Source organism: Pectinophora gossypiella, chromosome 10, assembly GCF_024362695.1.
Source record: "Pectinophora gossypiella chromosome 10, ilPecGoss1.1, whole genome shotgun sequence".
Taxonomy (NCBI): Eukaryota; Metazoa; Arthropoda; class Insecta; order Lepidoptera; family Gelechiidae; genus Pectinophora; species Pectinophora gossypiella.
The window spans coordinates 5,834,208-5,978,386 of NC_065413.1; the positions used below are offsets into that span (position 1 = coordinate 5,834,208).

General features: G+C 36.3%; 1 protein-coding gene across 2 annotated transcripts; it reads right to left on the reverse strand.

Moving 5' to 3' along the window:
* Positions 1-21,908: 21,908 nt before the first annotated feature.
* Positions 21,909-108,869, reverse strand: LOC126370221 (suppressor of lurcher protein 1). 2 transcript variants are annotated; one of them, XM_050015018.1, is made up of 15 exons: positions 108,737-108,869; positions 104,918-104,953; positions 77,846-77,918; positions 63,100-63,280; positions 35,281-35,510; positions 33,592-33,748; positions 30,779-30,838; positions 30,614-30,702; positions 30,261-30,380; positions 28,746-28,811; positions 27,163-27,349; positions 26,361-26,551; positions 25,587-25,794; positions 23,020-23,255; positions 21,909-22,047 (listed from the first exon to the last, which is right to left on the reverse strand). In XM_050015018.1, exons 2-15 carry the CDS (start codon positions 104,921-104,923, stop codon positions 21,965-21,967), a joined length of 1,887 nt encoding a protein of 628 aa, XP_049870975.1. In that variant the 5' UTR covers positions 104,924-104,953; positions 108,737-108,869; the 3' UTR covers positions 21,909-21,964. The 2 variants fall into 2 exon arrangements, with proteins under 2 accessions (XP_049870975.1, XP_049870974.1); XM_050015017.1 differs by having other exon boundaries at positions 28,746-28,814.
* Between the last annotated feature and the right edge of the window lie 35,310 nt (positions 108,870-144,179).

Consider the following 144,179-nt stretch of genomic DNA (forward strand, 5'->3'; position numbering starts at 1 on the left):
AGTGTAAAAGGGATGCATTGACAAATGATAGTTTGAGTGAAAGAGTGAGAATGAGTTAGAGAGTGTTAGAAGGAGTGAGAAAAAAGGAGAGGGGAGAGAGATCGGAAAGGAAAGTAAAAATAAAACAAGTGAAATCTTTTTCGTAGGTACTTTAAATATTTAACCGTGTTAAGGAGAATATGACCGTGCAGCGCATTATTCGACACTTTCGGGAAGAAAAACAAAACTAAACGCGTTACTTATTAGATAACGAGTCTGAGCAAATAAAATAATACTGGGTCTTTGCTTTATCTATGTAATTTTTACCGCTCCGCTGCAAGCTGTATTTCAAGCCGCAGTCTTAAAATCAAAGGTACTCCATCAAGGTATTCCTTTGGGAACTAGCTGAGGTGTCTATCAATTACCAACCTAGCCATCAAGTAAACAAGCAAGGAGAACTACCATAATTGATACTGCCACTATACCAACCCTCTGATATTGCATACAGAAACAAGTAATTATTACATGATAAAATACAGTTTTTTTTGTTTATATGATAAAAATACAATCACAAAGGAAAAAACCTAATCAACTTATACAGATAAGTTAATTAACAGCCTTATTGCCTAAAACGATCTGTTCCAGGGAACAAGATTTATATAAATAACTAGATTTCGCGTGGTTCGCTCGCAGCAAGCTGCTCGCGTGTCTTGTTTTCCCGCCATTTTTTTACCGCGATAGAATTTGACCAAGATTTAAATAGGTCTTGTGAAGAAAGAATCGTTCCAGGTGCGATAGTTGCGCCAGGCCGTAGGGTCTCTCCCTGATGCGGAGCAGTTTTTGAAAACCTTGAAGTATACTCGTACTCTAGATGACGTTCCGATCACACCCCTATACATCAATCTTACCTCTCAGACATTTTCTGGAAAAACAAAATTTTGTATGGCGGCCATCTTGTTTTTCCGCCATTTTGATATTTTACCACCAGAGAATAGATTTGACCAAGATTTAAATAGGTTTTGTGAAAAAACAATCGTTCCAGGTGCGATAGTTTTGTCAGGCCGTAGGGTGTCTCCCTGATGCGGAGCAGGTTTTCAAGATCGAGAAGTATTTCCATACTCAACAATACGTTCCGATTACACCCCCATACACAGTTTTTACTCACGAGACATTTTCTGGAAAAATAAAATTTTGTATGGCGGCCATCTTGTTTTTCCGCCATTTTGATTTTTTTTCACCGGCGATTGAATTTGACCAAGATTTAAATAGGTATTGTGAAAACTAAAAAGTTCCAGGTGCGATAGTTTCACCAGGCCGTAGGGTGTCTCCCTGATGCGGAGCAGTTTTCGAAGATTAAGAACATTTTCCGTACTCGACAAGACACTCCGATTACATTCCCATACACAGTTTTTACCCCCGAGACATTTTCTAGGAAAACAAAATTTTGTATGGCGGCCATCTTGTTTTTCCGCCATTTTGATTTTTTTTCACCCACAATAGAATTTGACCAAGATTTAAATAGGTTTTGCGAAAAAAGATTTGATCCAGGTGCGATAGTTTTGCCAGACGGTAGGATGTCTCCCTGATGCGGAGCAGTTTTCGAAGATCTGGAAGTTTTCCCATACTCACTGGGAGGTCCCGATCACACCTCCCATACATCATTTTCACCCCCCGACACTCCTTCTGGGAGAACAACTATGTCAGTCAGTCAGTCAATAGGTACATGGGTTTGTAGCTATATATAATATAACTAGATGTCGCGTGGTTCGCTCGCAGCAAGCTGCTCGCGTGTCTTGTTTTCCCGCCATTTTTTTACCGCGATAGAATTTGACCAAGACTTAAATAGGTCTCGTGAAAAAAGAATCGTTCCAGGTGCTATAGTTTTGCCAGGACGTAGGGTATCTCCCTGATGCGGAGCAGTTTTCCAAGATGACGATCCGATCACACCCCTATACATAATTTTTACTCCCGAGACATTTTCTGGGAAAACAAAAATTTATATGGCGGCCATCTTGTTTTTTGGCAATTTTGTTTTTTTTTTTCACTGGCGATAAAATTTGACCGAGACTTTAATAGGCTTCGTGAAAACAAAAAAGTTCCAGGTGCGATAGTTTCGCCAGGCTGTAGGGTGTCTCCCTGATGCGGAGCAGCTTTTGAAGATCGAAAAGTATTTCCATACTCAACATGATGTTTCAATCACATTCCTTATACATCATTTTTACCCCCGAGGCATTTTCGGGAAAAACGAAAATTTTGTATGGCGGCCATCTTGTTTTTCGGCCATTTTGTTTTTTTTTCACCGGGGATAAAATTTGACCAAGATTTAAATAGGTTTCGTGAAAAAAATATTGCTCCAGGTATTATAGTTTTGCCAGGCCGTAGGGTATCTCCCTGATGCGGAGCAGTTTTCCAAGATGACGTTCCGATCACACCCCTATACATCATTTTTACACCCGAGACATTTTCTGGAAAAACAAAAATTTGTATGGCGGCCATCTTGTTTTTTTGACCAACACTCGAATATGTGTCGTGAAATCCAAAAAGTTCTAGGTGCTATAGTTTTGCCAGGCCGTAGGGTGACTCCCTGACGCGGAGCAGTTTTCAAAGATGGCGTTCCGATCACACCCCTATACATCATTTTTACACCCGAGACATTTTCGGGAAAAACAAAACTTTGTATGTCGGCCATCTTGTTTTTTCGTCATTTTGTTTTTTTTTTTTCACCGACCATTAAATTTGTTCAAGATTTAAATAGGTTTCGTAAAAACAAAAAAGTCCTAGGTGCGATAGTTTTGCCAGGCCGTAGGGTGTCTCCCTGATGCGGAGCAGTTTTTCAAGATCGAGCAGTTTTTCCATATTCAAATTGACGTTTTGATCACACCTCCCATACATAATTTTTACACCCGAGGCATTTTTTAAAAAAACAAAATTTTGTATGGCGGCCATCTTGGTTTTTCGCCATTTTGTTATTTTTTCACCCACAATAAAATTTGATCAAGATTTAAATAGGTTTTGTGAAAAAAGAATCGTACCAGGTGCGATAGTTTCGCCAGGCCGTAGGGTGTCTCCCTGATGCGGAGCAAATTTCAAAGATCGAGAAGTATTTTTATACTCGACATGACGTTCCGATTACACCCCTATACATCATTTTTACCCCCGAGGCATTTTCAGGAAAATTGAAAAATTTGTATAACGGCCATCTTGTTTTTCCGCCATTTTGATTTTTTATCACCAGCGATTGAATTTGACCAAGAATTAAGTAGGTTTAGTGGAAAAAAAAATGTTCTATATTTGATAGTTTAGCCAGGCCGTAGGGTGTCTCCCTGATGCGGAGCAGATTTCAAAGATCGAGAAGTACTTCCATACTTAACATGACATTCCGATTACACCCCCATACATTGTTTTTACCTCTAAGACATTTTTCTGAAAAAAACAAAATTTTGTATGGCGGCCATCTTGTTTTTCCGCCATTTTGGTTTTTTTTCACCGGCGATTGGATTTGACCAAGATTTAAATACGTTGTGCGAAAAAATCATTGTTCCAGGTGCGATAGGTTAGCCAGGCCGTAGGGTGTCTTCCTGATGCGGAGCAGTTTTTCAAGATTGAGAAGTATTTTTATACTCAACAAGACGTTCCGATAAAAACCCTCATACATCATTTTTACCCCCAAGGCATTTTTAGGAAAAACTAAAAATTTGTATGGCGGCCATCTTGTTTTTCCGCCATTTTGATTTTTTTTCACCGGCGATAAAATTTGACCAAGATTTAAATAGGTCTAGTGGAAAAAGAATCGTTCCAGGTGTGATACTTTTGCCAGGCCGTAGGGTGTCTTCCTGATGCGGAGCAGTTTTTCAAGATCGAGCAGTTGTTTCATATTAAACTTGACGTTCCGATCACACTTCCCATACATCATTTTTACCTCCGAGGCATTTTCGGGAAAAACGAAAATTTCGTATGGCGGCCATCTTGTTTTTCCGCCATTTTGGTTTTTTTTCACCGGGGATTGAATTTGACCAAGATTTAAATAGGTATCGTGAAAACAAAAAAGTCCTAGGTGCGATAGTTTCGCGAGGCCGTAGGGTGTCTTCCTGATGCGGAGCAGTTTTTCAAGATTGAGAAGTATTTTTATACTCAACAAGACGTTCCGATAAAAACCCTCATACATCATTTTTACCCCCAAGGCATTTTTAGGAAAAACTAAAAATTTGTATGGCGGCCATCTTGTTTTTCCGCCATTTTGATTTTTTTTCACCGGCGATAAAATTTGACCAAGATTTAAATAGGTCTAGTGGAAAAAGAATCGTTCCAGGTGTGATACTTTTGCCAGGCCGTAGGGTGTCTTCCTGATGCGGAGCAGTTTTTCAAGATCGAGCAGTTGTTTCATATTAAACTTGACGTTCCGATCACACTTCCCATACATCATTTTTACCTCCGAGGCATTTTCGGGAAAAACGAAAATTTCGTATGGCGGCCATCTTGTTTTTCCGCCATTTTGGTTTTTTTTCACCGGGGATTGAATTTGACCAAGATTTAAATATGTTTCGCGAAAGAAAAATTGCTCCAGGTTTTATAGTTTTGCCAGGCTGTAGGGTGTCTCCCTGATGCGGAGCAGTTTTTCAAGATCAAAAAAAATGCCCATAGTCAACGGGATGTTCCGATTACATCTCCATACACAGTTTTTACTCCCGATGCATTTTCTAGAAAAACAAAATTTTGTATGGCGGCCATCTTGTTTTTCCGCCATTTTGTTTTTTTTTTCACCGGTGATTGAATTTGACCAGGAATTAAATAGGTTTCGTGAAAAAAGAATCGTTCCAGGTGCGATAGTTTCGGCAGGCCGTAGGGTGTCTCCCTGATGCGGAGCAGTTTTCCAAGATGACGTTCCGATAACACCCCTATACATCGTTTTTACACCCCAGACACTTTCTGGACAAACAAAAATTTTTATGGCGGCCATCTTGTTTTTCGGCCATTTTGTTTTTTTTTTCACCGGCGATAAAATTTGACCAAGATTTTGTTAGGTTTGGTGAAAAAAGAATCGTTCCAGGAGCGATAGTTTTTCCAGGCCGTAGGGTGCCGCCCTGATGCGGAGCAGTTTTTGAAGGTCGGGAAGTATTTCCATACTCAATATGACATTTTGATCTCATCCCTCTTACATCATATTCACCCCGAGGCATTTTCGAGAAAAACGAAAATTTTGTATGGCGGCCATCTTGTTTTTCCGCCATTTTGTTTTTTTTTTCAACGGCGATAAAATTTGACCAGGATTTAAATAGGTATCGTGAAAACAAAAAAGTCCTAGGTGCGATAGTTTCGCCAGGCCGTAGGGTGTCTCTCTGATGCGGAGCAGATTTCAAAGATCTAGAAGTTATTCTATATTGAAGTCGACGTTCCGATGATATCCCCATACACAGTTTTTACCCCCGAGGCATTATCCGGGAAAAACGAAAAATATGTATGGCGGCCATCTTGTTTTTCCGCCATTTTGATTTTTTATCACCAGCGATTGAATTTGACCAAGAATTAAGTAGGTTTAGTGGAAAAAAAAATGTTCTATGTTTGATAGTTTAGCCAGGCCATAGGGTGTCTCCCTGATGCGGAGCAGTTTTTCAAGATCAAGCATAATTTCTATACTCAGCTTGACGTTTTGATCACATTTCCCATACATCATTTTTACCTCCGAGACATTTTCTGGGAAAACAAATTTTTGTATGGCGGCCATCTTGTTTTTCCGCCATTTTGATTTTTTTTCACCGGCAATAAAATTTGACCAAGATTTAAATAGGTTTTGCGAAAAAAAAATTGATACAGATATAATAGTTGCGCCAGACTGTAGGGTGTCTCCCTGATGCGGAGCAGTTTTCCAAGATCTGGAAGTTTTCCCCTACTCATCGGAAGATCGTGATCACATCTCCCATACATCATTTTTACCCCCCGGCGCTCCTTCTGGGAGAACAACCCTGTCAGTGAGTCAGTGAGTCAGTCAGTCAGTCAGTCAGTCAGTCAGTGGGTTTGTAGCTTTATATAATATAATAATCATAATGACACAAATATTTTACTTTTCGTCACTAACAATAAAAGTACTTAATTAAAAAAATACAAATTATATAATTATGTTTAAGCATGTACTAATACGTACGGGGAAAGTATGGGTGTTAGTGACACCGTAACGAAAAGTTTGAGAGATGATTCAGACCATAATTCTGAGTTAATATCAAATGGAATTTTCCGTCGCAAAAGTATGGAAATGAAAATACTTAATTAAAAAATGTTTATGAATTTTCCGACAAGAAATTCCACTAATGCCGTGTATATGTGTATGGTATACTTAAAGCTCAACCTTGTTATAGAAATAGTATAATATGGTGGGATGATATACTTACCATAAGGCGACGACCTGATAACCGTAGCTATAGAGGCGGCCAATCAGCACGCGACAACAAACACTTCGTAACCCCGATATCGACCCCTTCGGCGTGGTTAATTCTTTATTATTCTTTCAAATCTACAATAAATCATTAAATAAAAGTAACATAAAGTTATAGGTACTTATTCCTCTTTACACTCACAAATTTAATTACTCATGGTCGTTGCGCAGTGTGCTGCGTGGCCTAAGGCCGGATTTGCACTGACGCGGAGATGGGCGGAGAAGAGCGGAGATGTGCACATTTGACCAATCACAGCGTTCGAGAGAGCGAAAAACGAAGACGCTCTGTCACTCTCTCCCTCATGGTGATTGGTCGATTCCTGCACATCTCCGCTCATCTCCACACAGCTCCGCGTCGATGGAAACGCAGCCTAATGCTCTAGTAGTTTTAACTAAAAGCCTGGCTTTATTATTCATAATGCGTGCCCTTTATTATGCGTAACTAAAACATGTTATTATTATGGAATTTATTAATTACTTATACGTGACGGAAATATTGTTCATAAGTATTAGGTACTCAATATAGTTTTGTGTTATTGAACATACATATGGGATGAATGAAAGTGTAGGTAGAAGAGTAAGAATTATAAGATAAACGAGTAATAGAGAGACAGGTGCGTGAGACAGATGCAAGGTACGTGAGTGAAAGAGTGAACGTAGTATAAGAAAACCAGTATGCTCAATCCTATGACAAGCCGCCATTGCTAGCCCTTTGATGACGAAAGTGTTACCATTAAAGTGTTACCTCCAACATTCCAAGGACGTAAATTTTATAATTAAAATGTAAGTTTATATTTTACTATAAGTTCAAAACGTCTTTGCAAAATAAATTAAAATCATTGGTCGTGGATAATTTGGAGGAGATAATATATAAAATGGAGGATAACGTGATGCCCTTCGCTGGAGGCCTTTTAGTTCATTTTCTTTAAATCAAATAGTGTTTATTTTTCCGCTCCCTTTCACATACATAACTTCACGCCTATTTCCCACCGGGGTAAGCAGAGACTATGGATTTCCATTTACTTTGACCCTGACACACTTCTCGTGTTTCCTTCAGATTCATCAATCGTTTTATACACGCACGCCGGTTCAGAGTAGAAACGCCGATTCGGTGTGTTATTGAAATAGGCTATTATTACACATCTCCTTTTATTGTAAGCCTATTAAAAGCGTAGTCTATTATTGTAAGGCCACAGAATAAAGAAAAATACTACGGACGTCGTAGAGACACTCTCTGCCCTGCACCGATTTGAATCCATCATAATCATCTCTCTAGCATTATCCCGTTTTTCACCGGTTCCGTTTACCTAACCTGAAGATTTTACAGGTCTGGTTTTTAACAGAAGCCACTGCCTGTCTGATCTTTCAACCCGCGAAGGGAAAACTAGCCCAATACAGGTTAGGTCACATAACTTCTAAAATGCATTTCTCGGGAATGTGGGTTTCCTCACGATGTTTTCCTTCACCGCTGAGCACGTGATAATCATTTATGATTCAAACATGATTGGTTTAGAACTGGGCTGGATTTAAACTTGCGACCTCAAAGTGAGAGGCAAGCGTTCTACCAACTGGACTACCACGGCTCTCTGACTACCGATTCGAATCGATGCCGAGGCAAAACCTAATTTGAAAACGCGCTAAACTTCACTTTATGTCTGGTACGCAAAGGCATGTAAATACAAACAGAGCATCATTCTTGTATCCCCGAAGGAGTAAGCAGAGGCTTAACAGTATACCAACTCCTCCCCAACTATGTATAAATCTCATGTAATAGGGGCCAAGCCTGTTGTCATTACCTGGGCACAAATCCCCGAAAACACGTCATATCTATTAGTTAGTTAGAATTAGCTGTTTAGAGCCAGAATTCGAATTCGTGAAGTGACGTTGCAGGTCATGCCACAGAGTAAATTTAAATAATAGTACTACGTATTCATGCGTTATCCGAAAAGAACTATTCCGGATTTATACATTGTTTTAAGTTTACGCGGTTATTATCATAATTAAAACACATAATAACGGGTTCTTACCGCGTTAAGAACCCGTTATTATGTGTTTTAATTATTCCGGATTTATAAAATAAAAACAAAAAACAAAATAAGCAAAACAAATATTTATTTAATAATTTATTGTACACAGTATAACACAGAAACACAATACGACAACATGAAGAGAGACAAAAGGCACAACTTATTTATCACAGAAATTTCTTCCAGTAGGCGTGTGAGAGTGAAAGAAAAATCATCATCATCATCAGCCGTACGACGCCCACTGCTGGCCTCCCCCAAAGATCTCCACGACGATCGGTTTTGCGCTGTCCGCATCCAGCGGCTTCCCGCGACCTTCACCAGATCGTCGGTCCACTTTGTAGCGGGCCTACCCACTGAGCGTCGTCCGACTCGTGGTCGCCATTCCAGAACCCTTCCACCCCAGCGGCCATCGGTTCTCCTAGCTATGTGTCCTGCCCAAAGAAAAATAAATTGTAATTATAATTAAATAATCAATTTGTTATTATAATTATTCATTAAAATATAAGAAGTAAGTATGTTTAATATCAGTAATACTAAATTAACCAATCAACAATATATTATACGTACGACCAGAATAATATCAACATTTCTTGGGAAATCTTGTTAGGATAAAGGCAATCAAACTCTATTACTATAAGAAGTAGCTGTAATTTCCCCACAATTCGTAGAAAAACACCCATCATGAGTTCATATAGTGTGCACAATTTACCAATAGTTTTCCCTCTATTGGAGCTTTCCACCCTTCTCTTTATCCGCAGATATCATCTGACAGTTATGTGAAAAGGTTTGCCAGCATACTTAAACCATCGGCTCTTTGGAAGTCCTTCAGTTTTACCTATCGCTCCGTATATCTATTAGGTATAGAAGTAACAGGAAAAAATAGAACGTGTACTTGATTGTTCTAAAACCGATGGTAAGTCTCTCTCGCTCGCCGGAAACGTTTAATTGGCTTGTGTACTAGCTTCAAGATAAATTATGAAATTCAGATTACTAAATAAACACAGAAATAAAACTAACGAAAAACATTTTCCTATTCTAATTGACATATTTATGAATATTAATCAAGAAAAACGTAATAATTAGTTCTACGTTTTATCACGGTTTTATGACGTCAAAGTGTGCTTTTTTATACAAATTCCATAGTAATTTCGTAACTGATTTCATTAGTTGGAAACTAGCCTATTACGATTTTGAGTAAATCGAATAACGCGACTACTTTCCTTTTAAAAGGAATAAGAAAATTACTGGTAGATTGTGTCTACTGTAATCAACACTATTTCAGATATTTTGTCCCAAATCTGTCATTATCATAACGATAATACCGAATTATTTCGATTTTGAGTCATTAATTTCTTTTGCCTGATTATAGTGAAAAATATTTTATATCAGCGTTTTACAAAAAAAAAAAAACAGGTAGCCGTCGATACTGCTTTACCTTTTTCCAGGTCAATTATTATTTAACCCGTGCTATCCGGAAAAGTTATAGAAGCCTCATCCGAATTAATTAACTTCATACACTTCACTTCTTCTTATTTTGCATGAATAAGCAAAACACTTTCATTTCATTGGACACTTAACAAAGTTAAGGTTGTTATTAAAACGTTTCATTCGTTAAAATTTTCCACCGCAAGAAGGCACCTGTTGTTAATAAAAACTTCGCGGAAATAAGTCAGCATAAGAAAGCTAAAAGATAAACAAGGAAAAAATCCCCTGTCGGAATTTTATATGGTTCATTACACAAAGGTGAAGTCACAGAAACTTGGAAGTAAAATACAGGGTCCGGAAGGTAACCGATTCTCATTTTCCGCCTGAATAATTTCCGTGTTGCCTCCTTCATGGACGTAAGCATCAGAACAAAAGGGACCCCTTAAAGTTAGCTGAAGCTAAGCTTACCGCCCATGGGCTCTTAAGAACCGTTAAGTCTTAGCTGTACGGTTTGAATCATTATTATTAATTTATTGTCAGTATTTTATATTTTCTCTGTGTTAGCATCACTCTAAGTTAATAGCAAAGATAAATCAATTGTCATGATCAAAAAAGTTATAAGTAAGTATTTTTTCTATTTTTCTGTGTAATTTAATACTTAGCATCTGAACGTCTTATATTATGTTTTATTGCTGCCTAGTGCAGCAAACATCTATTATAAATTACATGTATTGTAAAAAATACAAAGCTTGACTGATTTCATTTCACGGTAAAAAGAAAGAAAAATCTCCTTACGACATAAAATTCCACTTTAGTCTTACGTCATAGAATATTAGGTTTATCAATCAATAACGAAAGTCAAGCACACCTGAGAAAGCGACTAAAAATCCTTGCAACTTTAAAATTCTTACAAACTGGAACACCTTCTAGAAACTTCGAACAACTAAAGTTTGAAAGGCAATGGAAATTCGTCTTCATTAAGCTGTTCAATACCAAATATTTAAAAGCGGTTTCAGCTGAACAACTCATAAGTAGGGGGTATTAACATTTCTATTCTATTTGAACGCTAAGTTCTGGGTTCGAGAGTCTTTTGTTAAACGGTCCGAAAACGGAAAACAGAACTGCATTTGTAACTAGAGAGTTTCAACTTCATCTGTACTATTAAATGTTTTAGAATGTAAATTGAAACTGCTATGAACGGTTCACCTAATTATTTATCACCTATCGAACCGATCGCCAAATGTACGGATTACTGAATTTACCGATAACACGGTAGACTACGCTGAAATTACGGTACGACTAAAAAATACGTTTGCGATTCTACAAAAATATAATACCTTAATAAATCAAAGCGTTCAAATCAAGAAATGGTCATCTAAGAGGAAACTGTCCGTTTTGATGTGTACAAATAAATAAAGAAACTTGACGAACGGTCCAATTAATAAATACCTACGTAACTTCCTTCTTAAACTGTTATAGCTCTGTTCGGAGAACACGTGAGTAACATCGTAATGTATCCGAATATGCCTTTATGACCTAGAATTCCTGTTTGGTTTCATTGATATCACGTGGTTAACATCATTTGTGCCCAGTTAATGGCAAACATAGCTGGCAAAAAAGCTTATGATAAATCTTCTTCTTCTATCGTGTGGGTTGTGAGGTGGATTACCAACCCCATCAACCCTGGTGTCAGGGTTATTATTGAGCCGCCATAGGCCCCTGACATGACTCATGTAACGACTACGTACTTACATCAGTAAGTAGTAACCGGGACCAACGGCTTAACGTGCCTTCCGAAGCACGGATCATCTTACTTTTGGACAATCAGGCCTGTAATGTCCTAACCAAACTAGGGATTACAAAGTGATTTTTGTGATTTATCCCGGGATTCGAATCCAGGACCTCCGGATCGTGAGTACAACGCTCAACCACTGAACCACAGAGGCCGGAGCTGATGATGATGAGCAAAGTAAAGTCAACTCATCCATAAACATCATAGACGCGGGGCTTAATATTCCAAGTATGAATAAATTGGAACACCCAGTGCCATTCAAAACAATACCGTGAAGTTATTAGGGTAGGACTTTTGCCAAAACTTCCCCTATTTCGAGGGCATTCAACTCGCAAGATTCAGTTAAAGGTTTCTAATTTGTTTACCCTCTCTTGCCCTTATTTCCCTCTTTTTCTCTAATCTTCCTATTTTACCCTACGTTAATAACTTTTCCAACCGATCAGTCCCAGTGTGTGCTATACAATCAAGTAAGTTTGACATGCGGGGTGGTAAACAGAAAAGCGGACTTTTATGTTTTCGGGTTTCCTTGTACGATATGGGATGGAATCGGATTTGGAGTAAACCAATAAATTAAAACTACTATAATTTATTCCTTTCATATGCACGCTGTGCTCAACTTGATCAGTCCGCATACCTAACTTTACTGCCCTACTTACCTGCAATAAATCACTTCCAACAAAAGTACTTAGCGATTTGTACACTGATGTAGCTACATTAACATACACATAGGCCAAAAGACAGAAAAGAAAGAAAAGAGTAAATTGGAAGGTAATTTTCGTCGCATAATCTCAATGCCTTCAGGTAAGAGGTCCACGCGAACCTATTGACAATCAAATACAGCGAATACTCTGTCAAGCGTTATAATTGTAGTATTTGTATATCAATTCTTCTTCTTATCATGTGGGTTATGAGGTAGATTATTGCCAACCTCATTAACCCTGGTGTCGGGGTTATTACTGAGCCGCCAAAGGCCTCTGACATGGCTCATGTAACGACTACATACTTAAATCTATAAGTAGTAACCGCCTACCGAAGCACGAATCATCTTACTTTCGGACAATCAGGTGATCAGTCTGTGATGTTCTAACCAAACTGAGGATCACAAAGTGATTTTTGTGATATTCCACCGCGATTCGAACCTGGGCCTCCGGATTATGAGCCCCACGCTCAACCATTGACCCTGGAGATCGTTATGTGTATGTCAATTGAGTATTTACTATTATCCATATGCAATATAATGGGGGTCGAACTTGAAATCACTCGACGATGCAGGTGCTCGATTGGGTTCGAGTGCCAGAATCGATCAATGTCGAGTGTTGTGTAAAGCTTGGCACAGGAATCTAATCTATTGCAGAATTACGCTACATAATAAATCGATTTGTTATTGTATCATTATTGATGCTAGGAAATTGAGTGATGAGTAGGTTAGGTTTCATGATGATGGTTTAACATGTAGGAGATAGGTTGCATCTTTAACAATAATGATGGAAATAACAGTAGTGTATAATGTATTAGAATGACGACACTGTAACGACAAGCTTGGTAAGACCTGACGAAAATTACCCTGTTTGAAAACCTGATTTTGTTTAGGTTCCTTTAGGGGTTCCTGTCTCCCTCATAAGTCCGTACATACATAATGTAAGTTAATGTCAACTGTTCTAAGAGAGAAAAATAAACTTTTTAAGGTAGGTACGTGACTCCTAAAATTGTTCATGATCATTGTCATATTGATAATAAATCCCAAAGCAACTGAATTTAATACAAAAATATATATATATGGAAATTTCGCCACTAATGTCGATCAACGTTGAGCTTATAATATCATACGGAATTATGTTCAATATGCTTAATGTTTTGCTTCATCAGGTAGATAAATAAATTACTGGAAACACCATCCGAAAACTCGTTCGTGTGTAACGTTAAACACCTTGATAGGATCACTGAATCGCTAGCTACATTTGAAGTAGTTATCAATAATGTTGCTTGATTAAGCAATTACAAAATTATGATCTCACAGATCAGACAGCGCCGAGTGCACGAGTGTTCAAGTTAAAGGAGGGTATTTGCACCTAAACTAAACTATGAATTATCTGAACTGCTATGGTGCCGATTCTGCCAGATCGAACTTAAATCTGACCTGAGTTCTGAAAGTAGTGCCCTCCTTCACTCACGACGAGTGCAAGACAAAGTAATGTTTAGAATTGTCAAACTAATTTATAATTTTGTTGGCGTTTGAAAGAATCGGCACAAATTAAACGAAACTTTTCAGTGAGATTTGTTTTTGTAACTTGTTGTTGTCGCTTTTTCTTATGCGTCTTCACGTTATTTCAAAAGTGACTTTAATTTTAGTGAAAACCGTATAAATGATTCAAAGTGAAATAAGAATTCATTACACAACACAAAAGAGGGGCATGACTTTTCGTGCTTTTTTGCATTCATTAACAGCAGTAAAGATGATTTCAAACTAAGCTTCTACATTTAAAATTACTATGGATCTTTTAAACGCTGGTTTTGTTAGGTGAAATTTTAAAAAGCAAAGATTACGTTCAGTTGCCTATCATTCCGAGAATGTCTTAAAAACTTCCTCAAGTAAAAGCCTTTTAAAAAAGTTTGCTCGATGCACATCTTAGTCCGCGTATCTTAGCAAAAACATCAAAAATGTTATAAAACTCTGTCAAACATAATAAACTCGTCTAAAACCCACTGAAAAGTGCATAAGCAGTTTATCAGAGCACTCCTGAGTAAGAAGCCAACAAATACGGTTGATAATATTTTATTTAGATGATAAGAAATCTTAGTTCTGTCGCAAAATGCTACTGGACAACTTAGTCAAATGAGAATAGGGGCCTTAGCCAAATTGCAAACGATTACGAAAAACGTACCATTTTGTGGAATTTGTACACAATATCGTGTAACGTCATTAACGGTCGTACTCATTGTTATTTCATTCTAATTTTAATTCTAAAATAAATAATAACGAACAATTGTTTTGTTTTAATCATTATAAAAGTGCTTCTGTTTCCAGATACTAAAGCATGTTAAAGTTTTTGATTCTACTCATTGGAACTTAATAAACATTTTTCGTCGCGGCCCTACATAACATCAGTAAAACATCGATAAAAAATATACTCGAATTACCTTTTAGCAAAATATTAAACTATAAAATCAATATTGTTGATGTAAACAAAGCTATGTCCACGCCTCTAAATCAATATTGCTTGTTGAAACAACAATTAGGTACATTAGTTCTCCAGAGATACTACTATAAATAAAACCGACCAGGTGCAAGTCAGGCTTGGGTTCGATTACCGTATCATACTTGGGCGTTTTGTTTTTGCTGCAGAGTCTGCTGCAAAATCACACCCAGCTTAACGCTTGTACGAGTATATTATATTACCATTTTTACTAAAAAGCACAAACACAACAAAAGATAATTATATCATTAGAGATATAACGTTTTTTGTAAGTTCGAACACATCCCACAATGTTTTTGTCTTGTGTTTTGTCAGATTATTTAGTATAATAACATAATTTAAGTGTGAAAATAACAGCTGCCTACATTGTTAGTTTTTTAAACATACAGTCCTTTCCATAAAATACAGACCTACAAAGGTGAGCGTAACAGACGACGTAGGCGTAGTATTAGGTCCCAATACAGTACCCTAAAAGCTATTGTAATCGAGACAAATGTTCCGCAATTTTAGTGCCTATAATAAAGTTTACATTTTAATAAACTTCGAAAGACTCTCTGCAAAAAAATAACCATTTATGATAACTTTGATATCTTTGAATTATTTCGTTATGTTTGTAACTTTTGTTATGTATATTATGTAACTTGTAAGTATTAAATATAGCATAATCCTTTACTATTGAAGTAGTTTATTAAATAAAGTCGTCCAATTTATAAACTTATTGCAAAAAACAATATATGTATTACAATAAAGTACCGTTCATTGTAGACAAAATATTCCATCAAATAAGTATCTACCTTCTGTAATACCCGTAACCGTACCTTCTCTTATCTAAGCATGCAAATTAATATTGAGGAATCAGTTCCATAATATGGAATTGGTCTTGAGTCGAGATGAAAAATAAACAGAACGAAAGAAAATTAAGCCGTCATAGAGATAAGGATTTATCGTGAAATGTAATGAAATTGTCAAATTAATCTGGGTGGAAAATTAATTTCAGTCAATACCGTCTTCAGCTTACGTTCAGATCTAAATTAGACAAATGGCCACAAAATAAATATTAAGCGGGCCCTAACTATTAATGCGCAAATAATTATTAAGTATAAGAAACCTTTCAATTATATCTGTAATTGTTGCAAAACTGTTCATATTAAATAACATTTTGAGACGTTTGAAGTACAGAATAATCAGCCTTATCTTAATTAACTAGATCGTTTATTTCATTACATACATACACGAATTCACAGAAAATATTTACAAAAATAAAACATATTTTTTATTTACACAAAATTTTAATAATAAAACATATTAGATGTGAAAGAAGTTTAATTCGTTAAGTCTTGTATGTTATCAAGTCGCATAAAATTTAATCATCGTGTACATTATATCAGCAACCAAACTTTCATCACTTTCAACCATTATTAAGTAGATGTTTTTCCAGCTTTGTACAAAGTCCACAATACACTCACCAAATTATACACCGTTCATCGAAAGCAAATTAATTATTAGACCGCATCTAATCGGCACCCTAACACATTCGATATTGGCCCCGGGGCTGACAAAAGCATTTTCCTGTAACAGAAGTTTGGGTCCGCAAAATTGTTGGAGTACAGCCTAAGTAAACCTCTCGAAGTGTCATCCCTTTGCCCGCATCACCGTGTAAACAATCGACGTACATTCCATAGCCCTTTTCAAACAGTCCAATCGATGCTCTTATAAAGTTTGGGATATACTTATATATGGCTTATAGTTCTGTTGTTTTTTTTTTCTACTTACCGTTGACAGAAAAGAAGCGCTCAGCCTAATCTTCACTGATATATCAGTAGGTTAGCTAATGAACGTCACAACACTTACTTACGACAGATCTAACACTTACCACACTTTAATAAAATATTTATAATCACTAATTGTACTGAAATAGTCGTTCCGTTTAATATTGCTAACATTTATTTTTACATTCTTCTGATCATCCGATTCCTTCTACTAAACTTAATTAAACCATTCGATTTCTGATGATTGGACAATACTTCATCATCATCGGCCCATTAACGTCCCCACTGCTGGGGCACGGGCCTTCCCTATGGATGGATAGGGAGATCGTGCCTTAAACCATCACGCAGGCCCAGTGCGGATTGATGGTTATTAACGACTGCTAATGCAGCCGGGACCAACGGCATAACGTGCCTTCCGAAGCACGGAGGAGCTCGAGATGAAAACTTTTTTTTTGTGGTCACCCATCCTATGGCCGGCGAAAGATGCTTTACTTCAACAATCGCAGACCGAACGCGTTAACCTCTACGCCACCGAGCTCCTCAGACAATACTTACTACACTTCAAATCGAAATCAGGATAGAAAACTTAGTGTATTCAAAATAACTGTTACCCATTTTCCTGTTCATGTCGATAGCATTCCTACCATTCCTTGGAGTTTGACTTGCCAACGTGGAGTCGCCAATTTGTCGTCTCTTACTTTCACATTAGGTACAAGGTGCGCCAGATTTATATCCGGATGTTTACAATGTACGTACCTAGTTAAGTTACTCACGAAGGTTCTATTCATATCATCTTAGAACTTAATATATTATGTAGATAAGGATAATGTGTCTTAGTATTCATCCAAATTACCTTTTGAAACAAAACGCCATGTACAAAGCAAGGTCTGATTAAGTAATCTACATGAATTTAGCTTGGGTTGGGAGCTTTTATTGCCTTAATGACTGTAGTCCATTAGCGTGCCTTAATTGTGGTCTATATGATTACCGTGTTGAGCAACTGTTAAGGCTAAGTCGACATACTTATGCTTATCATATTTATTATCATCCTTATGACTTGTACTTTTAAAGTCTACACAATTATTTTCATTTAAAAATGAATGGGATAACGAAGAAGTCTGTTACAAAATCATCATTGCATTAAACAATAAAAAATACAAGAAAACCATTGAAAGTATTTTCTAGTTGATACTAAAATGTTTTAACGTAGGTGCCTCTCACTATAGTCGACCAATATCCTTCATATTTCTGTACACACACCTTTTCTCTGTTTCTACGCGCCCACGTCAAAATATTTTATTCAAGATATAACCCTCCAGGTGCGCACTTGCTCTTGTTTTTTTTTTCACAACTGCTATAGTTATATAACTATACATAAATATTAATGTATAGCCTATATACGTCCCACTGCTGAGCACAGGCTTCCTCTCAACCAACGACAGGGTTTGGAGCATACTGCATAATAATATAACCGCGACTTATATCGAGGGCTTCGACCAATAGCCGCACGACGTCTATCTACGTAGATAGCATTCTGTGTCTATTGGCCGTAGCCCTCGTTATAATTACCACCACACGCGACATGGTTACCGTGCCGCAAGCAAGTATATTATATATAGAGGTATATAAAAGTTCAATCTTCTTCTTCTCTCGTGTGGGTTGTGAGATCAATGATCAATTTCATCAGCGGTGGTGTCAGGGTTACTTGGAGAACGGAAAATTTGAATTTTTTTGTTTTTTTTTTGATAGACAAAATGGCTATAATACCACTATTTCTATAACTTATATGCCATTAGCGATTACAAGTCTATGGGTTTATCTGTATAAGTATGCATTGCTGTGACCACTAGAAATGCAAAATCTAGCATAATTACCATACTGTGGCTATCTACTTACGAGCGGACCCGTAAACACTGCTTATACTCATTAAGGAAGATCGAGGAGGTATGATTATAATATATGAGGTTGGCTTAATATTTATAGCTATCCTTTCTATAAAATACATTCAGACAAAAATGTTCAAAAACTTGTAATAAGCCGGTGTACGAACCCAGAATATTGCAAGTTTATCTCGCCATCTTCCTCCACCTCACGTATTGTTTTTATGTTTTCCTCCACTTTTACTTTTTAAACAACATGCGTTTTCTAACTAACAAAAATATTCAAGCTCTTATTTACTACTATTACATAATTATTATTTTCCACTGTTTGGTGTCAGCATTGCAGGTACGTTTTCATTCTCCATTTACCAGTAGTCACTTCCTTGCTAACATGAATTTGGTAACAGCAGAATTTCCATTACTCTGAATACAGAAATACCGACCACAGTACGTTTATTCAACAGACTCATAGTCTAAAAGCATAATTTCCATCCACTTGCTCCTTAGATCTTTGGTTGTCCGAACACTAATTCCTTGGAAAGTTTGGAGTTCACAAATCTACTACAGAGACATACAGTCATGCAATAAACAGACTTGGAACCGAGCTATTCTAGGGTAGCGGTTCTCAATCTTTGTTTACTATGGGTCCTTGGGGACTTCTTTTGATCATTATTATTACATTGACAGGCATTTGGTGTTGACATAGGTCTCTCCTCAATAACCCGAAGGGTTTTCTGTTCTTTTAAAAAAGTATTTTTTCTCTTTTCTTAATAATAATAATTAAAATAGTTGTTCTTGCTGTCATAATGAGGGAATTTCCAGGCTACGTTCTCCAAAAATAATATAGATGGCATTGTACATATTTAACGTGATAATAACGTATTTTCTCATTGCTTGGGGACATAATTATTTAAAAGTATAATGTTGCTACATATATTGCTTCTCTTTATTTTGATCAGAATAATAATAGGTAGAAGATGTACTGTGCGTAGGTGTAATCATCATCATCAGCCCATTAACGTCCCCACTGCTGGGGCACGGGCCTTCCCCAAGGATGGATAGGGAGATCGGGCCTTAAACCACCACGCGAGCCCAGTGCGGATTGGTGGTTATTAACGACTGCTAATGCAGCCGGGACCAACGGCTTAAGGTGCCTTCCGAAGCACGGAGGAGTTCGAGATGAAAACTTTTTTTTTGTGGTCACCTAACCTAAGACCGGCCTTTGCGAAAGTCGCTTAACTTCAACATTCGCAGACCGAGCGCGTTTACCGCTGCGCCACCGAGCTCCTCGTAGGTGTAATAACAAGGATCATTAATTATACCTAAAAAAAATATAAAATTTGCATTAAGTATAGCTGTTAAACGAAGGCAATCTCTACAGCGCCATTATTATAATTATAGAATAATATTTTTTGGTGAGACTGGAAAGTCATTTATTATTATTGTATTTCGGTTGCCATGTAATAAAATAATAAATAAATTTAGAATTTTCCTAAATCACTTTAATATATTTTTTTTAATCGGTGGGTATCGCGGGATGGACACCATAGTCGAAGTACTTACATTCTCGTAAAAATGGCGTATTAAACTTGACTTCCGGAGATTACTAGGTAATGATCACGTAAATCCACGACATGTGAAGGGACAAGCGAGGCCTTTCATTAGCAACAAGGATGATTTTTACAGAAGTAACTTGTAAAGGCGAATTAATAAAAAAAGATCTCATTCAGACAATCTTATTAATAGAGTAGTAAAGTTGTCGAAGGTCCCTAGTGTTCCGCTGCCTAAAGATTGGGAACCTCTATTCTAGGATGGCTTGCGCTTTCACGCTTGGCTTAAGTTTGAGTCTGTTGCTTTGTGAAACTTAAAGTACGGGTGTTTCTTAGTCAGCAGCGATCATCTCTTTGCTAAAATAGTTTAAAGTCATTCGTGGTTTTCTGTTTCGTTTTTTTTTACTTACGTGTTATCGCCTCTGTCGCGGTTCACCGACTTTCTTTGTTTAAAAAGTTTGAGAGTTCAGCTAACTATGATTTACAATGTGCGTGAGATTGTGTAATTAACGTAGAGTCAAATAGAATAACCAAACCAAAAAATGTAAAAGACTTGGCTAAAAAATCTGCGGCACTAAAATTCCAAATAATAGAGTGCATTTCTATTGTAATTATTGACTTTTAAATGAAGCTTTGAAACTGGACACATAAAACCAAAATTAAATGTAACTTTCAATTTTAAATTTGAATTTGGAATACTAACATGAATACTCACTGTACAACTACATTTCACCACCCACTCCATTCCATCTACGGACAACTAGGCGTCGGTGGGCATTTCATCCTTATATTGTGGATATACCACCAATCCGCAACGTTTTGCCTCTTCCCTTTTGATGCGAACTGCGGAGGATTGGAACTGTCTGCCGTCGTCTGTATTTCCAACTCGTTATAATCTGGGAGTCTTCAAGGATAGAGTGAATAGGCAATTGCTAAGTTAGCGTGATCCACCCTAGACCACATCTTCGCTTACCATGAGGTGAGATTGAGGTCAATCGTGAACCTATATTATTTCAAAAAATATCCTTACGAAACCAACTTGCGCAGTGTTTCGATTTTTTTGATGAAAAGGATATAAAAACGTAATAAGGATGTATAAACTTTAATTTAATCATATATAACAACCAATTTACCACATTTACTGCAAATAAATGTTTTGATTTGATTTGATTTGAAAAATGTATCATCATCGAACCTAGTAGAATAGTAAAATAGTGTCGATTTGAAAGATAATCAAAGGCACTTGAAATAAAATACACGTCAAACTGCTTCAGATCAAAGTGGAAGTAAAATCAAATTTAAGACTGCTCGACTTTATTCTTCTAGTACGACTGGTTGGTACGACTTTGTGTTACAACTGCTCCGATTTTGAATATGGCGGAATTTTATATCCATTTTAGTACGAGTATCTTAGATTTGACAGTGGTTCTCGTAGTTATGCAGAAAATTCAGATTTTAGTGGAACTAAATTCCGTCTTGGAGTTCATAAATTGAACAGTGGAGTACAATTTTCATGCTTGTTCGAACTGTTATTTAATGTCAATAGCCGAACACAGCGTAGAGTTACGAGTTTATACTCGTAACTTTAGATAGGTTGGTACTTACCTACGTATGGATCTTTGCATAATATCGTTTTTGAAGATCGAAGAGGGGCACTCGTCCCGAGCAATTTAAAATGCTGCTAAAATTTTACACAACATTGTTTTATTTATACATACTTATATATATATATATATATATATATATATATGTTACATTCTATAATTTTTGTGGTATCTATGATACCATCGTGAAATTTCGTTGTCTAACATTCTTATAGGGTGGTCGATGAAATAAACACAGGAAATAGTAACAGTAATAATTTATTTAATTTGATAATTCGTCTTTATTATATTCAACATGTATCTACTGTGACTTCCCGTTAGAATTGATGGTAGATTGTAAGTATTGCTATTAATATTACATTGAACATAAATAAAACTAGCCTGGAGCTTTGATTTGAGCCTGAAACAATGGAGAAATTCATTATATCACACATGTATAAACTATTATATAAGTACGTAATTTTTATTCTTATTTATAAATTTTAAACCTACGTCATATGTGACGTAAAGTCCTATTGAGGTTCGGCTATTGAGGTACGTCCTACTTTGACAGGAATTGTACGATTATTAATTTTCGCTTTGTAATATCACTGTATTGTATGCAATGCACGTTGTGAGAAGCTGCAATAGTTTTAAAAAATACGAAAGTAAAACTACTTTCTGAATTTGAATTTAAAATTGTGATTTCTTTGTACCTTTATTGATAATGACGTAACTTATTTAAAAAAAATCTTATCAGTACCTATGTAATTTTTTGAATATGCGATTACTAGGTTAAGCTATCTAAACTAAGGCGACGCTATGTAAAATTTCAGCTTGTGTAAAACTGTATTCGATTTGAACTGCTATAGGTAATTACGTATGCACCAGAAGATAAGAACTTACCTATGTTACATTTTTTTACTTGAATGGTTACTACTACCTTATCGATTTTCCCACCTACTCAGAAATTGAATTTGAAATTTCCCAAGTATCATATCTTTTTAACAGTGTCCGCTAACCTAACCTATATATTTGACAGGTCCAGTTTTTTATACATGCGATTGCCTGTCTGACCATCCAACCCGCGAAAAAAAAACCAGCTCCAATACAGGTTAGGTCACATATTTCCGAAACGCATTTCTCGAGATTGTGGGCTTCCCCCTATGTTTTCCTTCACTGCTGTGTACGTTTATAATAAATATCTCATTGTAAATGGTAATGTAACTTTTTAATGTAGCTATCGAATATTTATATTAGGTATCAATAAATAATGACAACATACCTACAACATTTAAATATTTATTTTAAACATGCATGCCAAATACCTACCTACGTTAATATAAACAAGCTTTAGTTAAGAATATGCCAAATTTTCACAAAGTCCACTTACCATTGTCAACAGAATCCGGCATGGTCATACTGTGCATTTCAGATTCCCTCAAAAAGATGTAGTCGGCTTTAAAACCCGTACCATCTAGTCTACTGTTAGATTTAAATGTAATTCTAAGGAAATTCTTGTCAGACGTCACCTGGAGCTCTTTTATTTGGCCACAATGCCTGTGACTATCCGATTCAATTATATGACTTGAAAACTGTACGTAATCACTGGCTGACACCGCTTCGCATCTGAAAAGAAACATTTCAAATAGTATCAGAACATAAACAGCACCATAGAAAAATGACTGGTATGTACTACGTATAAAACGAACACTCTACGCCCCGCACCAATTTCTATCGGTACCGAGCTAGATTTACCTCACCCCCTCTGGCTCTTACTTTAGTCTAAATGACCGTCGTGGATTGTCTCTCTCGCTCGCACTAAGGGAGCACATAGTGAAAATGAGGTGTGTCCGGGGTGTGCACTTTGATGAAATGGGAGGAGAGCAAGAAAAATGGTTATAATTCCCTATTCAGCAGCATACGTCGCAACGTATAGGTGATTATGTTATGTTGTTATAATTCCCAGCAAGTCCTTAAAGTCGACTAAAAAATTGTCTTTAAATTTTACAATACAAACATTAACATAAAATAACAAATGAAACAAAAGACGACCATAATATTATTTACACAGGATGTCTTAAACATAAATAAATTTCGACATTACTATTTTGTGTCAGGCATATAAAATTAATTACGATTTTCTGGAAGGACTGACGAACGCTGTTTAACATTTTGTTACACATTTTCGTAACTTATTGCGGTTGTGTATCTGTAACGGCCAGTACCTAAGTCTTGACACTCGTTTTTCTGCCTCCAATATAAATCTTCGTGGCCTTTATTGCTTCAATGTGCCCTATTAACCCCCCCCCCCATGGTCTGTGTGGTAATTTTGTTAAATAAATATCTATGTTTATCTCTAAACTTTATTGTAGCAAATGTCGCTATAAACTCGGGGCAAAATCTGATGCCTGAAGAGTCCACTAGTTTATAAACTAGTTGTCTACAGAAATTAACTTAAAACAAACTCGTTAAAATGCAGATTAGGTGCAGCGTTGATAAAATTTGTTGTTTTGTTTCTAACGACAAATGTTAAAAAATGTTTTATGATTTTGCATAAATTAATACTCAAAGGATTTAGTCTGAAATTACTTTGTCTTAACTATTATAGTGGGTATTATATTATGTATCTAGTTGATAGAAAATAGTTGAAGATACTTAATATGTAAATGGATAGGTTTACCCAGGGTTTAGGGACAAAACCAAAACGTAAACAAACCCCTTTCAATATATTCAACCAGAGACATGTCTACCTGGTCTTTTGGCACTAACCAAAAGTTATCTTTAATTTTAGCTTTTACTGTAATGACGTATTTTCGGTAGTTTTTTGTTATTAAAGATAGATTTGCGTATGACCACAATGTCAACTGATCTTCTTCTTATCGTGTCGATGGCAAACTAAATAGTATCGGCCCAAAACTTGGCAACAAGTATGGCGCTATCTGCAGCGCTCATCAGATCCTCCTGCGTGCTGGTAAGTAAAGATGTGGCCTAAGTAAATGCCTATTCATTCTAGTTTTAAAGAAGTGTTACCTAATAGGCAGTGGGGAAGTAATTAATGAAATCAGGTAAACTCTCAGCGGCACACTTACAAGCCGGCCAAGCATTGAATGCCTTGTGACAAAACCACCCCGGATACTTCATACAAAATACTTCGTTTTACGCAGACACTAAACATTGACGTTATCGTACACGGTCATCTGTGTGTGTGACGTCTGACGCCCAGACCAAGGTTGATCAAGCTCAGCCGCTGGTGGGGAGCGGACAATTGCCATTCTACACGTATCATTATTTTCTAGTCTGTGATAAAACCACGTACGTATACAGTAAGCCACGTCAAAAAAATATTTTAGTAAGCGGCGTGTACAGATTCACTTGTTATCACGACCTTAGGAAATGAGGTCAAGTTTGTTGTGAACTGGATAACTTCCCTGTCATTAAAACTACGGGTGATCTTACGAGCTGTAGGTGGGTCCAAGTAAGGCCAAGTAAGGAACCCTTTAACCTTCCACTTAAACCTCTCTTTACGAGATAGGTGAGTCAGCAAGGGCTACTAATTGATACTTGACCATAAAGTTAGTCGACTTGGAAAATATACTGAACCTGCATTTTACTTTATTATAGGTCTATATACCTTATTAGATAGGCAATACATTTAATAGGATGAATTTGGAGATAACAAAATTCTTTGAACTTTGTATCATGGGTAAAATTAAATAAAGGCAGAGGAACTGGTGAGATAATGCTTATTATAGGTCCAGAAATATTTAAATATTTTGATGAAAGTTAACCCGTAATATGAAATCATATTCTTAGCACATAATATTATCTAGACACTTAGCCATCAAATTTAGGTTAACTAAAGGAACTAGGTAAATACAGAAAAATCATTTCAAGAAATTTTCGAATCTCAATATACCTATTGACTGACCTATATTATACTTAAAGAAATCTACTTACGGCACCACTCCTTCTACGTCAAAGTATGTGAAAAGTAAATGCACTCTCTCGTTCTCGTTGCCATAGAAGAAGTAATTGCATTCAGTGTCGCGAGGGTACAGGCCTGGGAAGTTCGGTGACGTCACAATCCCTTTTGCCCTCTCGCTGCTATTGTATACGAAGGCACATGGAAATTCTAAAAGTTGGTTCCCTATTGCGATTCTGTAATCTAAAAGACAGAATATTAGTACAGTTTATAAAGAAAATGTAAATTCAGTGTGTAATTATTATTGAGTGTATTCACGCAAAGGTGTTTCTTATGTTGCTGAATTATGAAAACAGTTTTTAAAAGGTTCATTCAAAATATTTATTGGTGTGGAATATTGCATCTGTATAAAATCGCCTACTGTGTTTATTCAATAAATTGGACGAACAATTTATTCAAGATTCAATCGCGAAGAACAGATTTTTCATTAAGTGGCGTTTACCGACTGTACTATTCAAAAACATAACTGAACTTTCTCCTCGAATTTATTGAACAATTTCCGTTCATACTGCGGATGCTTTTGCAGAATTCTGTCAATTTCAGCCGTTCGTTGCGCAAGGACAATATAAGCTCCTCTTTCTTCTATTCTAATGTAATATGTGTGTAAATTTAAAATTACATCACAGTTTTATTGTTATTCTTTTAATAATGGTGTTTCCTGGTAAAAACTTTTACAGGCTCTTAAAAAGTCAATTTATATTTGTTGAGTTTATTCTTCCTGCAAAACGTGTTAAGCAGAATCCACTTACCTTCAACAAAAGAATAGGAAATTTTAAATCCCCTGCTATGTCTCGACGAGTATATACCACGAAACTCGATCGATAATTTTGGTCCATTCGACATTATTGGCTTTGGTATCTCGTTCCCACAATACGAAGCCATCTTCTCTAATCTTCCGTCTACATACAAAAATACGTCTAGTGAATCCATGCTTTCACAGCTGTAACAAAGTGAATTTGCTTATTGAGTTTTATTTCCGGAGTTTCGCGATCTTACCAGTACTATCCCGTAGCTAAGAATGCTCTGTATATCCCAAACACGTCCGTTTGCAACCTGTGATTGTGTGAGGGTTTCATTTTCTTACATTTTATTTGAAGTAAATCTGTTTTACGTACTTTTATAATAATAATATTCGTTTATGTGCGGTCATATTTTTCTCAGCACATTTCCTTATACAAAGTAGCACGTTAGTGTCCGTAGGAAAACTGCTGGAGTTATAGCAACAAACTTTAATCGTAATCATAAAAGTTATTAGTACTTATACTTCTTAACGCGTCTATTTGTGTAGTATTTTTCTTTTTATCTCTCAAGTTAGACGGTAAAGCATCACATCAAATTCTTTTTGAATGCAAATTTGATTTACCCTTGTGATTCCCGCGTATTACTTCTAAGCCAAAAATAGGTCAGTAGATTTGAAAAGAGACTATTTACTTTTTCTTAATATTTTTGAGATAGATATTATTGGGTCATTGCTATAATATACTACTACAAGGCAATAAACGGAGATGTTCCTCTTAAATCACTTGTTTACTAAAATATTTCTACACTTACTCAATAATATTCCCTGTCATCCTTTGCAGACTAAAGTCCTCAAAGACCAATCTGACTCGCTCTCGTCCTCTCGCCAAAAAGTCGTAGTGACATTGCGTTTTCTGTGGATACGGCGCGGGGTATAGAGGCGATACCAATTTCCCCGTCTTGCTCTTATCGCTTCTGAATACTTGATGGCAGGACGACGCTGAAATGGACGTGTCACTTGAGTTTCGGGTGATTCATGAACTACGTGAAGAACCTTTCTTGTGTTTGCATTCCGTTGGCGCTTGACTCGAGATGTCGTTTGTGAATGCATAGCCGCAGGTTGAGTTGAGTGCTTTCTTCGCATTTGATTTGATTTGTTCGCAAAGAAGTAAAGTTATTATAGTGATTTGATTCAGATATGAAACAGTATTTTTGTGTTGTTCTTTTCGTAGTTCAATGTTATTTTAATACGTTCATGGATACCAAGAAACATATCACAAGAACATTCAAACTACAACATTCATTGTGACATGTCAAAACACACTACACAGATACTACTTATATACACTTTATTACAAAGTTAGCAGGTGTGCATAATTATTTTTTACTAAATTTAACCAAATTATCGATTCTAAATGGGGTCACTTTCGGGACAGTGAGTCTTCGTCTTCATTTATTCAATAAGACTAAAAGTGACCTTCCAGTAAAGTACCCCTTATTTCCCGCTTTCAATTTTTATTGACTTCTATCTCCTTGAACGTGCACTGTGTAAGAAATCGAGTGAAAATAAAATAATGTGCTACTAACAGTGTTTGATATCCAATATAGAGTTTAAGTGGATTATTTTATACTTGCTAATGTCATAAAAAAAAGAAAAAAAGAGAAGGTGCAGGTCGTGTCGTATCGGGAGGTGAAGGTTTTGGCGGGAATAAGAGAGGAATGGCGATTACTCCACAGACAAGAGCGCAGCTCTTAAATAGAGAGAGAATGTCATAAAAGGTGATGCGGATGATTTGCGTAAAGTTGTCACAAAATTTTGAGGAGTTTGGAAAAGTACAAACTTTTGTTTAATCATTTTTATTATAATACAAATGTTATTCTTTATTTTAAAAGACATGAAATTTGCTAAGATTTTGCATGATCTCTGAGTACCTACTGTAATCCTTACTTTATTAATATTTGCTCAATCAATTCAATTTCTTTATTTGCTGAGTAATAAAGGCGTTTTATTACTCTTTCTTGCATAATTAACAATAATTTTCTAAAGGTATAAATACTGTGATTTAATTGCCAATTAGGGTGGAAAACTATTAGAGCAATAAGAAAACTAATTAAAATGTACCTTTATATTACTAGCTCACCCTTTAAATGTAAAAACAGTACCTAGAGACTGATACTAAAATAATATTTAAGACAAGAGCAGCAAAGGCTATTATTAATAGGCCTGTGAAAATGAAGATTTAATTGTCAATTTCAACGTAAAGCTAATTTTATGTAGGTACTTTTTAGTCTAAGCCTATTGGGTTAGAATTAAGACAATTGTACGCAAAGGGAATAAGAAATAGCTTATTTTCTGTCACTTAAACTTGTTCATAAAAAAGTCAGTAAACACTTACTCGCAGCGCTTACTGCTGGTCCTAGACCTAATACTGATTCTGGCGACTTCTTATTCAAATCAGGATCTGCTGAAAAAGAAAAACAAATAGGCACATAAATAATCTTAACAATATTTTTCTTAATCCATTTTTACTCTTGACGTATTTCATCTCCCTAGCATTATTCCGTTTTTCACAGGGTCCATTTACCTAACCTGAAGATTTGACACATCAAGTTTTTTACAGAAGCGATGGCATGTCTGATCTTCCAACACGCTAAGGGAAAACCGGCCTAATACAGATCATATACATCTGAAAATGCATTTCTCGGGAATGTAGGTTTCCTCACGATGTTTTCTTTAACCGCTGACCACATGATAATTGTTGATGATTCAAACATGAATTCGAAAAAAACTTCGACAATCATTGGTTTAGGCCTGTGCTGAATTCGAACCTGCGACCTCAAAGTGAGAGGCAAGCGTTCTATTAACTGGGATACCACGGCGTCACTACTTCTGACGTATTTCAAAACTCTATATTTGTATTGGGCCACGAGCTAGTCTTACTTCAGCCGTTAGCCACTTAGGAGTAAGAGGGAGCGTGTATGGGCGCGTATAAATAGAATATAGTTCATAATATAACATAGTATCACACCTGTACCCCCAAAGGAGTAGGCAGAAGTAGTATAATACATACATTCACTCCTCACCTTCTATGTTCAAGACCCATGTAATAAGAGGCGAGCCTAGTCGTATTGCCAGTAACCGGGTACACCATCACCAGTCCATTAACGTCCCCACTGCTGCGGCACGGGCCTTCCCTATGGACGGATAGGGAGATCGGGCCTTAAACCACCACGCGGGCCCAGTGCGAATTGGTGGTTATTAACGACTACTAATGCAGCCGGGACCAACGGCTTTACTTTCCATCCGAAGCACGGAGGAGCTCGAGATGAAAACTTTTTTTTTGTGGTCACCCATCCTATGACCGGCATTTGCGAAAGTTGCTTAACTTCAACAATCGCAGACCGAGCGCGTTAACCGCTGCGCCACCGAGCTCCTCCCAACCGGGTACAATGAGGATAAAAACTAAAAACTCAAATGTAGGCGGCAGCACAATAATGTTGAGTGTTCCTATATTCTAAGTTTTCTTCTTTCCGATCCTTAGGGAATAAATATAACAATATGATTTTTCAGGTAAACGATACGAAAAGGGTTATAGTGTAAAAATATAACCAAAACAATAAGTAGGTTTGTTTACTCAAATAAGTAGTACGGGGAACTGAACACTCGACAGTAACGACACCTGATGGGAGAAATAAGCAGTTTCTAACCTCATTGCTAGAATGATGCCAATTATCTTTGCTCTAAACATGACTTCAAAGTCATAAAGTCAAATTCAGTGGTTTAGAACCCAAGCCGGGATTCGAACCCTAAGTCACAAGTTCTACAATAATTCATGATTTTTGAAAATTTTGTGGAGACACTATTTTGGATTATTATGAGACCTAGGGGGCATATTCAATGCTTACTAAACCTGTGCTAGAATTGTCTTCCACTTCGAACTGGTAGTTGACTTTGAACCCCTGTCCAGGTGTGTTGGAGTTGGCTGTGAATTGTACCAGGAGATCAGGGCCGGTGGAGAGAATTTCATATCCTGAGGAAGAAAGGTAAAATATTAAAAAAATATAATTATGTGAAATCAAACCTATTCGAGGTACAATAAAGTTTTCTTTTAATATATTGTCGAGGTATTTATTTTACAGTGGATAAAAATTATTATAAACTGAATGAAATAAATAAAACAGCCGTAACTTGTCAGGACAAGTCACGACTGTTCTACTTATTTAAACCAATATTTTGGTCTCAATGAAGTTGCCGTGTTCTTACCTACAACTTCATTGCATAACATTGCAAGGACAGGTGCCGTCGCTACTCTGCCGTCGAATACTTTTATTATATCAGCTCGGTTGAGGCAGCTGAAAAAATATTACTTTCAATATCGAACGAAAAGATTGAACAAACACAAACAACAAATTGTTTTCTTACGCATACCTCTCATCGCCTTTCTGTAGGAACGATTCTTCAAAAACTAACTTGATCCTCTCGTTTTGTCTGAAATAACAAGCATGTTGCTTTGATTTTCATATAAAAGCTATTTTCCAGAACTTTAGGTGAGTGAACTCCATCCAGTCTATTATAAACGGGATATACGAGTACAATATATTGGGAACAATTGGTAGAAATTTGGTATTTCCTGAAACGTGTTTACTCTTTCCAGAACCTACTTAATGGAACGTGATGGTTAATACAAACAACATTTTTACCCACATTGCCGGAAATTTATTTGAAACAAGAAATAATAGAAAAGTTACCAAACATTTTGTATACATAACTCATCATTTTAATTTTATATATTTTACTTTCAGTAATAAATATTGAAAAAAAAAAACTTGAAGTCTTTTAAGTCATACCAAATTTATTTCGAAATAAAGCTGATTTTCATTCTACAAATACCGTAGTTCATCATTGTCCATTACAATAATGTCAAAAAGTGTTGGAACCAAGGCTCGGTATGCAAATTAAGTGAGTGATCATCAGGGGTAATCTCTTTTATCTTGGTAAGTTTCCTCCATTATGCTAAGGAGTTCCTTGCTCACCTAGAGATGGGAACCTTTTGAATATAGTCGCCTAATTTATCTTTGCCACATAAAAAATAAGAAAGTTAAAAGGATGACTGTTTGAACAGGCCCGTATATATATTATAATGTTGGCATAGGATGTGCTAATGCGGGTTAGCAAAGAATTACATTGCTTGTGAATTTTTATCGAAACGTATTATGGTTAAAGATTTTAGCGCTATATACATCTCTCTTATCATCCATATACATCATTTTTAGTTAAAAAAAATCATAGCCAACTGCGTAGTATCTAACTAATATAATATGTAGTCGTCTATGAATGGCAAAAAGGTATACTTTTGTGTCTGTGGTCTTATGGCTCACCTCACAAGCTCTATGAGGTGTGAGAATTTAGTTCGTCTCGCAATGAACCTTTCACTACACTCTCTCTCTCTTCTTACCGTGTGGGTTGTGAAGTGGAATACCAACCTCATCAACGCTGGTGTCAGGGTTATTACTGAGCCGCCAAAGGCCCCTGACATGGCTCATGTAACGACTACATACGTCAGTAAGTAGTAACCGGGAGCAACGGGTTAACGTGCCTTCCGAACCAGGACAATCAGGTGATCAGCCTGCACTAATTTGGATATTAAAATCATGAGCTTATGTATGGATGTACTTACTTGTATTTGAAATTCTTTCTAATTTAGCTAACATTAACATTAACTATCGATCAGATTTACAGTCCAAAGTGGTTCGGTAAAACGTTAGTCGTATTATAAATTCACAAAGGAATCATACGATTTCAATCTCCGTGATTGTTGCGCTATTTCCGATGGAGAATTTAAAATGACCCGTTCGGATACAAACTGAATGCCTTTTATTGATGTTTTGGTTTTATGTATTCTTTGACGGAATAAGTACTTGCTTCGGTTTGGTCATCGTTTCTGAACGATGCAGCCATAAACAAGAAAAAAAGTTGAAGTTGACGGAATAAATTTAATGGGCATTTGTTTTTAGGTCACCGTAGGTAGGGTATGGGTATAAGGTGCCCGCGGCATCGGTGACTCGGGTCTGTCTCATATTGCTTACTTTTATGTTAATCTGTTACTAATACTAGGTTAAGCTTTCTGTTTCTAACATAATACGGACTAGTTTCTAAAATAAATATTTTGAATTTGAATTTTATATTGAGAATTTGTCCGTTCGTTCAAAATACCATGCCCCAATATCTATCTACTCAATCGTATACTCATTTTGCTCGGGTTTCTCAATTAGAATTCCATTTTACCTACTAAGCAAGTTGTTTTACGTGGTACGCAGTTCTGAACTTTTCTGGGCACTTTCCCAGTTTCTTTAACTGTTTACGTAATTCAATTTAGAATTGAAATTATTTAATGTAGTAGTTAAGACGCAATGAATATCATGAGACTGCACTTGTGACGCTTCTGGTAAATATGTCTATTAAGAATAAGTAGTAAAATAAGTTAAGAAGAATATACCAATGAACTGAAGCTTCCCTCACCTGATGTAGATCTTTTTATATCGTGTGGGTTGTGAGGTGGATGATCAACCTCATCCACCCTGGTGTTAGGTTTATTATTGAGCCACCAAAGGCCCCTGACGTGACTCAAGTAACGACTACGTACTTACATCAGTAAGTAGTAACCGAGACCAACGGCTTAACGTGCCTTCCGAAGCACGGGTCATCTTACTTCTGGACAATCAGGTGATCAGCATGCAATATCCTAACCAAACTAGGGATCACAAAGTGATTTGTTCCCATCGGGATTCGAACCAGTAGACCACGGAGGCCGTTACCTGATGTAGCTTACGAGAAAATATACTGTATGCTTCATTCCAAAAAAACCCTTGCAAAAAGCTTTAGCTAGTCCAATTTACATGAATTCCTATTCATACAAAATTGTTCACAGATAAATAGAGAACAAGATATCTTGCACATAATAACGGGTTCTTACCGCGTTTAAATCATCCCGTGAGTGCCATGGCACTTGCAACAGTGTCGAAATATCGGGAGTCTCATATCCCCATTTAAACGCGGTAACAACCCGTTATTATGTGCTTTAATTATGATAATAACCGCGTAAACTTAAAACAAGATATCTTGCACCAGATAAAGCAGTGCCAAGTAACTTGCCATGTTGATTTTACTTTGAGTTAGTCCCAAAGGTGTTGTTTGTCATCCTGCGTTAACTTGTTAATCCAACCCTGGCTGACGTGACTCACCTGGCATTAAAATGATAAGTACACCTCACGTTGCTTGGGTAACTTGAAGGGTATCTAGGACTGTACAGCCGACCGTGGGAGGGTCTATTTGGCTGCGAATTGAACACGTAGTCACACCATGTTTCTGGGACCTTCACTCCATCTGTTTCGAAGTTACCTGCAAAGCAAATTAGGACTTTAAGGTCGGTTTGATAAGTCTCAGTCAATAGTGTAACTTCATTGCGCAGTACAATAACTTGTAAGTAGGTTTTTAGGGGTGAAAAAGTTTTCATAGATTATCATTTTTAGGGTTCCGTAGCCTAATGGCAAAAAACGGAACCCTTATAGATTCGTCATGTCTGTCAGTCCGTCTGTCCGTCCGTCCGTATGTCACAGCCACTTTTCTCCGAAACTATAATAGCTATACTGTTGAAACTTGATAAATATGTGTATTATGTGAACCGCATTAAGATTTTTATGCGATGATAGAAAAAAAAACAATAAATATTGGGGGTCCCCATACATAGAACTGAAACTCAAAAAAAATGTTTTCATCAAACCCATACGTGTGGGGTATTTATGGATAGCTCTTCCAAAATGGTATTGAGATTTCTAATATCATTTTTTTCTAAACTGAATAGTTTGGGCGAGAGACACTTCCAAAGTGGTAAAATGTGTGTGTGTGTCCCCTGTAACTTCTAAAATACAAGGAAGATTAAACTAAAAAAAAAAATATGATATAGATTAGCCTGCAAACTACCAACGAAAATTGGTTTGTACCAGATCTAGTAAGTAGTTTTTTTTAATACATCATAAATCGTAAACCGTAATTTACTTGATGTTACGGAACCCTTCATGGGCGAGTCCGACTCGCACTTGGCCGCTTTTTTAATAATACATATAAACATAACGTAAACAGCCTATACGTATACGTCGCACTGCTGAGCACAGGCTTCCCCTCAATCTACCGGAGAGGATATGGAGCATACTCCACCACGCTGCTCAACTACGGGTTGGTGGAGGTGATTTTTACGGCCGGGACCAACGGCTTAATTTGCCCTCCGAAGCACGGAATCATCACACGTTTTCGGCCAATCAGGTGATTCAAGCCTGCAATGTCCTTACCAAACAAAGGATAATCTTGCAAAGTGATTTCGACAATGTGCCCTTCGGGATATGAACCCGGACCTCCAGATCGTGAGCTTAACGTTCTAACCACTAGACCACGTAGGTTGTATGTAATAATGGAAAATAATAAATTATCCAGCTTTTATTTACTTCCCTACTACTAGTATTTAAAACACTTTAAATTGATATTCATACTTCTCATTTTATTTTAGTTATAATTTATTACAGTATACTAAGTAACAATTTAAAAGCAGGATTACGTCATAATTACTGAAGCTATTAAAGAGGTGTGAAAAATAAGTTTTAATATTGTTCTACTTTATGTATTATGTTTAGGTATACCTATACTACCTACAAGGTGTTAGTGACATCACAATGAATACTGAGTGGGATAATTCAGACTATGACTCTGAGTAAATATGAAGCGGAATTTCCAGTCGGAAAATTTATGAAAATTTTAGTATTCTTTTTTATTTTCAATTCTATATTTTTGCGATGGAAAATTCCACTCGATTTAAACTCAGAATAATGAGCTGAATCAGGTTGTTGGCTGAAAGAAATGGATGTAAAAAAGGTACTCACGTCTATCAATAAACCTGTAAGTCCCAATAAAGCCGGTAGCGTTAGAAGCTTTGGCTGCAGAATGAAACTCGAGCACCAGGAGTGGTCCATGAGAGTAGACCGCCGGTGGAGCGTCGACCCTACTGCCACAGAGAGCTCTGGACCACGCAGAATACTCGTTGATACCAGGTGGACCAGGTCCGTGGATGCCACCTTCGGAGTAGACCTTCAGATAATCACCATGTATGCACCTGTTGAAGAAACATTTTAAGTGAGTGACAGTTTATTGAAATGAAGTTTCCTGTTTATTATTCTTATGATTTTTGGGATTGGACAGACGACATGACAGATTGTTTCGTTGATGCCAACGTTACGCCTATGAATTTAGCTTCCTAATATAAAAAAAATGGTACTGGGTTTTGTATTTCAGTTTTTTGCACGTCACTTGACAATAGTATTCTATCTAGATGGAGCGAACACTTGAAAAGAGAAGGAGGTTTTGCTCAACTATGGGGCACAGTAAACAAAATATAAAAATAAATAAATTGCCGTATACCTAATACAATACATATTTGTCTTTGACTTTTGTTAAAGTTATAAATAAATATCACTTAGTAAGTACCTACCTAATTATAAATTGATGATTTTTCTTAAGAACTTCGAAATTATCTAGAAAACTAAAAGCTTGTTATTCAGACTGACGATTTACCTCAAGGAATTGATGTTGACATAAAATTAAGTTTCTATTATTTGTCTCCGTTGTTCTCGTTGTTGAAACTCCTTGTTGTATTTACGAATCTATTTAAATGTTGATTATTTCTGTCGTTGTTGTTCCTACACGTATGTTGGCAGTCCTATTAAGACAAACCTGAAGATTCACGTTCAGGTCGTGGATTTCATTGATAGCTCTATGTTTGCTCTATGTATTGTATTAACAACTCTAACGTGGTAGAAAATATTTCAAGAAAAAACAGTATTCATGCAAGAATATTGAATTTTCCTTGAAATCTTTCCTATCATTCTTGAACGGTGCCAATATGTAAAAAGATCAGGTATCTACCTAACTCAAAAGTACACCTATTTTCTTAATGTTAGTTATTGAGAATGATTAATTATCCTTAACTGCGAGCAGTGGAGCTGCAACAGTAGGTAAACTAGAGCACATTGCTAACGGTTTACACTGTAACTAATGATCAAGAAATATATCAGACTTTATCCAGCTATGATAAATAGAGTAATCCGGATAATTAATTCGGGCTCAGACAGCGGGAACCAGAGGGCAAAACGTTCTCATTAGGGTAGCTCTGCAAGCCATAAACTATTAGAATTAAGTAAACTATTGGTGGGATGGGCACAGTAAATTTTGCATATTACAGTGTAGATTAAATTTCTAAACTTCACAAGGTTTTGCAGCTAACATGGTCGTAATGAGTTTTAGTAATTTATTGCCAGAAGGACACAGTAAACCACCCAAAGTTGTTACATTCAACATTTTGTTGAATATTAAAATTTTCAGTTTAAGGACAAAGTTTTTAGGGTAGTAATTTGCAGCCCTACATACTAGACGTGTCATGGCAATAATTTCATGCAAATTCGAGGTTTGCCCTTCCCAAACAGTTTTCAGTTCACACAATGTATTTTGTACTCACGTTTCTTTAACAACTTACTTGCCAGATGATCGACCGATTCCATCAGGCAAATCCCACGTTACGAGCACTAAACCAACTCTTGCTTAGAAAGTTTTCCACGTAAAACCAACTCTGATAGATGGAAACGCAATGCGGGCTAACAAGTTAAGGTTAATTAGAAAGCAACATACGTACCCGAGCGTAAAACAACATAAAAGTCATGTTGAACAAAACGTGTAGGGGGTTTAATCTCATAACATGCCCAACGCAAATGGGTTTCTTTTTGAGGCCCTATCCAATTTACAATTCAATTAGAACGCTTGGAGAAGTAGCGTTGTACTATATTTTGACGATTTTTGAACTAAAAATAAATTCAGAGACTTCCAAGAACGTCGATTTGAATAATAACACAGATAACGGTTGAGCAAACACAAGTAAAATATATCAGAAATATTCTTGACGCACAAATAAATATTATTTCAGTTGTGAAACATATGAATAATGAAGCTTACAATATGGTACAATATGAGAAAAAAGATAACGTAATCGCTCTTCTCGTTCGGTCCGCATGACTCGTTGAGCAAACTAATATTGGAATCATAAGCCGCAACTTTGTTTCAACCTGATATGTTGAAACTTGCAGCCGGTGGGTTCTTTTGCTTTGAAAAATGATCTCGCTGGCTCACTGTCTACCACAAGGTAGACGAAGAAAAGTTTAAATCTCACTCCAAAATTTTACGCATTTTGTTATGTAGAGTTTCGATACTCGCTGTATAATGGACAAACATTGGTGTTATGTAGAGCTAAAAGAGTATAGGCACCTTCATCAAATATTCCGCCTGTTCATATTCTGAAGACCTATTTTTTAAATTGTTTATTCCCTCCGAACCTACATTCTTGCCGCAAAAAATATATTTTGTTGTGTTTTCCCCGCAAAGTTACTTGCGTGTCACAGTTATTACATAAACGTAAACTTGAAGGCGATGAAGTTACCCCGTACAAATCATTATTCTTTATGGTAGGAATTTTCTTGGAAGGGACCCTTGGGTGAAGTGTGACGCGTAATCTAGTGAGATGCCGTGATTGTCGGCTTATGTGCGAGTAAGTGATTTATTGCCACCAAGATCGGCGAGGGAACTCGTTTACATAATGTCTGATTAAATATGTATAAGCTGAGTAATACTAGAACTTTATCTCCGGAACTGCGTCTTCGATTTCGTTAAGCAGGATACTGTAATTATATACCTACCGACAATTTCCCGGTAATATATAGTCCGTTAGAATTTTGGCATAATACACTTCAGACGCGATTTGATGACTGATTTCACTTGATACTGCATACTTTTTAGCAAATATCAAAAGAAAATCAACGAGTATTTGTATTTGTTTGAAATAATAAAATAAACTAACTTCAACTTTTACCTCCGTATCTCCAGAGAAATCTTTATATTTCTGACTTGAAACAGAGCTCGAATGAATCTTGTTTAGAATACAAATAAGTAGCGAACCTTACTATGTAGTTCTCCACAAAATTTATAGGTCTTAAAAGTTTAGCAGTTTACTAGATGTCTCTTAAGATTTACTATAGCAATTACTTCCACATTTATACTGATAACATCAGAATTTTCTTGCATTTCTTGAAGTGTTTTTACTAAATTATTTCACCTGTATCACAAAGCTCTACGATCAGACTCGAACGGAGGTAGAATGATGTACAGTCACGAGCATTAATATGTATACACTTTGGTACCATGTCACATTAACTTTTTTGACAAATTGAACTGTAAGTCTCACTAAATGTCAAATAAATGTTAGTGCGACAGAGTCCTAAAGTGGGTACATTATATTGCTCATGACTGTATTCAATAAGATAAGAAAGTAATAATTTTTCAAATAAGTTTCAGGAAGTAAACCTATTTTGTAACTTTCTTGTGCGCTATTCTCAAAAACAATAAATAGAGTGGTGTTTCCCACTTACCAATTAAAAAATCTTACGTTACAAATCTTGAGGACCTAGCCAAGTCGTAAAAGTTTCTATTAAGTATAACCAACGAATTTAATACAAATCGTACGTCTAGAACGATGCGCACCTGCAAAGCGTCTCGATCTCGATTTACGCCGAGTTATGTTATCGATTAATTCGATCCAAACGTTGGCAACTTTAGTACGCCTGTTGAAGTAGAACGCAAACTTAAAAGGGAAAGACAGTTTTTTGGTGTAACGCTTGAGACTACTAGTTTGAATGTCTATGATATTATCAATTGTGTTGACATACATAGTTAAGTCTCAGATGACAATAGTACTATAACACAAGAACCCTATCCACCTTACAAATAAAAAAATAAACAGGGATGAACGTGGGTTTAAGTATTTGACAGCCAAGCAAAGTTCAGTCGAATTGTATGATAATAGGATACATCATTAATAACTAAACAATTTTATAAGTTTATTAAAGTAACTAATTTAATAAACCTATACATTTATATGTATAAGTTTATTAAAATAGGCATCTATTCACTGTTGGAAGTCTACAATGTTATAATTATCATTACAACACATAATACCGGGTCATCCCGTGATCGCACTTGAATTGTTGTCTAAATATCGGGAGTTGGGGGGTTTATTTCTGATTTAACGCGATAAGAACCCGGTATCATGCACTTTAGTGATCTATTTACTGCATGTTGGACGTTCTTAGCAACCATGAGTCTCACAATTAACGAGTTGCGTTGATGCGTTGTGTTGAGAGTACAGCGCAAAGCAATGTGGGCCACCAAAATTACAGTGAACATCGAGTGAAATATTCGTAGAGGAATTTCGGCAAGTTGACACAACGATTGATGTAGCAATGTAGTAGTGAAATACTAAATCAAACAAAAATATTGAAGCAAACTAACTGTTTCAGTATGGAACGAATATTTCGAGCGCGTGACACAGTTTTAGATGAACAAAATGTAAATGGAAAATATTTATGATTTTTATGGGCTTATTTTGTAAATTCATTAAATAGTAGTGATACGGCGGGGTGCCGTGGGGTGTATTTATTTTGTTGTGTTTTGTAAAGTTCAAGAAAAGTGGTCGCAATCACTGAGAAAACACTTTATTTTAAGTCACAATCAGTTTGTCACACACTTAGTACTAATAATTCGCGTAAATCTAGCTTAAACAAAATTATTTATTGAATTTAATCGCGAAATCGAGCCGGTAAAACGCCATAATGTTTTCTTAATCTTGCGTCCCTCTGCGGGGGCGCGGGCGGAGCCGCGTTGTTCCCCGATTGGCCAATAGATGGCGCCTCGGGTATTATTCGAGTAATATCCCGCGTTACACCCTCCCCCTCCAAGCTACGACAACGTCCCGTAAGTGGCTTGGCCGAAATTTGCCCATCAACATCCTTATCCTTAGGAGGACGGCCACGTGGACGTCGAGGTTGTATCGGAACAGAGACTTCATCCTGCCTAGTGACGAAGGGAGACAAATCCGCAGTGTGATATTTACCTATGCTAACATCATTATCCACATTTGAAACTTCGAATGTAGTAGGAGTCACCTGCTTAGTAATTCTATAGGGACCATCCCTTTTGGGCATTAACTTTCTGGTTATACCTTTAGAAGCGTTACTAAGAGACGTAGTAGTAATAAGAACTAAGTCACCGACCTTATAAGTAGGACCAGGCCGACGTTTCCTGTCAGCAATATCCTTTGCTTTATCTTGTGCGGATTCAACACGTTCTCTAATCAAGCACATTTTATCAATAAAGTTTCTCAGGAAAGGGGTGAACTGAGGTAAGAAATTTTCTTTATCGAGAATGGACCTTAAGTCCGTATGATTTTCGAAAGGAGTCCTCATCTCTCTACCGAACATAAGGTAAGCCGGAGTAACGCCAGTCGACGAGCAAACAGCACTGTTCATTGCAAACCTAATTTGAGGCAAGTATTTGGGCCACGATGTATGTTCGTTCTTGACAAGAATTGACAGCTGCATTTTTAAATCGCGATTTTTGCGTTCCACTGGGTTCGCTTGTGGATGATAAAATGGAGTAAGGTTCTGTTTAATTCTAAGAACAAACATACATTGTTGCATAGCAGCAGCAACAAATTGTACACCGTTGTCGGATATGATACGGCGTGGGAAACCAAACCTCAAAAAATATTCGTTGATCAGCACTGGGGCACATGTTTCAGCCGTAGCATCTTGAAGCGCGTATAATTCCAGCCAACGAGTGGCCGTGTCTTCGACCGCAAGCACCCAAGTCTCGCCATTATCTCCTTTTGGCAGCGGACCAAAGAGGTCTATAGACAATACCTCTCCACGCTGTTGAAGAACAGGAGTCTGGAGCAGTCCTGCCGGTTTCTGGTTGGAAATTTTATATTTCTGACACTCAGGGCAATTTTTAAGATAGTCAGTTACCTTTTTCCGCATACCGGTGAAGTAATAGAGGTTCTTAATACGGTACAAGGTCCTTTCAATACCCTGGTGACCAGCGGTAGGAGTATCATGAAATTGAGTGAGAATCTCACTTACCATAGACGACGGTACAACAAGTTGTGGATCTTCCGAATCAGAGTCAGGACTTAAGCGATATAATACACCTTGAGACATGATGTAGCCACGTTCGAGCCAACGGTTTGCAGCAAGCAGGTCAGTATTTTCTATATCTTTAATAATCTTTTCTATTTCAGGATCCTGCAATTGAGCATCGCGTAGAACTGCTGGGTTAATCCGAGGTAAGTCCACAGTGATGGATGACACTCCATATTCACCATCGGAGCATTCATCACCGCAAGGACGGCTCAACATGTCCGCTAAAACATTAAGTTTACCGGGGGTATACTCGTACCTGATATCGAAACTTTGGAGTTTGAGAGCCCAACGAATTAAGCGTCCGTTCGGAGATTTGACAGTCAACAGCCAGCGAAGCGGTTGATGATCTGTCTTCACTATAATAGTATGTCCGTCAATATATGGTCGAAATTTTTCTACAGCCCACACTACAGCAAGGGCTTCCCTCTCCGTTGTAGTGTAGTTACGCTCCGCAGGCAACAATAACCGACTTACGTACCCGATAGGACGTTCTTCGTGACCTTCGCCTTGAAGTAGAGCGGCGCCAAGAGCATAATTACTCGCGTCGGCACGAATTACAAATGGTTGACTATAATCTGCCTGAATGAGCACTGGAGCGGAAGTAAGCTTTTGCTTGAGCAAATTAAATGCGTCGCGTTGTTCGTCTGCCCACACCCACGGATAATTTTTGCGCGTGAGTTTAGTTAAGGGTTGAGCTGTTTGGGCAAAACTAGGGATAAACTTACGAAACCAGGAGCATGTTTGGATAAACGACTTCAGACTTTTTAAATTCGTGGGCTCCCTCATTTTCAAGATGGCGTCAATTTTGGAAGGATCTGGCTTGATGCCATCTGGAGCAACCACGTGACCGAGATAAGTCACATTTTCCCTAGCAAAAGAACATTTGTCCCTATTAGCTCGCAGGTTGAACACGCGAAGACGATTGAATACCTTCTGTAAATCATCTACGTGTTTCTCGAAACTTTCGGAGATGATGCAGAGGTCATCTAAATAACAAAGCAGGGTTACATCTTTGAGACTATTACCTGAACGGAAACGATCCATGAGGCGTTGGAACGTAGAAGGAGCGTTTTTGAGTCCGAAAGGCATCCTTGTAAATCTATACGTACCAAAAGGCGTGACGAACGCTGTTTTGTCACGATCTTGCGGCGCTACGCTCACCTGCCAATACCCTGATTTTAAATCGATTGTCGACATATAACAATTTTGCTTTGTCGATTGCAATAACTCGTCAATAACCGGGATGGGATAAGAGTCAGTTTTAGTTACACGATTTAACTTACGATAATCAATACAAAATCGTATTTTACCATCCTTTTTCGGAACGAGCACAGCCGGGAAGGACCACGCAGATTCACACTCTTCAATTACGCCGTCATGCAGCATCTTATCCAGCTCCTGTTTCATCAAATCCTTCTTAGCAGGAGTAATACGATAAGGTGGTGATGATATAGGCGGATGATTACCTGTATCGATGTGATGTTCCGCAAAATTTGTTGGGTCTCCCCCTGGACTGAAAATGTCTTGGTTGGCAGCCAAAAGACTAGCTAATTTGTCTCGTTGGGTAGAGTGCAGCATAATACCTTCATTGTCACGCAGCATATCGGCAGCAGAACACGACATGTGTTTACTCGGCGACTCGAACTCTATAGGGTAGAAAACATTTTCCCCAGAAAAATGCCATTTGGAGGCAGCGAAGTCAAGAGCAATACCTGCCTGTACCAGAAAGTCAATGCCCAGGAGGGTGTCATTACCCGTAGCATCTGGTAAAATAATAAGCTCAAGTGACACAGTTTTATGTTTTACTACAACACCTAAGGTCGTAGTGAGCACATCTCTAGCCTGCACGGACCCATCTGCCAATTTAACAGACATATTACATTTTAAAAATTTTTGTCCTTTACTTTTTAGTATATCAAAAAGGCTAGAACCCACAATAGAACGTTTGGCAGCTGTGTCTATAAGTGCCCTACCCTGAACACCTAAAATAGAAATACCTAATATTGGCCTTTGCTGCACTGAACGTTTCGCTGATTGAAAGGTATCTAAATCAGTTGATGACAAGTCACAGGAAGCATCATATAAACCAGTAGAATTCGAAGCGAACAATTCAGCGGCAGTCGCAGAAACAGCTTCTGACCTGGTCACGTCAACGTCGGACATGGTTACCCTAACGTCGGTCATGGACACTGCAACATCATTAGTCATCGTGGATACTCCAACGTCATGAGTCGTCGTGGACACCCTAGCGTCATCGTTCATCGTGGACACCCTAGCGTCATCGGTCATCGTGGTCACCCTAGCGTCATCGGTCATCGTGGACACTCCAATGTCAGGTAAGTACACACTTGGTTTACTAATCTCAACTTCGGTACTCCCCCTAGTGTTAGGTAAGCAATCAGAATTTATTTTAGTATCAAATGTGGACAATGATTCATCAAATAAAAAATTCAAAAATAAATCATCATTCAAGTATGGGAAAGCTGGAGTCATGCACTTATCAAAATTTGGAGGTGAAACCGCAGTCATGCACTCCCTGTACCGAGTGACAACCTTGACGTTTGAATGTATGTCAAAGTTCGATGACTCAAGGTCACACGGAATAGACTCAAAATTTACACTCGAAAATTGTGAATTACATTTTGTACAATCTGCCCTAATAACATTTTTCTCACCACAACCATAGCAATAAATTCCGTTATCAACATTCAAGCATGAATTCAAGTTAGAACTTAAATTATTATCATTATTATTACTAGACATATTCTTATTAGCTAGTTTATAACATTTATCAACGGAATGATTAGGTTTCTTGCAATAGGAACAGTATACGCGTTTCTTCTTAGTTGTGGCAGCGCCCGCGTTTGTATCATTTTGTGGCGGCGGGGGCTGTGATGGGGGCACTGACAGCGAGAAGGGCGCGGGGGTCGGCGCGGAGGAAGAGGCCTGCGTCGACTGCGCCGGCGGCTGCGTAGCGCGCTGCGAATGCTGCGATGTGGCGCCTGCCGGTGACCGACGGGTGGCACCGGGCGCTACTCCACTAACAGCACGCGCTGATGATGGTTCTGCTACCTTGATGGAGTCCTCTACTGAACGTGCTAGTTTCAGTAATTCCTTGAATGAATGAAACTCCTCCCGTTTGAGACGCATGCGGATACGCGGATGAAGCAAGCCATAGATCATGTCTAATTTAGCTTTCTCACTAATGTCCGAAGGGGGGATGCGCGCGAATAGGGCTTGCGCTCTCGCCACAAACATATCCGTGTTTTCAGTACCTTGTTCATTAGCGAATAGATCACGGTATACCCTGTGCGGCGGGCGGCGGTCACCGAATGCACTGCGTAGATTATCTAGAGCGTCATCCCACGAACTTACGGTCGATTTTACACCTTGCCACCAAGCAGCTGCGGAGTGTGTAAGTAGCTGTGAAAATCCACGAACGGCGTTCTCATCGGTCACATGGCAACAGTCTTTGTATGATAAAACGGCGTCGATAAACCCTTCAAGGCTCTCGTCGGGACCACCGCTATATGTAGCTTTGCACTTAGAGAAGTTCCCATTAGGCACGGAGACAGAGGCGGAGGCCGTGTAGTAATTTGAATGATCACCGGGCGCGGCGGGCACCGGCGTCGATGCACGTACCTCATGTAATAACCTTTGGAACATATCGGCGTTTGATTGTTGAATCGATTGAAGTAACACCGATAGATTATCCATTGACATCGTCACCTGATTAGGATTAGGGCTTCTTCTTCCATCCTCGGATGGCCGTGCGCGGTGTTGCGACGGAGTTACGGCGTCGTTTGATAATGGCGGCGCGGCGACAGAATTATCTAAGTGTGGTTCGCGCTGTGGCGATTGTGTGCGAGTCCTCCGACGTGAAGAACGGGTTTGCATCGGGGATCTACTAGTCATCATGATTGTGTAGAACAGTCTTTTTCACAGGAAAACACGATCACAGTTCCAAATTCTCACAAGACACACGGGAAGGGCGCCATTGATACGGCGGGGTGCCGTGGGGTGTATTTATTTTGTTGTGTTTTGTAAAGTTCAAGAAAAGTGGTCGCAATCACTGAGAAAACACTTTATTTTAAGTCACAATCAGTTTGTCACACACTTAGTACTAATAATTCGCGTAAATCTAGCTTAAACAAAATTATTTATTGAATTTAATCGCGAAATCGAGCCGGTAAAACGCCATAATGTTTTCTTAATCTTGCGTCCCTCTGCGGGGGCGCGGGCGGAGCCGCGTTGTTCCCCGATTGGCCAATAGATGGCGCCTCGGGTATTATTCGAGTAATATCCCGCGTTACAGTAGTATAATAACCAACCTATTTTGAATTAAACAAAGGAACCTGATAAATTACTCACGTCTATTTCCAAACAAACAAGACAAAACTAGACAAAGCGACAACGCCAGATCTAAAGTATTTTTCTGTAGCCGTTGGTCCCAGTCAATACTTACTGATGTAAGTAAGTAGTCGTTACATGAGCCATGTCAGGGACTTTTGGTGGCTCAATCATAACCCTGACACTAGGGTTGATGAGGTTAGTAATTCACCTCACAACCCACACGATAGAAGAAGAATATTTTTCTGTGAAAAAGTTACAAGCCGGTCTGTAAAGAAGGGCAATTGCTTTCTTCATAATAATAATTTATTAAGTAATTTGTCTCACTACTATGTAAATGAAAGCGTTTAAGTACCTACCGTATCCTTGCATACTACCGATACGATTGAGGTAACGTAAAACGCAAACCTGTTGTTGACAAAACTAAATATATCTAAGTAAGTAAGTTGGTATATATTATTATTACATGGGTCACTTTGTTGTTGTTTTTCGGGTCCATCGTAGTTTCCCCAAATATTAGACTTCATAGCAATTTGTCGGAGATACTTATCTACCTTGATTACTTTCTTCAAAAGGAATCTTTATAAAACTTCCTATATATATGAGCAGAATAAAAAACTAGTTTCCCACCCCAAAACTTTCCTAATAGAGCATCCTATTTCTCGTCATATCGACCGTTCTTTTGCGACGGACGCTTTTTTCCCACATGTTTTTTTCCGAAACGGAGGTAACAGTCAATCTTTGTAACTAATTATCTGATCGCACACAGCTTCATGAACGTTTGCCAATAGCGTCAAGGAAATCTAAAATATTTTTTTGGTCTCACATATTTTTTATTTTATTTTCGTAGCAAATATTTTATTCAACCGAATAAAAGTTTGAAACAGCTAAAAGAGATATTAAGTTGTTCGTCTAGCCTTATCTGCAATTATATATCCTATAATATTTTTCGTTAACCCGTTCTTCTTCACACTGTTAATAGCACTATTGATAATCCGATCGTACCTTGCTTAATTACAACAGCATCTCATAAATTCACGTGTTAGCCGAAAAGGAATGTAAACTGCTCCATATACCTCGACTTTCTGGAAAATATACGCATTGCTTAAACCTCGTACAACGTTAAATTAACTAAAGAGAACAACGCCTGAACTTTTTTGAACAATCCGAGAACAGATACAGCCTCGTGACCGAAAAAAAAAATTGCGGAACAAAAATATCCGAAACTCGCAAACACGACGCCCCGTCGTAATTCGGGTTAACGTACATCCGAATGCTTATTCGGAGAAATTTTAAATATCCAGAAATACATTATGCAGATTTACTGGCATATACTACATTTATTCCAAGCGTCGACATTCGAAGATACCTATTGTTCGAGATATTAAAAAATGATATTTAATTTCAAAGAAAATGACAAAAAAAAATGCATTGCAGAGTATTTTGACTGCGCCTTATACTTATTGACTCGTGTTAACACTTCAGAAGTTTAATTTTTACTTATTTTCGTTCTTATAAGCGCCGACATCTAAAGTAATGTGGTGGTGGATTCGCAAAGACAGACCTTCATTAATAAAAGATTAGACCGAGATTTCTTGAACACGAAGACTTATCCTTGATCCGTAATAAGGAAACGTGTATGATATACTTACCTCAACAATCAGTAGTTTAAATGTAATCTTATAAATACTCCTCAGCTTAGAAACACCGTCTATATGTAGTTGAGTTACTAAGCTAGTAACTGTCATCATAGAATTCATCACATCCATGTTAAGGCATCAATATCATGTGTAGCCATAAGTAGTCTTCTAGTGACTTTACAAGAATTCGTTTTATTTATCTATCTTTGAATTTCAAAACCATCGTAATCGGAAGTGGGTATACGTTAAGGTTTTATAACATTACCAGTCGAGGCATCTTTCAAGTGTCTGACGCTGTCAGTTCGCTTGTGTATCTTGTAGAGGGTGAAATATAACCCGATGCTTTTATACGGATTTAGGAACCTTTCCCAAAACATCTTGCGTAAAGCGAACACTTATTGAGGATTTCGTAACGTTACGACCGCCATGAGGCATATTATGGCGAGAGAAAAGCAATTTATTCTCGCTGTCACGTTTATTGGTGTTTTATATCACATTAAATTTTTGACGTGGATGATGCTTTGTAAGGGTTTTGTTATTTTATTTTTATGTTTATATTCAATTTTGGTAATAGCAATTACCTTTAGAGCCGAAAGTCATTTTTTTCTAAGGTCGTGTATTTTCGAAGTGTTTTGAACATAACTTGGTAATAATAATTATAGATTACGGGTACAGCATGTTATAAGTTAGTTATTATCCTTTGTTGAATATTTCTATAGCTCCAAACTAAATAAGTACAGTACATTTTGTTAAATAACAAAATATCATGTTCCAGAGGAATAATCTTTCATCCCGAAAAATATACTTGACTAAGCCTACTTCAATAGCATCATAAGAAAAATAACATAGCATTAATAATATGACTTGCTCAACTACATGACAAAGAGTACAATCTCAAAGCTCCAAAAACATTTCGAGTTGCAAATGTTATCTCATGTAAATCGGAAGCTTCGGAATAGGAAGGTTGACCACGTTTTTTGTTCGTCTCAGTTCGCAACGTCGCTTTTATTTTGTTTTTACTAGATAAAGGGCGTTCGACGTCTAATGCCTTTGTGTTATCTCGGTAACCTTTCGGTAACTATGTAATATTATCAGTATCAGTTTTGCCCCTAATAGACGTTTCAGTAACAGGCTTGTTTACTCCACCCTGAATGGAATTTTCTCAAAGCTACTTTGGACATTACAGTGCAGCGTCCGATAAACACATTTGCAACTTTTCCCCATTTCGCTTTTTTACTGTCATTTTTTGAATCAGTAATATTGTCCATTACGGATTAAATGTGAGTGGCTGTATTACAAGGATGTACTTTTAGTACATCGCGTGATAAATAGTCGTAATGGTCGGTTCATTAAAATCATTTTTGACAATTTAATATTGAGCCAGAAACGCTAATGTAAAATTGACATAACAATATAATTCCTTTTCATTTATTTATTTTTTTAACTAAGTACATAATATAAGGTATACCAACAGCAACAGCTTATAAAATAAATCAGTACCTAATGTGAAAGTGACGTAAGGAATTGGATTGTTATATGAGCCAATTATAGGTACACACAACATTTTCGATTCCCTCGTCGATGTGAACGAAATGAAGCGTACACTACGCTACTCCACTAAAGGGCTGAAACACTACCCAGTTAGTAAACAGTTAGTAAACGGATCCAGTTGAGAATGGCTTGCTAGTCAGCTAAGTGTCCGGCCATTATACAGCCAGAGGTAGTCGAGACAAAGGTACCAAGAGACAAAGTTTATTTTAGAATATTTAGTGTCTACGAATCTAATTACAGTTCCCGGGGCAGTAAAAGTCTTCGAATAGTTTTATTCGTCTATCCCCGTAATGGATAGAAACATCCAAGAACAATTAAAGTTCGTTCCAGAAACATTAATAAATTGGTAGGTAGGTACTTTCAGATTGTTTTTACTAACTTCTTGGCAATACAATCGTATTTGCCTCGCCGCGCCGGTAACAAATAGTGTTAGGAGCGAGTCTTAAATAAGTCGAATCAAAAAGTTTGACAAAAAGTTGATCAAAAAGGTTGGTTGGTTGGTTGAAAGGTTGGTTGAGGTTGAATTGATAAATAAATAAAAGATTGATTTCTTAAATTTTTATTAAAACCATCCAGTCATCCCTCCAGACCTTCCTAGGCGGAATCGTCATCTCCCTAGCGTTATTCCGTTTTTACATGGTCCACTTACCTAACCTGAAGATTTTACTGGTCTGAACAGTTTTTTATAGAAGCCTGTCTGACCTTCCAACTCGCGAAAGGAAAATCAGACCAATATAGGGAAGGTTACATACCTCTAAAAGTGAAACGCATTTTAGGGTTTCCTCAAGATGTTTACTATCGCCGCTGAGCACGTGATAATCATATATGTATATATATATATATATATATCCATCCAGCCGTATTCGGCCATGGCGACAAGTCTCCAATCTAGGAACGCCTAAGATGCGCTCTTATATGGCTGACGTAACCGATCTTAGCAGCGAATGTACGGCCACATTCACTGCACGTCAGCACACCTCCGATATAGTTGTAAGTTATGGCCGCAGATGGTCGGGCCTTCAGTTCGTCGCGTTTCAAATCAAGCTCTTCCCGACGTTTCTGTTCAAAACCATACACCTTGGTGTTCACAGTATGCCTCCATTGCGGCCGATCCTGGGCCAGTATCTCCCACCGCGATGGGGCCACGCCGCATCCTTTCATGTGGCGTTTGAGCACATCTTTGTACCGCAAGAGTTGGCCGCCCTGTTTCCGCTTGCCCTCTTGCAATTCCGAGTAGAAGATGCGCTTTGCTACTCTGTCATTAGACATACGGGAGACATGCCCACACCACCGCAACTGCCGCCTCATCAAATAGGCCTCAACGCCTCCAACATTCGCACGTCGCAGGACTTCAGTGTTTCGAACACGATCGTACCAATGAATGTTTAAGATGTTACGGAGGCAGTTGAGATGAAACCTATCTAACATGCGGATGTGCTTGCGGTACGGGCACCAGGTTTCGGAGGCATACAGGAGATTTGGCAGGACGATCGCCGTATACACAGACACCTTGGTATGTAGCTTAATCTCGTGCGAACGGAACACCTTGGCGCGAAGTTTACCAAATGCAGCAGCAGCGGCTCCAATTCTACTGTTTACTTCATCGTCAAGGCGGCACTTAGACGTTATCGTGCTCCCCAGATATTTGATCATATATGATCAAACTATGAATTCGAAAAACTGATTCAAACAATTAGGCCAGTGTTGTATTTGAACCTGCGATCTTACAGTAAAAGTCAAGCGTTCTACCACGGCTTCCTAGGTCGCACTCGTCTACTACATACTAAATACGTATTTAATGAAAGTAAACACACGCACTGCGAAAACTATTGCGGACCACATGAATATGTACGCGTTACATACATTATGGAGTATGGAGATGTATTCATTTTCTCAGCCCATAAGTTAGGCCAAGACGCCTACATTTCAGACGCCCATATTTTCGAACCAGCTGCCGTATCTACGCAAGATTTATTTGCAACTATTTATTGGCATTCCTCCATGGCCTGGAAAAACCTTTTTTGATAACTTTTTTTTTTATCAAGAGCAATAAAAATGTTCTTTAACTTTTCTGCTGGACTTATAGAAACAAAAAGATAAAATACATTCTGCTTATGCTCCGAGGCATGTGCAGAAAGACAACGAAGGGTCTAGGTGTTATGCCCTCTTTATCCAACATGATGGTTTACAAAAGGTGCAGTCTCTGGAGTCGTGTCAAGGAAGCTTTACACCTACATACGGGAAGACTTCTGGCCAAAGGGCATGGTTTATCACCGTGTACCACCGGAGTGGTACAAAATGTATCTACATAAGAGGTTTTCCTGTTAAGTAGGTTAAGGTATTCTATGAGCCTTCGTAGCCTGAAATAAATAGTTTTATTAGTTATAGTTAATATAATATATTATATGATGGATAACTTTTTCAATTAGCTACTTAGATTTTTTTAAAGATGGGGCATTTCGGGTGATCACTTCATTCAATATAGATATCGTCATTTGCAGAAGATGAGGAAGGTTTAAATTTGTAGACTCTAGTCTGTATGTCGGTAGCTCAGAATAGGGAAAGATAAATTTTGTGAGTCTTTGATCACGCATTACGCATGCCGATCTTTACAAACATGTCTATATAAGTTGTTTAATAAACATACAGTTATTACATGTAGATTCTGTTTGAAAGATTTAACAAAATTACTAATTATATTTTGTAAACCTATTGCATACGATAAAGTGGGACTTTGCAGAACGAGTACCTATATTATTTATAATCCTTCGCCCATGGATGATAAGCAGCTGAACAATTGAACAAATGAAACTGAACTGATATCATTTTCTTGAACCGCTTTATATTTTTTGTAGTGTAAAATTTACATAATTTTAGGCTGATCCCTTATCACCATAAGGTTCATCATATCCATCTTTGGACTTCGTATCAACAGTGGCTGCAAGTTGTCTTTGATTACTTGTGGCTCTGCCCACCCCATTAGGGATTACGGGCGTGAGTTTATGTATGTATGTATGTAAAATTTACATATTTAATACAATAAAATTTAAAACTATTTTAAAAACGCAATTGTAAGCTCAAGACTCTAATCCCAAATCCCATTGTCAGTCAGAGGTGCATCCATCACAAGATGAACTAAGTACCCACACTTTATCAAGCTTTTTGATTTAAACAACGCAACACAAAGATAGAAAATATTGAGACTAAAATCTGTGCAGATCAGGAGATGTCTGAATTGCTTTTCGTTCTCTCACTGACAGCAATACCTGCGAACACCTCTATCCTATCAATCCGGCTCAACGACTTACGAAGAAACACGGCTGCAGGCCCCGTGATAAGCGGTGCACAGACGTGAGTAGTGATGCCAGATGTTCCGATTTGCGCGGGATGTCCCGGTTTTCAATAGTCCCGGAAGCAGAAATCTCGCTCGCATGGGTCGCACAAAATAAAGTGATATTACCTATAACCCGCTTATGTCAAATCAACAAATTAACAACGTTCCTATAATTGTCGCTGCCAAATTACTTCGCCGTCATCATAGGCCTCTAACATATTTTTTTTTACTCTTAAGACTCTCAAGTAACATGAAACATAAAAAGCCTATATACGTCCCACTGCTGGACACAGGCCTCCCCTCAATCAACCGAAGGAGGTATGAAACAGACGTCACCACGCTGCTCTACTGCGGTTTGCTAAAAGTATTTTTATCTTAAATCAATCTTAAATCAAGCAACACAGGAGAGAGTCTAAAACTTCAATATACTTAACTAACTAATTTACATGAGTGGTTACCTTGCGTAAATGTACCGTGGTAGCCCAGTTGGTAGAACGCTTGCCTCTCACTTTGAGGTCGCAGGTTCAAATCCTAGCACATGCCTAAATCAATGCATGTCAAATTTGTTTTTGAATTCATGTTTGCATCGTAAATTATTATCACGTGCTCAGCGGCGAAGGAAAACATCGTGAGGAAATCCACATTCCCGAGAAATGCAACCTGTATTAGGCTAGTTTTTCCTTCGCATGTGGAAAGGTCAGACAGGCAGTCGCTTCTGTAAAAAACCGGTCCTGTCAAATTTTCAGGTTAGGTAAGGGGACCCTGTGAAAAACGGGTCAATGCTAGGGACTGGACAATGGCTGCCTTATGTAGTTTTCAAATCCGGACTTAGAAGCCCGTGTCCCGCATTTTTAATTTTTGCTTCGGTTTTTTTTTAAGTAACATGTAAAATATTAGGCATCACTGAACGTGAATGTCCCAACCTGACTTGTGCTACACATGTCGACTCTGCGGTCGAATGTTAGTCCCGAATCGGGCTTTCCAGCTATGAGATTGACTCCATCAAGATCGTCATTGGATTATCTAATACGATGTGACAGGCATCAGGACTCGCATAATAAATAGAAGACTGCTTTATTCAACGGATCCGGAATTATAATACAGCATTTTGCGTCAAAACCTTATACCAAAGTAAGTTCTTGTAGTTCATTTAATCTATTTACTTACTAACAGCCTCCGTAGTCTAGTGGTTAGAGCGTCATGCTCACGATCTGGAGGTCCGGGTTCGATTCCCGATGGGTATTGGTCGAAATCACTTTGTGAGACTGTTCTTTGTTTGGTAAGGACTTTTCAGGCTTGAATCACCTGATTATCTGAAAAGGTAAGATGATTCCGTGCTTCGGAGGGCACGTTAATCTGTTGGTCCCGGTTATTAGCCGTAAAAAAACACCTTCACCAACCCGCAGTGGAGCAGCGTGGTGGAGTATGCTCTATATCCCCTCCGGTTGATTGAGGGGAGGCCTGTAGTGGGACGTATATAGGCTGTTTATGTATTTACTTACTAAATAAAATGTCTTTAAAGGAGTTCTAATCACTTAACATCAAACGTAAACATGTGTCTTTTCCGTATCAATAATAATCTATAAAATATCTAATGTGCCTATTGCAGGCTACACGATTGTTCTAAATACACAATATCAAAATCACCGAAACGTTAGTGTTCGATTTTCAAAAGCTGCAATTTAAAACAGATCTGTCTTTGACCAGATAAATTTGCACCTCAAACAGCCCGTTCGGTTCCGAAACACGCTGTATTTACAGTAGGCACTCGGTACTATAAAGTTCTGCAGTATCTCCTATAAATCACCCCTTTCTTTTTGCGAAAAACGGACCCGGGTAAAAACACGAGCAAGCCCACAGTCGTCGGAACAGTTGGTTACCAAAGGCGGGGTAAACTTGTCGTTTTTGTACGTCTGTTAACACTTTTCAAGGTAGCCATTTATTCCCGAGACCCTTTGTTCCGGCTTTTTATTTTATTATTATATCTCCTTTATACCCACGCAAATTAAATTTCGCTTAAACAATTTATGTTACCGTCGACTTAACTCATTAGTTGATAAAAAACCAGTATTGAATGAATGCACAGTGAATTTGAAACAACGCTGACTGTAGCATAAAAACATATAAAAAAACCTTTTTTTTAGACGAATAAACCTCTCTTCGCATCCAACTGCTTTAGACGCGTAATTAAAAGTATAATTAAAAACGTTGTTACACGTGAGATTGGTTCGTTCGTTGTTCCGTTCCACCAGCGTACCGCAACGTATTTTAAAATCTTCATGAATTTAGACATGCAATTAAATAACAGCTGAACAATACCAGCCTCTGTCGCACCGCACAATCCTAAAGCCATGTCGTATGTAGTGCAAACCATAACAGTAAGATCTCTACATGGAAGTTCTTATCACACTTATCTATACTATTGGCAGCCAAAAAAATATTATGGGAATGACCATTGACCACAGTCTTCTTCTTATATCGTGTGGGTTGTGAGGTGAATTACCAACTCCATCAACCCTGGTGTCAGGGTTACTATTGAGCCGCCAAAGGCCCCTGACATGGCTCATGTAACGACTATTAACTTACATCAGTAAGTAGTAACCGGGACCAACGGCTTAATGTGCCTTCTGAAGCACGGATCATCTGTCTTGACAAACAGATTGCCTGAAGACAATCAGGTGATCAGCCTGTAGTGTCCTATAGCCAAACTGGGGATCACAAAGTGATTTTCGTGATCTGGAACCTACGGATAATGAGCCCAACGCTCAAACCACTGAACCACGGAGGCCGTTGACTACAGTCTCACATGGTTTTACCTACCAGTGAAAATGACAGTGCAGCATTTTACATCCATGGAGAGGAGCACCTACACATACCTATTCATTACTGATGAAAATTACTGACAATGGCACCACCCAGAAGGGTTAAAAAAGCCGTCAAAGCACATCTAAAAAAGCAATACAATTTGACTTTGGCGCGTATTTAAGTAAGTGCGCATTGCAAACAAAATGTCAAATAGCAATGTTGTATTTTTTAAGTGAATTGCTTTGATTTGGGCTTCTCAACCCACAGGTCACGTGAAGGCTGTTATCAACCATTGACAAAAGTCTAAGACCGTTGCTTTTATATTGTAGTATACAAAGTTTTTAGATACAAGATTTAGCGATCATGAGCGATAGTTTATTAAAATGTGCGTTTATTCTAGACCTAGTATGTTCGTGTCAAACTTTGTTTTTTTTAAGACACTGACGTTATTAGTTGAGCCTACTGTTCTATTTGTACTATGGCTATGCAAAACGCTATTCGCGTCTCGTATCGTTTGTTAGTTCCACGCGATTAGTCCCAACGACGTCACCACAACACCCGCGTGATGTATGTTGGAGGGACGTGGGATTTGACGTAAATGAGGAGTTAGGAATAGTTTTAGGGAGGCGGCAAGAAGGCGTATTGCTTTGTTTTATAGCCAGACGTGCAAATACTGATAATGTAATTTAGTGGATGAGAGCTTGCCAAATGTCGCCAACGCTCCAACGAAGGAACAAGGAAAGTTAAACCGTCGCAGGCAAGTCGATATTTAAAAGGACGAAATGTGTGCTACTTTCTGGTAACAACTATGTATTATTATGTCAAGACGCGTATCCACAAACATTTAAACAAACGCCTTTCTCTTTTTGCCAGAGATAAACCATTCGTAGAGATCGTAAGACATTAAAGTAGTATTTTACCATACTGAAAAAAATCTTTGAAACTTCCGATACGAATCGCCTATCAATGTATAGATAGAGAACCAAACACAAGATAGTAATGTCAACGTGGTATGCTACGAATCCATAAATCACATGGGAAGCACATGTTGTGATGACGTGTACGAGACAACCTAGATTTCTAGATAAATTCATAGACATTCAGTGTTGCTTGTTGTAGAACTTTTAAGCTTTTTTCCTTTTCCATTTCAGGTCCACGTATCATCTAAATTTAATATATAGAAAATGTATTCTCAATTAATACTGGAATTAATTTTGGTTAGGGTCGACTTTATATTCAGTATAGATAGATAGATAGATAGAATCTTTATTTAGGTTTAGATAGTTACAAACCTGCATGCCAAATTGTCTGTTCGAGAATTTAGATTTAAGTAAAATGACCAGCTCAATTTCAAGGATCATTTGCAGTAGAATACGAAATAATAAATGACAATTTACGTAAAAAAAAAAAGAAAAAAAAATCAAGCCTTTTGGCTTTTTTTATAGGTTTATAAAATGATGATGAACTTAACTGACACGTCGAAATCTGCAAACTATCTATCTACTCAGCCTGTATCCACCCACTGCTGGGTATAGGCCTCTTCTCTTTCACGCCATCCGTTCTGGTCCTGTGCAAGTCTCATCCATTGCTTTCCGGCATAGCTCACAATGTCATCCGACCACCGGGCTAGTGGTCTGCCTCGATATCGCGTACCATCCCTTGGCCACCATTCAGTAATAGCCTTAGTCCATCTCTTATCTTCCCGTCTTGCCAAGTGTCCTGCCCATCTCCACTTAAGATTAGCTTGCAAAATCAAATCTAAAAATAGGCATTGCTGAAAACTGATTCATGAGAACCATAAACAATCTTCCACAAGTTTTACATCCAAGTGAAATCGTTTTACAGCAGAACACGAATTAATCAAGCTAAAACTGTTACCGAACCGACAGCTGGGTCCAATAAAAAATCTTTCAAATTTTTCCATTTCCAATATACCACAAAATTTCTAGTTCCACGGCAACATATTTATGGGCCACAATAGCGCCACGGGGACAGAGACAAACGAGGACCAAACAAAAGATAGTTTGTAAGTGGTATGGTGGAACTACTGGCTTTGGTTAGCTAGACTTACATCTCGATGTAATGTCACCTAAATAAAAGACGGCCCATAGAAAAGTAGTGTAAGTATAGTATGTAACTGAGTAACCTATATAAGTAATTATACAATTTATTGTAGCGTTTCAAATAAATTATTACTTGTAATGGTTTATTACGTTGACGTTGGAATGGGTAATAGAATAATTGTAATAAATACCTATTTATGATAAGTTGTGAACTAATATGACCTGTAACGAATGTTATCAAATAAATTATCATTATCATTATAGTAATAAAAAGCTAAGTAATTTTCTACTCAAAAAGTTGGGGTACCTACTTCATGACAATGACTATTATATTGTAACCGTAATATCCTTTTTTTTAATTAGACGCATCATTAAATTTTAAAATGTACCTATTGTTTTCATATTTTAATGCGAGACGGTTTTTTTTTATAATTTAAGTATAAATACTCATGAGCGTGAGCTAAGAGTTGAAGATTGATTATAATGATCAGCCATTCACTTCTGCTTCTAGCATAATAAAAAAATATATTTCATTTCTTTTTAAAAAAATATTAATTTCTCATGGACCTGATATTTACTCGAAATGATTTCAAAAGAGTGATTTGATCGTGAGATTTCTTAGTAGTATTTCAGATAAGGATGTGTGTTCTGAGGACATTCGTTTCGCTGTAATTGGTTTACGATCTGTAGTGAATGGAGCAATTACGTGATGAGATTTTTCACTATTGATGTTTCTTTGTATCTGATTCGCCACAAAATGTTATCGGAAAATCGTTGCTAAACTTATCGAAATAATAGAGCCGTATTTATTAAGATACAGAGTGCTAGTGACATCGTAACGAAAACTTTAAGGTATGATTCAGACCATAATTAGAGTTGATACATAAAGTGAATTTTTTTGTCGTATACTTTGTTGTTTTTTTTTAATTATTTTCATTTCTATAGATCTGTGATGAAAAATTCCACTTGATATTAACTCAGAATCGTAAGCTGAATCATCCCCCTCAGTATTTGTTACGTTGTTACTTATACTGCGTACAAGTGCGTACAAGTAAACCATTGGTGAATGATTCAGACCATGATACATAGTTGATCAAGTGTAATTGATATAGAGTTCCATGATACAGATTTCCCATGTCGGGAAGTTCACGTAAATTTTAGTGCTTTTTAAAATTATTTTCAGACCCTTAATTTTGCCGCGGAAAAGACTACTTTATAATATATCAACTCTAAATTATGGTCTGAATCATCCCTCAAAGTCTACCTTACGATGTCACTAACACCCTGCATAGGCATTAAAATAGTGACGATTCTGTTGGAGAAAACTAAAATTGTAGTTTGATGGCATTTAAAATAGTGCCACTGCAGTAAAGGACGGTACTTTGTCCTTTTTTTAAGATTAATATAAAAAAGAAATAAAACTTCTTGTAGAAATGTCAAACTGAACAGAATTGAGTTTGTGTCACAGGTACTTAAACCTATCAAGTAACAATGTTAGAGATACTTTTTAGGATGATTTTATTTTCAGATCACTAAGTAATTCAAGAAGGTTTTAAGCCGTCTCGAAGCATTTTTCGTGTTGTTTTTTCAGCATAAAGAAACAGAAAAAATGGTCTCCTACTTGCTACCATTTATGTAGGACGTAGTTTAATGTTTTCAAAGTACAGCGTTGTGTTTAAAAGATTAAGTCTACACTTGAGACCAAAAACATGTTCAAGCTTAATGGAATAGTAGCGAATAGATCTTTGCGGCTTACTCCCCTTGAGAAATGCATATCTTAGTACCTCTAATGGAGAATCCAAATAAGATATTTGCTATCCGCATATTAAGTCTGCTAGGCTCAATATTTAAACGAGAAACTGACTGATACACCAGCCTAATCAACGCACATCGCTAAAACCGTTAAGAAGGGACTAACGGGGAGGGAAATTCCGTGATAGTCCGGTTCGGAGATCGCGTGACTTACAACGTAGTCTCACGGGTTTGAATCCCGACTCGGGGTCTTTATTACTGAATTCGACTTTATGGCCTTACAAATAAACGTGGTGTAACTTTTTATACCTTTTTTTGACGTGACTTATTGTAGATTTGCCGCAGATGGCATTGACTACTTGGCCGGACAAATGGGGACCCTGAAGGCTCTCACTCGATACAACCTTTAAGACAACAGGCCTGAGGGTGCCTAGTTGGGCGCGAACTTCGGCTCAGGGCGTCGTCTGAGAGGAAAAATGTTTGTTTGGTTCTTTTTATACCGAGAATAACCTAAGAATAGGCAAAATCTCTACAAATAAAATCGGAATAACTTATACCTAGTGTTACGACACTTACTAGAGTTTGAATTCATGTTTGGATCTCAGATTATTGATATCCAATGGTTTCCAAAATTTGTGCCGGGTTAATGGCTTGCTCTCTATTACGTGTGACTTAAACACAGCTGGCGAGGAGTGGGGGTTAACTTCAAACCCGATATGCCTTTTCAAATTCAAATCCCGTTGTTTAAACTATTGTGTCTGGAAATCCGGTCCTTACGAGGACATAAAACACACCTCTGCCTACCCCTTCGGGGGTACAGGCGTGATGTTATATTATGTTTAGAATGGACTTAAATACAATAAAGGTCATCTAACTCCTTTCTAAAAACCTCATATTGTTTACACGTTTATGGTAAGGTATATTAAATAATTTAATAATGTTCAAAACGTAATTAATCAGTTATTAACGAGGTTCTAAGGAAGTATTTAATAAGAGGAGGACTTAAAAGGGGAAGCAAGATTAATGACGTACTTAATTATTGAATATTTTTAATAAGTTTTTTTTTTGAAGGTATTAATTTATAAAATGTATAAATCTGCAGATTGATTTATATTTTGATTTTGAAAGGTCCTAACGCGCATTTTGTGTAAGAACCGCTGTCGCCGATTTAACCCCGTTCCTTTCACTACTACTCCTGCTAACAGATTAACAGCTACGTTAGCTCTACTGCTTCCCAAATTCCATAGCCACTTTTCATAAGATTCTGCATACATTCTTTTTTGATAAATAGCCGATCATACTAAGGTTTTTAGCTTTCCCGTGATAACTTTTCTCCTTGCATGATAGCAATTAATCAATATTTGATTTTGCTGGGCAGTCTACAATGCAGAAGACGACCTTTTAATATACTATCGCGAAGCTCCGTGCGTCGTAAAAAGCAGACGAGTGGAGTGCAAAGTTGAAGTATGAACTATGCTTATACTTGTATAGTGCATTTCGCGCTCACTTGCCCCTTCCAGCCTCTTTCTTCTATTTTATTTTATTTTGGTAAGTTACAGCGATAGTATACTTAAATAACAGAATTACTTAAAAATAGAACAGCCTTTACAAGTTACCACGTACTACAAATTGGTAGGAATATCAGTAATTAAGTATATCATAAGTTAGTTTAGTAAGAAGGGTATATATATGCAAGAAGACGGAAGTAATATAACATGATATGGTGTCTGTGTGGAGGATGTTTGTGTACAATTAATGGTGTGTGTGAGAGAGGGTGTGTGTGTGTGTGTGTGTGTGTGTGTGTGTGTGTGTGTGTGTGTGCTATTGCGTGTGTTTAGTCATAAAACATTTATTTCCAACTCTTTCTAAACTTTAGTTTCTAATAGAAAAGTGCGACTAAAGGTACGGGCTCTTGTTTAGTACTTACCCCAGTATAGGCTCTAACTCGAATCGTGACGTCAGCCTTCCAGCCAAATGAGCTTTACAACCTCCCTAATGGTCTTTAAAACAGTTACATTTACTTTATTACGTACTACGAATGTGATGAAAATGTAAATGGTGCCCCGGAGATGCCTGGGTGCAATTTTGCTGGTTATTTTCGAGTTAGAGGTCAGTTACTATTTATGCGGCAGTAACTTAGGTTTATGGGGCCAAATGCAGCGTTTATTCCGTTTTTGAATTCATTCTACGCATCGTGCTGTTTCAATTTATTGGGAACAAACAGAATCTGATTACAATAATCATTTCATTCATTTGTTTACGTACGTACAAACTATAGATAGTTGTTTATTTTTTTATTTTTTTATATTGGTCTTCACTTATACATAGAATAAGGAATAATACTGGTATAGAACGGCCATTCTCCGCTCCCCATCAGCTGCTGAGCTAGGTAGCTAGGTTTACCTAACCCGTCCAGCCCCCTCCCTCCCCCTTGGTCTTACTTTAGTCTTCAACCGTATGGAAATCCGACGTCACACACACAGATGCGCGTGTACGATAACTTCAATGTGTAGTGCCAGTGTAAAACGAGGCTTTTTGTATAAAGTGTCCGGGGTTCACACCCCTTAGGTCACCCTAAGTAGGTATCTTCTCAAGTTACTTAATGTCATTATTATGAATACACTAGCTTTTAGGCGTGTTAACTTAAACGGTTTAGATTTTTCATACCAAAAGGAGTTTCCCGCTAATTCCCGTTCCCGTGGCAATTTCGGGAGATATTTTCTTAGTGCACCTCTATGGTACCTAAGCTACGTCCCTTCCAAATTTCAAGTGCCTACGTTTAGCCGTTTAAGCTGTGCGTTGATATGTCAGTCAGTCAGTCAGTTTCTCTTTTTTATATATTTAGATTCATGAACATTATTATGAACGAATTCGTTATCGTCATTATGCAGCGTTCACCGGTTCATTGGAGATCATAAAGTTTTTCGTCAGTCTGAGAAAATACACAAAGATAGTTTAGTTGAGATAATAAGCACTAGCATCGAATGAAATCACTTTGAATCAATTCCATTGTGCAAAACTAAAGTTAAAGAATCATTCAACCATTTGGTTGAATTTAAAAGAAAGTGGACTCGACGGTTCGTAAACGCCAGCGATAACTAAGTTATCTGGACGTTAAAAGTTCCACAGATAAAATAAACTCTTATATATCCTATAGTAGGGTCAATAGTGACAGTCCAAGACAAGTCGAACCTCAAATATCCGTTTCACTTGTGAGAAAGGATCAACAACTTACGTACTTTGAATAGCGTAAAAGAACTCATAAATCCTTTACGGTTTCCTTGGGAAGGAAAACTAAAACGGTTTTGCATACTGTATATGCGACGGCTTTCAAGGATGTTCGTATTATTACAACATTTGCGGCGAGAGAATTGAAATATGCATTAATTCTGAGAATTTGCACATATTATAAACACATTCATAATCCGTCACGAACTAAGCTACAGATAATAATATTGTTATATTTTGCTTAAGAACGGTAACACCAGCTTTATGCTTCATATGATTATATTGAAAACCATTATCAGCTTTCAGCTAACAAAGTCTTCAAATAATACAAAATGTAATAGTAAATTTCTTGTCATTTCCTTCAAAAGTAAACTAATAAAACGAAAGATGATTAAAGCTGCTTATGCTGATTATGCGCAACTTGAAAAAACTCATTTTCCCAATTTTATGGTGTAACAATATAATCAGCTTACCGATCAATCACTAGATCAAATGTACCTTTTGAACAACTTTCTTTACTGAGGAGAACGTAATCAGGTTATGCCTGTCAGTTATCATTAACTTCTTTTATGACAACTAGATTATTGCTTCATTTCGTTATTGATCCTATAAAAGTACCAGAAAAAGACAAAAAAATAAAAATAAAAATGAGAGCCATGTCAGAGTTTGGTGGTTCGAAAATAACTATAACACTACGATAATGATTAATCGATATAATTGGTGAATTTTCGATATAGATAGCATCGATTCGCTTGTCGCTTAGATTATTTAGGGGCTTAGCAAATAATCGATTACTAATCGATACACCGTCGATTATCGGGCAACACTACAGCACCGCTTTTCAGAGCTATCATTGACCTTTGTAACCTATACGAAAAATACGAGAAGAATGAATACTACTTACTCAAGATGCTCCTTATAGATGTCGAAGTCAGTGAAGACAAGCTCGACGATCTCGTGCGGTGCGGCGACGAACGTGTAGAGGAGGCAGTCGAGGCGCGCGGGGTAGGGGCGCGGGTAGTCGGGGCTGCTGAACGTGCCGCGCTCCTTGCCGTACGTCGACGTGAACCGGACACACGTACAACCTGCAACGTAGATGTTGATTAGTTTAAAGCTGCCATTGAATTTGAAGAACGCGAACGCGATAGTGAAGCTTTGGAAAATATTGGGTCAAAAATTCTTCTTCTCCTTAGTGAAGTCGGTTAATAAAATTCGTTCATCAGCTCTCTATTGTAACTCCCTTTCGGTTGAGAATTTTCCAGGAAAGAGAAAGCCGAGTTTAATACTGCAATGCATGCTAACAATTACGATAACGAAATACATGAAGTCAAGTAAGAACAATATTTTGGAAATTATTAAAGTACTTATTCATAAGTCTGCTTGAATCATTCAATAGACAAAGAATGAAAAGTTGTGAAACATAAACCAAATAAATATTATGTTATTGTCTCAATAGAATGAAGTACGTAATATAGTATAATCTTCACAATTATAAACTATTGAACATAGATATAAATACATAATAACAAATTGATATTTACACAAATAAATATACCTGAGAAAAATACCAAACTTTAATTTAGGTAACGGCTCAGAACAGAAAATACGGTGTCACATTTCATTCTATCGTAGTTGTCACAACTTTTTTACTGTGTGAATTTCACGGCAGTAATATAATTACGCGTGGTAATTGAATAGAGTTTTAACTGTACCACGAAACAAAATCCATTTGCAGCTGACAATTTCAATATTTTCAATTGTTGGTATAATGACGCAATGAAATTTTAATGCAAAAAAGTAGTAATCCGATATTTTATTATTGTAGATCTGACTGAATATATATTAGCTATAAAATATAATATGCAAAAAACTTGTTGAAAGTCTAACTGACTTTCTAACTTCAAATTTAGTGTTGAAAACAATTTATTATGCATCACCTCTATTCGCCTGAGTTCTTTGTAAACGGCTGACGCTTGAATGTTCAACTTCTTGTATCGCTGAAATGAATAATTGACAAATGAATGCGTCGCGTCGACTTTGCGTTTTGCTCTCAAAGTTGAAGAAAGTTATGTGTTCATTTCTTGTTTACTTACGTGTGGTGTGTTGTGTACTTAATGTGGTGTGTGACATTGCTTTGTTTTGAAGTAACTCTTTGTTAGTTGGTGTTCATCTGGCTTTATGAAACTTGCCACCGCTCTAGTTGGAAACATATCCGTGTTGTCTGATTATGTTGATGTTAGTAGAAAAGTTTTGACCTCATTTATAAATGGTCTTATAAGCCTTGATGTACGTTTCTGACTACTACTTGATATCGAAATTACGTAGTACTTACATATTAGGGTCCTTTCTTACAGAAAAAGTCTTGCTCTGTGGCTTCGGAGATACCAGTTAATTTGAACAGTCTGCATCAACATTTTTACGCCCTGGTCCCCTTTAAAAAGATTGTTTGCCTTATTATTCACAATCACACTTTTATTTTCACTCAGAGAAACATTTTGACGCTGCTTCTCTTCATTGTGTTAATTACTCTCAGCCTTAATCACATACACTCAGAGTGTAATTTACTGCCGACAGTTGTTTGCGACAAGTGAAAAATTCTTACTTTTATCCGCAATCTTTTTTGAGGTAGAAACATAAAATCTCTAAGTGATTTAATGAGCTAGATAATTTTGCTACTGAAACTCTTAATTTTACAAGCATATCTGCAGAGAACATGACGAAATACCTAGTTTTTTCTTGGTACCTACATTCATGCTTCGAAAGGTACGTTAAGCCGTTGGTCCCAGGCTACTATTCCAAACACCTCTACCGACCTGCAATGGAGCAGCGTGTTGGAGTATGTTCCATACGCCTTCCAGGCCTGTGCACAGTAGTGGGACGTATATGTTCATGTTTTGGTACTTATCTAATGTGTTATCTGCGTAGTCTGTGTCCCCCCCTCTTAATCTTTTTATTTTTAAAACTAGAGTGAATAGCCATCTGCCTACTGTATGAGTGTGTACTACTTTAGGCTACATTTTCACTTACCATCAGGTGATGTAGTGGACAAACGCAAACCTGTTAACAATTAAAATAAAAACATAACATAGCATCACACCTAATTCCCGAACGTAGGCAAAACGGTGTAGGTGCCTGAGTTAACCCAGCTGGAAGTAATAAATGGAAATAACCGCAGCAAAGTTGCGCAAATTCATCGCTTCTTAACAAAATGCGGAATTTCTTTATGAATAACGGATAAAGAAAGTTTACGTAACTTGAAATGTAGCCACACACGAACCGGAAAGCCGGCGGCTGATCGAAATAAATTCGAAGAAATTTGTAAGTATGTATTTTTTTACACATCTAGCAACTCGAGCTGGTTTTGTCTGAGTATTTTTTTTACCATTAATTATAAGCCTTCTTAGAGACAAGCAGATCACAAAAGATAAAACTATAGCGTACGCAAATCTTTTCTTCTATGGTGTGAGTTGTGTGATGGATGACCAATCTCATCAACCTTAGTATAAGAGTTAAAAAACAATCCTACAAAGATCCTATAAGCTGTTCAAATCTTTATAAGCTGTCAAAATTCTTCTGCGTCGTACATGCTGTGAGAATGATCAGTTTTATGCGGAATTATCACTGAACAGCAAATTCGGATGCTGTTCAGTAAAACTGAAAGTTCAGAAGCGCGTTCGACGCGGAAGAATTTTGGTCAGCCCTCAGTCTTGAGTTTCAAGACTAGCTTGAACATTAAAGGACACACGTGTTTACACTACGTATTGATATATCATGTAATTCATTCATGTAATTGGGATAACCTAACTTTGTATTCCCTTTGGATTGAAAGTTGATATGGGCAGTTACGCCTTCAGGCAGAGTTACTTCGCACTCCTAATTATTATGTACGGCGGTATTAACCGCTACAGCCATATCAACGCTGAGCGTATTAGCCCCTGTCATCTCATTATATACATAAATCCGTTCTACCTTACGCGCCCTTTACATTACATAGGGAACTTACATTATTTAATTATCTTGTTCGCAGCTAATGGAGTTTAGACAGCTGAGAAACACATGAACAGACTGTCTTTAAGGGATGACGGAAAATGCTTATTTATAGTGGAAAAGATAAAAGGAGACAAGTCTCTCGTCTATCTCGTGTGTGCAAGTTATGAGGGCGACTCGAACTTTATTAGCTAGTTAAGGAAATGTATTCAAAGAGTATTTCATTAAAGTAAGAGCACCACACGATGTGTGTTATAGGTTCGTAACCACGTCGGAGCTCCGTCGTTCTGCAATAATAGGTGTAGAGACGCTAGTTTAATTCTCAACCGTTACCTAGATGGCGTAACTGTAGCGAATTTAGTTTAAAACGTAAATAATTTAGTCGTTTTATCATTTACCATTATTTCTGAGGCTTAATTTTATTTGTGCTACAAGAGGTAAAATAACAATGTATTTTCTTTAACCTCTTAACACCGAGATTTCCAGACACACTAGTTAAACAATGGGTTTTGGATTTTAAAAGAACATTCGGTCTTACGACTTTAAACATACATTCCCATACAAATGTATATACTAAGTTTCTAAGTATATACTAAGTTTGTTTCAAAACTTCTTTGTGTATTTTCTAATAATAAGCCATAAAAAGAATGTGTTTTAATATTTTATATTGTTTGTAGGTTCTCTAGACCTTCAAGTACTGGCAAAAAGCTAGAGCTCATTTAGCTCACTTTATCTATGACAAAAATAATAATTTCGATCACCAAATGTTGTGGCTACACTTACGCCATCTATTGTAGCCGAAACGTATATAGCAAGGGTACCAACACCCTAAAATAAATTTTGACAGTCCGTTCCGACGACACAACGAATTGGAAAACCTCGTGTGGCCTCGCTCTTACTTGCTTTATTTAAAGGTTGACATGAAATAATGTTCGGAATATTGTAGTTGTGTTTCAATGTCAACATACGAGTAACCCTAGGGAATCTAACACATTTATGTATTCCCGCTAGTGTTACCTACTTTACTACATGAATCTCAAAATGTTTTATGTTCATTAATAATAATAATACAATTTATTCGTTAGTATAATTCACTAAACTTATGTTAGAATTTTGTAAATAGAGAGGATTTGGCCCACTTAATGAGACTAAAGATGAGAGTGCTGTCACACCAGCTACTTGCAATAAGGTAGTTTCCTAGGTCAAAGATAGATTATGAAATTCTGATTACTAAATAAAGACAAATCTAAAGGTGTCAAAAACCTTTTCTTTTTTCTATTGAACTTATTTATGAATTTCAATAGAGAAAAATGTAATAAAATGTAAATCCGACATTTTATCACGTTTTTCTATGACGTCACAGTTTTTTTTGCATACAAAGTGCATGGTAATTTCGTGTTTTGACGTTTAGTAAAAAGTAACTGATTTGACTAGTTGGAAACTACCGTATTCCAGCGAGAATACTATTAAAAGTCAACATTTCCCATTGTCTATTTTAGTCAGGCCATTGGATAGATCAAATTATTATTATAGTATGCGTGCGATATTGGAGTAATTTATTTTTTGTCAGTTGTTTTATGTACGCAGGAACATTATTGAATAACAAAGCCATTTGCACCTCAACTACCCGCAAGCAGGCCATTACGAAAAGAACTCTTATATCATTTCCCATGAATGACCGCTATCCGTCCGAGCAAATAAACATCATAGAATCCGGCGGACATTTGCACACAAGACGGCTTTGTGTTGGTGAATATTTTATGTAAAAACTCTTCGTGAGTTCCCTAAGTAATCTCTTTCGCTCGTTCGCTTGTCAAATGAGAAATTCAAGACGTTATTTTGGGGTAAATTGAAGAAAAACGTGCTTTACTTATTGTTATGGAATATAGCGGTGGGGGTGCATTGTGATTTTATTTGCATGTAAAAGTGTGCCGCAGAAAAGAATTTGTCGCAAGATATTTTCAATGCAGTGATAAGACGCTTTTCAGAGAATATCTTTTGATGAAACTTGCTTTTCATCGGGTTCGCTTTGACACGCTTTGCACGTATGATTTATTTTGACGTAATATTATGAGATTGAGAATGGAACGAAAAGTAGATTTTCTTGATCTAGAATTCACATTCGAGTATATAACGGTCGTTTGCTTAGAGGGAAAAAATAAAGTACTTACCTAAGTAATCAGTAGGCATGTTACAAAATCATAATCCCTACTCGTATATTTATAAATTTTGGTAACAACGACATTAACAATATCAAAGTGCGTTAAAGGTTGTAATGTAATCAATAGTATGAAAAATTACAGAAAATAAAAGTGATTATCTCAAAAACTAAGTTTCCTCATAAAACGAATACCCGATTTTTAACCGTGAAAAGCTACCCCGTGGAATCCGTAGGTGTATTTCGTTTTCCGAAAATCCAGGGACAAGATTGTAAACCCTGTCCTTTACTGCTTATGTCTGCTGCTCGGGTCGTTTCTATACAACGCCTGGTAGCGTTGCCTTGGGTGAAGATTCTGAGCAACTAATAATACGTTTCTAAATTGCTTAATTACCACTTAATTAAAGGCATCGGAAAATTTTATCGTCACTCCAGGCTAGAAAATACCATTTGACGTAAAATTTGTGTTATCAAAACAATTTTTTTTTGATTCGCCCTGAATCCTCGATCATAAATCAGTAAAGTGCACGAGAAACAGATGATTTTGACATTTCGAACCACTGACAGATTTATAAGAGCTACCCTTTGCACCCCAAGACAGGTCGTTTATTATAATTAATAGCTAAAACATCTCAATCTCCAGGGGCTCCCTAAATGACTGACGTCACAGATCATCGTATTTCTTTAAAGAAGGTACGCTTAAGGGTTAAGCAATTTGTTAAGGCCAATCTCCCTATCTCTTTAGTACGGCTAATCTTTAAAATAATTTAGCAGCATTTATCTTGTCCTCCTCTGTTCATTGTTACAATAAATTATAAATGGAAACGGGACCGGTTCTAGGATAATAAGGAAGAAAGAAAATAATAAAGCAGGCAATAGTAAATGCAAATACCTGGAAATATTATTTCATTTTCTGTCTGAATCAAAAGCGATCATGAAAAGTTTTCGAAGAAATCAAATTACGGTCGAATTAGGTACCTTGAATGCCTTGAACAGAAATGTTGACTATATTTTTTTTCAAAGACAATTTGCTAAATTACTTACCCAGAACTTTGTTTTTAGTTTTCGTATAAAAAGTTACATGACATAAATCATAATTTTAGTGATTTTTCTATATGTAAATAAACCAAAGTATAATAATTTGCAACAAATTATTGACCCCTATGACTCTATCTTAAGGAAACCAGATTTTTTTTAAACGATCTTACAATGGATCTATTTCTCGGGTAATTGACAGATATTCGGCAAAATCGGAAGGATGATTAAAAAGGTAGTGCGGGCAATATGTTTTTTTACATTTTTGTTTAATTAGAGCGACTATGAACCATGAACCAACTTCTTTTGAAACATATAGCCGTTTGGAATAAAATATTTGTTTGACGTGGAAATGTGTTGCGAGAATAATAAGTACTTATTAAGTTTGAAATTATCATTAACGAACGATGGAAATATTATGGAAAGTATTTGTGAGTTCTGGGTTTTATTGCTGTTCTAGGTTTCCCACGAATTCATAACCTGAAACTCTTTTAATATGATAAACTAAATGTTGTCTTAAATAATAAAACTCTTTACACACAGGGCGTAATCCCGGATATATTTAATTTATAATATTGTAAAAAAATAATGTAAATTGAAAGTGATGTAATAAATTCTTTACTCTATGATCTATGATAACTACTTGAAATTACTTAAAACCACTTAAAACTATTTCAAAATACTAAATATACATTTATAACTATTTAAAACTACTTAGAACCACATTCCACTACTTACTTACGGGCCCAAACTATAGGTAAGTATATACTTGCACAGCCCTTATGTGAAAATTTGTACACTTTAATTGAAAATACTTAAATAAAATACCTCTTGAGTTGTAAACACGACATACTTAGTGTTACTTATATCATAATTATACTCGCTCCTTGTTCGAGAGGTTTTAAACAGTGTAGTCTACGTCTTATGCTCCAGCATCGTCACAATTTTCAAAGCTCATATCCAAAGCTAAAAAAAAAAGTTAGTTTCCCGCTTCCTGAACGCAGCTGTCAACTAATGTCATTACGGTTTTTGTGCACCGGCGCGTCACTTCGCCTCCGTAAATAAACTAATTGAAAACTAATATTTAATACAAAAACATGATTGATATAGTGCGAAAAATCTGTTACTTACATAATCAAGTGCTTTTTTCTCTAAAAAAGCTAGAAACAGTACCAAAGAAAAAATGTGGATGACGACGAGCGTAAGTTCTTTTTGATAAAACAAAACGTGGATTATACTGGTAAGTCTTAACATTATCCATCTACTAAAACAAGAGAAGATATAATTATGATCAATTCAATTTAATTCCTTTTATTGTCGAAAACAAATTACTTTTTTTTGAGGTTATAATTTTATAATCCTAACATTCGAAGAAGTAACTTAAGTTGGTTCTTATTACTAATAAAAGTAACTAGTTTTATTAACAGAAATAATAATAATATTAAAATTGTATCGTGTTCGTGTTATAACAGTGATTTAAAAGTTATACTTTATTCCGATGTTGATGTTGTTTAAATTCGCCTTATATAAGGCAGGCAAAGATCTCAGGACTATACAGTCTTGACTTTAGTAATTTAATATTCGAAAATCACGATCAAAATAGGCCTAAGCCTTGTCTTCAGTCCCTGATTGCCGCGTTTTTATTTTCATCTGTCAAAAAAAAAAAAAAATTTTTGTTTCTTTTTGTAATTGTGTTCTTGGCTTATGTTGCGGTTGATAACTTACTATCAGCGAATGAAATGAGCAGTTTTTTTATAAAACAAAGAGAACCAGTGAAATATAACCGCAGAATGGCATAGAAAAGTAAATAATTAACTCGGAAATAATTTGACAAGTTCAGATAATTAGATGACAGAAGCACTTCATGTTTACCCTGTTCATCAAGAAGTACCTATGACACAGTAGTACTCAATATCACAGAGGTCATCTACACCATTGGTAGACAAGATACATAACTTATTCAAGATAACACTTAAAACATTTAGAGGATTATAATTGGTTTACTACAAGATAACCATACTTAAAAATGATATTATATATATTATAACAGTACATAATCCCTTCTCACAGTCTCTGTTAAGTGGTGTTAATAATGTTATCTTCTCCGAATGATACTTACAATATAAGATGATGATAATATACCCTAACAATAAAAACAGAAAGAGTGTTAAGAGAGTACAGGCAAAAGATAGCCTTATTATAGTAAGCAATTTCTTCCAAATTACTCTAATCTTATTATAATTCAAGCTTCCAACGTATGGGTGATGATTATTGGTACCAACCTAACCAACAAGAGAACACCACTTGGAGAGTCACCTAGTTAAGCACTAGTAGTGAACTGTCTGACTAGAGAATAGACAGGCTATTTGTTTCCCTTTAGAGCTATCACAATAGAGGATAGACAATGGACTCGATGTATCAACCCTATTAACATAAAAATCAACCACTAAGACCATTGCTAAGCGCTAATATACCTATTTTACATTTCCATACCTAGAGCTATCACTTAGAGGATAGACAATGGACTTAAAGGCACAATGCACATAAGAGCTACCATTAGGAAGGTCGCAATTGATAAGCGATAATATACCTATTTGTCATTTCCATACCTAGAGCTATCACTTAGAGGATAGACAATAGACTTGAAGGTATCAATGCAATGAATGTAAGAGCTACCACTAAGAAAGTCGCCATTGACAAGCGCTAACATATCTATTTCTCATTTCCATACCTAGAGCTATCACTTAGAGGATAGACAATAGACTTGAAGGTATCAATGCAATGAACATAAGAGCTACCACTAGGAAGGTCGCCACTGACAAGCGCTAACATACCTATTTCTCATTTCCATACTTAGAGCTATCACTTAGAGGATAGACAATGGACTTGATGGTATCAACCTAATTAACAAAAGATCTACCACCAGGAAGGTCGCCATTGCCAAGCGCTAATATACCTATTTATCATTTCCATGCCTAGAGCTATCACTTAGAGGATAGACAATGGACTTGAAGGTATCAACACAATGAATGTAAGAGCTACCACTAAGAAAGTCGCCATTGACAAGCGCTAACATACCTATTTCTCATTTCCATACTTAGAGCTATCACTTAGAGGATAGACAATGGACTTGATGGTATGAACCATATTAACATAAGAGCTACCACGATTATGGTCGGCATTGGCAAGCGCTATATACCTATTTCTCATTTCCATACTTAGAGCTATCACTTAGAGGATAGACAATGGACTTTATGGTATGAACCCTATTAATATAAGAGCTACCACGATTATGGTCGGCATTAGCAAGCGCTATATACCTATTTCTCATTTCCATACCTAGAGCTATCACTTAGAGGATAGACAATGGACTTGATGGTATCAACTCAAATAACATAAAGCTACCACTACAAGTATCGCCTTTTGCTAAACGCTAGTAGATAGCTAGAACATAGACCAACTATTTTTTATACTTTTATTTCCATGTTTGGTTTGTCACTTGAGGAATCGAAGATAAACCATTGAATTGTCGGGGCTTACCTACCCATGTTGAAACTCAAGATTAGACTAATGCTGAGAAACAATAGACTATTATGTCAAATTGATTATTATAAAATAATGAGAGTACAAATTCTGAAGAAATAACCGACAATTCAAAACCTAAAAGCCTCTGTTCTATTAATCAACCTCAACTGTGCTAGAAATCAAAGTATGTAATGTCAGAGATTACTTTCAAAAGAGATAACTGTACACAAGACATGGTTAGAGAATACTGCTATTAAATTCTTTCAACCAACATCATAAAATTCAAATAGCACATAAATAATAATGAATAACATTGCCCGAAGAGTGAGTAAACGAGATAGCAACAGGATCTGTGGAACAGAGACAACAGTATCAGCAGGCAGCCCCACAGCCAACAGCATGAACAGAAAGCCCACAAGGAACAGTATCAGCAGGCCGCCCCACAGCCAGCAATAAAAGCAGTGATGCAACCAGTCATGATCAGCAGTGCTATAACCAGCAGTACCAGCAGCCCTACAGCCAGCAGTAGTAGCAGAGCTACAACCAGATGTATTAGCAGTCTCACAGCCATTAGTATCAACAGTGGCCCAGGCAGCAAGGCCGTTTAAGAATAGTACCTCATGAGGAGGAAGAATTCCCTATAAAGTTATAATGGGAAAATTTGCACAAGCAAATATATTTTTCAAAATTCTGGTAAAATTAATTCCGAATGTCTATCACTAAAAGTTTTAGCATTATCATTAAGACATGGGATTCAAATCCTGTCTTTGTTAATCAGGAATAACAATACTAATCTCAGTATAAATTGGGGTACCTACCTGATAATATTATAACTTCAATGAAAATTTCCTTCAAGTATTACATTCGAAATTGTAAAATATTGATACCTAGTTCGGTTAGATAGAATAGTTGCCCTTTTTATTATTAACTCATAGGTGAAAAGGAAGGAAAAATAGTTCATTAGTAACATATAACTTACATCACCATTAGCGTTTTCTCTAAATTATGTTGTTGTAGATTTATTATGTTGTTGCTGATCAGCCCAAAACACAGTTTACAATTAATATAAAAATTACAACAATAATGTCCCTCCACTTAATCAATCGGAACCAAACTGCAGTGGAGAAGTAACAATAATATTTTCATGATAAATATATGTTTATCTTATTTTTCGGTTAGTGTTGTAACGTAAATCAGGCAGGTCCCTTCACTAAATAACCTGACATATTAAATCTTCAGGATGGGTACGAGAAGTGAATCCCTGTGCAAACAACAGGATCATGTTAAGTTAGGTTAAAGGAAAGGATGATTTTTACGAACGATGATAATATACCTACACGACCGATAATTAATAAATTAATGTTATCCTTATATGTAACTGCACACCTAAGGGTAAAATATGTTTTATTCATTTATTTATTTTTTCCAGTAAATAATAGGACGTCACTATTACTGTCCTAAAAGCAAATTCAATAATTATTACACTAAAGAGATAGCTGCGTAAACAATGTTACGTGTGTTAATGTGTTGTGTGTACGTTGTTCTATCATCTGATTGGTGGGTGAAAGGTTGCATAGAGGAATAGGAAAAAAATCCACAACAAGTTATATTTATTATTACCACATAAAAGAAATATACTAAATATTATTACCAAGCCCATATGGTCGATATTAGGTAATACACAATAACTTGGGCTCAGGTAATCTATTTTAATAAAAACAAAATCTTAATTATTACGAAGATAATTATCACACAAGTACATAATGTAAATGCACTTCCTCTCTTTATACTTTCAGCCTCATTTAACAATATCTTATAATAAAGAGGAAAGTTTAGTTCAGTGGTTCTGAATATTTTAATGAAAAAGGTCATTTGAATAAATGTATCGAAATTCTTACTTGCACTTATATTTGTATTTTCTCTAATCAATTTGACATGTTGTCTTAGGATTCATTTAACTACTCAATGTCGACAACAATTGCCAACTTAGCACAGGATGTTACAATCAATCTTGTGTCTGGGTGCCCTCGTCATTACCCGTTCTTCTTTATGTATTTCTTCTTCTTTTATGTATGTAAACAAATAATGTGTAACTTTGATAATTATTGTAGCCCTTGGTATGCCAATGAAAAATGAGTGTTATACTATATGATGAAGTCTCACAGTCCTTTCGACTATAACTATCGTTGTTGTTCAAGAGCTTCGGAAATGTGCTCTATGGTGAGGTCCCTGTGAGGCTCTTATAGCCAATCTTGATGTTGAGCTCATTCAGAAATTTGTTCTTGTGTAGTTCTTTTGTTGTGAAATTGATAGTAATGTGAAATAGGTATTTAATGTACTTGCTCAACTTCAACTTAATTATTTAGAACTATGTATCTATTCTAGTACAGTATAGTATAACCATATATTATATAACATACATAATATCGATTCCATTCTTGAGAACTGGTGAAACTTGTTTAGCGAACAGTTATTATTCTTATTGTTTTTTACATGATAATATCAAAACGTTTGGTGGAACGCCGCGCTGAGTTTATCAGGCGACGGCTGTGCCTCTCACTGCCTTTATTGGGATTAAAGTCATGGGCAGCTTAATTAGCTTTCGTGATAACAATGTACTTTATTCACTAATGAATAATCATATTATTGGTACTCGTTTCAATTTAAATGTTTCATTCCCAACTAAACTTTGAACATCTACACTGTTTAAAACCTCTCGAACAAGGAGCGAGTATAATTATGAGATTAAACGAACTTACCTGTAAGTGAAGTTCTATCTCAATTATACGAAGCTCCTTGTTCGAGAGGACTCCCTCCCTTCAATTTTAATATCCCGCCCTAAAGCTTCCACAGGTGATGGAGTTGTCCATGAAACATGCTTTAAACATAATGACATTAGTTGACAGCTGCGTTCAGGAAGCGGGAAACTAACTTTTTTTTTTAGCTTTGGATATGAGCTTTGAAAATTGTGACGATGCTGGAGCATAAGACGTAGACTACACTGTTTAAAACCTCTCGAACAAGGAGCTTCGTATAATTGAGATAGAACTTCACTTACAGGTAAGTTCGTTTAATCTCATAATTATATCTAGCCTAGTTAGATAATAATGTATATCCAGTTATAGAAGAGCGGTGGTTCCTATCATAAGCAAATCTTTGCTTCAAGGGAGCCTCCGTACCCCTGATAATGTAACAACAACTACGATAATGAAATTAACATTTTTATTTTTATTTTCCAGTCTATCAAAGGCCAATCCCTTGACTTCCCTATACGATATGACGTTAACCTTTTCTTTAATCAGTTCCATGTAAGCTCTTCTTGGTCTTCCCCTTCCTCTGTTTCCTTCTAGCTTTCCTTCTATGATGTTTTGATGTTTGTTTGGAAAATGCTACACCGACAAGAGCGCTTAAATTGATGATGATGATTTTTAATTTATAAGTACCATCGGTACGCTCTGAAAAGTTCGTAATATTCATTATTGAATATAGACTGAGGATATCGAATTAATTAATTTCAAACGATTTCCTCAAATTAGTTTGTTAGTTTGTGTTTAGACACATGTTGGCTTTGCAGAGATTAGTTATATGTAGACGTTCGTAATCGATATATTCAAATAGGTTTCATGTGTAGTAGATGTATTTGATTATTATACGCAGTTATTTAATTATACCGGATGTACTTTGTCACTTTAAAAAAACTAGACTACGAGTATCATTAACTAAATCCATCTCTGTAGAAAAAAACAGCAAAGTAAATTTTCGATTTTAAGGTTTTTGTCCAAGTAAAAAAAAGATATTGTGGTCACCGATTTTTAATTCGCGATTGTCGTCATTTATCATAGAACAAAGAAGAAAAATCACTTTGGAGCCCTAGTTTGGTTAGGACATGACAGGCTGATCACCGGATTGTCCAAAAAGTAAGATGATCCGTGCTTCGGAAGGCACGTTAAGCCGTTGGTCCCGGTTAGTACTTACTGATGTAAGTAAGTAGTCGTTACATGAGCCATGTCAGGGGCCTTTGGTGGCTCAATAGTAACACTGACACCAGGGTTGATGAACTTGGTAATTCACCTCACAACCCACACGATAGAAGAGAAGACCTTATCTGCCTAAAGACAAGGTATTACAACACTTTTTACATAACTTTACCCACGACGGCACGGAGCAGGTATATGCGTTTAAGGTGAGAGATGTTTGTTTGTGTGTGCGTTTGTGCAAAAGTAATGTTCCTACCTATCTTCTAAACTAATGATCCAATTTTGATGCGGTTTTCAATAACGGGTTTGTGTTTGATGAGTTCATGTTATGAGACAGGTGTGATGGCTGTAACTCACTAGGGGGCGCCACAATATTAGTGCAAAACAATGTTGTAATATAATTAAAACGAAATGTTCGATTATATTTTTTTACGTCTTTAAGTTAGTTATTTTAATCTTTTTCGATGACATTTTTACCGTCCTGGGTTTTTTTCAAAAGTTTTAATTTTGCCCAATTTTTACTGTTGAACATCACTGGTCGTAACATGGAGTGCATATCGCGCGCGCCAAAACGTAATCCGTGTTTGCGTTGATTCATTTATCGCGTCTCTCGCAATGTCCATGTTCCATGCTACGGCTACTAGAAAATTCTAATTCAGAATCAGAACGTTGCAAGAATTGTTATCAATTAACATAACGTCAAATAAGCAGCCTACCCACACAGCTGTTACAAACTACATTTAAAAAAATCTATGCCATTATTCTGAAATTACGTCACAAAAATAAAAGCATAATAAACGTACGTATACACGTATATATACAGTAGGCATCCTATAAACTTTGAAAACGCCATTTATAAATGAAAGAATTATGGACCTAATTCAATGCCCTTTTATGCAGGTACCTATAAACAAAATGTAACCTTGAGTACTTACCTGAAAGTAAAGGAGGTTTTATTATATACTCACTCGGATTTATAGCAAGCCCCTCGTCGACTGTATGAAGTGATAAGTGTAGGAGTAAGATTAGACCGGTCGATGTCTGGAAAGAAAGATATTTAATATTAAAATTACATCTGTTATTATAAAATTCTTATTTTGTTTCCTAAAATAAGAAAAAAAATAACTACTTTTAAATAAACTTTAGGATTTTACTTGTAAATATTTCCTAACAACGTAAAATAGCCAGACTACGAATAGAAGTCTTTCAATCCAGGGTGTCTTGACACTGAATGCAAGTAAATACGTTTTAGATTCACACGTAAAGTGCAAATTGACTCTGGCAAATGGAATGTAAAGATAATCTGAATTCTTGAATGTACCTCTTACTTCTTAAAGGTAAATACATTGAAATTCAAATCATACTGCTTAGTTATAACTATGGTGTCCTATATAAGACCCTAAATGTGAGGTAGTAGTTTATAAGCTAACCAAAACAACTATCTAAAATCAAATATACATAGAATTTTTTGTTTTATACTGTAAGTAGTTTGGGCATAGTGGACCTTTGCTCTAGTCCTGGAATACCCTAGAAGAAAATATACTATTTCATATCCATAATATAATCTGATTACAGGCACAACTATAAAAATATATCATATAAGATTCTTGTTTTTCTTTTTGAAACACTTAGAGTTATTACTTTAGGTTATGATTACGAGGAAGTAACAAATAGGTGATATTTATGATGATAAAGCGACGCCGATCAAGCAATTTTGGTAAGTTTAATAACTTGGATTTAAGATGGACGGTTTCGTGATGAAATATATTCTTAATCAAGACTGATATGAATTAATTGATATCTCTTTTCAAAAATTACGCTGAGACGAAGTTAAGATCGATTAGGTCATCCGAACGAGGATGATATTTAATGGATGATTAAGAACCCTAATTTATTAAAATTACTTGGTGTATAATTAATTGTTGGCATGGATAATTATTTCATACCTATATAATAAGTTGAGTTTCAATTTATTATAATCTTAGAGTAAAATTATTATTACTAAATACAATGTTAATAAAATATATAACATAGTCAATAATGTAGTTTCAATTTATGTAATAGATTTTATTCTTTGTTGTTGCCATGTCCATATAACAAAACATTTTGTTTTTTCGGAGTATTTAGAAGCTATGATGATCTCTATATTTTTTATCTCCTTCTAGGCAAAATTCTCACTCGCCTTTTTAACATGATTATGTTGTTGTATGTAGATATATTCATATTCATATTCATTTATTAATCTACGTAACTTTCAGAAAAGTTGTCTTTGAATACTCGAAAATCTGTATTCATAAAATCAAGCTTGAAGACGCAGGTAATTTCTCCACGTACATGTAAGGGAAACTTCAAAGCGATATGTTAGCCAGACAGAACACAGCTAACTTCTACATAAATAATCTGGCAGCAGTACATTTTACGGGATTTTGTGAAGATTGCCCTATGAAATAATGCATGAGCTAAATTATTTCCTTCTTCAGGAACTTTGTGTATTCCAACTGTCGGCGCGGTTGGAAAATTGTTTCTGAAAATATTCTATACTATGCATGGCATTAGTAGTAGGTAATATAAAAATAGCAGGTTATTTTTTTTCTTTCAACAAACAACTCGATGGTGATGCTCGTGAAAGAATGATGTAACAAAACATGCTATAAGCATGCAACAGCTAAACAGCTTACATACGTCCTACTGCTAGCAGTAGGCACAGGCCTCTCCACAATCAACCAGATGGGGTATGGAGCATATTCCACCACGCTGCTTCACTGCGAGTATAAACATACCTACACCCAAAAGCTGCAAACTTAACAAATTCTGTAACCTTACCTACGTCCATGCAAATGCTGTAAGCATACCTTACCTACATAATATATACATGATGTAAGCATACTTACATATAAATGCAATAAGTATTCATATAATAATTATAAACTTAAGACCGTATTTCCTTATAGGGTGGACAGAACTAGAAGTATGTAGGTAATCAGAATATACATAAGGTGGATAGTAATTAATCCTATAAATGATTATCACGTGCTGAACGGTGAAGGAAAACACCGTGAGGAAACCCCCATTTTTGAGAAAAGCATTTTCGGAGGTATGAGACCTAACCTGTGTTTGGCTGGTTTTCCCTTCGCGGGTTGAAAGGTCAGACAGGCAGTCGTTTCTGTAAAAAATCGGACCTGTCAAATCTTCAGGTTAGGTAAGCGGAACCTGTGAAAAATGGGATAATGCAAGGGGGATGAATAATAATCTTTAATGAATCCTATGATGACAGATGAACAAGCGATCAGCCAATATAATGATTCATCATATTAGACAGGACACAATCCCTTCGTAGGTCTTAACATGTCTGGAAAGTGCTTAATAAGTTTTTTTTTTGTATAAGTATAATCAAAATACAAAAATATATTGAAGAAGAATCCAGAATATATATAATCTGGATTCTATGAATAATTTTGCTTGAATTTTGAGTGACGGTTATTCTAAATCCCGTTGGAATTGATTCGGGCGGAAACGCTCAAGCCATGGACGGATATTGACTAAATTGTACGACACCGGGTGTATCTTGTTTTTCTAGTTGCAGTCGCTACAGTCGTTTTTTTATTTTTTTTTTTATATAGGCATGAATAATGTGAGTTAACTAAAAAAAAAAATACCAATGACTCCTACACAGACATAATTGGATAGTTTTCTAGGTCAAAGATAAATTATAAAAATCTGTTTACGAGAAAGACAGAAAAAAACAACAAAATACGTTTTCTTTTTTCTATTTAAACTATTACATACATACATAAACAGCCTATATACGTCCCACTGCTGGGCACAGGCCTCCCCTCAATCAACCGGAGGGTGTACTCAATATTCAATAGAAATTTCGTGTACGTTTAGTAAAAAGTAGCTGATTGGACTAGTTGGAAACTAGCCCATTATGTAGGCTTGTTACCCCATATACGTCCCACTGGTGGTCTCCCCTCAATCAACCGGAGGGGGTATGAAACATACGTAGAAGTTACTTAACACTTTCAAGGACAGAACGTCTACGGACGTTCCGATTCCAAGGTGTCATACTATCTATTATGAACCATCAATGACCCATGCTCTCTGTCCATGAAAGGGTTAATAAACTAAACTCTGTTGTATTAACACTTTCAAGGACAGAACGTCTACGGACGTTCCGATTCCAAGGTGTCATACTATCTATTATGAACCATCAATGACCCATGCTCTCTGTCCATGAAAGGGTTAAATTAATTACATAAATATATTACGAGGAAGTATCTATGTAAACGAAGAACGGGTAAAATTTCCCTTCCTTTTAAAGCATTAACGTTCTACAATTTACCGTGTTAAGGCATGTGGAAGACGCATTAAAATTTATGGATAAAGGATTAGTATTAAACATTAATTAATACGGCGCCCTGTCGTTGTTTTAATCCCATAATAAAACAGACTACGTACACGTATTAATTACTTCGTGTACGTACATTAATTTGCATATAATTTGGGATGAAATAATCTTTAGGGGAATTTAATAGTTCACACTGTTTTTGAAGGGCTAGGTCGTTTTTTGAACCGCTGGTGGGTATTAGGGTTGCTACTTTTAATTAACACTTTATATATGTCAAATCTTCTTCTCTTCTTCTATCGTGTGGTTTGTGAGGTGGATTACCAACCTCATCAACCCTGGTGTCAGGGTTATTATTTATAATTGAGCCGCCAAAGGCCTCTGACATAGCTCACGTAACGACAACAAAAAAAAATGTTATTTATTTATAATTACAATTCAAAAATAAGTCAAAAATATAAATGAGTTACAATTTTGTTATCGTATACTGGCTTCTGTTTCTGGATGAGCATTTTATAATTTATTTTCGACCGAGTCCAATACCCTATTGATTTCAAAACTATTACAGTATTTACAGCAGAACATGAATACGTCATTTGATCTGGGACAAACAAGGACGCCTTCATAAGGTTTCGTTACGTGCACACACAAATGTAACATAATCATTTCATACATGTTAAACACATAATATACACGCACACACTCACGCGAATACACGAATAATAATACACGAGTAACGTAATATACATAATATATATACACGAATCCCTAACGATTGGGCAGAGTAATGAGATAAAGAAACTTTCAAACAATTTTGCTACGAAGTGCCAAGATGAATGTTATGCTCCGTCTGGTTACAGGTGATCAGCATATCTTTCATCACAATCCATCATATTAGGATCATATTCCATCTGTCGATTTTTCCAACGCACGTGCAAGTTTTTCATCGCTCCCAGTCTAGTGTAAAAATAATCTTTCTGCAGGTAGGTATGTATATTTACCTTCATATTTAGACTCTATAGAGTCTGTACAAAGACTGCACTGTTTTTTTGTTCAGCAGTCACAATAAGGCCAATTCCTTGACTTCCCTATAAGACACGACGTTAACCTTTTCTTTAATCTGTTCCATGTAAGCTCTTCTTGGTCTTCCCCTTCCTCTCTTTCCTTCTAGCTTTCCTTCTATGATGTTTCAAGGAATCAAGGAATTGGCCTTTGATAAACTGGAATGGAAAATGCTACACCGACAAGAGCGTGGCTCTTAAATTGATGATGATGATGAGTCACAATAAAAAATAATACTTAAATGCAAATAAATATGAACGAGAAATCTGAGGAAATTCTGCTAGAATACATTTGAATCGTTTGCTAATGCCAATCAATACTTTTTATTGCACATATTATTATAAATATACGATAGTGGATTAAATGGATGGAATGGAGAGCAATTTAATGTCATCCATTATTAGGTAGTATGTATATTACATACCAAACGAAACCTTTTTTATACTAGAATAAACTCCTGGCAATCTCAAAAACTAACTTAGCCTTGAACCTCGAAAGAAATAGACCAGAAGTTTCTAGTTGGACGACTCGAGTTACAAGCCCTACGGCTCCGAATTTTCGAAGAAAAGTAGACGCATACCTATAATATATAGTAGGAGTAAAAGGGCTTCTTTGCCTCACGTATTAGGATAAGCGGATTAAGGTTTTGGTGTTGAGTCGTATAGAATGACTCGATTCGAGGCGAGCGTCGGGTATATTTCCCCGGCACGGACACCAGGGGTTTTTAGCGGGAATTTTCGTTAGAAATTTCGAAATGCTTCGTTAGAAATGCGAATGCTGGAAAAGTCAGCGATATTGTGAAAGACTTTTTCGGATTCACAGGGTACTTAGACAAACGGGTTATCCAAATTTTAATAATGTTTCAAATATCAATCGTGCAACAATAACCTAGACGTAGCGGATTACCTAAACAAATACCTTATGTTTGACGAATATCTGCGAGACTAAGAAATCGCGATAGAAATCCCTTGCAACTTGGCTAACCCCTTTGGAATGGAGTGAAATAAAAATTGTATAAAATAAATCTTTTAATGGAAATCCTCTGTACTTACTGTTTAAGGGCCGTATATAATAAATTAAATATATACGTGTGTGTGTGTGTGTGTGTGTGTGAGTCCGTCTGCGTGTGTGTGTGTGTGTGTGTATGTCTGTGTGCGTGTGTCTATTACTACTCGTTGTTAACAGACTTCATGACACTACAATCCAAACAAAATCATTTCATGAACAAAAATCGCAAGTCTCGCAACGCAATTCTTCGATTGTAAAAAGTGGGGAGATCTAATGAATACCAAGCTTCGTAGATACCAAGTCGACTAATTTATTTAGTACTATCTATGAGACCGTCTTGTTGACGTCTAACTGGTTGACTAAAGGCATCAATAATATATTATGGTATCAATAATACTAAGTACTATTATTTATTAATATGGCAACCGCTATTTTGCTAAACTATTCTTTTAAAATCTTCTATCTACATGAAACTACAATATTGCATTGACAGTTTCGATCTTCTTCTATCGTGTGGATTGTGAGGTGAATTACCAACCTCATATACCCTGGTGTCAGGGTTACAATTGAGCCGCCAAAGTCCCCTGACATGACTCATGTAACGACTACGTACTTACATCAGTAAGTAGTAACCGGGAGCAACAGCTTAACGTGCCTTCCGAAACACGGATCATCTTTCTTTTGAACAATCAGGTGATCAGCCTGTAATGTCCTAACCAAACTATGGATCACAAAGTGACTTTTGTGATATGTCCCCACCGAGATTCGAACCCGGGACCTCCGGATCGTGAGCCTAATGCTCAACCACTGGACCACGGAGACCGTCACGTGTGTGACAGTTTCGATAAAACATTTTGATGATGATACGTTAAAATGACCCGCCGTTACATCCTGTAAGGGCATAGGAATGAACTTTATCATTATTATGTGAAGGGAATCCTTCCCCCTTACAATCCACTTACACGGACGCCCACAGAAAGGGATTACCTACATACATTCTTACGACATAAATCTGTATTATGTATAGATTATTCCGCCCGGGTAAATAATACTAGAAGTCGATGGTCTCAGAAAATATTACAGGGTATAATACCTCTATGGAGATATTTATAAGAGCGAAACTTTGTACCGAAACGAATAGCGGAGATAGATACCGAAATAGAATTCGGAAAAGGTTTGTGTCAGACAATTCGATATATCCTGTAGACTATTTTTGGTTGTTTGTTATTATCACTTAATGTATACGCTTCAATACACAACGAAGGATTATGTTCCGAGTCGAAAATTACAGTTGTAACATTTTAATAATAGAAGTTTGGCTGGTATAAGTTGGGTATGTGGGCTGGTAGCAAATGGGTAGTTTCCTAGGTCAAAGATAAATTATTACATTCTGATAAATCTAAAGGTGACCAAAAACGCTTTCTATTTAATTTATTTTAGAATTTTATTAAAGATAAACGTAATTATAGGTGTGACATATTCTCACGTATTTCTATGACGTCGCAGGTTGCTTTTTGATACAAATCCATAGTAATTACGTGTTTTAAAAAGTACAAAAGTAAAGTAGTAAAGTAGAAAAGTACTAGTTGGAAACCTTATCCTATATTACTTACTTAAGTGAAATTATAATTATTGTTAAAGATTTGCTCTAACAACGAATTTGGAGTAAGAAATTCGTTTTGGCATAAATAAATAGGTAATGACCGACTATGGTCGGCCTCTGTGGTGCAGTGGTTGAGCGTCCGATCCGGAGGTCTCAGGTTCGAATCCCAGTGGAGACATAATATCACAAAAAAAACACCTTGTGATTCCTAGCTAGGATAGACAATAATATACATTGCAAGCTGATCTTCCGATTGTCCTAAAATAAAATTATCCGTGTTTCGGAGGGTCTACTTAAATAAGTATGTAGTCATTATATGAGCCATGTCAAGGGCCTTTAGTGGCTCAGTAATCTTGATGAGGTCGGTCATTGATCTCACAACCCATATTAAAAAAAAGACCTACCCTGTGCCTTTATTTAGTCATTCCTGTGGTAATTCCTTTACCCTAATATTTTAACCGTTACTGATCAAATCAAAACAAAACATACAAACATTTAACAACATCACAAATAGGCAGCTTTATTGCTCAGAAGCAATTTCTTCCAGATGACAAACTGATATGTTAATATTTCCGCAAAGTACTCACGTGTTATATAAACTCTTGTTACTGAAATGTTTATTACCTTCATACGTTTTCCTTTGATCCTATTTCAATTGCTCGTTGAATATACAAAATCACTCACCATCAGATTTCTGTATTCTCTGCAAATTCAATTCAGGAGTATTTACAAAATACAACTTTGGTAACATTTACTTGTATGGTATTTCGGCTAATCGATTATCGTCATTAATTTCCTGTGCCTTTGTTGTTGACATATATAGATGCTTACTGAACCTACCACGTGGCCTTTATAGGTAAGTATATACAATTATTATTGGCGTCTGTCGTGCCATCTTTTTGACGTTATCCAGTTCTTACGAGCTAACGGCATCTAGGTTGGAGATTGATCACATTCCATTGCAGAGACGCGTACATTCGCAATCGAGTAATTTCCAAAAGTCAAAGATACTAATAAAGTTTTGATTAATACTAAATAAAAACAGACCTTAAAGTGTCAAAAAACCCGTTCTTTTTTCATAACATACATACATACATATAACTTATTTATGAATTTTAATAAAGAAAATTGTAATAATAAGTACATTTTGTCACCTTTTCTATGACTCAGGTTGCTTTTTCAGACAAATTCCATAGTAATTTTGTGTTTTGACGTTTAGTCAGAAGTAACTGAATTGACTAGTTGAAAACTACCCTATTGCGCTAGTTAACAAACGTATTTTAGCCACGCACTATATTGCAAAGCGGTTGATACGTCAAGAGCTTATGTAAATCAATTTACTATCTTTTTTTCATTGTATTAGAGATGTCCTTAGAAAAGGTTTAGTACGATCTATCATGCGTGTATGAAGCGATTGAAGAAGGTGGAGGAAGCAAGAAAAGTGTAGCAGGATCGAAGCAAATGGAATTCCATAGTCTCTGTTTACGACTGTGGGAAATAGGCGTGAGTTTTTGTATGTATGTTTCATTGTACTAGGCATAGTAATCCGGTTTTGTAGCCACGATAAGTACAGTGGCTTGCTCGCTTGGTTTTTGCTTTGTTCTTTTGTATTGATTCCCGCGTGAACATTCTGAATTCAAATTCTGATATACGATAAGTATAATATTAAATGAACATGAAAGTAAGCATTCATTTGTCTTCGGAAATACGCTGATTTCGGATGGACATTAAGAATATAAAAGCTCTGTACATACCTATTTATTTATAGTTAAATAATATAGTATTTATAGCCCTCATACGTCTGTTGCACACGTATCATGACTATTATTCATTGTCGCAGGATCATGCACTTTTATCATGGCTGTGCAAGACAATTTTGGAGTGGGAAATTCTACCGCACACTCTGCGGGAGAAACTTTCGACAGTTGAAATGTTGTCGGCTTGGTGTCACAACATCACTATAGTAACAACAGTTTCGGAATAATTAGAACTAACCGAATTATTACTGTGTGTTTATAGAAGGGATAGGCGGAAATCTAGTCTCTCGTTAAGGCAGATTAAAGCCAGGATCAAAATATAGTCCAGGTATTTATGTCATTTCCATAGGTCATCTATGAGTTAAAAACACTACCGTCTTGATAAGTGGATAGGTGCCTATTTGCCATCCGTACTTTTAATACAAGTAGTCGGAGAAAATATACTGACATCATTTTAAAGGTTAGCCTTCACTTCGATCGTGTGAAATTTCCATGACATTTTGAAATATCGGAAACGTTTCGTTCACGACGTGTTTGTTTATCAAAAGCGAGAACTGATATATGATTATGCTTACACATAGTATTATTGACGACATACCAATTACTGAGGGGGATGATTCAGCCCATGATTCTGAGTTAATATCAAGTGGAATTTTCCATCGCAATATGAACGATATTTTTGTGCCATTTTTTTAATTATTTTCGATTCCATTTTTTTCCGACGGATTTCACTTGATATGTGCTGAAAGTGATGATTCAGACCATGATTCTGAGTTAATAGCACATGTAATTTTCTTTCGTAATAACTCATGAAGATGTTAGTGATTTTTTTAAATATTTTGCGACGGAAAGTTTCACTTGATATTAACTCAGAACCATGAGCTGAATCAAGTGTCCGGCCAAGTAGTTAATGCCATCTGTGGCAAATCTACTACTGAAGTATTTATTTATGAAGTGTGTTAGTGAAACCGTACCAAATACTGCGGGGGATGATTCAACATTTTTGTTTTCAATGATGAATCATCCCCTTCAGTATTTTGAACGGTGTCAATAAAACACTGCATAAATAAGTATTTTATTGGATCCTTGAAAACGGGATTACGCTAAATAATAAAGTTTTTATTGGAAATGAGTGGAGGAAAATTAAAGGAAAAACTTGTTTACATGTTTCCGCGTGCTACATTATTACGAGTACGTCATAACTTTGGCGCGTGTAAGTCAATCGTAAATTAGGTTCGGGAAAGTCGTAATCAACGAGAAACGCCATCGGGTGAAATAAGTATATATCACTCATCCACTTCCTTTAATCTAAATATATTTTTTATGAATCGGATTACCTCAAAATAAAACGAAAAATCTCCTGTTGACCCAATTTTAAAAGTTAAATAAGGGAATCAGTAGAAGCGTTTGGCCATTGATGTTTGTTAATTGATACCGCTTTATTATGAGATGATAAAAAATAAATTTGGAAAAATAAATGTATGGGACGCAAGTAAGTATATCATTAAAAAAAATATTAAACAAACGTAGGTAGCCAAAGTATCTAGATATCTTAAATTATTTATTTAATAACTACGACCTCCGTGGTCTAGTGGTTGAGCGTTGGGCTCACGATCCGGAGGTCCCGGGTTCGAATCCCGGTGGGGACACATAACAAAAATCACTTTGTGATCCCTGGTTTGCTTAGGACATTACAGGCTGATCACCAGTTTGTCCGAAAGTAAGACGATCCGTGCTTTGGAAGGCACGTTAAGCCGTTGGTCCCGGTTACTAGTTACTGATGTAAGTAAGTAGTCGTTACATGAGCCATGTCAGGGGACGTTGGCGGCTCAATTAACCCTGACACCAGGGTTGATAAGGTTGGTACTGCACCTCACAACCCACACGATAGAAGAAGAAATTATTTATGCCAAAATAACAAAACAAAATCTATCTATCAAAGCTTAACCGAATCACCGAATGACAGACAGAACCGATAAGAACTTAAATTGATTATAATGATCGATCGAATGAATCGTTAGTAGTTTCATGTCATTGTTTTTGTGTGTTGTTTGTTTTTTATGATGTGTAATTAATGTATTCCTTCCCTTTTTCCTTTTTTTTAAAGAGAAGGTGTAGGTCGTGTCGTATCAGGAGGTGAAGGTTTTGGCGGGAAGAAGAGAGGAATGTGGCGATTATTCCACCGACAAGAGGAGAGGGAATTAATGTACTTATTTATAATAACAATGTAATTTATTAATATTATTTTGTAAAGTACTTAATGACTGTCAAATTTATAATTTGCATATTATAATTTAAATGACTAAAAATGTAGACATAAACTCACGCCAACCTTATCAACCCTGGTGTCAGGGTTTTACTGAGCCGCCAAAGGCCCTTGACATGGCTCATGTAACGACTACTTACTTACACAGCAGCAATAGCTTTAGCAGAAACAATGGAATTCCATTTGCTTCGATCCTGAGATACTTTTCTTGCTCCCTCAATATTCATCAATCGTTTCATACACGCGCGCGCCGATTCAGAGTAGGTAGATCGTACTGAACCTTTCTCTAAGGACATCGGTGGAAAATATGTTAAATGCTGACTAACTAATTGCAAACTGTACCATTTTTATTGCAAATAAATGAATTATGAACAATTAAACATTTTCTTATTCGAAGAAACAATAGAAAGGTAAAATAGAAATAACTTAAGCGCTTTATCGTGAATTTTTCTAACCATCTAAATACGAAAACATAAACAAACTGAAATATGAGCGCGGTCCACGGTCTTTGCAAAATTAAAAACCAATTTCACTGAAAGCCACTTTGGAAGCAACAATAGTTTTTCTTCAATTCCTTTAATGCTTTTGTGTTACTTTGAAGTAGGAAGAAAGAGCCAATTTCACATTATCGCTTTTGGTATTAGAAGTCTTATATTATAATGTTCTTGTAGAAATTAGAGTAGATCAGATATACCGTTTTAAATATACCGGACGCAAGTACTAATATTGAATTACCAAAATAAAACCAATTGGTAATCATTTTGGTAATTACTTTTTTTAAATTTATTCTTACACCTTTTTATACATAATTATAAATAATTGGCTTATATACAGGTTAAGGTCCATGACAACCTCATGTGAGTTTATTATTCTTCGGCGAAGTTTTAAACTGTAACAATTTTGGTCGAATTCCCATTTTGACTTCTAATAACTTTTTTCGTATTTCATTTGTCAGTTTTAATTTTTTTCAGATAGTGGTCCACTTCCTTAGAAATAGTAATTTTCCATTTTGAACATGAACCTTTGGACCACCCTGTAATAATAGCACAAGTCAGCATCGACTTGGAGAAGAGCGGTACCGGTTTTAGATGTTTTGCATTGAAATGAAGTGTTGGTATAAATTACCTTAAAAGAATTTGCATCTCTCTCTTATATGCTATTGATGCAAACGCTGGATATAATTCACCATGTGCACGCGGAGCAGAAGTCTACGTACCGTCAGTCACCTCTTACATAAGTATACAGGTATTTAAAGCACTTTTAGACCAAATTTGTGCATCGTCTGTACACATAAGCTATTTAAACCTTTGTTAGCAAGAACAGATAAAGGCGGATACCTTCGGAATAATTAAGCTTTCCAAACTCCAAAGAGCTCCAAAAGGTCTTAAAACAAACAAGATCCGTCAGATGTCAACAGTAAGTTCTTGAAACTGTACCTAAGGGAAGGTAAACAAATCCATTGGCCAAGGATTTGCCGTGATAAAGTGGGGTCCGAGGGCCTAATAAACGCAGGGCTAGATAAATATTTGCTGAAGTACAGATTAGTGGGCAATAAGGCTCAGCAAGTTGAAATTTTAGGGTACCCTAAAATCCATGTAAATTTTTGATTACGTGGCCATTTGTAGGCTTCTGCCTAAGTAACTTTGTAAACTAAATAGTTCTAGTTTTGGAGAGGGTTCAGCATAATTTTAGGTACGTTACTTCACGCCTATTTATTCCACTTACATAATGTATATAGCTACGGTTATTTCTTGTCTAGCTAGTGCGTAATTTGAAGGACAGTAATTATTACAAAATCTTTTATATCGTAGATGAAATTACGTCCTGGCGGGGTAGGCCAACCTTAATTAAAATATAGTAAACTATACAAACTTAATAAAAGACACGAAAAATTTATTAAATGTGATTTGTATTTATCTTGTTGGGCCTGAGTGCTCTTCCGGACAGGCCACAGTTTGGGCCAATTATTATTATCCTAACAAAATATCAATATTAAAATATTAATATATAACCTAAGCAAACGCATTCAGCCTACTTTATGAGAAATTTAATAAAAAATTGAAAAGTTGACAACTGCACGAAAATCTAAAATATTCAAATTAGTATTTATATGTAATAAAAATATGTATATGTAATAATAAAATTATAAAAAATAGCTTACCTACCCAATTCCTCGTAAATAATTTATTTATGAAGTAGTATAGTCTGTGTTGTGTTTGTGGTAATCTAAGGTCTTTAAAATACACACACCAGTTGCGTATAAAAATAATAAAAAAGCTAATAAAGCTAAAGGCAACGAACTCATTCATTTGTTTCAGCACGTCAATACTAAAACTGACTGTAAGTTGTATTCTGTCCATTTGTGACTTGCCCTTAAATAGATTTTACCTATGTATATTATAAACCTTGTAAGTTAGACTGTTAAACCCATAGTTTATAGTAAAGGAACATACTTCATAAAGTGGGTAAGGTGGCCACGTGCCGACAACATTGACATAGTGGAAAGAGAACAGTAGTATAAATTTAATTACTGGTTCAGGACATAAGTTAAGAAACATTTTTCAGAAACACAATTCAATGTAAACATTTTCTCCTTGTTTTTTGCATGTTTGATAAAGTTTGAACTTAATAATGTGTTTCAATGCCTTAAATACGGTCTATGAAGTTGCATCATTCCATTCTTCATTCTGCAAGCGCTTGTAGAGTCAAGCTTCAACGCACGCAAAGGCAACACAAGAATTGATGTTTATATGCATGGCGTACTCGAATAAGCGGTTACATAGCTGAACGCTGTCGACATGGGTCTACGTTTTCACTGGAGTACACAAATGTGACCCACGACTATGTAAATACCTCCTCAAATGAAGCCCGTGTCCGTGGATTGCAGTGGCACGTGCGTAGCCTCGCCTTGCGCCGTGTCACCCTATACATAGTCGTGTAGGTCTTCGTGTACTCCAATGGAAACGTACGGTTACGAGCATTAATATGTACATTTTGGTACCATGTCACATTAACTTTTTTGAGAAATTGAACTGTAAGTCTCACTAAATGTCAAATATGTTAGTGCTACAGAGTCCTAAAGTGGGTACATTATATTGCTCATGACTGTACACCCACTTTGTCAAACAAATTAATACACACAGCTATAATGCGCCGCGCGCCTGTGCACAGCATGCGCCGCGGCGGGCCCGCGCTTTTACAAACTTTTTGCCTGCATGTGTTGCCTAAACACAAGAATGAAGATATCCAACTGTTCTCTCTGTACTGTGACATGAAGATTAGTATGCCACACCCGCCTTCAAGAAGCACTGCTCGTGGCATGTCTATATATCATGGGATTTTCTAAGTTATTCATCATTCGGTTCCGGGCGCCGCGATTGTAGGTAAGGTAAGATGGGAGTGAATGAATAGTTTGGGTGAAATTGCACGTATTTCAGAGAACGTAATGATTTTCCCTTATGAAATAAATTCCTTTGACTAAAACGATAATTTGAAGTAAGTAAATAATATGTATATTTTCTATGACATTGTTATCAAGTACAATCATTTTTAAAATTAAAAGATGATATTGACGTTTTGAAATTGATCATAATATAGATAGAATTAAAATAGTATAAGTACCTATCTATCCCGCTAAGTCTGTATTAAATTTATTTCCAGTACCCTAAAGGTTGGGTATAGAAAATAAACAAGAGATTGCTACCTTAGCAAGGCCGCCAGTAGTACTATTTAACTGATTACAATTGTTTATTATTAATATTTATTTTAAGTGCAATAAAGAGTTTTTGTATTGTTCAAGTAGGACAGTAACAAAATTCATAACATAAAAAGTAGTATGTATTTAAACACGGTAAATATGCCAACATGTATTTTGATACATACTACCTACCAAGCTGTTCAGGTATACCTCTATATAGAGTTTGTCCCGTACAAATTGCCAATTTCGTATACTGAATAAATACTACGCATTCGTGTTAATAAACTGTTTTATTTGATTGGTTTATTCTTTCGGAGAGATATCGTCAGTTTGTGTCTATTTAATATTTATTGAGACATCATCTCCCTAGCACGTTTTTCACAGGGTCCGCTTAACTAACATGCAGATTTGTCAGGTCCGGTTTTTTACAGAAGCGACTGCCTGTCTGAATGTTTTACTGGTACAATTTTTCATAAAGAACATAAACATAAAATAAGCTCACGGCTAGGTTTCCCAATCGGGCTAGCCAGAGTACATCCATCGCAAGGTTACCAATTCAGTTACCCACCTCCCTTAATGTTCAACCAACCAACCTTGGTCTAACAGAAAACTAAAGGTGAAGCTTGTTTACTCAGTTCATCTTGTGATGAATGTACCTCTGACTAGCCTAATTGCAATATCTTCCTGCCTTAGACTTCCATATACATTAGTTAAACTATAAAACTATATTGTATACAGGGTGTTAGTGACATCGTAACGAAAACTTTGAGGGGTGGTTCAGGCCATGATTCTAAGTTGATATCAAGTAGAAATTTCCGTCGCAAAAGTATGGATTGGAACATAATTAAAAAGAAAAGAAAAATTTTCATGAATTTTTTGACACGAAATTCCACTTGATATCAATTCAGAATCATGGTCTGAACCATCCCCCTCAATATTTGTTACGGTGTCACTAACACCCATACCTACTTATATGGCTACCGTATGTACTTGTACGGGGTGTAAGTGTCATCGTAACGAATACTGAGAGGGATGATTCAGCTGATTATTCTGAGTTAATATCAAGAGGAATTTTCTATCGCAAAAGTATAGAATTGAAAATAATTTAATAAAACTAAAAAAAATACATGATTTTTGCGACGGAAAAATCCACTTGATATCGACTCAGAATCATGGTCTGAATCATCCCTCAAAGTTTTCGTTACGATGTCACTAACACCCTGTATATAGTGACGTCACTGTGGTCTTGTGGTAGACCGGCTTACTTCTCAAACGGGGAGCACCGGTTCGAACCTCCGTTCCGAACTTGCCCCACTAACACAGATGAACATTACAGACGGAGATACGACTCACAACTTATCTTGTTGGTCTAAGATCCTTAGTTCAACTTGCGATGGATGTACGCCACTAACCAAATTGGGATGTAGTCGAGCTTATACAAACATGTGTAAGTTAAACAATGCGGTTCGGATTTTAAAAGGCCTTTAAGACCTTATAGTTGTGAGGTTGCAAAATTAAATTAAGAGGTCGTGTCTTCTCCAACATCATGCATTTAGATGAGGGCTAACAAGCTAGCCCCTCAGCTAGTTAACCAACCTATCACCGCACGGTTCATCACAACCGAACCATCTCGGGACTGCATTAACATAGGACGTGGTTTATCACCGTTACCGCGGACAACCACCGGAGCGGCTTAAAATATTATGTCAACATATATAGTTTTCTTTTAATCACTTCAGGACCCCGATACCGACCCCGCCGACGTGGTCAACGATTCACCTCAATGAGCGCTTATCGCCATCGACCTACTAGAGTTGATTAATTATTTTAAATATTTTTCCTCCCAGACGACGCCCTGAGCTAAGGTTCGCGCCAAACTCAGGCCTGTTGTCTTAAACGCTGTACCGGGTGAGAGCCTTCAGCGCTCTCCATTTGTCCGGCCAAGTAGTTAATGCCATCTGCGGCAAATTACAATAAGTTATGTAAAAGTTTTCTTTTAAAGATTTTTTTTATATATGTATATACTTAAGTAATCTCTAATGCGATTTACATTGCAATGTCTGAAGAAACACATTGTTCTAGGTAAGATTTAGGGTAAGCGTGTTAGAGTAAAAGTGGAGTAGGCTCTCTGTGGTTGATTGAGGAGAGGACTGTACTCTGCAGTGTGACATGACAATGTCTGGTGCTAGAGGAAGAGTACCAATCAGATTGGTGGATCAGTTCAAGCTCCCGGGAGCTCTACACAAGGCGCTGTAAATAGCACATGACCGGACTCAAGGAGGAAGATTACGTAAAATCATGATCCTCAGCAGAAAGGGGACAAAAAAAAGCCCGAAATAAATGGTAAGTTAGTATTATTACCAATCACTGCGAGTTTTTCGTTTGATGATTTGTGATCCTGAAGTTATTGGATAATATACGTTTTATTATATCCAACAGTATGACTGCAACAATGTATTGAATACCGTACGTTCTATTTTCCCGATCATTGTAGGATTGATTATTTATGATCGTTCGCAATTCCGCTCAAAGAGAGTTGCTACGCAACCCCTACCCACGGGAACACATTGCTTTGAGCGCGGGAACTGACTCAGAAATGCCAAGTTAGTTCTCGTCGAAATGCTGCATATGACTTGTTTCAACATACACTAGGCATTTGCTAGGTAAGCGTGAACTAGTTTAGGTCACTTCTTCACTTACCAACAGGTGCTACATAACATATAGCGTAAGATTTTTTTTGACGTGATTTATTGTAGATTTGCCGCAGATGGCATTATCTACTTGGCCGGAAAAATAGGCCTTACCCTAGAATAACAACATAGCATCCCGGGTAGACAAAGGCGTGTAGACTACACACTCACTTCTCACCAGGTACGTTTAAGTGCCATGTAATAGGGGGCGAGCCTACTGCTATTAACCGGGCACAAATCATCTGGTAAAGATTGTGACCAAGGCAAGTCTATTTAAAAAAAAAAAAACGTTCATGCACGTTTCAAGAGACCGATAACCCTGAATGAGCAATGCCACAAGTTACCAATATGTAACCTAACCCGTCACGCCACGTCATGTTTTGTAATCACTTCTGATATTCTTCTTATGATGTACCTCTATAAGTGCTAAATCGAATGAAATGATATCGAACGGATCATTTAATGAATGAATTAAAACTTAATTCATTTATAAGAACAATAGTTTATTGTGTCGTATGTGTATACTTTTATAGATGCAACTTCAAAAAAATTTTGAATGACCATCGATAGATAACCGTTCTAGTTTTAGAATCAGCTATTTATCTATGTTTCCGAGGCTTTCCTTCATTCTGCTCTTATCGCTATCGGCCCATCAGGGTCGATTCATTCTTTCAAATACAATCTTCTTAGACTACGCCATGAGCCAACTGGGCACACTCAGGCCTGTTGTCTTAAATTTTTGTACCAGGTGAGAACCCTCAGCGCTTTCTGAGTGCACCTACAATAAGTTATGTTTAAAAATAAAAACAAAGTTACACAATCCCTGCTACCGGCCGTTATCTATCAAGTGTAAGACGTCCAGCGCTAGGATTGTCTAAACTTGAGAAACCATTTTCACAATTATTATCAGGTCAAAGACAGATGTGACCAACCCACTGTCACTTGTTTGCTAAGCCCCTGAGATTACTACGCCTCGCTCTATGGCTTGTAGTCGTGAATGCCCAAATAATATATACATACAAAGATAAGTTCACGCCTATTTCCCAGGCTATGGAATTCCATTTGCTTCGATCCAATTTCTTATTTGTAATTAACGTCAAACTAGCATCACGTTGGTCTAACTGAGAGCTCAGTACTTAATTCTTTTAGTCGTGTTAATTATAGTCGTGAACTTATATTAAATTAGCATGTAACATTAGTCTTACGTTTTTTTTTATATTAACCTCCGCGCTAGAGGAAAAATATTTTTATCTACTTGCGCAATATGTCGAATGACTTGTGACTTTTCTTATCAGCAAACGGAATCGAGTAAGCGATTTTCAGTAAGAAAGTTGTTAGAACTTCTCGAAACAAGTATTTTATCCCAACACTACAAGATTTCAATATTGCATCGAAGTCTTGATGCGACTCGAACGTAGTTTGAAGCGTTTCGCAAATAATGCATCCGGCGCGATACATTGTTCTGCAAGTTCCTCTACTTAAGTTTACTTTTCGTATCAGATACTAGTAAACGCACGTAAGTACAGTCACGAGTACTAATATGTATACTCTTTGAAACTATGTCGCATTAACTTTTTTTACAAATTAAACCGTAAGTCTCATTAAATGTCAAATATGATAGTGCGACAGGGTTCTAAAGTGGGTACATGATATTGCTCATGACCGTACACGCACGAACGTATAATCCATTATTTATACCACACCTTGGACACCATACAAAACACCTCGTTTTACACAGACACTACACGTTGACGTTATCGTACACGTTTATATGTGGGGTGAGCTAAACCTAGCTCAGCCGCTGATGGAGAGCGAAGAGTTACCATCCTATACGTAGAAATATGTATTATTCTATGCTTATACATAAATAACACGCAAGATTATAAATAATTTAATAATAATATTCGCACGCTGTATGGTTGAGTGATGGACTTTTATTGATATAATTTATATTTAAGATCTTTTGTACCACTCTAGAGCGAATAAATTTCATTTCATTTTTTCATTTCATTAGATTAGACAACAAGTTACAGAAACAAATTTCACTAAAAAGTTTAATTGGTGTTGATTCTTTCAGACGCTACTTTGACAGTTCTAAAACATTATCTTTGTCTTGCACTATCGTGAGTGACGGAGGGCACTATTTTTATAACTCCAGTCAGATTTAAGTTCGATCTGGCAGAATCGGCACCATAGTTTAGTTTATTCATAGTTTAGTTTAGATGCAAATACCCTCCTTCAACTTGAACACCCGAGCACTCGGCGCTGTTTGATCTGTGAGATCATAATTTTGTAATTGCTTAATCAAGCAACATAATTGATAACTACTTCAAATGTAGCTAGCGATTCAGTAATCCTATCAAGGTGTTTAACGTTACACGTGAACGAGTTTTCGGAAGATGTTTCCGATAATTTATTTATCTACCTGATGAAGCAAAGCATTGAGCATATTGAGCAAAATACCGTATGATATTATAAGCTCAAAGTTGAACGTCATTAGAGACAAAATATCCATATATTATTTATGTTAAGTTCCGTTGCTTTGGGATGTATTATCGATACGGTAATGCGCATGAACAATCTCAAGAGTCGCGTGCCTAGTTAAACAAAATCAGGTTTCCAGAAAGGGACAATCTTACCAAGCTTACCGTTCAAGTGACTTCATTCAAATAGCATTTCATTACTGTTATTTTCATCGTTATTGTAGAATCAATCTCCTACATGTTAAAATCATCGTCATCAAACCTAACCCACTCATCACTCAATTTCTTAGTATTAATGATGATACAAAAACAAATCTATTCCTATTGCTAGCTCAAGCGTTATGAGGAACGGAGAGTTGTCGTTATATACCTAGTCATCATCATCAGCCCATTAACGTCCCCACTGCTGGGGCATGGGCCTTCCCTATGGATGGATAGGGAGAACGGGCCTTAAACCACCACGCGGGCCCAGTGCGGATTGATGGTTATTAACGACTGCTAATGCAGCCGGGACCAACGGCTTAACGTGCTTTCCGAAGCACGGAGGAGCTCGAGATGAAAACTTTTTTTTTTCATGGTCACCCATCCTATGACCGGCCTTTGCGGAAGTTGCTTAACTTCAACAATCGCAGACCGAGCGCGTTTACCACTGCGCCAGCGAGCTCCTCGATATACGTAGTATTATTCCTTATTCTACGCTATACCTAGATATAGTCAGGTAACAGAAAATCTGAACGTTTGTCGATGAATAAGTATCTTAAGCTAGTCTTCTTCTATCGTGTGGGTTGTGAAGTGGATTACTAACCTCATCAACCCTGGTGTCAGGGTTACTATTGCGCCACCAAAGGCCCCTGACATGACTCATGTAACGACTACGTACAAAACGACGACGAGGTAAGCTAGTTAAAACTATTGTTGATACAAAAATAATTATTTGTAACATAGCGACCACCTCCCATGTAACAACAAGCGAGCCGAGACTATTTCTATTAACCGGATACAAATCTTGGAAACCACGTGATATTCATTATCTTTGATCTAAACATGAATTTATTGAAACACATAAGTCGAATTCAGTGATTTAGAGCCCAATCTGGAATTCGAACCCGTCACACTACAATGTAAAACGTGTTCTCTGAACAGGGCCACCACGGATTTTTTTAGTTTTGTCATGTAATTTGTTAACATAATCTACTTTCAACAATAGACAAGTCGACCTTTCTTGTTCTGTGTTTTGAACCGTGTCTATTACCCACATTTTTCTTTTAACATTTCTTGCAACAACTAAAACCGTAAAGTTTTCATGGAGCGAATTTTTCTTTTGCCTTTTTAAGCCCGCTGAAGTTACTCAGTGCTCGGTCGGATACCATTTCGCTAGTTGGCACACAACTTGCCTCTAAACTGTACACTCGTTAGTTTCACGTACCAACTTGCCTGGATAAAAGTTTATTCCCAACTATCGACACTTCAAGGAGCTACCAAGTTTTCTTTCCATGATTGGAACACAGCGAAATTAGCCAAACGAATTTTATGCCGCCTCCAATTCTATAATATAGATTTTTATAGATGAATAAAGATTTTTGAAAGAAGAAAACAAAAGATTTTTATTTTTGTTTTATTTTTCTCTGTAGGTAGTTAATGCAATTTTATTAATTATTAGTTACGAAAGTTAAGAAAACAAACCGAAAATTCTTCCAGCGTTTATTTGAAAGAATCTTTTTAAAACAGTGGAATTAAAAATACTTCGTTCTGCCTAATGAGTTCTTACTAACTAATAATAAAAAGCTATCTTTATCCTCAGAGAAGTATTTGTAGGAACACAGAAAGTTCTGTATGATCAAATAAGGTATCTTTTATATAAAATGACCTGTTATTTGATTTTGAAAAAAAATCTAATCATGACGAAGTATGCGTAATGAAAATGGACTGTCCCTCACTGAATCTTATTCCGACGGAAACAATTCAATTTTAACAAACAAATTACGCACATTATTTAAATTAAGCTAAATATAAATGGTTTTGTTAGAGCTCGGAACAAAATAGAGAGTGATTTAATTTATAACGTCGTTTCAATCGTAATCGTGACCAACACGAAAATGTTCTCACCACGAGATTTATAAGGCTTCACGACACCTTAATGTCTTATAAAATTTATGAATCCAATTTCCTTTCTTTATGCAAATTGAAAGGTACCTCTGTCTTTGTAAACTTACAAGACAGTCGTCGTCAACTTTTTCCATTAGTTTGATGAATGAAACCGTAAATGTCAAAGATGAATGTTAAACGCAACAAACTTTGCATCATTGTTATGGAACGCAAACAAAAATAGGACGTTATCATATAATAATAAATAGTTCTTTTGTGCAGACGATTTACTCTGGGGACACACTAAAAAGCTACTCTCATGATGCGGAAATAAGGTACAGACTTGTTGGCACCCCTGTCACGCATATAGAAATTTTTATCAACACACGTTTTGAGATTTCGAAATAAGATTGTTTTACTAGGAATTAGTAGGCCTGTATTCAACCATAAAACAATATTGACTAGTAAGTAAGTAAGTTAAGGTATTACTGTATGGTTTGTTGCCTTCATAAACAGGAATTATGGCATTGACAACGACTCCTCGACCGGCGACTCTCGCTACGGCGAGCCTTTTTACGGCGAGTGGCCTTATTTTCCCTCTACGTCGAGCGAGTTTTGATGTTATATTACAGTTATGTGTTAAAAACTGTTTTGCTGAAAATGATCCAAATATGCAATTATTTCAATGGAAAAAATATTTTATGTTGCGTGATTAAAATTGTGTTTTGGACTGTACAAATGACACAGACGCGATTTCAAGCCACTCGCCGTAAAGAGACTCGCCATAGCGAAAGTCGCCGTTCTGGGAGCCGCTGTCAATTCCATAATTCATAAACAGTAGGGTGCACAAAATTTCAATGGTTGTACGGTCTATGTGAAAATACCTTAACTTTTCGAACGCCGGAACGCAGATCTCAGCCAGACACAATGTAAACTCGATAATGATAAATGTATACCAACTGGATACAAAGTTCAATGAACCTTTAATAGTATTGTCACTTTATTTTAGGAAAATAATAATTGTTGAAATTTTGGAAATTATACCTACCCGACTAACCTAAAACAAATAAATTGAAACGCAAGTTACGTACCTAACTTTATGTGGATTCTGTCAGAATGAAACAGTTAAAATGTTGCTCATTTATTACAATATCTACTTTAGAACATCTTTCATAAAATAAGTTTGCTTTAATGTAATTACGTGGTATTTTTGGGGTAATCGAACTGAAATTTTAAATAACAAATCTTGAACTTTATTTACACGTGTATCTATCAAATGAAAGTCCTCAGCGCTCTCCATTTGACCTGTCAAATAGACATAAAACATTTTTGAAAACGGACAAACAAGCTATGGTGAACTCTTATTTTCCAACTTGTCCTTTCTAAAGCCATATCGTCACAATTATTGTCACAATTACAATTCGGCGAGCTACCTACCGCAATCAGATCCAGAATGTTTTAAAGAAAGGCCTGGTCAAAAGTACTCTGAACCGGCGAATATGCATAAAGACTGATGAGAATATTAAGAGCGAAAGTAGTGTGTCAGGATCGTAGTATGATTCCGGAATTCCGGGTCTTTGCCTACCGCACCGGAAAATAGGCGTGATTTTATTTACGTATTTGTGTATTTCACGACTAAGTACACATAAATACAACTATACACAATAATAAGACTAAATTCCAAGTAGGCGCCAAATAGTTACCTGCGCTGTGAAAACTTGAAAGGTTCTTGTGAAGTTTAAATGAACCTGTACCTACACAAACAGGCAAAGTTTTCAGCTTACAAAGAACTTTCTTAAAAGTCCTTTTAGTACTGAAAGAAAATTCCAATGAAAAACAGCATAGTTATTGTTTGGAGTACTATTTTTACGATGAGTAGTTTTTTGACTAGTACTTCAGTAAAAGTAAAGTACTTACCAAAGTTCTAGTTTTGAAAAAGATTGAATAGCCAGGGAGAAAACAGTGGAGTGAGATACTATGATGTCGGCCCAGCAGTGCGTACACTAGGGCACGGTGATAGGAACATAGCCACGGTACAGCTGGTCAGACCTTTGTTCCCTAGTAGTTTTTCCAGACATCTTGCTAAAACACTAATTTCTACGTTTGAGGGCAAGGTTTTGAAATGTACCTACAATGCCGGGCATAAAGAACTACTGAACGCATTCTATGTTTTATTTTACTCCCAATTTATGATATAAATCCCTCTGTAGGTATTATAATAGGATTATATTATGATAACTAGACGGTGCGTAGTGCGCTCGCTGCTAAAGCAGCTTCGCATGTCCTGTATTTGTTCGAAAATAACTCAACTCTAACAGTTACGTAATTTCGCAACACTTTGTATGACCGCCATTTTTTCCGCCATCATCATAATGGACTGAATCATTCTGCTCCGTATTCGTTACGGTGTCACTAACACCCATACGTATCTGTACGTGCTGGTACGGGGTGCAAGTGACATCGTAACGAATACTGAGGGGGTGATTCAGCTCATAACTTCCCATCGCAAAAGTATAGAATAGTAAATAATTAAAAAAAAATACAAAAAATATTAATGTTGCCACGGAAAATTGCAATCAATATTAAATCAGATCAGTTACGATGTCTCTAACATACTGTAAATAGAATAGAAGACATACATCATAAAAGGGATGCAACATAAATAACGATTTCCATGAAATAAAAGCAATGAGTAAATAAGTAGGTTAATGCATTCGTTTTAAACAGCCATTCAATAAAACGCAATGTAAGCGCTGAACAATTCTGGCACATTTTGGCTTTTAAATCTACGCTTTTGTAAAGAGATTCGTCTGAACGAGAATATTAAGTACTATACATACGTGTTGTTGACAGTTCTCTCCGTTCATTGAAATGTCAATGTTTGGACGACGATCGAATATCAAAAATTGATTTGATGAAAACACAGGTCTCTCGATTGATATTAATGGCAGAAATTATGTCATTCATCAGCCCGCATCATTCCACTGTTGGGTATAGGCCTCCTCCATTTTGCACCATTCTTTCCGGTCCTGTGCCAACCTCATCCACAACTTTTCCGCCGTTGCAACAATGTCGTATGACCACCGGCCCGCTGGTCTACCTACTGACCTTTTCCTATCTTGTTGCCACCATCCTGTCACGGCCTTTGTCCACCGACCATCCTCGGGTGTAGCCAAGTGTCCGGCCGGCGGCACTTCAGACTCGTGTTTCGCCTACCCACGTTAAAGACTTTCGTCTTTCGGTGGATATTAAAATTGGGCACGCGTAATACGTACGAGCAATTATGTAATCGTTTAGAATTATAAATTGTGACTGTACTCTCTCTAGAGTTTTGAAATTATCAAATATCCATTAAGCCTTTTGGTACTAAAAAGTATGTTAGCATTAATTACGCAATTTCCAAATGACTGTAAATGTATTTTTTATGAATATTTTTTTTACAATTAGCAGACGAAGATTATGTTTACTTTCAAAACAATTTCGCTTAAAAAGCGTTTCAACTATGTTAGCTTAGCCACACCAACAGACTTTAAGACTCTAAACTAGAATCAACTTTAGTAGTCTAAAGTTGTTAGTAGTCTAAAGTTGATTCCTAACCTAGCCAGACATTGATGAAAGAACTTCGTTTAGTATTTAGCTAAGTGATAAATAGAAACAATTTACAACGTCAATTTGAAGTGGATCTAATTCATGACATTAGGGAATTACTATTAACATAGTTTCTTACCGAGAACCCTATCTAACCCTATCTAAGGCTTCATTCTCAATGAAAGGGCGGAAGCGAACGCTTTTGGGTAGTTACCATTTAGTCACATCATTTACTTTTTCTAAACGTCAAAACTTCCAAAACAATGAAATTACTACGTTTGTATGATATGTGACGTCATAGAAAAAAAGTAATGAAATATCGAACATATTGTTGCGTATTTGAATTAAAAAAGGTAAATAAATTAAATAGAACAGAAATTATTTTTTATTTGTTTTAGACTTGTAGTAATTTTGTACGTAATTAACATTACTAACATTAGGTTTAAGTTACTTTGTACTTACTAACATCTATGGATTTCAAATCTGAAATAAATTATTATTCATTCATTCATTATTCATTAACATTTTCATTCATTTTTATTTTTGACTTAGAAATCTACCTACCTTATTCTTAACTATTTCCTTCAACCGTAAGCACTCGAATGAACGAGTTTTGATCTAAATAAATAGAAATAAATAGATATTTCAGTGGACAGTTTAAATAGTATATAAAGTAAATAAATGCAATTGTACAAAGGGTTGTGCAAGTTGTAACAACACCCTTGGAACATCCAGTAATGGGGGCGTAACCAGCGGGTGATAAAAGGGTGAGTTAGGACCTTTAATGTTTGTGGAGGAGTTTTTGAAAGTTCATCTCCTAGGTGAACATTTATTTTTCGCGCGTTATTGTATTATCCGAACTTTCTTGTTATCCTGATTCCACGCTTGCGCCCGCGGTTTGTGTGTGGGAGCGAAAAGTGTTGATTACACATTTGTAACGAGAAACTTCGAACGTCAGCGTTTATTGGCGCTACAATTACAATATTCGACTAGTTCAAATACTAAGTAGGCGGGATATTAGTGAACGGTAATTTCTACGTTCTCTGACGACAGCATAATATGCATACATAATGTGAATTACAATAGATTTACAGTTGTAACTGTTTTAGGTGTGTGCAAAGCCGAGAATAAGCAGAAAACAACCTGTGGACAATGTGAGTGTCGACAACTTATGATAGAATGACAATGACATTAAAAAATAAAGATCACAATCACTCATAAATAATCCAAACCTTGATATTAAACGAATAAGGTTAAATACGTTGTGCAGTTTTTAAAGTTTTCATAAAAAATAATGATTCGTTTGACGAATAACCTTTTCTCATGCAATTTGAACATAAAACAAATGACTACACATATAAAATCTTTTCATATTAAACAAGTGTCAAACTTCAATACACGTTATAAATTAATATAGTTCCATAGACACTTATGTATTCTAATGTATAAAGCTTACCTTCATATTTCATAGGGTACTTGTCGCATTTTTTCTCTGTAACAAAGAAGAATATCACATTATCAATCGATTCAAAATCAAAAAAGAAAAAAACGTCTCAATTAGTTTTGAAAATAAAAGTATCGATGAAACCGTAAGAAGCTAACGGTTTACGATAGAAAATAGGCTAGTTTCCAACTAGTTAAACCGGTAACTTTTTACTAAACGTCAAAATAGGAAATTGTATGAAAAAGCACACTGTGACGTCATATGAATATTATTAAATTTTTCGTGATTAAACTTCATAAATAACTTAAATAGAAAAAAAGAAAATGTTTTCGTCAGTATTAAATCTGTCTTTATTTCATCATCATCATCAATTTAAGAGCCACGCTCTTGTCGGTGCAGCATAAGGTGTAGTGTCTTTATTTAGTAATCAGAATTTCATTATTTATCGTGAACCCCCACACGATCCAATTCACTCTCAAAGTATTACTTACCGTTTTGTTTCTTCTAAAATATAAACACCACATTCTGAATACTGAACCTCCTAAGTAATGCCCCAAGGGATTGAACCTCGAAGAATATTGGCAAAAACCTCGAGAATATAATAAAAATCCGTCAATTGCTAAAATTTTGGGTAGGTTATTAAATTTAGAAGCAGGACGGAGGCAATATCGAAAACTCGTTAATAATGTTACAGGCTGCGTCTAATTTCATCGTGACTTCGGCATATTTTCGCGATTGGATCAATTTTGGCGATTTTATAGATTTGGGTGAAATAATATATTACTTAATAGCATATAATAAAAAATACGTTATTATTATAGTAAAATAAATTAATTAATAACATATAATAAAATCTCTTTCCAGCTGTCTCTAGCACTCGCACCTATCGGACGAATAAAATAAATAATAAATATTAAGTATCAAAAAATAAATAAATGACATAATAATATATTAGTTTATATTTTTTATTATTTTTACTTTTTAGCGCGAAACTGCAACTGTACAAGTGTACTTCTGCAGATTTTCTTCGCTCTTAGAATAAATTTATCCTGTAAAGTGTGCAGTAAAGTGTTTTATTATTATGTATGTCGTTTCCATATCTCGGGCCTATGGAGACCCAGAGTTTTGGAAGGCGTGCTTGGGGCCGAAGCCAACACGTGGCCTCTACGTGACAATTTAATCTAAATGTGGTGTGACACCAACCGGCGATAATCCCTGTATGCACTATGGGAGTACACCCAAAGACAATCCCCGATTCGTGTAGGACTATTGCAGATTATGGAAACAAAGGGAACCGGACTATTAGGTTGGGGGTTAGTGGATCGGGATACTGGGGCTATGGGTGACTATGGCGCCTGCTCGACCAATGTTAATATCAAAAAATACAATGAGCAGGCTGTGTTATTATTATTTATCTTTATATATTTTCATAATTCTCTCCGAAGAGGTTCAAGTGGCACGGGCCGTAGCCAAGCGCTTTTATTGATTCAGAGATAAGAACTTCCTGACGATGCGGCATGTATTTAGAATTACTGCTTTGTGAAGAAACGTGAGTGTGGATGGATTCATCTTGAGAGTTTGGAGACTAGTGTGGAGTGTTTTAGGTATGACGCCTGTGGTGGATACAACGACGGGATCGATGAGTTCTAACTTGCCACTGTGTTTGGATTTCTATAACAAGGTCGGTGTATTTGGCAATTTTTTCAGCATGTGTAGTAAGTAAGTTGTGAGTATTGCATACGGCTATATCTACAAGCAATACGGTCTCATTGATTTTGTCAAATAACAGTATATCCGGTCTAATGAAATGAACTGTTTTATCAGTGATGATAGTTCTATCCCAGTACATTCTATATCTATCGTTCTCTAAATATTATTATTAATATATTTGAAGTAGTCACTGTGGTCCTGTGGTACATTGTCTTCCTTCACAATTAGGGATCGTCGGCGCAAACCCCGGTACTGTACTTGCACCAATGATTTATAATTGTTTCTAAAGTGCAGTCTTTCTGTTTTGGTTTTCCCTTCACGGGATGCATTATATATGCATTCCCTTCACGTCAGACAGGCATTTACAGCATATAGTATATATATATATATATATATATATATATACTGTTGACTCCACCATTCTAGACATCGATACGGCTCACCACCTATCACTTCAACAGAAAGCTCGGTGAGGTGGGGATACTTAGTTCATCTTCCAATGAGGGATATACCCCAATTGGGATGTAGTCGTGAGCTTATTTTGGTCGGGGTTTTATTCTCAATTTGTGGTAAGTGATATTGTCTAGAGGGACACTTTTTATGTAGCTATAAACCAGTGCTTATCAGTCTACTGCAGAGCCTATGAAATGATCGAGAGCGGTCAAGTGCGCGTAAACGGTGGTGGCAATGAGGGACTTTGCAATAGGCGTTCCCCAAAAACACGATAGATGGCGTTGTTAAGTTTTTTCTTCGTTTAAACTTCGAATTTCATGGATAACAGACAGAGATAAAGAAAAGCTTTTTGCTCCTTTGACTTAGTTATTAATTAATATGAAACTTGGTCAGCAGGAAGGACGTTAAAACGGCCATCATAGATTGCCGCTTGTTTAAAAACCTTGATGTTAAACTTACTGGAATACAAGTTACCCTAACCTAACCTAACCTAATTTAGTTTCAAAGTACTATGTTATAGCATTTTATTGAAGTGATTTTATTATAGTCATTATAGTAAAAGGATCCGTGCTTCGGAAGGCACGTTAAGCCGTAGGTCCCGGTTGCTACTTACTGATGTAAGTACGTAGCCGTTACACGAGTCATGTCAGGGGCCTATGGCGGCTCAATAATAACTCTGACACCAGGGTTGATGGGGTTGGTAATCCACCTCACAACCCAGATGATAGAAGAAGATTATAGTGATAGATTAGTTTGTAAGAGTAATGTACATCGCAATGGAGCAGCGTCGTGGAGTAGGCTTCTCCTTGGTTTATAGACGGGACGCATATGACCAGGAGTGGGCGTATATGGGTTGTTGATATTATTAGGTTATGCATTGCGCGGGAACTTAATTCATCATCATATTAATGTACCTCTGACTGCCCCAATTGTGAATATATTAGTGTACTTATGTATGTTTATGTGTTGAATCAGCTTATATGCAGAATAACAACATACATACATACATAAACTCACGCCTATTTCCCACCGGGGTAAGCAGAGACTATAGAATTCCATTTGCTTCGATCCTGACACACTTCTCTAAAACAACAATCAAATCGTTAATCATTGTTATCTTCTCAGAATAACAATGTTTTCAAATAGTTTATTGTAAGTAAAATTCTGCTTTAATTGCTGGGGTTGTAACTTTCTCAATTAACTCTAAATATGTGTAAAACAAAACAAAATTTGCAAAGAATATTTTTACATACATTATATACAATACAATAACATACAAAAATCAAAAGTGAGTGCATTATTATTATAATTCAATTCATATTCAAAGTCCTTTATATCAAGAATCTACGATTCCAATGAATGAACGCCTGAACCGCAAATAAATTCGAATTCCTTATCCTATAACATGAAAGAAAACGATGACCTTAGCAAAGCCGCTGATATTTAATGAAAAATGTAATTCTCTTTTTTATGATAATAATTTTATCGACCCACATGCCAACAGATTCAGCCCATAGCTTACTTTTCTCTATATATTTCATAAATTTAAATACCAAACACAAATTACTACGTAAATTACTATTTTTAAACAATTTATTACAACTTAAACTTAATTGAATCAGACCGCGTGTAAAACTAAACTTCATTTGCAAAGAAAATTATACTCACATTCTTAAACTTAAAGTTCATTTCATAAGTTTAATTTAAAACACTTCACAATAGTCCATCGGGGCTTCAATAATGTGACAAAGAGGTTTTTAAATTCAATTGTCTAGCCGAGCTAATGGCGTAGCGATCGTCTACGGGGCTACGTTCTACGCGTTACGGCGTAGACGTCCGCTTTTCGCTGGCTCTCACGTTAGACTGACGTACGAATAGTATGCGTAATTCTAGCACGCCAAGTCTAAGTTCTAAATAAAGGTGTGTTTTATGCGTGAAAAAACTACACGTGCAGACTGTTACTTCCCAATTTAATAAGACGTTTGGGAGGAATATGTTTCGTCTTTCGGGTCTTTTACTCATTTTATTGGGATAAATTTTGAGAACAAAAAAGTGTTAGGTATAGAAATCTGTTTTTTGAGCAGATTTATTTTAAGAATCCGATGTAGTTTATATATATTTAATTTATTGCATAATCCCGTTATTGTGCTTATTACATAAATGGAAGAAGTAAGCATTACGTATTAAACCTATATTAATCAACAGACGCGTCAAATAGTTCAAAAAGTTACTTGGGACAGAGATGATGAACGAAAAAATTCCCACTTGCCCTTTTCGGGGTAACTTTTTCCCTCCATAAAAACCTCTTTCAGGGTACCTTTTTGCCCTTACATATCATATTTGGGGTAAAATACCCACGTATAACGGGGAGAGGTGACAAACAAATGAAAACATATCGTACTACCGGGGAACCGGATTCGAACTTTATCAATTGATTTCTTTCCGGCCTTTTGGGAGGAAACTGAAATGTTTTATTCCGGTAGTTACCGAGTGCAGAAATGAAGCGTATGAATGAATATTTGTAAATAAAAATGTTTGTGAATGGTTAATACATTTCTGTATTATATTCTTTACATATATTTTTTGTGGATGAGTATGGGCAATGATATTCCAATACAGGGTAAACAGAATGAATAAAAACTTATTTTTGATGAAGTTGACTGAGTAAAATCGAGCTGAAAATAAATAAAATTGCCTATTCAGTCTGTATCTATTCTTCTATCGTATGGGTTGTGAGGTGGATTACCAACCCCATCAACCCTGGTGTCAGGGTTATTATTGAGCCGCCATAGGCCCCTGACATGACTCATATTGTAACGACTACGTACTATGTACTATGACTATATATTATACTATGTGTATCTATTGTTATGTAGTTACGTATTTACATCTAACTATTAATTACGATGTTATTAGCTACGGTGACTTTATAAATCCGGAATGATTGAATTATGTTTTAGTTACTGCTTATTTATTAGTTTCAATACTTGTTTATTTATTTTATTTGACATTATTTAACGCATCAACGCACCATAACGCATCTGTATGACGTATGATGTTAATATTATGTAATAAATGATTGTATTTTAATTGATTAATTTATTTTCATCTTTTCACCCAAGCCGTTAAGGATTAAGTGGCTGCGCTGTATGACTAATTTGAAGGCGCCTTCTGGTTTATATCAGGACTAGCTGCGGTTTAAGTAATTCATGACTTTGCTTACTCCAATAGAGTTATATCATAGAATAAATAATAGGTATAGAACGGACACCCTCTGCCCGGCATCAATTCGTAGAGGTATCGAGCTAAATGATTTCCAGGGTACGTTGCCAAAAAAAATAGATGGCGCTGTATAAAGTTGCCTTCGTTTAACCTTCTAATTTCATAGATAACAGACATATTAGGTATTTTTTTTGTATAAGTGTTGACCCTTTTAATTTTACACCCAGGCACAACACATTTTCTGCCTATGATTATTCTGATCAAAATAAAGTGGCAGCAACATAATTCTATATATATCTGATCCAAATTTCACAAAATAATATTTTTTACATATGCCTTTGCCATTACATTACATTACCCGAGAAATAAGAAAATATGTAGTTATCACGTTAAATGCGTACAACGCCATCTATATTTTTCAAGTGTCAAAATGGCCGACGACGCGTGTGGACTGTCTGCCTCCCTCGCACTTAAGCGGTAACGCAGCAAACGGTGAGAACGAGATTTTTGTACGGAATGTCCGAGCTGTAATTACGAACATGACTTTTTGTCTGATGATCGTCAAGTGCAACTATGAACTCATTTACAGTGTTCTACAATTACAGTTTTGCAAATTCGAAAATACCTTTATTCAATATTATTTGAATCGTAATGTTTTACATAACGAACTTCTCATCACCAGCCCATTAACGTCCCCACTGCTGGGGCACGGGCCTTACCTATGGATGGATAGGGAGATCGGGCCTTAAACCACCACGCGGACCCAGTGCGGATTAGTGGTTAATAACGACTGCTAATGCAGCCGGGACCAACGGCTTAACATGCCTTCCGAAGCACGGAGGAGTACGAGATGAAAACTTTTTTTTTGTGGTCACCCATCCTATGACCGGCCTTTGCGAAAGTTGCTTAACTTCAACAACCGCAGACCGAGCGCGTAAACCGCTGCACCACCGAGCTCCTCATATCAGTTCCTATTAAATGAATCCTGTGCATTCTTATCTTCTAAATAATCACTAACCTCATAATAAAGTTTTTTACAAAGTATCTTTTAAGATCGGAATGCCTTTGATTTGTTGCTACCAGTAAAGTTTCTCTTTGCATTTATCCATTATCCCGTTCATTTAAGGATCGGTTTACTAAAGCTTGTATACTAAACCAAGTCTTTACTTGACTATTTAGTTCAAACTTACAATATAATACGCGGTAGATAGAAAAATAATAAATGATAAAATTAAATAAGCCTGTCAAATTGAATTGTTTACGTATTTATTTACTTATTATTATTGCGTATGGCAGTCAAAAATAAAATATCCTGGGTGGATCATAATATCTAGCTTAAGCTCCCCTAACCAAGTCTCTGCCGCATCCGTCACACAATGCAGCTCGGCTACGCCACCTGGGAACCGGTGTAGAGGTCACTCGTTCACTATGTGAGATAAGGTTTGATCCGGGAACCACATTCACAGTATGACGACTCTTTTAAGCCTCACTTATGTAGATAGGATTATGATTTATTTACTATAATTATACCAATAAATCTTGGGTCGTAAGGTCGAGGATGACAGGCATCAAGGAGTGGACGAAGATGGTGACAGTCGAAGAGCTATTCTGTATGGCCAGGGACAGGCACATATTCCATGAGCTGGTCGCCAACCTTCAGTGATAGAGAGGCACAACAAGAAGAAGGAGATAATTATATCAACCAAAGGACAAGAAAAAACAAGAAAACTTAAATGATTACCTATTAAATGCATTCATCGCTCTAATAGAATGGGTATTGTTAGATAGAACAGAATCGAGTGTAATCTCGATTGATACATCACTATCCTAATAAACATGAAAATACTTGTGTACTGGTTGAGAGACTTTTTGGCGGGAACGGACACGTGACGGTTGCTTTTTCATTGAAAAATAATTAATACGAAGTGGTGTTTTGTGGTTAATGATCGCATTAAGTTAGTCGGAAAACATTCGCGATAGTGATATTATATCGGACTATTCAATAAACAAAGTGTACCTATCTATTTTCACTTCGTGCCAACAAGTCGCTTCATAACTCAAAAGTTTATGCGAACTTTTGAGTTAATTCGTTTGGGGTTCGGAGTAGGAGTCTGCTCCGAGAGTGGGGGCCTAGGTTTCATCATTCATCGTCATCAACTTTCATCCTTTCATCAATCATCATCTAGAAAAAAGACACATAAGACATGGCTGTATGGGCATAGTTTCCTTTGTCTTGCCCTTCGGGAGAAACCAAACAACTATTGTATTTTGACAGATCTGACACTTTTACTCCGCGTAGAAGACATTCTAAAACATTTATATTGTATTGAACTACACGTTCTGTTTAGTACCTAGTATAAAGAAATAGAAATCACCTTTTTTGTAACAGAGGGATCAAGGCGGGATAAGAAGTTTTTCTAACTTAGGTGCTCTTGGTTTGCCAGAGCTCCTAGCCAGTTAAGCAGCTTACGTGTTCTAAAGAAATAGTACTAAGAAAGTCTAGTCTCCACGGCCTGGAGTGAACCCAGCTGAACTTGTGTTAATAATAGACCCTGGAGCAATGTAAAGATCTTGTTTTTGTTATATTGTGAAATATTTAATCTATTTAGTTGTCTTCTTCCATCGTGTGGATTACCAACCTTATCAACCCTGGGTGTCAGGGCTTAAAAAGAAATAATTAAAAAAGTCTCTTAACTATGTTTAAGTCCCATGTATAAGGGGCGAGCTCTAATGCCATTTAAAACATTAAAAACAGCGTAATTTAAATTATTTATGAATTCACAAACTAATAAAGTCGGATTCGAACCCTGATGAAAGTCCTATTAAATTACACCTCTGCCTACCCTTTTTGTGATACAAGCGTGATGCTTTTTGATGACAAAACATAAAACCTGATTATGTTAATGAACACAGTTTACGAGAAAACCTTTCTCTTCAAGATGTAACAGTGCAATAGTTTATTTATTCGAATAAAACCATACCCAAAAGTGTGTCATAAATTTGATCCTACCGCGGATACTGAATAATAAATGATAGTCGTAAATCTCCTATGAAAATGCCATAAATCCAGCGTAGTTCTGTACAGGTTAACCACAGACACCGACTGACGAATAAGTGGAAAATTGACCATTAATAGTCCAATGTGCTCAAGTGTGGTTGGCCTAGAGAATAAATTAACTTACTTTTATACGCTTCACAGTCCATCTGAGGTAGGTCTGTGCCCATCAGTGGGACGTATATAAGCTGTTTATGTATGTTTACGTTTTAATATATTCATCTTAACTTTACTCGTAATATTATTATTATACCTGTAACTTTAAATGTAATTTTCAAGAGTCTGAGTTTAAAAAAAAGTGTATTTCATAGGGAGAAACAGATACTCCGAACGCCACTTCTAACATTTCATTCAATATTATTATGTTTTTATTATATCTTTACACGTGTGCTCTTAGGAGTACGAATATCTAAACTCTCCCTCAGCAATGCCCATTTGTCCAGCCAAGTAGTTAATGCCATTTTGTGGCAAATCTACAATAAGTCACATCAAAAAGAAATGGCGTGATGATCTTGACTGTTATCGGAGGGACTGGACAGAGCTCGCACGGGACTCGGAACCACGATTTGTGGAAATACATTGTAGGGGAGGCCTTTACCCAGCAGTGGGATTAATCAGGCTAGTAATATGTAATAAATATACGTATATGCGTAAAGAAAGGAACACTCCGCGCCGTACCCATACAAGCTTGATTAAGGGAGGTATCCCTTTAGTCCATTGAAACCGTTAGGTATTACTAAGGAGTAACGGAGCGCACGCGAGATAAGTACGAGATTTTATTAGAGACAATGACCCCACAACACACATGTAAAACTCTGTCATAATTATATGATTCTTAATGGGAAGAGTGTAATTGTATAAGCACAATCGAACACAACTTGTAATCACTTTCGATACAAAGTCCTGATGGAAAACCATTAACCGTGTTTAGCTGGTGATCAGCATATCGCACGATTTGTAGAAAGACATTATGGAGGAGGCCTTTACCCAGCAGTGGGATCAAGCAGGCTAGTAATTTAGCTTGTTTTACCTCCCTTTAGTCCATTGAACCCGTTAGGTATTACTAAGGAGTAACAGACCGCACGCGGGGTAAGTTTGATATTGTTGTATTAAAATTACTTACCGAGGTTGGTAAAGTCCGACAATAACCCCACAACCTCCATGTAAAACTCTCTCATAATATAATGATTTCTAATGGGAAGAGTGTAATAGTGTTTAAGCACAATCGAACACAACTTGTAATCACTTTTGATACAAAGTCCTGATGGAAACGATGAACCGTGTGTTAGCTTGTAATCAGCATATCGCTCTTTAAACGGCCCGTTATTATAAAATTAGTATTACTTATACAATACAATACAAAAACACTTTATTGCACATATAAACACAACACTAAAAACATTACAAAAGTGACAAGATAAGCTATATTGCTAAATAGCAATGAGGTCGCCGGCTTAGAATGTTTGAACTTATAATGTTTTACAAAACTTCATAATGACGACGAAAATCAATAAGAACATCAGCGCTTCTAAAGAAAAAACGATGATCATTAGCTCCTAATATTTCTTATTTTTGTTCGTAATTAATAATTAAAAATCACAACATTTAAATACCTACTCTAAAATAATAATTATTTTATTAAAGTTGGATTATTTCTATCAAAGGACTCTAAAGTAAAATTTTGTTTGACAAAGATGTCTAATTAATCGTATTAAGTACTTATGGCACTTTAATGTATATTTTTTTTTTGTAAAAGCAGCGTAGTATAATGGCTTCAACCCTCTTAAACTACTTTTATACTTAGAAAATAGGTACGATTTTAAAACCACACATTCTATTCATACTTAATGTTAAAACGGTTCATTGCAGATTTTTAATAATTATTATCACGCAGACTTGTAAAATTGACTTGTAAATTTGAAACTGATTTAATTATAATTATATAATCAAGGCGATATTTCCAAATGGGGTAGGTAGAAATCCATACATACATATACATAAACTCACGCCTATTTCCCACCGGGGTAAGCAGAGACTATAGAATTCCATTTGCTTCGATCTTGACATATTTCTCTTGCTTCCTCCACATTCATCAATCGCTTCATACACGCACGCCGGTTCAGAGTAGATCGTACTGAACCTTTTCTAAGGACATATCCAATTTAGTCAACGTAGGTCCTTCTCGGTCTTCTTCAGAGATACATCGCTTGATGAAATTAATAACTACCCACGCTTGACCCGTGTCGTGCTCCACGTGATAAGTGGTGAGCCTCATGTATATTTATAGTCAATAGACAGGTGTGTAAGTAGATTTACATTGCCCCTAGCATTATCCTGTTTTTCACAGGGTAACTAATCTGAAGATTCAAATCTTCACGTCTGGTTTTTTACAGAAGCGACTGCCTGTCTGACAAACTAACCCGTGAAGAGAAAACCAGCACAATACAGATTAGGTCACATATCTGCGAAAATGCATATCTTAAAAAAATGCATTTTTTTTATTGCATATAAAATAAATTATTTATAATAACCCATTGCAGCTAGTCAAGTACCGGAATGAAACCGGCACTTCAGTTTTGAGAACTAAGTTCATCATCATCATCAGCCCATTAACGTCCCCACTGCTGGGGCACGGGCCTTCCCTATGGATGGATAGGGAGATCGGGCCTTAAACCATCACGCGGGCCCAGTGCGGATTGATGGTTATCAAAGACTGCTAGTGCAGCAGGGGCCGACGGCTTAACGTGCCTTCCGAAGCACGGAGGAGCTCGAGATGAAAACTTTTTTTTTTGTCACCCATCCTATGACCGGCCTTTGCAAAAGTTGCTTAACTTCAACAATCGCAGACCAAGCGCGTTAACCGCTGCGCCACCGAGCTCCTCCGAGAACTAAGTTGATGAAACACAAAACCAGGAGAGTAGAAAAGAAATATAATATACAAAAGAATCGTGTCAAAAGACACGTGATATATCTTATCAAGATATTTACTTTCAAGTTACTAGATAATCTGAGACTCTATTATCCTTCTCAGGATTAAATGTTCCTTTTTCCTTGAGTTGGTAACATCGATAATAATAATTACATCCATAGTAAAAACCCAGCCATAGTTTTAAACTAGATTAACAGACACCTAATAAAGTAGTTATGGTAATTACCGCCGCGGATTTTGTAAACAAATGAGCCATAACAACAAAATGGAATTTCACGCTGTCAATAAAGTACATTACGCCATCCCTATTTGCGGTGTATTGTTTAATTAATGAAAACCGTATCTGATAATTACTGAAGATTTACTGATATTGAAAATAACGCAAACAAATTAGTTTTAAATTAAATTATATTCAATCGGATACTTTGATGTTATTAAATTTAGCAGATGAACATAATTTATAAAAGTTGATTAAAGTATTTTGTTTTAAATCAGCTATGTTTGCGTTTAGGGTCATATCATAACTCGCTGACACACCAGCCATGGCCTCGTCACGCGCGATGGGCGTCAAATAATAAATTCGTATCGAAATGTATATAGTAAGTAACTCACTTGGCGGCACTTAGGCAACGACCCATTTTAATGTAAATATATAAATAGAAAAAAAAAAAAAATATTGTTTGACAGGTGATATAATAAACATGGGCGATGACGTGTTGGTCACCTGTCACCATTATGATTTTCTGCGCCCATCCCGAGGCTTTGTGGGTGCTGCACGTTGTCTTCTAACCCTCTGCGGACCTGCCTACATCCCCTCATGGTGGGTGCAGGTGTGAGTTTGTGTATGTATATAGTTATTATACCTATGTCTTTGATACCGTAACTAAACTGCGCGAGCCTGACACATTCATGGCCGCATTCGTCATTTTGTTATAATTACATTTTTGCTTTTCTTTGTACAATTAGAATTAGATTTAGGCTAGCTTAGCTTTGCTGTAAGTCCATTGCATGCCGTTGTCACCTATAATTGGGGTAACATAATTAAAGCACATAATAACGGGTTCTTACCGCGTTTAAATGGGTCTCATATCCCCATTTAAACGCAGTAAGAACCCGTTATTATGTGATTTAATTATGATAATAACCGCGTAAACTTAAAACAATGTATTGGGGAAACAATTACTTTGTCATTTTGTGAAGATCTTTACAGTAAGAGACTTGACCTTTAATAAATAAATACTCAAATAAATCATACTAAAATGTTATCCCCACTCTATGAATGACTACTCAGTATCTACTATTAGAAAGAAAATTGAAAAGTGTACTTTTCAATCCAACGGACACTTTTTCAAAAAGTTTCCCGAGCACTTATCTCTTTATTAAAATTAACTTTTGTTTTCCCCGTGTCTGACTAATTGAATTTATCTGACGTCGTCGTCGCATATATTTTCGGACTTATTACCGTTATGATGGAAATTGCTTGCATATTTTCCTCACAATTTTGAATCTATTACGAGTAAGTCTTAGACTTTTTATATCTGCTTTTTGTTGTAAAATAGGCTTGTGTTTGACCTTAATCTCACGCGAATGTAGGTAAATGTTCTATGGAGGTACACATACGTAATAGGCATTTGCCTATTTACTCTAGGTATTATTGAACGTTCCAATATTGTAGAGAAAGAAACACACACGGACAGACAACAATGAACACACGGACAGGTCATTACATTCATTAGCCTTTCTTGTTGATACAAGTTACTTATTTGTGTTAGATCCATGATGTACCTAATCGCAGGATAAAGCAAGGAACAGTCCGGTGACTCATTTCAGTCCAGAACGAACTCAGTAATTTCGACCGAACCGGTGTAGGATCAACCATGAAAAGGCAAACCATCACCTATATAAATGGGGCTTAAAGGAGTCAGCATACCGTGAATGTGGTCACCCGGATCAAACCATATCTCACATAGTGAACGAGTGCCCTCTACACCGGTTCCCAGGTGGCATAGTCGAGCTGCATTGTGTGACGGATGCGGCAGAGACTTGGTTAGGGGAGCTTAAGCTGGATATATGATCCACGCAGGATACTTAATTTTTGTCTGCCAGACGCAATAACAATTTGTGTTAGATAATTACGGAATAGAAAAAAGAGGTTGGATGGGCCAAGTGAGCGTGAAACGTGTTATACAAATATGAGCAAATAGTTCATACTTCCACTCATCCGCAAACTTTACGACGCACGGAGTAGCGATAGTACATTAAAAGGACGCCTTGTCTATAATAACCTGCAGGACAAAATGTCAAATATCGACTATCATGCGATGAGATCCCTTTGTACCCTATAACAGGAAAGCTACAAAAGTTCTCATACAAAATGCGCGTTAGGGCCTTTCCATTCTCTTTCTTCTATTCCGTGAAAATAATATATTTTATTTGCTCGGATTTTGAGTGTAACATTAGAGATAGTCATAGCTATCGTTTGTATAATATATTATAGTGATTAATATAGTGAAGGGAGTTTATAAATACGAGTAAATATACAAATTAAGCAAAGCATAGCTTGATATATTTTCTAACTATTTTTATTTAATTTTTTCGTATGATATTCGTCAGAAGACATTTTATCCAATAAATTATACAGGTGTAATTGTAAATCAAAAATGCTTATTTCACCTGTTCCAACTTTGTCTGACGTAAGCATTGTCATTCTGTATTGTATAATTCAATTATAATTTCATATTGCTAATGGGATTCCAAATTAACTACAATATAATTATTACATCGCTTGTATATTTTACGAACCACAAAAACTTATTCATGTTTCCCTCATTACAAATTAATTAAAGCTTTTTAACATTTATGAAAAACACCCACATAATTTATTTCGTGTCTAACTTTGGCACTTCATAATTATTATTTCGTGTACTCGTGTGGTATTTTCTCAAAGCACAACAGAACAAGGCTTCAGAACTTACAGAGATGTAAAAATTGTGTTGTTCTTAGTTATCTATTCACTTGTATATTTGTATAATTCTATACTTGTATACTAAGGTAACGAGTATTGGTGTCTTGAATGTCTCTTGGGTACAGTAGGTAATCCTGATAAAGGCTAAGTTTAGCTGAGTCTGGCCGTCGGACCCTTTGTGAGAAATGTCTAGCTTAAATGTAGGTCCTCTTTCGTCAAGCATGAATAGATAACAAGTTAAATCAGAGACGATTTAAACCTCAGTTTGCCAAGTCATATATATATAGTCATGTATATATACGAAATATCCTTATATATACATATAAAGAAACATTTAGGATGTGCCGTTTCCGGGTGTGTTCCCAAATTGAAAATGTGACTGTTGTTAAAAACTATTTTATAGTAAGGAAAAAATACAATCTTTATAACCACTTCTATAAATAAGCGAAATGATAGCGTGAAAAAATCTCTAAGTTATTTATTTTCGTCTCTAAACTCATCAAGCACGGAATAAATACAATTAAATATACCTTTCAGTGATAATAACAAAACGAAAGGCTATTTACAGCTCGAATGTAAAATAAAAATGTACTTTATAGAGGAAAATAGAATAAAAATAAAACTTTTCGTTTATGTAATTATCAATGTATATAAAAGCGAAAGGTCACTGAACCGGGACTGGATTTAGTACCGGAGTACTTTTGGACAATCGGGTGATCAGTCTGTCATGTCCTAATCAAACTAAAGATCAAAATGTTAGAAATATTTGTGATAATGGGCGGGATTCGACCCCGGGACCTCCGGATCGTGAGCCCAACGCTCAACCACTGGACCGCGGAGTTTGTTTAATATTCTCCCAGACAGCTACCTAAAAAGTAATCACTAAAATGTCGCAACCAGACAAGAAAAAACTTAAGTAAACATACTTTTCTTTTTGTCCCCGACAGTTTTCTTTATAAAACACTTTTTAGATGACTTATATTTTTATAACAGTTCAGTGTAAAAAATAATTTACTTACATAAAATACTTATACAAAACGATATACACCGGCTATATATGTCAGAAATAAATTTAAAGAAATTAATATTTTAACTTTGGCATCATAATAAATCTTTGAAAACTTAATATATGTAAAAAAACATATAGGATTATTTGCAAAAAATAGCGATCGGCACATTGTTAATACCAGGAATAAAAATAAACTTGCTTTACAAGTCAGTCGATTACATAAGATTACTAAATCTTTTAAGGGGCAATGTATGTATACGTTTTTACAATAAGATTCCCATTGACATTCAGAATTTGCCTTTCAACTGTTTTAAGACAGTAGTTAAACAAAAACTTTACAAAAAAGTTTATTATAAAGTTAGTGATTATTTAGAAGATATGAATTCATGGGATTAACTGTCTGAGAACTGATATTAGGCAGCTAAATTACTCAATTGTATACCAATATTTTATGTTTATTTTTATTTTTTTAAAGAACGTCTAGGGCCCTGTGCCGAGGTTTTTCTTGCAGCTTCTTTTCCCCGGCTATACAGGTTGTGAGAAGCTGCAGTAATTTTAGGCGGATGAGACGTTCGTTATGTAAAATTGACGATTCAAAGTGTAACTATGTTACCTACTGAATAAAGATATTTTTAAATTTGAATTTGAATATAATTATGTCCCCGTAGCGCGGGTGAATGTTACATAATGTTAATGTAACATTCACCTCCACCATTCTACTGCACTGAGCGTTGGTGTTTTACGGTTAGTAACCAGGACCAACAGCTTAACGTGCCTTTCGAAGCAAGAAATCATCTTAATTTTTCGGACAACATAAATCTATAATATTAACATAAGTCACGACTATATCCCAATTGGAGTAGTCAGAGGTACGGTCACGAGTACTAATATGTATACACTTTGATATCTTGTCACATTAACTTTTTTGCCAAATTAAACGGTATATCTCATTAAATGTCAAATATGATAGTGCGACAGGGTTCTAAAGTGGGTACATGATATTACTCATGACTCTACATCCACCACAAGAAGTAAGTACCCACACCTCACTGAGCTTTCTGTTAGACTCACGTGGTAGGCTGAGCCGTATAGTCAACTGTGTTAACTGTGTTTTAGCCAAATGTGTGTGTCAACTGTGTTTTAGCCAACTGTGTTAGTGATAAATAAATAACTCATTGGTACAAGTCCGGTACCGGGGTTCAACACGGCCACCACAGAGGCACAGTGACTGTTTTAAAATCTACACCTCAACATGATGCATTCATCATCATCATCAGCCCATTAACGTCCCCACTGCTGGGGCACGGGCCTTCCCTATGGATGGATAGGTAGATCGGGCCTTAAACCATCACGCGGGCCCAGTGCGGATTGATGGTTATTAACGACTGCTAATGCAGCCGGGACCAACGGCTTAACGTGCCTTCCGAAGCACGGAGGAGCTCGAGATGATTTTTTTTTTTGTGGTCACCCATCCTATGACCGGCCTTTGCGAAAGTTGCTTAACTTCAACAATCGCAGCCCGAGCGCGTTTACCGCTGCGCCACCGAGCTCCTCATTACAATAAGAAAACTGTAATGCACATGATATGCATTACAGTTTTCTTATTCAAAGCATCGCTAAAGTTTACACTAAGTTTTCTAGAAACATGCACTTGTAACACATTCGGAGTTTTGTATACTCTTTGAATGAGTTCGCGAGATGCATATTAGATGCGCGCGTCTTTCCCCTGAGGAAATTGACCAAACTTTGGCGTGTGCATGAAAATATACCGGCACTTTGTTTAACTTACTTAGTAGTTAATGCGGTGGAAGTTTTGTATCGAAATATGCTTTCCCTGAGGAGTGAGACACGGAACGAACATAATGAAGTCACTTACCTACTGTAATTTCTGGTCTTCAGTTGCTAAAACTGCCACAGTTTTTAAGAGGTAGTAAAGTCGAGTCATATTTGAAGTATAACATGTTTTTATAGTAAATAATCTCACGCTGCTAATGGGATATTATTTTATTTCATTACAATTAAAAATGTATAGACTTTAAAGCAGAAACCTAAATAGACAGCTTCATTCAGTAACCTAATTCAAACTTTATAATATTTCAATATGAAAAGAAAAGTCTAGAATTTTATTTATGTTTTGAATCGTTTTTAATAAATGACTTTAAAAAGCAATTTCACTTTAATACAAATAAATATTTAATTTAATTTAATTTTATTATTGTTTCTCGTAAAAAACAAAACAAAATCTACAAAATAGAAAGACAAAGAGAGAGAGTCAGAGACTGCATAAGATCGTGAGGAGTGGAAATCTGTTATCGTCGAGCCTGACATCCCTACAGGGGATAATATTATGATTAGAAGAAAAGAAGTTAGTGTTTCACGTAGTCGGCGCCCAACGCTGGCAACACCAACCGACGCCATGACGTGTTCATATCCGACTTTAGCGTCTATTGGCTTTCCACCTGCCGTGTGTAACCGTCGACACGCTTTTTAACCTATAAATATACCTTAAAATACTATATCACTAATTTAAGAGCCACGCTCTTGTTGGTGTAGCATCCACCATGCTACTTTTTAAGGAAAAATAGAACAGTAGTTTCCCTCTTTCCGACTGCCCCACAGAACTCTGTCTAACGTGAGTGGGATGGCGCCCAGAGTAATCTATTTCAAAGCCGTAATAGGACTCCTGTCCTCCGCCTTTGAATAGTATTGCCAGTTACTGCTACCTTCCCAAAATAATACTACTTGTTGCTATTATCTAATTGAAGTAAACAATAAACCAGTTTGTCAAGTGTAAATAAACATTTTATTGAGTTTGAATCCTGACTGGATTGGACACACAACAGTAATATACGCAACGACCTGCGTAATGTATCACAGCGTGTATTACTGTGAAATGTTATCAGCCCAAATGGAAATCAAAATAACAAAAATCCAAACTTTACCCTATCGAGGGACACTAAAGTCTTAATAATACAACGCTAGTATTAAAACACTTTACAAAGTTTGATAAGCCAACCCTTTTGTAAAACTTTTACCTAATTTAACTTTAACTAGTTCTGCATACCTTACCACAAATTAATAATTTAAATGATAGGTATTTTTCTTATTTTTATTACGAGCATGTGGATTTAGACCAAACGGCAAATGACAGAATGCTCAGTCTTGAAAACAACGTTGTAGAATGTTAATTTGGTCTAAATCACCACCATAAGCCCCTTTACCTTAAAGCCTTAACCTTAACATGACAAACTAATTTAATGCGGACATAAAATATCCCTTACTACACAAGGACGCTACTTAAATCTACTCGGTCTACTACCGGCTAGAAGTATAAAATGTATTGCGGTTAGGAATCAATTTATTTTCATATGCCAGTACACAAATTAAATGGTAATAACTTCAGTAAGATAATCCGAGCCTGCTTGATACTATAATATGAAACAGAATAACAGAGGAAATGAGTTTTGTTATTGGGCTACAAATCCTTTCTTCCTCATTTTAGTGAATGGTTATAGGAAAGGAAATGTGTTTCCGTATGGAGTTATGATTTCCTTTCTGACTTCATCGGGATACCTTATTAATAAATTAAGACTTTCCGCCGTGGAAAGGGATACTACGTAGAAGAATGTATTATAATGTTTCGTATATAGTACGTAACGAAATAATATTGTACATGGTAAGTCGTTCCTGATTCGCTACCTATTTGGAATTTACTCTTTCGTTTTAAAATGCAAGATGGTTTTTATATACTTAAAACTTTTTCTTATTTTTTTACAAAATTACCCTTTAATTCGAATTCCAGACGAGATCAACGCTTAGGGAACCTCAGCGCTCCCCATTGGCCCGGTCAAGTTTAGTGTAAATGTCATCCGAGGTAAATGTAATGCATAAGACTTACTAAAATTCGACTTAAGTTTAAAACAATAATTTACAGGGTGTTAGTGACATCGTAACGAATACTAAGGGGGATGATTCAGACTTTGATTCTGAGTTGATATCAAGTGGATTTTTCTGTCAGAAGATTCATAAAAAAATTTGTGTTTTTTTTTTTAATTATTTTCCGTTCCATACTTTTGCGACGGAACATGCCATTTGATATCAACTCAGAATCATGGCCTGAATCGTCCCTCAAAGTTTTCGTTACGATGTCACTAACACCCTGTATACCCAATAACTTTCAGTCTCATATTTAACTTAGCAATTAGTTGAACATTTCCCCTCATGAATATAACTTTTAAAGATCAATTATACAAGAAAACATTTTTCTCGAAGACAGTGTAATAAGGAATATCCAGATTAAAGTTCATTTGCGGGTAATAACGAAGTTCTTTGAGCAAAAAGTTTCTTGTGAAATAAATCTCTCTCCAAAGTAAAACGAAGGATGATTTCAATTCTAACGTGTATATTAAGACTTGTTCTATTTTTTTTAAATACCTGCGTCATCCCGATAAACCTACGTAGATAATTGTTATCGGGGTAATACTAGGGAGGCCCTGTCAAAAACGGGTTTTAAAACGGGATTTTCACAGGGTCAGCTTACCTTACAGAGTCGGTTTTCTACAGAAGCGACTGCCTGTCTGACCTTCCAACCCGCGAAGGGTAAACCGGCCCAATACAAGCCCACACGCACCCCCGAAACGCGGTTCTCGGAAATGTGATTTTCCTCACGATGTTTTTCTTCATCGTTGATCATGTGATAATAATTTATGATCCAAACATATAAAATTACCATAAAATAGTATAGTGTACATATATTATGTACTTAAGGGCTAAAATTATGGCGTAGGATCTCGTTTATTGACCACGAAAGTGAAGCGGAATTTACCAAAAATACTTAATAATAAACGTATATTATAATTTTACGAGTCTGAAGTGTCGTAATTATCTTTGAAAGATTCAAATAATGCGTAGATAAAATTCATTTTAATAATTAAGTTTAAGTTTTTCTTTCATCAACTTAAAGTTGGCAAGTTTGTTCCCAGATTGCTGTATCAAATTCTTACTCAGGTACCTTATTTAAATTTCGTGTTAACTTCAGACAGGGCTATTTTTTATTTATCCTTGAAACTTGCTAAAATTAATTCCTAATGATTTTCTCAACAACATTTTCTGGAGAAACCACAAGGTACATAATCAGTATTAAGAACAGATTTTCTGTTCTGAAGGAACAGTAATATCGACGACTATTTCTTTCTTTTTGGTGCATAAAGTAAACTTATATTTTTAATGGATGTGTAATTTTATTGTCTTAACTACCTAATAAACATACATACTATCTTCTGTTTAGTTAACTCACGGATGTACAACAACCCCTTGTCTGTAAAATTCCCTGTATTCTACTGTACTGTAAGTACTATTCGTTTTTCAATAAAGTATATAATTATACTACGCAAACATTAGATCGCGCCTGTTTCCCGGTGAGGTAGTATCACGGAATTCAACTTACTACGATCCTGACATACCACTTTCGCTTCTTACACTTTCATTAAAGTTTTCATGCATGCTCGATGATTTTGATCAGGCGTTTCTTTAATACATCCACCTAATAATGTTCCGAGTTCCGGTTTTAAAGATAAATAGAAATATTCTTGTATGCACAACTTTTAAAAAGGACTGCACCGTGGCCACTTCAGTCTTTTTTAAAAGTTGTGCAATTATGCATGTTTACAAAAGCACAAGGAATTTTAATTATGCGCAACTCCTTGTCCCTTGGAAACTGGATGAATTATTTGCGAACGCGAACTTTTCTTAGGTCATTCCCTATCCAAATTTATGCTCGGAGGGAATAGAGGGGAGAGTGGATTTTATTAAAAAAGTTAGCTTTGTCCTTTATACAAGCTTACTACACGGACCTAATGACGGGAGTTGAAAAGGTCCATTTGGTTTTATTTTAAACTAGGTTTTTAAGTCAAATTTACTACGAAAATTTTCGTTGGATAAAATAAATTAAATTGAGAGAGAAAAACATTAAATTTATTTGAGATAAACTAAATCAAATCGCATATCACATTCTCGAGAAATGCATTTTCAGAGGTATGTGACCTAACCTGTATTAGGCTTGTTTTCCCTTCGCGGGTTGGAAGGTCAGACAGGCAGTCGCTTTTATAAAAAACAGCTCGTGTCAAATCTTTAGGTTAGGTAACCAGATCCTGTGAACAACGGGCTAATGCTAGAGAGATGATGATTGTATATAATATATTAATATATTATAATTATATTAATATATTTATAATACTTTTTATGTATTTTTTATTTCGAAATAATTCCAAATAGTAATTGCGTTTATTTATAATTATTCGCAAAATACATTGTCAGTAACGAATCTAAGGAAAAAATATATTTAAAACATACAGTTTGATGTTTTAAATTATTATTTTTTCCTGTAATCATTATGTGAATATTAATTGTGTTGAAATGAAGTTTGTAATAAAAGTGAACAAAGATGATGGGCCCCTGGGGTCTTGAAGGAAGCTTTTTGTCAAGGTTCTTTCGATAAGTCACAACGAGCCTTCGGGACTGGCTGTTACTTTTGTGACAGCCAGTCCCGAAGGGGTGAGTTGATATTTCAAACAGGAAATGCTGCAAACTTGTTCGATAAGTCTTCTTTACCTTGATATGTTTCACTTACAACTTTTATTTACGTGATTCTTTTGTATTATACAAATTAAGTGTCTAAAATTCGAGTTTATTAAGAACCGAAACTTTATTAAAAACATTAACTTACTGGTACGTATTGTTTTATCGATAACAGAAAAGGCTCTGGCAAACTCTTGTAAACATCTCATCTCTTATAACTTTTCTTCTACGAGTTTATCAGTCAAGGGACGCGGCAAAATTTAACGAACACACAAATTATTTTGAAAAAAGTCTAACCTCTCTAGACGATCCCAGAGCCGTTGTCTTTTCAATTTGTTCGCATAACTTCTGGACGTTTCTCAAGATTAAATCCAGTAAGGGGCGGTGGGTACAAATATATTTCCTTCCGTTTAGAATAAATGCTAAAATTTGTTAGATAATTTGAAATGATGGCGCACTTACAAATGCCAATCTTCGGGTTGTACTCGTTGCAAATATTATTCGTATCAGTCAGATGGGTGGAATAAATGAGCCAGTGCAACTGTTAACCAGATACATTGCCGATTTTTTTTTTCAATTTGGTCATGCCATTATGATGCAATGCAAAATACACCCAGGTGCCGTACAACTGGGTTTAAAATATCCTTTCATTTGCAAGCTACCTATTGCAAATTGAGATTGCAATTAAAATATTGATTTGGTTCGTTAAAGGAAGGTCTCATAAAGTTTGCAAAGCATTCGATATTGGTTTATTTACTATACTCTGCCAAAATGAATCAAAGAGAATTTACAAAAGAACACTAATAGGTACAAAGGTATGGTATGCCATCTCTTTCCCAAGTCTGTTGAAAGCTACGCTAAGCTAGTAACTAGATAGAAAAGGAAGGTTTATCTGTAATTGTACCTGTTTCTATACTAAAATCTTTTTTTAAGTAGGCACTCATAATAATAGTTAGGCAAATCAAATACATTAACGTAAATCTATTAGTAGAAACTTCTCACCAAAGGTCTTATATTAATAACGCTCTCTTAACTTTGCACGAACTTGCTATACCGTTAATGGTTTCCAACTAAATTATAACTCACAGTAACTAACGCTAACTTGAAGAGACAACATCAGTTTAGTGACGTCACTTGTGTACGATATATATATCGAAGGAGTGATATCATATTTGTGTAGAGCTTTTATGTGTATTATGTAGGTATATTTTTATACCCACTAAATAAATTCACTCAACTATTGTCACACCCTGGAAATTCCATCCAAATCGTGAGCCTAACGCTCTAACCACTACGGTGGCCACGGAAAGGCCAAGATGCAAACGATTTCCAAAAGCAACAGTGGTAATAATGAAAATGTATGAGATTGAATTAATAGTGTCATTTAGGATGATGACCATTCCATATAGGTACCTATATTAGTACCACTGTCACTGTTTGCTACTGGCCTACTATATTCAGGTCTATTGTCTTAAATTTTGTACCAGGTGAGAGCCGTCAGTGCTCTCCATTTATCCGGCCAAGTAATTAAGTCCGTATATGGCAAAAATCGCCACGTCAAAAGAAATCCCACGGCGAAGGCCTGCCTTCTACTGATTTAGTGTATCATCTATTCGAATCCTTCTCATTTTTTTATAAAAACAACGAGAAACTGATATAAGTACATACCGTGGCGAACGCAGACCGGAAAGCGCAGCGTAGATAGACCTCTCACAAGGTGGACCGATGACCTCCTGAGGTTTGCTGAAAGCCGTTGGATGCGGGCAGCGGAAGATCGGTCATTGTGGCGCGACGTGGAGAGGCTTATGTCCAGCAGTGGAAGTTTCCCAGATGATTATGATGATATACATACTTAGGGTAGTATTAATGTACTTAGCTCCGAGACCCCGCTCAAAATCATGTCAATGTGACAGTTCTTATATAAAAAAAGGAACTTGAGCGTGATCTTGAGGGCAGTCTCAGCTAAGAGTAGTTTATTAATACCACCCTTAGTGTGGGTGTCTGCCGCAATGGTTTTCCGTAGTAGGTAGCACTACATCCATATCGATAAGTTTCAACATCGATAGAAGGTACCGTTTTAAAATATTCAAATCGCTTATGCATCGTGCGGTACGAAGCGGCTGGTTGCCAGCCAAATAGTGGGCAGTTCACGTTTAGGTTTCATGAATTATAATAATATTTTGAACTAAAACGATTCCATGATATTTTAAAAAAGGGAACGCAGTTTTCAATAGTTTCGCCAAAAATATTATTCGTCTTTAGGTATTCTTTGTATTTTTAGACAGTAAGTACCTAAGTTGTTTTTTTTTTTTTGTCATATAATACTCATATACAGTGCTTCTATTTTTTAATATCTTAATTCATCGATTTCGGAATCCAATCGATACAAACAAACGGTTTATATTAGGAAATGCGATGATTGTAAATAAACATTAAGAAAATAGAAGCACTATGCTATCAGAAAAATATTAGAGAAAAAAAAAATACTCAAAAGTTGCGTATAGTAGTTCCAGTGTCCACCTAGTAGCAACACTTTGGAGAAAATTTTGGGTGTCTGTTGTGTATCGACTATTTATTAAGTAAGTGCCTTACTTCACGAGATTTTTCCTGCTATGTCTAAACATAGCGTATCAGGCAATACACTACTCACGTGTAAAAAAACTCTTCAATAAAACGCACAAATTCTATAGGAGTGTCTCGAAATCCAATTGGTGCTCGTAAATCTAATTGTGAGTTCAGGGTAACGTAACCACATTATGTGTCTAAACAAACACTCGATCACGAGAAGACAATAAAAGTTGCATTCTACCCTACTAAAGCCATTGCCTACCCGCAATGTGCGAGTGAAAGTTTTATGGCAACCCTTATTTGCCAAGAAATCGGTTTATTGTGCCTGATACGAATCTGAATACCTATTCTGGTAAACCAAATTCTCTTTTATTTGTTATTCAGTTATACTTAGGAATTATTAAGAAATGTTTTTGAAAGTACCTTCTCGTTTACAGACTTGTTAGTTTTGACACACAATACAGTTTTAAAAGGAAAACAAAATTTCTTTTTTTTTTGACTGTAATTGTTCTGTATTAAGTTGTTTACGCGAAGCCAAAATCAGAGTAAAATTTCATTAACGCGTTACAATGATTTTTACTTGTAATATTTTTTCCTTGATAATTAAGTGCCACGACTTCCCACGGCGATTCTTTTTAAGGTTAAGTAGAATTAATTTTAGAATATTAAGGACATTGAACAGGAAAATTATACATTTTATTATAATAAACATCATTCTAATTTTGTCCCAGCGTAAATATTTCATAAAGTGTAGAGCTTATTTAATGAGCCATGTCGTATTCACTGGGCATAAAAAAATATTATTGAGTAAGTACTTATTACGTGTATATTTTTGAGTTATTAGCACAAACTTCATGTACGAAATTTTAACGACAATCGCACATACCTATACATAATTATGGTTCCTATCCATGGCTGAGACAGAATTCCACTTGACAAAATATCGACACAACACTTTCGCTTCTTCAATTTTCATGAAAATCTTCATCTACGCCTGACATAATTTTTTCGTCGTGTCTCTTTTAACTTTACTACATAAAATATACGTACATTTGCCTCATAATTCTGCTTCGTAAATCTTATTTTGTAACAAAGATCTAAATTAAAATAATTGTGTAAACCTTTATAAAATGGGAAATTACTATTTAAGTAAGGTTTAAAACAAAGGCTTGCCGCCAAGCGACGAAGTTCGTGTTCCGGCTTGACGTATGGAATAGTTGTTAGGGCACAGAAGTCCGGGCAGTTTTGCAATGGATGTGCCGATCACAGAGCCCTGGTGTTACTCTTGGGCCGATAACGTACCGCTTCATTGCTTTCTCCCTGCCTATTCACTCTTCCGCAAAATTTGAGTAAATAGGCATTTACTACGTAAGTGTGCACCAATTTAGGCGACATCTTCACCTATCTTCACTATCCGGTGAGATAGCGGTCTTCTTCTATAGTGTGGGTTGTGACGTGGATTACCAACCCCATCAACCCTGGTGTCAAGGTTATTATTGAGAAGCCATAGGCCCCTGACATGACTCATGTAACAACGACGTACTTACATAAGTAAGTAATAACCGGGACCAACGGCTTAACGTGCCTTCCGAAGCACGGATCATCTTATCCTATCTTTACTTTTGGACAATCAGGTGATCAGCGTGTAATGTCCTAACCAAACTAGGGATCACAAAGTGATTTTTTGTGATTTGTCTCCACCGGGATTCGAACCCGGGACCTCCGCATCGTGAGCACAACGCTCAACCACTGGACCACGGAAGCCATTACGGAGAACGATAAAAAATCAAAGGCAAAGGCCAAATAATTATGTAATACACCACAATATGGATGCTCCTAACGAACCCTACTCTTCCATCATTAAGATACTTTTGTTTTGCCGGATTGCATGGCTATGTTTGCTATTTGGCCGTATTGAACAAAAGTTCAATCTAATATGATATACGAAATGTAAAAGGAAGGGATAGAGAGTGTAAGGACCATAACATACGTACATACCACAGTCGCGCCACCAACAAAATGTATGCAGAGTTGACACCTGGGGTTTTAAAAAGGCCACATCAAAACAATTAATCTAAGTAAGCAATATTTAACATTTGCGCATATAAAATGATAAATATTAATATTGCTTTTTTAGGTCAATTGTTTTAAACCCCTGGTGACTTGTTGATTGCGCAACCAACAATATGTTGTCGGTAGAGCAACGGGACTAATTTGAAGGCGCTCTAAGCATCAAGGTGCCTATTGCTTTACCGTAAAGCCAGAACCCCTAGCCTTTGAAATAGATCGAACCAAAAACAAAAAAAAAACCTGCAGAAAATGAATCCTATCCAGGTAGTCGAATATCGGGCACTTTTTAATCATTTTGCGAAGTTTAAATCCAGTGGCGATAGCCTAACAAGCTCTATAGAGGACATGTCCTGAACAAAGTCGATAAATTCGTTTCACTTTGAAGTTAGGAATTCTGAGCTCGTGGAAATCAGTCAGTGAGCTAACTGTTTAGTTCAGTGTTACTTTCAACTAAATAAGAGATAATTACGAGTAAACTGCAAAAATGGATCAAAAGGTCTTGATCCTGTCATTATATATCTTGATAATGATATCAGCAGCTTGATAATGGCAGGCAGTTCAAATCGCTTTCTAAATTTCGCGTTGCTGCTTCCGGTCTTGTGTACTTTACTTCTTTAACTTTATTTATTGTTTATTGGTGCTAATTCCTGTAGATACAATGCAATTTTATTTTAAATTATATCTGTCAATTTCTTATCCGCCGAAAAGGAAACAGAGGATGATTGACAGATTAACAGCTGTTTTCTAGAAATAATGACTAAGTTGTTAACGAAAACGTTTAACGACATGAGCAACTAAATGCATGATTACTTCACAATATGGCCAAACTTTGGAAATCATATCGTAAAATTAATAACATTATCCACCGGTAGTGGTGCTGGTGTCGATTATATTTAAAACTTGATTGATATGAATCAATGTAATTTTACAATTTGCCATATCAAATAGGTACATAATTTTGTACCTACGAAATTAGTCTACTACTTATTCGCATTTTTATTACACCACATAGTATGAACATCGCCTACAATAACGATACGTATGGCCAAATGTTGATTGTAAAATCATTAAACGTTGACTTTTCAACGATATGGTCAACTTAAGTTGGCTATTTCATGAAATATAACCATTTCATGAAACGATCGATCACATCGTGAAATGATCAATTCTATGATCTGGCCACGACATTTGCATGAATCAAAGGATAAGTAAATAATGCAGCGCAGGTAATATACAGTGAAGGAAAAAAAAGATTTCAAGCCTTGGTTTTAATACATACCGTGTCTACGGTAGGCATTTCCAAATATTGAGTAGTGAAACGTTTATGTTTTGACTATAATTAGTATCTTAACCACGCAAACATAACATAACCGCGAAACATTATCATATATTATATGCATCATCTTCATCTATCTCCTCATCTCTAGAGTTATCCCGTTTTTCACAAGGTTCACTTACCTAACTTGAATATTTGACAGGTCCAGTTAAACTGTGTAATAGCAACCTATAATGATACAATGTTTTAATTTATTTAGATTCGCTGTACGTCTTTTAAGAAAAAGTAATGGCTAGCTCAAATTAAAATCGATACAGCCGTGAAATCAATTAGACTCATTGAGAGGATTCATATTAAAAAGAAGGACGAATCATATCGATTACACCGATTCGTTGGAAGCGCGCTGGTTATTAATTGTAAAAAAAAAATACTACAAATATTTATTAATATTAGAAGTGAGTCTTGTGGATGACTATTAGTCCTGCTTACCCCGATATGGATAACGGATGTAACTTGAGCCTGTCTGTATTGCTTAACAAATTTATCAAATATACATTATAATAATGACAAATATATAAATATTTATAAATCAAATCAAATATACTTTATTGCACGGAACTACATTTCAACAATCAGACTTAAAAAATGAATACAGTACAATTTGGACAATTTATCGTATTATTACGTAAAATTTCTTCTAGTGTTAAAGTTATTATTGGGCAACCAAACCTGACATTGCTCATAAAACGACTGTGGTAGGTACTTAATTTAGTGAAACGTAATTTTTTGGTAAGTATAGATTGTATTCTGGTTACAGAGTATTCCTTATCCCTACTATAAAACTTCACATAGTATTACGCCTGTATTCCCGGAGGGGTGGGCAGAGGTGTATAGCATACACATCCACTCCTCGCTACTAAGTTTAAGTCCCATGTAAGAGGGGGCGACTCTATTCCATTGCCCGGGCACAACTTCTGGAAACCACGCGATATCAATTACTTAGGGTTGCTGATTTAGGTTTAGTTTTTCTTTTTTGAAAAGTTGCAAATGTTGATTTTATTGAATTGTTTAATTGAACATAGTAAAGTTTATTGCTTAGTTTGGTAATAGTTAGTATTTAAGTCGACTGACTTTTCTGTGATTTTCTTCTAGACTGTACAATATATTATTAGTATTAGCCTTTATTTTCACCTTTACTATGTTGACCCGCTTTGAGCAGTAAGCATACTTACTTTGGACACCCCCTCCAGCCAAAGGGGGTCAAATGACAAACTGAATTATTTTTGATTTATGTTCCAAAATTATAAGAAGAGGCTGTTTTTTGTTTTTAATTACTGAGGATAATAAATATTTGTAACAACCATTCAAATAAAAGTGATAAAAGAATAAAACTGGTGAATATATTTTACTAATTACCTTAAGCGCCCCTTCCCCTATCTATGATCCAAAATTCAGACTCATAAAGTCGAATTCCTTATTATAGCTATTATAACTTTGTTCTTTTAACATAATTTCCAGGCTTTCTTTCAAGACTATTAGTTTTCCGCAACATTAGCATTCATAGAATTTGAATTCGTTTATATTTTATCAACGATCATGTTTATTACTCGATTCAGAATTCCAGACACAATTACGTTGTTCGCGTTTATCGAATTGCATGAATATTTAAGTTAAATAATGTATCCGTTTTTTCACGTTTTAATGATGATACAATATATTAAGCATCTACGTTGAGCCGGGAGTTAATAAATGCCTTTTATATTCATGTAAAACGTAAAATAGACGATTACCTTGTAGTTAACGTCGTGTCTTATAAGGAAGTCAAGAAATTGGCCTTTGATAGACTGGAATGGAAAATGCTACACCGACAAGAGCGTGGCTCTTAAATTGATGCTGATGACCGTGTAGATGGATCTTTCTTTAAAGTTGTCTTTTCTATTGAATCCAAACTCTACTTGTAATATAAGAGCAAAATCTTTTTTTAATAAAAATCAATTAAGTACCTACTAACAAATTTCGCAAACGAGAAAATTCCTACAACAAATAAGTCCCCTTATTAAAAGAGCCGTTGCCTTATTCATTGAATCGTTCCAACAAATTGTACGATAATTAAAACTATTATTTCAAAATGTTGAGCCGTAAAAGACAATGACACGGGTCTGGATTAGGGGTAGCAATTTAATAAATTTAGACATAGTAAATTCAATTATTCTATCTCTTATCTACACACCACTACTTAGTCGTGTAATGCGGTAGGCAGGTCTACAAGTAAACAGAAACTCTTGACATATGAAGTCCAACTATGGATATGATAAACCGTAAACAGGTGATTTGTCAATCACGTTAAAAAAGACATTGGCGCCGATTCCTGCAGACCTCTTAATTTAATTTTAAGTTATACTCGTCATTTTCCTATCCGCCGAAAAGGAAGGGACGGGTGATTGTCAACAAGTTAATTTTAAAACGAAGAATTTAGAATGAATAACCCGGGCGAATAAAATAGGTATCTCGCTGGTATGTAATCCGTTTGACGTGCTGTCTACTTAACTCTGTCGGGTTATTGGTTGATGTAAAATTTTTAGACGGTTGTTTTAGATTTCTGTTTAGGCCCTGCGCAGACGACAGACTATCCGTGACGCACTTTTTAGTCTGTGAAAATATAACCTATGCAATTATATACAGTAACGCGCCGGACTTTTTGCGCGTCGTGTGCGTTACTGCATATAATTGCATAGGTTATATTTTCACAGACTAAAAAGTGCGTCACGGATAGTCTGTCGTCTGCGCAGGGCCTTAAAATTGACGCGTATTCCATAAATTTTATGGCTGTTGATTACCCATCCCTTTCTTTTTCAACGGATAAGAAAATGACAGGTATAACTTAAAATAAAATTGGATGGCGTCTGCAGGAATTAGCACTATCAATTACCTGTCTTCTTATCTTATCTTCTTTTGTCTGTGTTATCTGTCGGTTTTTACGAAATGCCCGGAAAGATAAGCAACTACACGCGCCTTATGTTTCTTATTCTCTCTCATTCCTGCGCAGAAGTTGATCCATGATCGATTTAAGACAGAAAAAAACTTGACGCCATTTCGTTTACTTTCGTGGCTTACGTAAGTAAGCTATCTACCACAATAAATCGTCAAAGTAAATCTCACGTAAAAACAATGTCTGTAGAAATACGACCTTACGTTGACTAAAGGTCAATTTATTGGGTCCCCATATTGAATAGAATGGACCCATGATTTACTCTGTAATAGACCCATTTCCAACATGAGGTTCAATAAGATGAAAATACCTTTACGGTTTTATTAAGTGATATTTTTTCAAGACTTGTAATGAGGAGTTTTGGAACAGGGATCATTAATTTTTTTTTTATTATTATTATACACAATTGCAAAGTACATTATCATGTTTAGTACAGTACATCACAAACTTAAAAAGTGCTTAATTATGGGACAGTTTTAAATAATCACATGATGTTTATTAAATATAGGGTCGAAAATCAGTCAGTGTCAGTTACATACAAGATGTCAGTGACATCGAAACGAATACTGAGGGGCAGGGGTTGATTCAGATCATGATTCTGAGTTGAGTCCGTTCCGTTCGTTCGTGTCCGTTCCGTTTCATTCTGCCTTTCTGCCTAATATATTATTACAGGTATATAGGAATGGTAGGCAGAATGAATCACAGACACGTGTGCTTTGTTTCTTATACACTCATTCCTACGCTATTAACTACATATATATAATATACAATGTGACAAATAAAATAATTATCTCATTCAACGCACTTTAAGCCCAAGGTGCCTTAATTTTTTATTAAACAAAAACATCGGTTTGTTTTACAAAATGCAACAAAGTTTACGCGGGAACCATGCGTCATGCAATCACTTACATGACAATCCGAATGATGATAGCAAAATGGCAAATAATCTGGAAAAGAAATATCTTAATATAAATTTTACTAGACCGGTAGGTCAATTTTATAATTTCCATAGATTCAAATATAATTTAAACATTTGGAACATGAATGAATAAATTTTGTAATATTTTAAGATCTTCTTTATTAAACAGTCGTTATTTAAACTACAAGTCAATGTAACTTGTTCAAAACTGTAAACCGACTGCAATCAAGCTGTAGTCGAACAGCACTACGACCGGAATCAAAACGCATTCTACGCTATGTACGGTCACGAGCATTAATAATAATATGTATACACTTTGGTATCATGTCACATTAACTTTTTTGACAAATTGAACTGTAAGTCTCACTAAATGTCAAATATGTTAGTGCGACAGAGTCCTAAAGTGGGTACATTATATTGCTCATGACTGTACTATGTTATACCTATATATGGTGTTGTGACACCGTGCCGAATACTGAGGGGAATGATTCGGCTCATGATCCTGAGTTAATATCAAGTGGATTTTTCTGTCCATCTAAAACTAGATAATTACAATGCATAACAAACGATCACGACTATATTTGAGTCATCAGAGGTATAAACAGTCGTTATTTAAACTACAAGTCAATGTAACTTATTCAAAAGTCGTCTATTAAATCATATATTTGGAGCATTGCACTCTATGGAAGTGAAACGTGGACTATGACACAGAGAGACAGATAGAGATTGGAAGCGTTTGAGATGTGGTGTTGGCGAAGGATGGAGGGTATGAGCTGGACTGAAATGGTGTCAAATGAAAAAGTGCTGGAAAGAGTTGAAGAAAAGAGAACCATATTGAAGACTATAGAGAACCGGAGAGGAAATATGATTGGCCACCTGATACGACACGATTCATTTATAAGAAACATTATAGAAGGAAAAATTGAAGGTAAGAGAGGAAGGGGTAGACCTAGGATAACATTTATGAAACAAATAAAAGAGAAGGTGCAGGTTGTGTCGTAGAGAGAGGAAGAAGAGAGGAATGGCGATTACTCCACCGACAAGAGCTCAGCTCTTAAATAGAGAGAGAGAGAGAGAGAGAGAGGTATATATATCCATTATTATAATGAGCTAAGTACCCACAGCTCACCGAGTTTTATATTGGACTCAATCAAAGGTAGAAGTAATAATAAATTCAATGTGTGCATATTATAGTAATGGAAGATTAGAGACGGAATAACATGAAGATCGCACAGGTTAGGAAAATTGTAACAACATGACCTCACGACTATATTCCAAATGGGGTAGCCAGAGGTACATCAATTGCAAGATGAAGTACCCACACCTCACCGAACTTTCTGTTACACCAACGTGATTGGTGGTGAGCCGTATCGTCGTCTATAATCGAACAGTTGGCTCAGCGTGCAAGTGAAAACTGTACTTAAGATTAAATAAAAGAAAGCAATTGTAAAGAGAAAATATAAAACGTGGTGGCGGACAGAATTGACTGTCGGGTAGGTTTTGTCGTGTTAATTTAATATGTGCTTACTAATATAGTATAATACAAAAATCCGAATTAAAGTTTTTTTTTTTAATTTAGTTTATAAACATTTTTGAGTTAAAAATACTTTCAAAATTAAAAGCGTATTTAAATTAAAATTCTCCTTACCCTTAGGTTTATGTTTCCTTTTTTGTGCTTCAGTGTGAATAGTCATAAACATAATAAAAATAGACATAATTACAAAAATGTTTATAAGCTGCATGGCTGTACGGCGGTGATATGTATGCACGACTAACAATTGAGTTTGATATTCGCTTGTTCGTCATAATTGTAACACTACATATTTCAATTTTCAAATCATTTGTAAATACAGATGGAAATTAAATGATAAATTGCATGTATAATTGCTGTAGGCGCAGTTCTTCGCTTATAAACAAAAATGCTTTATTCTCCTTCAAACAATTTATTTATTTAGGATTGGTAGGGTGTTTTTCCTCTCAAATTTTACAATATTTCCTACTATATAATATATATTACGTATAAATAGTTATCTAGAAGTAGTTGTTAGAGATTTCTTTAAGAAATAATTCCACACTTTGTTATATAATATTGTTTGTCTTCTGTTTATTTATTACGTGGAAAATAAAATATAATTATACAAAAATACAAATTATCTTAAATCTTTGGATGGGCGAAAAAAATCATTACACTAGTTTTTTTAAGTACTTACTCATTTATACGCCACACAAATCAACAATATTTTCATCTTAGGAAGTGACATCAAATTGCAAATTATCGTCTAATATGTTTTAGCTTCCTTTGGGCTATATGCAGGATATTAGTGACACCTTAACCCTTTCACGGACAGAGACCATGGGTCATTGGTGGTTCATAATAGGTAGTATGAGAGTATGACAACTTGGAATCGGAACGTCATTAGACGTTCTGTCCTTGAAAGTGATAATGAAATCTTTGATGATTGCGACCATTATTCTGAAAGTGTAATTTTCCGGCGCAAAAATATTGAAAGAAAATAATAATAAAAAACCTTAATATTAATTTCCCGACGGCAAATTCCACTTGATATTAACTCAGAATCATGAGCTGAATCATCCACCTTAGAACTAGGTATGGTGTCACGAACTTCATAAACACAAATTGTTTATTTTAATACATTGCGCAGATCAGATAGTTTCTTTAGTATTTGTGTCATATTTTCTAGGTGTTTGTTAACTAAAATGAAGTCTGTCGTGTCCTGTCACCACTCAAGGCGTTGTGCATTTGTTTACGTCAAGCCACTGTAGATTTATTATTTTGTCTGCCACAGAGATAAACTCTATCCAGTATAATGCTTCACAATATAAACAACTTCAATTTATATAGTTATAGTTATAAAAACCAAAGATAAATCATAAAAAATGATATCCTAAAATTAGAAACCGCAATCTAAGTTCATCGAAAACTCATTTTTCTGCTTTGACTTATTTTCGAACTTAAATTACTTATGAATTATTGCCCGCTTTTATGGGTGATGTCATTCGTACAGTACTTAGTTCGATTTTCTCTAAAATTCGTTTTGAATTTTCGTAAAAAATTCTAATTTAACTAATTTTTAACATAGCTTTTATTCAGGGACTTGTAGACAAAAACCTCCTTGATATAATAAAGTAACTAACTTTGCCATGGCTGGCCTATCGTTTAAAGTTATTTAGCCATTAAAATATCCTCATCCTTATAATATCCGTGAGTTTTTAATATGAATAAAAACAGACGGGTAGGTATGTAGTGTTTTGAAAACAATCTGTCGCGGTATCGCGGTGGATGTTGTAACAGTCATTTTTAAATCCTCTCTCGCATATTATTTTTTAATATTAAACGTAAAACTATTACTTTGCTAGTAGGAAATTATATTAGGTACGTATTTGTTAGAAATTTATCAGAAAATCTTTTAAGAAACATTTAAATCGAATGTTTTCCTTTCATTTTATTTTTTTGAATGGGAGCATACGGTAATATTTACACATTAGGTATACATCACAATAATAAGTAAAGGCCAATTACAAGCTACCACACAAGAAAAAAGTATAGGTAATAACGCAATGTATCCAATTCAACATAAATCAAAAAGCCTATTTAATTATAGAAGATTCCTACAAATATGGAACATTCCAAATTAATCTAGAATAATGCATAATCAATCAAATCAAATCAAATCAATTTATTTGCGAGAACACATAGATACAATAAAGGTGGTAAAATAATTTAAATAACAATGTTGTGATGTGTTCGGCCTGCATGCAGGCGTACAAATATACATAATAAAATAAAAAATAAAGAAATGGTACATTGAAAGAAAATTATTGAAAATATACTTATTATTAAAAAATTACAAAATTTATTTATTTTTATGTTCAAAATATTCCTTCAAATTATAGTAACATTTGTCCATAAGCCATTTCGTTAAGTTATTCTTGAACTTGTTTCCAGTTAGTATTTTCAATTCATTTGGCAGATTATTATATAATTCAATGCACATATTTGATGCATTTCTTTTATGCATGTTGGTTGGAGTCTGTGGTTGATGTAGTACATTAGCAAAACATGACCTATTTTGTCTCTGGTGAACGTCACTGTATTTTTTAAAGTAATAAGGATACTCCCTAACAAAACAGCATGCTGCTCTGATGTAAGCACATGGGACTGGCAAGATATTTAATTGTTTGAATAAAGGCCTGCAACTTTCTCTAAATCCGACTACATATTGCACGTAAAAACCTTTAAGTCTAAGAATTGCTTATCTCCCTTGTCACATACATACATAAACTCATGCCTGTTTTCCACCAGGGTAATAAGAGACTATGAAATTCCATTTGCTTCGATCCTGACTCACTTTTCTTGCTTCATTCATCAATCGTTTGACACACGCACGCCGGTTCTTCCAAATGTTTAAGTCTAGGTATTACTTACCTCGTTTGTTACTTGATAATATTTGCCTGAAGCGACTTGCAAATAATGGCGTGTCAGGTGCCATCTTAGCTAGGGCTTCAAATTACCCTCTTCATAGTTTAAGTTTTCACTTTACTACCACAACCGTAGCTTGAGTTTTTTAAATAATGTTAAAACATTACAAATTTAAAAATTTGTTTAAATAATGTTGAAATCTTGGCACGAAAGAATAACGTAGATGATAAATACAGGGTGTTAGTGACACCGAACCAAATACTGAGGGGGATGATTCAGCTCATGATTCCGAGTAAATATCAAGTGAAATTATCTGTCCTAAATTAATGATTTATGTGTGTTTTTTTTTAATTATGTATTTTCAATTTCGTACTTTTGCGATGAAAAGTTCCACTTGATGAACTGAATCATCTCCATTATAGTATTCGGTACGGTGTCACTAAAAGGCGTATAAAACAAAAGAACAACTCCCGGCACTAAGTAAGGAGGCGATAAAGACGATAATTTTGCCATCCACAGCAATTACCACAGATATTAGAAAAATTGCTTAAAAAATAAAATTATGACTTCATGCCTGATCCTTATAGATGCTGCCGCAAAACGCTTTTACTCAATCCTTTTTAAAATCCTTATTAATATTAGCGAATTTTACAATATAAAAAAGTAAGAATAGGTGAGGTTATCTGTAAAAGAGATCTATTTCCTTTTCTATAGCCTAAATGTTTTCGCTTTCGTTAACGGTACGCTAATTCTAATTAATACGGCCAATGTTGTCTAGTGGCTTTGAGCGGTGGTCTCCCGATCTGGAGGTCCCCGATTCGATTTCTGGTGAGGACATAATCACAAAACTCATCGTGTTAATGTACTTTTGGTTAATAGTAGTAGCTCTTGGCTACTATTTACTTAAGTGAGTAGTCATTCCATGAGTCATATCAGGTGCCTTTGCGGCTCAATAGGAACTCTTACACTTGGATTGATAAGGTTGGAAGTTTATCTCAATACCCAAACGACAGAAGAAGAAGAAGTAAATGTAAGTAAATAGCAACAATAAAATTAAGTCCTGAGGAGAATTAAGTACTGGTTTAATTTATTTATGTATTTATTGATTCGACTCTTTAAGGATTTGCCTTGACAGCTACACTATTTGTCACTTCAGGATTCGAATAACAGGGAGCACTTAAAGCTCTCAATCCGTCCGTGATTAGATACTTAGGCATTCGATGCCTTTGGTAATTTGAAATTTTTACTCATACAATTTAAATTTTTTGGACCTATATCTATGGATATAAGGGAATACAAATACATTTTCCTGTTAGACGTTTGCCAATTTGAATACAGACTGGGCGAAACTCATGACAAGGATATCCAACACAATCGTTACTTTGATAGCATCCCCTTTTAGGACGCAGTTCATGGCCACGATTAACTGAAAAAATAAAAAAAAAAAACATTAAAAGTTAATAAGGTCTTTCATGGTCTTTTAAGGTCTGTAAGTAGTCGTTACATGACCCACGTCAGTGGCGGCTCAGCAGTAGACCTAGGCAGGGTTGATAAGATCGCGCATTGTTTTCACAACCCACGCGATAGAAGAAGTATAAGATCTTTGAGATCGTGAAATTGACTAAAGTGTGCGTAGCGACATCGGGCCGATAGCGGGGGTCAACAGGGTCTTAAGTGGGGCGATGGCGGGGCATTAGTGAGTCTTAAGTGGAGCGTTAGCGGGTACGTCAGCAGGACATCAGCAGCTCATTAGGGTTACACTTCTATCTAATGAATGCGTTATGCGATTTTCAACGAAGAATGAATGGTTAAGCACACTGAACCAAAAAGGAACTCTCCTTTTGTTTTTGACTGCTCAGTTTTCAGTGATGATATTACGAAATGATTTCGTCACATTGCGACGCTTTCAATTCTTCTGTTTTGTATAGCATAGGAACTAATTGTTTATTAAATAAACAATTATTTTCCGGTCCGGTTCGATAGTATTATTCGGTCTATCGGATGTTGTGTGCACCTATACGAGGGTTGTTCCGGAAATTGTTAGCCACACCTTAAATATAATCTCTTTTTTCCTGAAACTATTTTGAATTGACGGCTAATTTCAACACTAATCTCCTTGCTGAAAATCATTGGCCACTAAGAAGTCGTTTTTTTTTTCCAAACATTTTTTAAATTGGCTGTCATGCTTCTTTTGTTTACAACAATGGACGTCTCGCGGGAAGCTTTTGTGTTATGATTTTCTACGACTATAAACGAGGGTTAACATTTAAGGAATCACAGGAAAATTTACAAGCTACTTTCGGGGAGTCTGCCCCTGCGTTAGCAACGATTACTTATTGGTATCGTGAATTTAAACGTGGTCGAGAGAGCTTGAATGATGACCCCAGATCCGGCCGACCATTAACTGCAGTAACTCATGAAAACGTTATTCGAGTAGAGTGGCTAATCCAGGAAAATAGAAATATTACACAGAGAGATTCAGGCTGAACTGAAGATCGGATCCCGGGCAGTTTCCACCATCTTGCATGAACACCTGAAAGTCAGGAAGGTTGCTTCACGATGGATACCTCATTCTCTCACCGATGAGCAAAAGCCCCGACGTGTAGATTGGTGCAAATTTATGCTGGAAAAATTCGAAGAAGGAACTTCGCAAAACGTTTCCTATATTCTTACGAGCTGACGAATCTTGGATCTACTGCTACGATCCTCTCACAAAGCAGCAATCCACGCAATGGGTGTTTGAAGAGGACGAGTTGCCTACGAAAGTGGTTCGCGGTCGGAGCGTGAATAAAAAAATGATAGCGGCTTTTTTTCGACGCAGTGGACCAGTTGCTGTTATTCCGCTAGAAGATCGTAGAACAGTTACTAGTGAATGGTATTACAACGTTTGTCTGCCACAGGCTTTCGAGGAGTTGAATTATGAACGCCCAAGTACCGGCGTCCGTGGTATTCTGTTTCATCAGGACAATGCACCCGCTCACACAGCTGCAAGAACTGTTAACTATTTGTCAACTTCGGGGGTACAAATGTTACCACATCCTCCCTACAGTCCCGACCTAGCTCCGTGTGATTTTTTTTTATTTCTCACGGTG

Coding starts and splice junctions, on each gene's coding strand:
- LOC126370221 (XM_050015017.1), bottom strand. Junction 25,795..26,360: donor TTCCTATTCTTTTGTTGAAG/GTAAGTGGATTC, acceptor TCTGTCTTTTAG/ATTACAGAATCGCAATAGGG. Junction 23,256..25,586: donor GACGTAGAAGGAGTGGTGCC/GTAAGTAGATTT, acceptor GTTTCTTTTCAG/ATGCGAAGCGGTGTCAGCCA.